At 44.3% G+C, this 144,179-nt stretch overlaps 1 protein-coding gene across 5 annotated transcripts; it reads right to left on the bottom strand.

Annotated features, from left to right (window-relative positions):
- Positions 1-62,328: 62,328 nt before the first annotated feature.
- On the bottom strand, positions 62,329-118,320 carry NGF (nerve growth factor). 5 transcript variants are annotated; one of them, XM_043878101.1, is made up of 3 exons: positions 118,036-118,320; positions 71,077-71,200; positions 62,329-63,222 (listed from the first exon to the last, which is right to left on the bottom strand). In XM_043878101.1, the coding sequence occupies exon 3, from the start codon at positions 63,208-63,210 to the stop codon at positions 62,485-62,487; it is 726 nt and encodes a 241-aa protein (XP_043734036.1). In that variant the 5' UTR covers positions 63,211-63,222; positions 71,077-71,200; positions 118,036-118,320; the 3' UTR covers positions 62,329-62,484. The 5 variants fall into 5 exon arrangements, with proteins under 5 accessions (XP_043734036.1, XP_043734035.1, XP_043734037.1 ...); XM_043878100.1 differs by lacking the exon at positions 118,036-118,320 and adding an exon at positions 117,883-117,966; XM_043878102.1 differs by lacking the exon at positions 118,036-118,320 and adding an exon at positions 117,721-117,792.
- Positions 118,321-144,179: the final 25,859 nt, after the last annotated feature.

Here is a 144,179-nt window from a genome sequence, read left to right as displayed (position 1 = left end):
GGGACATGCTCTGGGGTCAGGGATGGGAGTTAGTTAGTTTCAGTCAAATATATTTGGGAAATCCTGCAGATTATCCTCCCCTCTTGGAGATTTCAAAATGCACATGAGAGTACTAAAAGATCTAAGTAGTCCTGTTTACCTTTACCTAACCTAGGGTTTCCCAGTTTTATTTGACCACAGAGCTATTTGCAAAAGTATCACACATAAGCCTCCCTGGTGTGCCTGAAGATCTGGGAAGCACTGCTCAACTTCTGTTTTGATATCATTTTTTCCCTCTTCTTTCTCTTCCCCTCTTCTTCCTTTCACACCTACTTCTTTCTTCCTTCGTCTATCCTTCTATAATGCCACGTTAAGTGTGTGCGTGTGTGTGTGTGCACTCAGTGGTGTCCTACTCTTTGCGACCCCTTGGACTGTAGCCCTCCAGGCTCCTCTGTCCATGGTTTTCCAGGCAAGAATAGTGGAGTGGGTTGCCATATCTTCTCCGGGGACCTTCCCAACCCAGGGCAATACCCCACATCTCCTGCATTGGTAGGCAAATTCTTTACCACTAGTGCCACCTGGGAAGCCCTTTGAATATGATGATACAATTAATTGTAATTGTCCTCATTATATTATCCAGCCTATATCCTGGTGTCCAGGCTTTGTTTCTCTATTCTTGTTCATGAGGCTGTCTTGAAATGCTCATCAAATGCTTTGCTGCCATCATATTCATTACCAGGTCAGATTCCCTAATATGCCTGTGTAGAATAATCCTGTCCTAGAAGAAGATGAAATTGATATGACAGGACTTTGCATTTCAGAATCCCATGCAGAAGTTTAGATATAGAGGTGAACCTTGAAGGGCAGGTAGGATATAAATAAGCAGAGAGGATCGGAAAGAGTAGGGGTAAGTGTGAGTAATGTATTTTTCAGAGTTAACTGTTGTAAGGCTCTAGGCAGGGAGCTGCAAGGAAGGGGATTGTGTAAGCTGGATAAATAGCTAATAATTTAGCTTTATATTTACTACTTAAAGGATGAAATGTGATAAGCATTAAATAAAAGGAATGAACAAAGTACCATAGAACTTTTATTACCAGGAGAACTGGGGAAAGCTTCACAGAGGAAGTGGGCCCTGAGCTAGTCTCCAGCAGGTAGGGATGGAGGGCCTCAAATTCAACACTTTGGTGATGAAGCAGATCCCCCTGATCATTAATTCAGTGTAATTAAGGAGAGAAAAGACTTGGTAGGGATGGAGAGTCACGGACATGCATGGCAGCATGGCATGAGAGAAGACCCCATTCTGCAGACAGTGTAGGAGGGAAGACACGGGTGGCAGGAGGGTTGTAAGACAGATGCAGGGGGATGAAGGCCTGGGCTGGGGATGTAGCCACATAGATGAAAATCAACATAAAATCAACATAAACATTCTTCAAAGGAAAAAATAGTAGGATATGATGTTGTTGGGATCAGGAATAAAGAGTAAAAAATGCTTGTGAAGCTTTCCATCTATGAGGCCAGAATGGGGACCATGGGAGGGGATGTCACGAGAAGGGGAAAGAGGGTGACAAATTCAGTCACAAGGAGGGGGCTTCGGCTGGCAAATACCATTGCTACCCACAAGTGGGTGAAAAGCCTGGGATTAAACATTCTGAGTGATTAGAGCTGGTCCAGGGCCAACTCTGATTTTTATTTTGTTTCAAACATTTCTGGATGTGGTGAGGTTAACTCATGTCATTTATATGAGCCAGATTCACAGAACAAAACACATTTTTGTTGGACAGGGGGCGGTGCAGGAAGTAATTCTGGCGTATGTTGCCCTGGAGCCAAATGGCACAACAGGGTCTTTTCATTGGGGGTTTTCCACTGTGGGACTTTTCAAATGTTCAAACACTATGACCTCCTGTTCTGGGACTGCAGTGGGTCTAAGACCAACCCATATAGATCCCTGGAACCTCCACACTGGTTCTCTCTTGCTCTTCTCCTTTGCTGGTTGAAGCAAACCAGCTGGAATAATTTCAATTCATTGATTCGTTGATTGACTGCCTCTTTCATTTCAAAGATGCGTGTGTGTGTTAGTTGCTCAGTCGTGTCTGACTCTTTGCAACCCCACGAACTGTAGCCTTCGAGGCTTCTCTGTCCATGGAATTCTCCAGGCAAGAATACTGGAGTGGATTGCCATTCCCTCCTCCAAAGGATCTTCCACACCCAGGGATCGAACCCTGGTCTCCTGCATTGCAGGCAGATTCTTTACCGTTTAAGCTACAGGTTCTACTTTCCAATTTCTTGGTCCTTGTGGGAAAGAACAGCTCTTACTTCCTCCAGGTCAGTCCTTGCTCTCACCTTGCCCAGAGTCTCGCGTCATATTTTGTGTCTGCTTCCCCGTTTGTTTCCATTTTCTGCATGAGGGCTGTCTAAGCGGAAGCTACAGAGCGGTTATAGACCATCCCCTGTCACCTGTCTTTCCATCCTGTCACGTGCTTATCACCTCTCCACACCGAAGTATGCTTCAGGGTCTTTCAGGACCATCAGGGTGAGAGAGGGCAGTAAGGGAAAAAGAGGCATCTGTGTGGCTCCCTCTATTCCTCATGTCTCATGAGATGTGTCCACAGCAGCGCTTCACTCAGTAGCAGCACCAAGGGGCCAGGGAACCAAGGGACATTGCCCGAGGGCAGCAGACCCCTCAATCGTGGTCACAGTGATTGTTCTTTAGTAGAAAGACACCCTAGTTCAATGCTCTCTGTTCTGGGGCACTGGTCTTTGTATATCCAACCTGTCCCACTTTAGCCCTTCTCCCCTTGGGGTCCCTGCCCCTAGTCCTGCTCCTCGGACAAGGAAGTGCTGTTGAAGTCACTCTCTGAGGACTCAGAGGGATTCTGTGTCATCCATTACTTTTAAACAGTAACAGTGCTTCTCCCATATGCCTACTGCACCCATTTCAAAGAAAGCAAGTTTTCCTCTGGTGGGAAATTGTTTGGTCTCAAGATTTATTTAAGAAAACTTTACATAAACTAAGCTGAATTTATCAAACAAAAAAATATAGGCTTTGCAGCAGGACTCGTCACGTGTCCTCCAAACAATCATAGTTATAATCTAATAGTACTTACTACTTGAAAAGACCTTTGCACTATTTCATTTAATTCTTGCCATTAATTCTTAATTACAAGAATTATGTGACAAGTGATTAGCTCCATTTTACACATCAGAAAAGATCAAAGACACGGGAAGAGATCGAATAGCTTTCCAGTGGTGAATGAAGGAGCTGGTTAGTTAAGGAGCCCAGATGCAAATCACAAATAAGCCAATTCAAAACTGCGTTAGCCTCCACACTGGGAGAGCCCCTGGAAACCTAGAATGTTCATGTCTGTCTTCCCAGGAACCCATTCTTGAGGTGAATCCCTTACTTGGAGAGAACTCCTGTCTCCCCTTTCCCCTAGGGTTCCCTGTGGTGTTGGAGCAGTGAACACCTCCCAGCTCCATTTCCCACACCCAGGTCTGAGTCGCTGGTGGAGCCTTCCCAGGTGATTACTGGCAGCACTGAGCTGTCTGTCTCTCTCCCCAGACTCCTGACCGTTTGCTACTCCTGGGGGAAGGTTTTGAATTAGTTCAGAGCATCATGGAGAAAACTGGAAGCTACAGTACCTTCTCTGAGGTTCTCAAGGTGAGCGGGGTTCTGCAGGAACTGCTCTCCAGGGAGCCCTGGGCTCTATCTGTGGCCCCTGCTGACTCACTCTCCCAGGTGGGGTTGGAGTTGGAGAGGAGGTGAGCGAAAGGGCCACACGCAACTCTAGGCCGAACACCAGATGATGCCTTGCTCAGCCCCAGAACATTTAAGGATGTGAGGATTCCTCATGCCTTCAGGGCATGAATTGTTAATAATGGAATCTCAGAGGAAATAAATAGCAATTACTCTGATTTAATGTTACCCTGGGGACGTTATTAAATTCAGCACTGGCCACTTGATTGTTGTTGAATGTACCTCTTAGAGCAGAGGGAGTGGGCATTTCTCCCAGAGCGGATGGAACCTTGTGTGTAGGGTGGGAGAGGAAGGGCAAGCTGAAGAAACGCTCTTGGGAAAAAAGCTGTGCAGATTGATTTGGGAAGTGCTGATGTGGTGGGGAAGGGGTGCCTCATGGATCCAACCTCTGGGCAGCAGTTCTCTGCCTGTGTGCTAGGCCCTGGGCATACACCAGATCACACTCCTAGAATGCAGAGACAACTTGTAGGTGCAGCGAGGCCGGTGTCTCCTTTTATCCATGAGGAGTCTCTGGCCCCTGGAAGTCTTTCCCAAGGTCACCCAGCTAGTAAGCAGCAGAATGATAGCTAGAATCCAGCATTCCAGACTTCCAGATTCATGATCTCTTTCTTGGACCTGGGCCCTGTGGAACCTTAGACAGAAGTGGGTTTTACAGTCACACACACCTGTGGTGAATCAGTCACCAGCACTGTAACCTTGGTCTTTGCACCCCAGTCTTTTTATCTGTAAAATGAAGCTAGTAGTACTACAGTGTGGTGAGGATTGCATAAATATTGTAGGTAAATTTTCTACCTACTGGAGGTGCTTAATGAACCTTCCTCCTCCCCACACCGTTTGGCCTCATCATTGTGTGTGGGCTCTGTGGGAAAGAGCTGGGAGCTGCTAAAGGAAGATTTCCCCTCAGCACTGACCCAGAGCAGAAAGATCCAGGCTCAGAACTCCTTCTCCAGCTTCACCCTGATGAGGTTGCATTCCTGTGTCCGGGCAGGAGGGGCAGCCTCGGGGCCAAGCGCACTGGCACCTCTTCGCCATAGACCACAATATCAATGCCTGCCTTCTGCTCCTGCACCTTCCCCTGGGGGCTGGCCCTGGCTCCACCCCTGCCAAGTCCAGTGATCACTGGGTGCTGGAAGGGAGGCTTTTTCTCATTTTCCTTAAAAAACTGTATATATGTATATATAATATATACATATATGTACATTTGTAAATATAATACACACACGTACATATATAAATATAATACATACATATATGTATATATAAATATAATACGTAATATATATATGTGTGTGTTTGTGAAAGTGTTAGTTGCTCAGCTGTGTCCGACTCTTTGCAATCCCATGAAGTGTATTCTACCAGGCTCCTCTGTCCATGGGATTTCCCAGGCAAGAATACTGGAGTGGGTAGCCATTGCATTCTTTAGGGGATCTTCCCAACCCAGGGATCAAACCAGGGTCTCCTGCATTGTAGGTGGTTTCTTTACTGTCTGAGCTACCTTGGAAGCCCTTGTGTGTGTGAATATTTTTTTTAATGTAAATAAATATATAGCAGAAAAATGAATGCACTTTACTCACTCCCCTACAAAAATCTCTTCCAACCACTCCAATGAAGGAAGGACAGTCAAGGCTCTGATCTATTGACCCAAAGATCCTGGACCCAAACTTCCTTAGATCTTTCACTTCATTCATCTCTGACTGGTTTTTTGGCATATTAAGCCTGTAATAATAGTCGGTAATAGTTGTTACAGCAGTAATAGCAATGGCTAGCAATTTGTGTTTTGTGCAGGGCTCTGTGTTGGTGTGAGGTCGGGATTATTACTATCCTCCTGTTACAGAAGAGGAAACAGAGGCTTAAACAAGTTCAGTAATTTTTTCACAATTGCACAACCAGCGAGTGGCTGAGCTTGGATTTGAATTTAGACTTGACTGATTCTGGAGGGAGCCCCTTTTGGTCATGGTGGTTTATACAACACACAATATATAGGGGAAAGTCTACTGTGATCCTGCCACCTTAGATCAGGCCCATCCTTCCCTACCCCAAGCCACTGCCCCCTGCCCCTGCCCGCCCTCCCCACCACCCCCAACAACTAGCCTCTGGACTCAGATCTGAGGCAGTTGAGCAGGCCTGGCAGAGTCAGCTGCCAGGAAGGACTTGTCTTCATTACCTTCACAGAGACTGTGACAGAAGCAAATAAAACATGAAGAGAAAGCTTCCCCCAAGTGGTTCCTCCAACCACTTGCCCTCCCTGAGTGGTTAGGCTGGCTGTTTTAAATCCTTCGGTCACAGCATGCAGGTCATAAAATGGGAAGGCTGCAATTTCCTCCCTTCCACACCAGCTCTGGCAGCATAAGGAATTGATGGAGGATGGGGATGTTGTAGCAGGTCTTGACTCCTCACTCAGCAGGCCTGGCAGGCTTCATAGGCTGTGCTGTAGTTGGGACTGAAAGGGCATTTCCATCTCTGAGTTCAGAAAGTTGGGAAATGGTGCCTAAAAGAAAATCACCACCATCACTAGCATTTTGTAGAGTTTTGTCATTTCAGAGCATTTATGCTTTTTATCTTGTACCTCTGTCTCCTGTTTATTGTCCAAGTTTCCTGAACCACAGTTTGTGAGTCTGCCTGACCTTAAGTATTGAAGCTTCCAGTAAAGGTTAAAGAGTGTATCAAGAAAGTTGTTAAATTATTTTGACCCTTTTGCCCTTGAAGGAGCACTGGATTTGATTTTGAGCCTTAATTAGGAGTCAGAAGAATTAGACTTTGAGCCTTTATTTTTTTCATCTGTAAAAGGAAGATAACACTGACTTTGCCTGTTGTACATAGATAGTATGAGTATCAAATGAAATGCATGTAAATAGGTACTGGAAATTAGGTATTTCCAATACCAAAATCCAATTCCAAAAATAGGTATTGGTATCTGTAAAAGGGAGATAACACTGACTTTGCCTGTTGTACATGGATAGTGTGAGTATCAAATGAAATGCATGTAAATAGGTATTGGAAATTAGGTATTTCCAATACCAAAAATAGGTATTGGTATCCTAAAACTATATAAAATAAATGGAAGTTACCACTACTTATAATGCATGTGTTTAGCTTCATAGTCATGCAATATACATTTCTCACTGTCTGACCCTGAAATCCATCTCTCCTTATTTTTCAATGTATTCAATTAACTTTTATTCATTGTTTAGTACATAAGTCTTTCTTTAAAAACTTATGTATTTAGGGCAATTTTACATTTACAAAAAAATTGAGAGGAATGTCCATGTACTTTTCACCCTGACACATATATTGCTTCTCACATTATCATCACTCATCAGAATGGTATATATATATATATATATATATATATATATATATATAGTTGTGCCAAGGATTAACCTGTGTTGATACATCATAATAATTTAGAATCCATAGTTTACCTTAGAGTTCACTATTGGTTTTATACATTCAGTGGTTTTGGACAAATGTATGATGACATAAAGCCATCATTATTAATCAAACAGTGTTTTCACTGCCCTAAAAATCCTTTGCTCTGCCTTGCTATCTCTCCTTGCTCTCCTGAACCCCTGCCAACCAATGATATTTTTATTGTCTCCATAGTTTTGCCTTTTCCAGACTGTCATATAGTTAAAATCATACAGTGTGTAACTTTTTCAGGTTGGTTTCTTTCATTTAGCTATATGCATTTAAGCTTCCTCCATGTCTACTTATGGTTTGATAGTTTATATCTTTTTTGCACTGAATGATATTTCATTGACTGGATGTACCACAGTTTGTTTATCCATTCATCTACTGAAGGAATCTTGATTGTTTCCAGGCTTTGGCCATTATGAATTAAGCTGCTGTAAACATCCATGTGAAGCTTTGTTTTGTGTGTGTGTGTGAACATGAGTTTTTAACTCCTTTGTAAACACCAGGAAGTGTGGATTGCTAGATTGTATAGTAAGAGTATGTTTACTTTTGTAAGAAACTGTCCATCATTCTTATAAAGTAGCGGTACCATTTTGCATTCTCACCAGCGATTCCTATTACTCGATATCCTCACCAGCATTTGGTGTTGTCAGTTCTGGATTTTGGCATTCTCATAGGTGCATACTGGTATCTCCTTGTTGTTTTAACTTGCATTTCTTTGATGACGTGAATGTGGAGCATTTTTTCATATGCTCCTTTGCCATCTGTACATCTTCTTTGACAAGGTATCTGTTAAAGGTATTTTGCCCACTTTAAATCAAGTTGTTTTCTTATCATTGAATGATAAGAGTTTTTTGTATATTTTGGATAACAGTCCTTTATCATGTATGTCTTTGGGAAACATTTTCTCCCAGTGTGGGGCTTGTCTTATCATTCTGTTGATACTGTATTTTGCAAAGCGGAAGTTTTTAATTTTAATGAAGTCTAACTTATTGTTTCTTTCAAGGATTCTGTCTTTTGTGTTATATCTAAGTTGTCGACATATCCAAGGTTATTTAGGTTTTAGCCTATGTTATCTTATAGTAGTTTTAGAGTTTTGTGTTTTACATTAAGGTCTATGATCCATTTAAACTAATTAATTTTGCTGAAAGGTATAAGATCTGTGTCTATATTCAGTTTGTGCATGTGGATGTCCAGTTGTTCCAATATCAGTTGTTGAAGAGACTTATTTTCACTCCTATATTATCTTTGCTCCTTTGTCAAATATCAATTAACTATATTTATGTAGGACTATTTCAGGGCTCTCTATTCTATTTTATTGATCTATTTCTTTATCCTTTCACCACTAACATGCTGTCTTGTTTACTGCAGATTTACAGTAAATTCTGAGGTTGGGGTAGTTGTTGTTCTCAGTATTATATTGGCTAATCTGGGTCTTTTGTCTCTCCATATAAATTTGTTGGTATCCATAAAATAACTTGTTGGGATTATGATTGGGACTTCATTGAATCTATAGATCAACTAGGAATAACTAATATCTCAACTATGTTGTTTTTCTATCCATGAACATGGGATATCTCTCCATTTATTTAATTCTTTTCTTATTTCTTTATTCCATTTCTGATATCCTATAGCAATAATGTCCAGTTAGCAATAAATCATATATTGTTTCATGATATCTTAAATATTATTTTTAGCTCTTATTATTCATCATTTTATGTAACAATAATGTATCCTTTTCAAATTATATTATAAATGTCATCCGGGTAGAAAATTAAAAGGTTCAGTATTCTGTTTAGTGGCACATGTGGCTCACCCACGTAAGAATTATTTAAGAGTGGCAGTTTTGCTGAGCTTTCTTCTCTTGGCACTACTGTCTTCACTGCAAATGTCAGTGGGGTCAATTTCAGATATTTCTTTACTTCATTTTTTAAAAATTTATTTATTTTAATTGGAGGCCAATTACTTTACAATATTGTGGTGGTTTTTGCCATACATTGACATGAAGACAGCAAAAGAGACACAGATGTAGAGAACAGACTTTTGGACTCTGTGGGAGAAGGCAAGGGTGGGATGATTTGAGAGAATAGCATTGAAACATGTATATTACCATATGTGAAACAGATTGCCAGTCCACATTTGATGCATGAAACAGGGTACTCAAAGCTGGTGCACTGGGACAACCCAGAGGGATGGGATGGGGAGGAAGGTGAGAGGGGGATTTGGAACAGGGCCCCAGTGTTCATTGTAGCACTATTTACAATAGCTTGGACATGGAAGCAACCTAGATGTCCATTGGCAGATGAATGGATAAGGAAGTTGTGGTACATACATACAATGGAATATTACTTAGCTATAAAAAAAGAATGCATTTGAATCAATTTTAATGAGGTGGATGAAACTGGAGCCTATTATACAGAGTGAAGTAAGTCAGAAAGAAAAACACCAATACAGTATATTAACACGTATATGGAATTTATAAAGATGGTAACAATGACCTTGTATGCAAGACAGCAATTTCAGATATTCCTTAACATCATCTCTTCAAGCTCTTTTATACTGACTTCAAAGTTATAAGAAGATGAGTTGATAGGAGCTGAGCTTGCATTACAGAATGAACCATGTAGAATATATTAAGAAGTAAATTTAAGAACATGGTGAATGTACATGTTGTGTATCCCCAAACACACAATTATTAAATTAAAAAAAAAGAGTGGTATGTTTCTGGTTCTGATATTTACTACAATCCCCCACCCCACCCCCGTGCTCTGTAGAGTACTACTGAAATCCTGAGCCAGGAGTGATTAATAAGTAATTTTCCGGTGGATTCCAGTATGGGGCCTCTATCTCTGTTCTCTTTTGGGTGTCATATTGATCCATGTAACCATAATGGTGTGATCACTCACCTAGAGCCAGACATCTTGGAGTGCAAAGTCAAGTGGGCCTTAGGAAGCATCACTATGAACAAAGCTGGTGGAGGTGATGGAATTCCAGTTGAGCTATTTCAAATCTTAAAAGATGATGGTGTTAAAGTACTGCACTCAGTATGCCAGCAAATTTGGAAAAGTCAGCAGTGGCCACAGGACTGCAAAAGGTCAGTTTTCATTCCAATCCCAAAGAAAGGCAATGACAAAGAATGCTCAAACTACCGCACAATTGTACTCATCTCGCACACTAGCAAAGTACTTCTCAAAATTCTCCAAGCTAGGCTTCAACAGTTTGTGAACTAAGAATTTCCAGATGTGATACATATTCATATATCCACTCTTTTACATTCTCTTCCCGTATAGGTCATTATAGAGTACTGAAGTGTTCTCTGTGCTATACAGTGGGTTCTTCCTAGTTGTCTGCTTTATATATGTGTATATGTCAGTGTGTATATGTCAGTCCCAGTTTCTCAGTTTATTCCCCTCACCCCTTTTCCCCTTGGTAACTGTAAATTTGTTTTCTATGTCTGTGACTCTGTTTCTATATTGTAAATGTGTTTATTTGTAGGACTTTGCTTCTTAAGAAGAGAATGAATTCAGGAATGATGCTACCTTCATTTTCTCCCATTTCTTATGTTTTTTTTTTTCTCTGTGCCATCGTCTCTCCTCTTCACCCACTGAAGTTGGCTGAGTGTTTGTTGTTCAATGACCTCATTTTCACTGTACATTTTGCATATAAAACTTCCTTCATAAATGTTGTCAATGTGGTTCTTAGCTTAATGACTTCTATTTCATGGTGTGTCCGTACAGAACTGACACTGGGAAAACTATAAAGGCCATTACATTGGTCCTTGTGCCCTTCTACCTTCCCTTTCTCTGTCCTTTACCTTGGAAGGCGGGGGGGTGGGAGGCGGGACACACTTCCGGGTGTCCAGTGACCTCCTGCTGCCTTCCCAGGTAATAGTTCGGGATTTAGGACCATTTTCCTTGTAAGTCTGTTCTCAGCTAGCTGTCACAGAGGGGTCATCCTCACTAATGTGGGCTCTATGTAAAACCATGTGACTTGTAGGAGAAAAGGGCAAAGGACCAGAGTAATGCATCATTATGTCCCAACTTACTGAAAAGAAGAAATGACTTCTGTACTCTTACAAGAGATAGGATGGAAGGAACAAAGCAAGATCAAAGTCAGAAGGGAATATATTCTGAGAAGGAAGACAGGGATCAAAATGAGTGTTAAGGATCACACGAATGAGACAGAAGATCCTTCTATCTCCCTCCTCCCTCCCAACATGAGGAGAAGGAGGGAGATAGAAGCAGTTCTTTTGGAGCTATGTATACATGCAACTTTGGACTATATACCCCAAAAGGTGATGCTGAAATATCTGAAAAAGTAGAGACTGATCAATTCCAGTATTACTTTATGAGGTAAAATGAGGTAAAAGGTCATTTTGGACTTTATTTTTTTTTTTAATGTGTTGTTTTATTTTTAGAAAAAGTATGAGAAAACACCAAGAATCATCTAACAAAAATTCTGGCTAACCTCAGAATTAAGAAGTATTACTGTTTTGAGATATTTGCTCTAGACATTTATTGGAGAAGTAAACTTTCCTTAGATCAAGTAAAACTCCTTTTAAATCGCCCACCTCAGTTGTGTCCCCCGCTTTCTCCACAGAGACTACCATGGTTTTGAATTTGGGAGAGTTCTTCCAATCTCTAGACTCCAAGGTGATCAATAAAAAACAGCTGATCTTGAAGACAAGAAAATAACAGAAAACTCTGTGTGTGTTGGCGGGTATAGTCTTAGAAGTAGCCAAGGATGGGAATCCTGGTACCATCCCTAGATCTAGGGAAACAAAGGTCATAGAAAATCAGATGTAAATCCAGGGCTCTGAAGCACTGATTTAAAAAACTGGGAGAATCCAAAAACTATAATTGTGAAGATTCAACTACAAATGAACCCAGTAAGGAAGAAAATGGGAAACAAACTTTAGAAATAATGTGGTTGTCATAGTAGCTCTCTTTGTGTTCAGTTTTCCAAGGGCACATCAAGAGACGTGCAAGGATGTGATCTACCCAATGTTAGCAGACTTGTAACAAGAACGTCACAATTCCAAACTGCTGAAAGAAATGAAGTTTTCAGATAGTGCTGAGAACAAGAAGAAAAAAAAAAACAAACCTGCTTTTAAAACTATGATCAGAAGAAAAGGAAGATCAAATGAGCCACAGGCCCACTTCTTGGGACAGCTGGTGAAATGTTAATAAACTATAGAAGGAACCCAGATTACTCAGTTTCTATTTTTGTTCATTTTCTATGTTAAGGAGGGTTATCTTCTACATAGAAAACATGTAGATCAATCACAGTTACAGCAGAGTCTGAGGTTTATAGGCAGCATCTCCTAATGAATCCCATAGGCAGCTGAAACATGGCCTGGGGATGGATACGATTGCAGATGTAATTGTAGCTTCCTTAGTGCTTCACAACTTGAAATGGGCAGATGTCCTAAGTTTCAAAATGGTGGGAAAAGTATATTTAGGAGACCGGACAACTTGCTTTCTTTCTTAAACAAAGTATTGGTGTGTTGTGGAGAGAAGCCCGTTGGGGCAGAAATTTGCTCAGGTTTTCTCCACTTGAGGCCCATCAATTCCTCATGGCAAGGAAACTAGAACTATCATCCTGAGGGGACAGCCCTGCCTCCAGAGGGGAAAATTCAGGGTCTGGCTCCGGGAACACAGGGAGTTCACACAGACCTTGGCTGCCCATTCCTTAGGGATTTGTCACCTCTGCACCTCTTTCTGGAAGAGTTTCCAGAAATCTTTTGTCAGCCCCTGAATTTGGCAGACATGGAAGCTTGGATGCCTGGGTTGGTTGGTTTCCAAAAAGAGGAAGCAACCTGTTCAAATTGACACGACTATTAATGGCTGAGCTGGGATGAGAGCCAAGTGAGCTGATTCACCACCTGGGGTTCTGCCCCTTTATGCCACACTTACACTGCCTGGCATGCACTTTTCATTTATTCCTACGTATCTTCTATATTCCCAATAAGACTGCATTCATTTCACACTCATTGAGCATTTATTGCAAGGCAGGAATTATGCTAGCTGCTCTGTGGCTCTAAAGATGATTAAAATATGGTTCTTGGATTTTATGAACTTCTAGTGCAGTGAGGGACATTAGAAGAAATGCATTTTAGTGTGAGACTTGATGGGAAGAGGTCAAGTGCTATTGGTACGATGGTAGAAGGTAGAGAGGGAGGTGGGAGGGGGGATCAGGATGGGGAATACATGTAAATCCATGGCTGATTCATGTCAATGTATGACAAAAACCACTACAATACTGTAAGGTAATTAGCCTCCAACTAATAAAAATAAATGGAAAAAAAAAAAAGAAGGTGATACTGTGATCTGGAGAGTTCGAGAAGGCTCTGCCATGAGGCTCAAGCCTTATGGGCAGGACAACCGCCTTTTACAACTTTGTATTCTTTACAGAGAATGCAGTGTGGTAGGAGCTGGGAGAGCTGCACTGGTACCATCACTGGAGAACTTGCAGAGCTTCTTATTTTAGAATTTAGAGAACTATTGCCACCTGCTCTTGACCTCTACTTTGAAGGATTCTGGAGACCAAGACAGTTCTCTTTCTTCTTCCTCTCTTATTACTACTTTTTGTCTTTCTCATGCCGAAATGTCTTTCTCTGGGCTCTTCTTTAAAGATGTGATGAAGATTAAAAATGTATTTTTGCGCCAGGATGTGTCACTAACTAGGAAATGAGAGGCCAGTGAATCATAGCAAGAGGCCACACGAGTTTCTTGCTTGCCCTGGGTCCTTGGCTGGACTGCTCCCAGGACTGCCTGCAGGAACAAGAGGAAGTTATGGGGCAGGAAGCATTGCATCTTGGAGCCTTCTCTCTGAGGCAGATTGGAAGCATCTACAGCCCAGTCAGGAAGTTCAGAGAAAGGAATGGAATTGACGACATGGACATTAGGAATACATTCTTTCCCATTGAGCCCTGCTCCCTGGGGTGCAGGCCTGTGGAGTGGTTGGAACAGAGACAGCTCACTGGCTGCCTGAACTGGAAAGGACTAAAATTTAGCCTGGGGCTCCATCTGGTTTCAGAGGCCAGTGGTGAATAATACCAGGACACTAGGAGGGTAGTCTCTCAGGGTCTCTGCCCTCAAGGCCAGGCACCCACTAACCTGTACTGGGTGTCCACAGCAGGAACCTGATCTAAACTAGGTGGAAGGGGTTGAGGAGGGCAGAGTGTTAGAATCATTAGGTTTTAAAAGTCAACTCCATTCTTCTCTCAGTGGGTTGACCTTCAGACCAAATGCACGTACTTAATTCCTCAAGGCTAAGGACTTCATGCTGCTGCTGTGTGGTTGGAATCAAGAACCTCTAGAGTTCCTTCCAGCTCAGAAACTTTTTGATTCCATAAAAGGACTTTGAGAAAGCCAACGTATCCTCTTTTCTCTCTTTGTCACTATGTTGTAATCCTCACTTTGTTGTTGTTTAGTTGCTAAGTCATGTCCAAGTCTGTTGTGATCCATGGACTGTAGCCCGCCAGGCTCCTCTGTCCATCGGACTTCCCAGGCAAGAATGTTGGAGTGGGTTGCCATTTTCTTCTCCGGGATTGAATCCTCGTCTCCTGCATTGGCAGGCAGGTTCTTTACCACTGAGCCACCTGGGAAGCCTCACTTACTCGCTGAGTAACCTAGGGCTCTTACTTTATCTAAGTGTCAGTATCTTTATTTGTAAAATGGGTGTAATACTTTCTGTTGTCCTCGGTTGTCACAAGGACTAAACGAAAATAATATATGTGAAGGTGCACGATTACGCTTCATAGGATAAGATTTCCTCCCTTCCTTTGCTTCCTCTCTCCAATCTTACTAAGATACTGATGCACTCAAGCATGCAAACTGAAGCCAGTCTTATATAATGATGATATTGCCTAGGTAAAAAAGCACTAAGAATACCCTCCTTGCCCTACCCCAGACAAAAATTTTATCTCATTATACCCTGTGATAATGATGGTGATAATGCATGGTGTGGTGTCATTAGTCATTGTTTCTGTCATCTGGTATCATACTATATATATTAGTCATTAAAATCTTAATGGGAAATAATTTTAAAAACATAGCTTCTTAAGACTGGAGGTCATTTAATCCAATGATCACACCCCCCCAATTATTTCGTGGGGTCATCCAGACTCTTCTCAAATAATTCTAACAATAAAAAGCTCACAATTTTATCAAGGTAACCCATTCCATTGTGGTGCATCTGAAATTGATTTTACGTCCTTTTACAAGTTGAAGTAAGTCTAACTCCCCAAAACTTTGTTTCATCGGCCCAAGTTTTGTGAAATAGAACAGACGGAGGTAAATCTGCTCCTTCTTTCATTTGTCAGTACTTTAAATATTGAAAGAGAGAGATCTTCTCTTTTCCAACCATTCCTTTCTCCGGGGGATCTTCCTGACCCAGGGATCCAACCCGGGTCTTTGCGGATTGGATATCGGTGGATTCTTTACTGTCTGAGCCACCAGGGAAACCCTTTCAAACCTCTATGGTTCATCTGATTGTTTCTCCTGTAACAATTTCTTGATCATTCACAACCCAGGTGCTCTTCTCTGAGGATATTCACATTTTCCAGTGTTTTCCAAATGCATCATGTGGATGCTACCCCTGGAAGGTTCTAATAGTGTGGAGGTCAGTCAGAAGGTTAAAATCTCCCTTTGTCTGGATTTAGGCTGATAGCGTTATAGATTTTTTTTAAAAAAAAATCAGATTACATAAGTGATTAATATTTAGTTTCTGAGAAATTAAAACTTTAAGACATTTTCACAGAAACTGCTATCAATTAGGCCTTTCCTGGATTAACTATTATATCAAGCAATTAAATATTTTAGTCTAAATGCAAATCAATTTATTATTAGTTTAAAATCTCTCTCCTCCTTTTGTTTGTTTCGGCCATTGTTCTTGTTTCTTCACTGAGCCATAGTTTGTCAATCCACAAATAAGTGACTCTTTCTAGTTTTGAATCATCTGAAAGTTTGAATAAGCAGGTCCAATGACAGAACCCTTTAGCCCAACACTGAAGACTTTTCTAAAACTGGCATCTATACAGTCATCCCTAACTTAGTTTGCTAAACTAAAATTATTTAGTTTTGTCATTTAGCATACAATCTTGAGAGCGCCCATGCCTGGCTGCTTCCATAGTTATTTATTTAGTAAGGAAAAGTTCATTTGTTAATAATCTGAGTGGGGTACTTAAAATGCATGAGCTTGGCAGACAATCATTATGAGGATTCTGGATGCCTATAATGCTATCTATCTGGGTGGACTGATGCAGGAATCATTGCTCTGGCCTGGAGGCAATACACTCATTCACTGAGCAGTAGAAACATTGTGAGATGCACATGAGAAATCTTGACTTGCCTTGTTGTCTCAGAAAATTGAAGAAGAGCTGACTGGACTTAATTCTGACGGCAAAAGGAAATCTGACCCACCCAAAGGCTATGCTCAGTCTTCAAGGGCTTCTCTGTTTTTGCTCTGTCCCATAGTCCAGCAATTGTATGAGAGATTTCTGAAACTATGAAAAACTGGTAAGAAATTCAAGGACTTCGACAACAGGGGAAGGAGAAGGAATAGTCATTGGGAGGAAACCTAATACAAAGGGAGTTTTGAACACTGGGATCCATGTTGAGGGAAGTGGACCAGGGGTTGAGGGCAGAGGGAGAAGGGGGTTGTTCAGTCAGTTCAGTTCAGTTCAGTTGCTCAGTCGTGTCCAACTCTTTGCAACCCCTTGGACTGCAGCATGACAGGCCTCCTTGTCCATCACCAACTCCCGGAGTTTACTCAAACTCATGTCCACTGAGTCGGTGATGCCATCCAACCATCTCATCCTCTGTCATCCTCTTTTCCTCCTGCCTTTAATCTTTCCCAGCATCAGGGCCTTTTCAAATAGTCAGCTCTTTAGATCAGGTGGCCAAGGTATTGGAGTTTCAGCTTCAACATCAATCCTTCCAATGAACCTTCAAGACTGATTTCCTTTAGGATGGACTGGTTGGATCTCCTTGCTGTCCAAGGGACTCTCAAGAGTCTTCTCCAACACCACAGTTCAAAAGCATCAATTCTTCAGCGTTCAGCTGTCTTTATAGTCCAACTCTCACATCCATACATGACTACTGGAAAAACCATAGCCTTGACTAGACAGACCTTTGTTGACAAAGTAATGTCTCTGTTTTTCAATATGCTGTCTAGGTTGGTCATAACTTTTCTCCCAAAGAGTAAGAGTTTTTTAATTTCATGGCTGCAGTCACCATCTGCAGTGATTTTGGAGCCCCCAAAAATAAAGTCTGACACTGTTTCCACTGTTTCTCCTTCTATTTGCCATGAAGTGATGGGACCGGATGCCATGATCTTTGTTTTCTGAATGTTGAGCTTTAAGCCAACTTTTTCACTCTCCTCTTTCACTTTCATCAAGAGGCTCTTTAGTTCTTCTTCACTTTCTGCCATAAGGGTGGTGTCATCTGCATATCTGAATATTTTCTCAAGACCACAGACTTAGCTTGGACAGTTGAGCTGATTCCTTTCCCCTTCAACTGGTATGCATTATTGCAAGAGACCAGGGCAAAGCAGTTACCACTCTCAAATCTGACTCCAAATATTTGGACTCCTTCAGCGTACTAGGGAAGCCAGTTACAAGGGTCCTAACCTCCTTTGGAAATACTTGCCAACCTACTAGAAGTATGGAAGATGGGAACTTTGAGTGTAAGGATCATATTTTCAGCTAATTTGTAAAAGCCAAGGAAGGGCACTTCTTGTCGAAAATGTGTACATGTCCCAGTACAGCTTTTCAAGGTATGCCAATGACATAAATACCACTGGAACACCAGGAAAAGTACCCCAACTAAACTAAAACTAAAAATGATGGATAACCTGAACCGACTCTAAGAAGAATCCTTAAGTATCAGGGAAATGGAACAAAATTGGAGGAATGAATCCTGTGTAGTTTTCTTTTCACAGCATACAGGTTTCATTTAACTTCATGAAATAGAGCAGCACCTGCAGAAAAAGTCACATTGTAATCCCTTGATCAATCAGAGGCTGAGAGTTTTCATAAATCAGAAAATAGGAAAACATTCTTTTAGTAATATACTTTGAGATTTCCTAAGAAAACTTCTAAATTCAACCATCTTCCTCTATTCATAGAAAGGCAGATATAGTTTCATCAGTTATGAAAACGATATCTGTGAGTATATTGGGGAAAGCTACTAAACCCCTAAAAAAGTTATAATGACAAAAATGTACAAGAAAGGAGGATGAGAATAAAGGGGAGATTTGGGAAAATCGGTGGTAGAATATACATTTAAACAGGTGTTCTCATAAGTAAATTAGGTATACTCAGAAAGGAAAAAACATGTTGAAAACAGTACATGCCAGAAGAAAATGTTGAAAACAGTACATGCCAGAAAAACTATAGATTTTCTTGAACCATATTTGTTTAAAGTATTAGAGCCTTGGACAGTGATTATAGATGAAAATGCCACTGAAGCTGAACTAGATGAAAGTCTGTTAAAAATTGTAGCAACTTGAACTGTGATTATCAACCTCCTCTTCAGCTATAAAACTGATTAGAGGAGTCATCCGTTAGTCTGGGGGTCAGAGTATAGCCAGACAATTCATACAACCTGTTGTTTACAAAGTTTCAGAATATGTATCTCCTGCATTATATAAGAATGAGTGAAGGAGAAGTTGTCCAAGGAGATTTTCTAAAAAAAATACTAGAGAACAGAGAAAATTTAACACAACTGTGGAAATTCAAGATAGAGGACTTCTGTTTCCCATGACATGACAGAGATTGGAGATAATCTCCAAGTTTAGAATGCCTAAAGATGCTGAATAATTTATTTAAATGCTTTGCTGAGTTAGTAGGAAAGTAAAAGAAATAATAAAAACCTAGAAATGACAAGAAAGTTCTGGACAGCATTTTACACAGGCATATGTGTATCCCTAGTTGTCTAAGAGCTGAGACTTTCACTGAACAGAAGACTGAGCCCATTTAAGTTGGGAGGCAAGTCAGATCTGAAACTCCTGTACAAACCAAGCATTGCTGAAGAACAACATTCTGAGTGATAAATTAAGGGAAAAAAACCACCACAGGGGATCCTTTCATGTCTTGGCTTTGATTCTGAGTATATGGCATAAGTCTTCTGCAGGAATTCCTAACCCCAAGCTTACCTTCACATGTATCTGGGACCAAAATTAGCAACAACTGTAAGATGTGAAAACTAATTTCCAGGTTGAAAACCTGTTCTAAAGCTGTCTCAAGATTAGTTGTTCAATTAGGTCCCTGAAAGAATCAAATGAAAATCTTCTCTATGGGATTTTATTAAAAATTTCAGAACTCAAAAATTACTGTAGATAAATCCCAAGGAATATGAACTTTTAAACACTTACACACACGCACACAAAGAAACCAGCATGTGCTAGTATCAGAAGACACAAGAACCATAAAACAGAGGTTAAAGCTTGAGTATAATGGCATTGTCAAAAACAGAATGTAAACATTTTTTCAGTAATTGATAGTCAAGCCAACAAAAATTAAGTAAGAATATGAAATATTTGATTAACAATTAGCAGTACACTCTAGAACTACAGAGTGGTTATTTATTTTCAACTTTCGTGACACATTTGAAAGTTTGATGACATACAGCAAGACTCAAAAAGGATAAAAGGATCAACATCCTAGAGAACACAATCTAAGAACAAAATGATTTAGAAATCAATAACTAATATTGTTTATTTGGGGGAAAAGGACCCATGGACCAAAGATAAAGAGGACATTAAAAGTTACTTAGAACTGAATAATATTGAACTAACACACATTAAAATGTGTGGGTCGAGGGGATTTATGGGAATTAGTGGCTGTAGAGTTTTAGGATACTGAACACTCGCATAAAAGAGCAGAGAGAGAAACTGAAGAGTAAAACCAAAAGCCCAAGGATAATGTTTGTAACCAGGCTAAACGATATTTCCCCAAATCCTGAAGTACAATTACAAGTACCGCCACTCCAAACACAAGATGAGGATGGTATCTGTGGCTATCTAAAAAGAAGAAAAAAACTCACGAAGTTTTGCTAAGGTCTGAAAGAGACGGAGCAGAACTTTCAAAATAGACCTGGAAGAATTCCTTTTAAGGCAGGCCCCACGCTCAGGAGGAACTGCTAGGATTGCAATCAAAACTGAGCAGGATAAGGGCAATGGAGATGAAAGAAAGAGAAGGCTCAGACAAGAGCAGGGGAGACAAATGGATCCAGAAAATCTCTCAGAGCAAGTTACCATATTTTTAACCACAACATGAAAATAATAAAAGAGGAAGCTCTTTAAAATTAGAAAATCTGCCCTGAACCATTTCTTCTGAAAGTAAACAACAGAAATGCACTGAGGTTTAATTCCAGAATATAAAAATGAGCAACAGGAAAGTAATGAGCTCAAAATTCACAGAAAGTTATTATATGAAGATATAGAAAATAGAACAGAATAGCAAACCTACAGGCCCTGAATGCACACTAGAGTGATGTGCCCATGAATAAAACCAAAACTATAACCTACTATGAGCTAATGTACTATGAGCTAATGTATCAACTTTAATTTCCTGAGTTTGATGGTTATACTGTGGTTATGTTAAACAAAGTTCTTTTTAAAAGGAAGTAAAATTTAATGAATTAAGGCATGCTGAAGAATCAGGTTGGCAACTTATTACCAAATTGCTTTGGAGAAAAAAATCTTTGTACAGTACACACAACCATTTTGTAAGTTCAGAACTATCTAAAAAAAAGAAAGAAGAGGAAAAGAATTTTGTGACAAATATTGAAGCTGCACAAAGAAGATACAACATATTAATAATAGCAGTCCCTTAAGGAGAAACCCAAATCATGGATGCAAATAAATATTAAAAACTGTAAATCAAGGAAATTTTTCTGAAAAATAAATTGAAAATATATATGAGAAGAGTAAACCATGTTTTGAGAATATTAACCTAGAATAACCAATGCTGCTGCTGCTGCTGCTAAGTCACTTCAGTCGTGTCCGACTCTGTGCGACCCCATAGACGGCAGCCTGCCAGGCTCTCCCATCCCTGGGATTCTCCAGGCAAGAATACTGGAGCGGGTTGCCATTTCCTTCTCCAAAACCAATGCTGAGACATATACAAATACAATCATTGTACTTTAAAGAAAAATCTTTTAGGTATCCAGACAAAAACAGCCTATGATTTATAATGAAAATTAGAGTATCATCAGAATTTTTGACAGCAAATCTTAAGTTGAAAAAAGAATAACATTTAAGATACCATTTAGTTTTATAGGGAGGAAAATACGAAGGAAAGTCTTATATCCAGCAAAACTGACTTTCAAGTAAAAATATCAAAAAAGTGTTATAAACAGATAAGAATTCAGAGAATATTGTTCTTATGAGCTCTTCCTGAAGAGTCTTCTAGAGGAAAATCTAAATGATTAGAGAAACACTGATAGAAGTGCTGCCACATGGCCTCTATTACATGAAGGTCCTATCATCTTCATTGCCATCATCAAGCTCAGCTCCATAAGAACCTCTTTTACTATCAGTCCTGGCCTCAGAGAAGAGCCTCCAATGAACTTTGTGTCTATGCTGGTGCATTTTTCACAAGTGTATTCCCTATGGCCTTTGTCAAAAATATATAAATTATGTTTCAGTGGAACATAATCATCTAGCAGGCCTTCTAGTTGTTCAAAGTGTATCCATTCCAGCATGCCTGATTCCTTGAGACTTCTAATTTCTTTGTCTGCCATCTGTCATGAGATGTTTTGTCTGCATTTCAGCAGCTCAGCTGGTGAAGAATCCTGCAGGAGACCCTGGTTCAATTCCTGGGTTGGGAAGATCCGCTGGAGAAGGGATAGGCTACCCACTGGTATTCTTGGGCTTCCCTTGTGGCTCAGCTGGTAAAGAATCCGCCTGCAATGTGGGAGACCTGGGTTTGATCCTTGGGTTGGGAAGATCTCCTGGAGAATGGAAAGGCCACACCGGTATTCTGGCCTGGAGAATTCCATGGTCTATATAGCATAGTCCATAGGGTCACAAAGAGAAGGACATGACTGAGCAATTTTCACTTTCATGTGAACCACTGCTTTTTCAGTGCTTCTAGAAGCCCTTCTGGGTTTCCCTCGTGGCTTGGTGGTAAAGAATCCATCTACCAAAGCAGGAGACATGGGTTCAGTCTCTGGGTTAGGAAGAGCACTTGAAGAAGGAAATGGCTACCCACTCTAGTGTTCTTGCCTGGGAGATCCCATGGACAGAGAGGAACCTGGCTGACTACAGGCCATGGGGTTTCAAAAGAGTCAGACATGCCTTGGTGACTAAACAACAACAACAGAAGCCCTCTTAGTAAGGAGTGTGGAACACCTCCCGAGGTCCTTGCCAGTATATTTAAGTCCTGTGTCTCAGTAGAATGCTTCCGAATCATCGAATCATTCCTTATTCAATTTTATATTCTAGACTCCTGAAAATACTCTCAGAATCCAATCCCACGTAAGCTTCTTCTAGAATACTCTGGCTAGATCTTGAAGTTTCCCTTCTTCCCTTACCAGGCCTAGCACATCTAACCCCTCCTGGGTTTTGCTTGGTGGCTTAGGCAGTAAAGAATTCACCTGTAACGCAGGAGACCTGGGTTCAATTCCTGGGTTGGGAAGATCCCCTGGAGAAAGAAATGACAACCCACTCCATTGTTTCTTGCCTGGGAAATCCTATGGACAAAGGAGCCTGGCGGGCTACAGTCCATGGGATCTCAAAGAGTCGGACAATGACTGAGCAACTAACACTAACAGTCCTAGTTCTAGGCATAGTGAATGGCTAGCAGAGGAGACAGGGCAGCTACTGAGAGGCGTGTGTGTTGCTTCACAGATAAGGGCTTTTTACCCTCTTCCAGCAAGGGGGTGGGGAAGAAGCTAAGGGCACCATGCTGACTTTTAATATGAAGGAGTGGTCTATATTTGCAAGCTCAGAAACTTCAGAGGAGACTTGAGTCAAAATCTTTAGACCCACCCAGTAACTCAGATGTCCCTACCTCATGTTTCAAGCCCCAGATTTTCCTAAATATGGCCTTAATTTTGTCATAATAGATCTTCCTGGTTATGTATTTAACTATCTTTGAAATTCAGCATCTCTGACTGTTAAGTGATAAGAAGAGATGAGAACTTTGTAAGTGTCCAAAGAGGCCTTCTCACTTTTATGATTGATTTTCAAGTGTCTGTTATCCTCAGCTGTTCCTTATTGTCCATGGACCATTAATGCTGTAATCCAATCCTATAATGCTATCCAATCCTGTAATCTTATAGCTACTAATTTCTCCATAGATCTCAAACAACTGATACATTATTAGTCTAGTGCATTCTCTTTCCTCGGTGCATGCGTGTGTGCTAAGTTACTTTTCATGTCTGACTCTTTACAACTGTAAGGACTGTAGCCCGCCAGGCTCCTCTGTTCATGAGATTCTCCAGGCAAGAATCCTGGAGTGAGTTGCCATGCCCTCCTCTACGGATCTTTCCAACCTAGGGATCAAACCTGTGTCTCCTTACTGGCAGGTGGGTTCCTTAAGACTAGGGCACCTGGGAAGCCCCCATTTCCTCAGTACATTTTCCCAATTCATCACAATTGAAAATTCTTAACAAATGGATTATCACCTGTGTCAGGGGCTGTTGGTATAAAACCTACCATCAGTGATGGGATCTTCATTGCCAGATGAACAGTGAGTGATTCAACTTTAGAGTATCATTTTCTTGCATGCTTTTTCTGATCACTTCTAATACTAACTTTTGTAGGTTGGGTTCTTCAGAAGCATAAGCAGACACTGAGATAGAGACTGGGGTACTAAGTACTTGTTAGGGATCAACACCTGTGAAAGGAAGTGACAGAAAGCAGAATTGGGCATAGGAAAAAGTCTAAATATGCAAGCCCAGCAAAGTCTTGCTCAACTTGGCAGGAAATTCTGGTGGTAGGAAATTCTGGAGCTAGTCCTGACCATTACAGTGTCTGCCATTAGGTCAAAGAGGCCAGGGCTTTGTATCCAACCTCGTTTAATGCAGGTTGAGCCTGCATTTGTTTTTGTTGTTGTGTTGGCAGGCAGATTCTTTACCACTGAGCCACCAAGGAAGGCCCAAGCCTGCATTAGGAAGGACATAACTTCAGGAAAGCAGCTCTCTGCAGCTGAGGTAGATCCAGCTGTAGGCTGTCTACAATCGAGGTACCTGCAGCTGGGCAGCAAGTCCTTCCTTGAAGGGAATCTGAGTCATAGATCTCTGTGACTATACAACTATGTAATGACTATCAGTTCAGTTCAGTTCAGTCACTCAGTCGTGTCTGACTCTTTGCGACCCCATGAACCGCAGCACGCCGGGCTTCCCTGTCCATCACCAACTCCTGGGAGTCCACCCAAACCCATGTCCATCGAGTCGATGATGCCATCCAACCATCTCATCCTCTGTTGTCCCCTTCTCCTCCCGCCCTCAATCTCTCCCAGCATCAGGGTCTTTTCCAGTGAGTCAGCTCTTCACATCAGGTGGCCAAAGTATTGGAGTTTCAGCTTCAACATCAGTCTTTCCAATGAACACCCAGGACTGATCTCCTTCAGGATGGACTGGTTGGATCTCCTTGCAGTCCAAGGGACTCTCAAGAGTCTTCTTCAACACCACAGTTCAAAAGCATCAATTCTTCGGCACTCAGTTTTCTTTATAGTCCAACTCTCACATCCATACATGACCACTGGAAAAACCATAGCCTTGACTAGACAGACCTTTGTTGACAGAGTAATGTCTCTGCTTTTTAATATGCTATCTAGGTTGGTCATAATTTTCCTTCCAAGGAGTGTCTTTTAATTTCATTGCAGCAATCACCATCTGCAATGATTTTGGAGCCCAAAAAATAAAGTCAGCTACTGTTTCCACTGTTTCCCCATCTATCTGCCATGAAGTGATGGGACCAGATGCCATGATCTTAGTTTTCTGGATATTGAGCTTTAAGCCAACTTTTTCACTCTCCTCTTTCACTTTCATCAAGAGGCTTTTTAGTTCTTCTTCACTTTCTGCCATAAGGGTGGTGTCATCTGCATATCTGAGGTTATTGATATTTCTCCTGGCAATCTTGATTCCAGCTTGTGCTTCCTCCAGCCCAGAGTTTCTCATGATGTACTCTGCATGTAAGTTAAATAAGCAGGGTGACGATATACAGCCTTGATGTACTCCTTTTCCTATTTGGAACCAGTCCGTTGTTCCATGTCCAGTTCTAACTGTTACTTCCTGACCTATTACCTTTGACAATCGATATTTAGGATGACCACAACAATTGTGTTAGAATGATGATAGCATTGTTGTTGTTCAGTCACTCAGTTGTGTCCAACCCTTTGGGACCCCATGGACTTCCCTGTCCTTCACTATCTTCTGGAACTTGCTCAAACTCATGTCCATTGAGTTGGTGATGCCATCCAACCATTTCATCCTCTGCTGTCCCCTTCTCCTCCTGCCTTCAATCTTTCCCAGGATCAAGGTCTTTTCTAATGAGTCAGCTTTCCACATCATGTGGTCAAAGTATTGGAACTTCAGCTTCAGCATCAGTCCTTCCAATGAATATTCAGGGTCGATGATAGCATTTGAAAATATATTTTAAAATTATAATTGCTGGTGGTAGTAATATTTTTATTCTGAGGCAAGTATGTGTGAAATATGAGATAAATCAAATGAGCAGTAATGGGATGTTGTAATTATATTACTCTCTGTATCCTTTTCAAAAAAAAAGTTATTTATTTTAATTGGAGGCTAATTACTTTACAATATTGTAGTGATTTTTGCCATACATTGACATGAATCAGCCATGGGTGTACATGTGTTCCACATCCTGACCCTCCCTCCCACCTGCCTCCCCATCCCATCCCTCAGGGTCATCCCAGTGCATCAGCCCTAAGTGTCCTGTCTCATGCAACAAACCTGGACTGGTGATCTATTTCACATATGGTAATATACATGTTTCAATGCTGTTCTCTCAAATCATCCCACCCACCCCCCCGCCTTCTTCCACAGAGTCCAAAAGTCTGTTCTTTACATCTGTGTCTCTTTTGTTGTTTTGCATATAGGGTCATCGTTACCATCTTCCTAAATTCCATATATACGCATTAGTATACTGTATTGGTGTTTTTCTTTCTGACTTACTTCACTCTGTATAATAGACTCCAGTTTCATCCACCTCATGAGAACTGATTCAAATGCATTCTTTTTAATAGCTGAGTAATATTCCATTGTGTATATGTACCACAGCTTTCTTACACATTCATCTGCCGATGTACGTCTAGGTTGCTTCCATGTCCTGGCTATTGCAAACAGTGCTGTGATGAACACTGGGGTACACGTGTCTCTTTCAATTCTGGTTTCCTTGGTGTGTATGCCCAGCAGTGGGATTGCTGGGTCATATGGCAGTTCTATTTCCAGTTTTTTAAGGAACTTCCACACTGTTCTCCTTGGTGACTGTACTAGTTTGCATTCCCAGCAACAGTGTAAGAGGGTTCCCTTTTCTCCACACCCTCTCTAGCATTTATTGTTTGTAGACTTTTTGATAGCAGCCATTCTGACCAGTGTGAGATGGTACCTCATTGTGGTTTTGATTTGCATTTCTCTGATAATGAGTGATGTTGAGCATCTTTTCATGTGTTTGTTAGCCATCTGTATGTCTTTTTTGGAGAAATGTCTGTTTAGTTCTTTGGCCCATTTTTTGATTGGGTCATTTATTTTTCTGGAATTGAGCTATTACTCTCTGTATCCTTGAGGAGAAAAACAATTCATAATATATGTATATATTATGATGACTGGAACTGAAATTATTGCAATTAGAAATTAAGAGAGTAAATCAATAAAGCTTAAGCTTAGTCACTGTAAAGAATTATAATATTTAAAAATCTCTGACAAGACTGATCAAGAGAAAAGGAAAGATGATATATCTAAGTAATAACATAAAAAGTGAAAGTACAATGAAAAATGTTTCTAATAAAATCTGAAAACTTATGTGAGTGGGAGAAAGTTCTGGACTCAATGTGAAAACTTACCAAAACTGATCCAAGAAAAAAACAGAAAATATGAATGTTCCTATAACCGTTTAAGGAATTAAGGTTAGAGGGTTTTCCTAAAAACACCACATTCAGACTATTTTATAAGCAAGTCCTCTAAAGTTGCCTCTATCATCACTTCTTTTCAATATTTTGCCAATGCCTAGCCTGTAAATGGGCTTCCCAGGTGGCTCAGTGGTAAAGAATCTGCCTGCTAAGCAGGAGATGCAGGTTTGATCCCTGGGTTGGGAAGATCCCCTGGAGGAGGAAATGGCAACCTACTCCAGTATTCTTGGCCTGGGCAATCCCATGCACAGAGGAGTTTGGTGGGCTGCAGTCCATGGGGTTGTGAAGAGTTGGAGACAACTTAGCGACTGAACAGCAGCAGCAGCAGCCAGTAAATAAGACATTAATTATAAATGAAACTTACAAGGTTTAGAAAGGAGCATGTGAAACTACTTTCAGATGATAATATTATCAATATAGAAAACCAAAATATATAATCTACAGGAAAAATATTGAAATTAATAAAAATTTATGAAGTTTGCCTAATATGTAAATGTCTGTTGTGTGTCTATACAATGGCAATGCCATTGCAGGCAGATTCTTTACCAGCTGAGCTACCAGGGAAGCAATATCTAGTTAGGGAATGCATTGAAGTTTGAAGGGAGACCAATTCATTGCACCTTTCTTCCCAACCTAGTTCTGAACCAGGCAAAAAGAGTAGGCAGATAAATGCTGAAACACTATTGTTAAAAATGTTGATTGTGGAAAATATGGTTTATATCTGTGTATATGGAGAGATTCATAACCCTGAATTCCAGAATTAGACAGCCTTATCCAGTTAGTCACTAATAGCATAGCAACTCCAAAGGCCTCTTCTATATGAGAAGAGTTATTTCTGTTAAGCTTTATGCATGGCTTAAGGTAATCAAGACCACATGTTCTCATAGATAGAGCAGCTCCCAGGAGCAAGAGAAGGGACTGGGAAAAACAAGTTAAGTTTATCTTTCCAAATCATTAATCAGATTATGTTGCTTCTTCTCCCTCAGGGCCAGTATGAGTGAGGAGTGGAGACAGGCCAGGATTATTTCACAGGTGAAGTTCCCTTCTCATAGAAATTCTCAGAGCAAGAAAGGAGTTGCTCCTTCCTCCCCACAAAAATGATTTTATATTACCCTTCCTGCATACACCAAAAAAATTTCAGCCCCTAGGAGATTTAGTGAAAGATATGCAAAATCTTTATGCAGAGATATATAAAAATTTGCTGAAAGACATTGAGGAATACTTGAATAATTGTCCATATTTATTTGACATGAGACATATCATGGTCACAGACAAGAAGACTCAACATTATAAAGTTGCTAATTTCCTTAAAAATGAATCCACAGGTTCAATGTAGTTGTAATGAAACTATGAACAGGGGTTTGAGGAATTTGAAAAGATATTTCTAAAATTAATGTGGATAAACTAAAAGTCATAAATAGTGAATACACTTCTGAAAAAAAAAAAGAACTTGTTCTACCAGACCAAGTCTTATTTCAAACTATGAGACGAGCTCCTGAGACAGAATGGTTTGGATAAAGGGATGGGGAAATAGCCCAAATGGAACAGAAAAGAGACTCCAGGAAAGTAAAGTAAAGTAAAAGTCACTCAGTTGTGTCTGACTCTTCGCGACCCCATGGACTATACAGTCCATGGAATTCTCCAGGCCAGGATACTGGAGTGGGTAGACCTTCCCTTCTCCAGAGCATGTTCCCAACCCAGGGATCAAATGCAGGTCTCCTGCAATGCAGGTGGACTCTTTCCCAGTCGAGCTAGGAGGAAAGCCCAGACAAACGTTTACGTATCTGATTAAAAAAATAAACCATTATATGACAAGTCGGCATTGAAGGTCAACTGGGAAAAGATTAACCATTTAAGAGATATCACTGAGACAACTGTTATTTATGTGGAAAAACAACTGAAGCTTATCACATATACACAGATGCAAGACTACAAAGGAAAACTAAAATTGTTAGAGAAAAATATATAAAAATGTTTTTTGACTTTGGGAACAGCAAAGTATTTCTTAAAGGAGATTCAGAGAAGCAGACTTTATAAAAATTAGATTGATCAGTTGGACTGCATTATAACAAAAAACTTTTTCTTTCACAAGAAAGTTAAAAAGTTATAAATTGTTAGAAAATAGTTGCAACTTATCAACCAATAAAGAATTAGTATGTAGCTTATATCATAAACCAGAGAAGGGAATGGCAACCCACTCCAGTATTCTTGCCTGGAAAATTGCATGGATGGGGAAGCTTGGTGGGCTGCAGTCCATGGAATTGTGGAGAGTCTGACACGACTGAGTGACTAACACACACACTTATATAATAGTTCAGGTCAATCTCTCAGTTGTGTCCAACTCTTTGCGACCCCATGAATCACAAAACGCCAGGCCTCCCTTTCCATCACAAACTCCCAGAGTTTACTCAAACTCATGCCCATCGAGTCGGTGATGCCATCCAGCCATCTCATCCTCTGTCGTCCCCTTCTCCTCCTACCCCCAATCCCTCCCAGCATCAGGGTCTTTTCCAATGAGTCAACTCTTCGCATGAGATGGCCAAAGTATTGGAGTTTCAGCTTCAGCATCAGTCCTGTCAATGAACACCCAGGACTTATCTCCTTCAGGATGGACTGGTTGGATCTCGTTGCAGTCCGAGGGACTCTCAAGAATCTTCTCCAACACCACAGTTCAAAGGCATCAATTTTTCGGCGCTCAGCTTTCATCACAGTCCAACTCTCACATCCATACATGACCACTGGAAAAACCATAGCCTTGACCAGATGACCTTTGTTGGTAAAGTAATGTCTCTGCTTTTTAATATGCTATCTAGGTTGGTCATAACTTTCCTTCCAAGGAGTAAGCGTCTTTTAATTTCATGGCAGCAGTCACCATCTGCAGTGATTTTGGAGCCCCAAAAAATAAAGTCTGACACTGTTTCCACTGTCTCCCCATCTATTTCCCATGAGGTGATGGGACCAGATGCCATGATCTTAGTTTTCTGAATGTTGAGCTTTAAGCCAACTTTTTCACTCTCCTCTTTCACTTTCATCAACAGGCTTTTTAGTTCTTCTTCACTTTCTGCCATAAGAGTGGTATCATCTGCATATCTGAGGTCATTGATATTTCTCCCAGCAATCTTAATTCCAGCTTGTGCTTCTTCCAGCCCAGCATTTCTCATGATGTACTCTGCATGTAAGTTAAATAAGCAGGGTGACAATATACAGCCTTGATATACTCCTTTTCCTATTTGGATCCAGTCTGTTGTTCCATGTCCAGTTCTAACTGTTGCTTCCTGACCTGCATACAGGTTTCTCAAGAGGCAGGTCAGGTGGTCTGGTATTCCAATCTCCTCAGAATTTTCCACAGTTTATTGTGATCCACATAGTCGAAGGCTTTGGCATAGTCAATAAAGCAGAAATAGATGTTTTTCTGGAACTCTCTTGCTTTTTCGATGATCCAGCGGATATTGGCAATTTGATCTCTGGTTCCTCTGCCTTTTCTAAAACCAGCTTGACATCTGGAAGTTCATGGTTCACGTGTTGCTGAAGCCTGGCTTGGAGAATTTTGAGCATTACTTTCCTAGTGTGTGAGATGAGTGCAATTGTGCGGTAGTTTGAGCATTCTTTGGGATTGCCTTTCTTAGGGATTAGAATGAAAACTGACCTTTTCCAGTCCTGTGGCCACTGCTGAGTTTTCCAAATTTGCTGGCATATTGAGTGCAGCACTTTCACAGCATCATCTTTCAGGATTTGAAATAGCTCAACTGGAATTCCATCACATCCACTAGCTTTGTTCGTAGTGATGCTTTCTAAGTCCCACTTGACTTCACATTCCAGGATGTCTGGCTCTAGGTGAGTGATCACACCATTGTGATGATCTGGGTCATGAAGATCTTTTTTGTACAGTTCTTCTGTGTATTCTTGCCACCTCTTCTTAATATCTTCTGCTTCTGTTAGGTCCATACCATTTCTGTCCTTTATTGAGCCCATTTTTGCCTGAAATGTTCCCTTGGTATCTCTCATTTTCTTGAAGAGATCTCTAGTGTTTCCCATTCTGTTGTTTTCCTCTATTTCTTTGCATTGATTGCTGAGGAAGGCTTTCTTATCTCTTCTGGCTATTCTTTGGAACTCTGCATTCAAATGGGAATCTCTTTCCTTTTCTCCTTTGCTTTTAGCTTCTCTTCGTTTCACAGCTATTTGTAAGGCCTCTTCAGACAACCATTTTGCCTTTTTGCATTTCTTTTCCATGGGGATGGTCTTGATTCCTGTCTCCTGTACAATGTCATGAACCTCTGTCCATAGTTCATCAGGCTCTCTATCAGATCTAGTCCCTTAAATCTATTTCTCACTTCCACTGTATACTCATAAGGGATTTGATTTAGGTCTTACCTGAATGGTCTAGTGGTTATCCTTACTCTCTTCAGTTTAAGTCTGAATTTGGCAATAAGGAGTTCATGATCTGAGCCACAGTCAGCTCCTGGTCTTGTTTTTGCTGACTGTATAGAGCTTCTCCATCTTTGGCTGCAAAGAATATAATCAATCTGATTTTGGTGTTGACCATCTGGTGATGTCCATGTGTAGAGTCTTCTCTTGTGTTGTTGGAAGAGGGTGTTTGCTATGACCAGTGCATTCTCTTGGCAAAACTCTATTAGCCTTTGCCCTGCTTCATTCTGTACTCCAATGCCAAATTTGCCTGTTACTCCAGGTGTTTCTTTACTTCCTACTTTTGCATTCCAGTCCCTTATAATGAAAAAGACATCTTTTTTGGGTGTTAGTTCTAAAAGGTCTTGTAGGTCTTCATAGAACCATTCAGCTTCGGCTTCTTCAGCATTACTGGTTGGGGCATAGGCTTGGATTACCGTGATGCTGAATGGTTTGCGTTGGAAATGAACAGAGATCATTCTGTCGTTTTTGAGATTGCATCCAAGTACTGCATTTCGGACTCTCTTGTTGACTATGATGGCTACTCCTTTTCTTCTAAGGGATTCCTGCCCACAATAGTAGATATAATGGTCATCTGAGTTAAATTCACCCATTCCAGTCCATTTTAGTTCGCTGATTCCTAGAATGTCCACGTTCACTCTTGCCATCTCCTGTCTGACCACTTCCAATTTGCCTTGATTCATGGAACTAACATTCCAGGTTCCTATGCAATATTGCTCTTTACAGCATCAGACCTTGCTTCTCTCACCAGTCCCATCCACAACTGAGTATTGTTTTTGCTTTGGCTCCATCCCTTCATTCTTATTTCTCCACTGATCAGTTATTTCTCCACTGATCTCCAGTAGCATATTGGGTACCTACTGACCTGGGGAGTTTCTCTTTCAGTATCCTATCATTTTGCCTTCTCATACTGTTCATTGGGTTCTCAAGGCAAGAATATTGAAGTGGTTTGCCATTCCCTTCTCCAGTGGACCACATTCTGTCAGACCTCTCCACCGTGACCTGTCCATCTTGGGTGGCCCCACACGGCATGGCTTAGTTTCACTGAATTAGACAAGACTGTGGTCCTGTGATCAATTTGTCTCGTTTTCTGTGATTATGGTTTTAGTGTGTCTGCCCTCTGATGCCCTCTCGCAACACCTACCGTCTTACTTGGGTTTCTCATACCTTGGACTTGGGGTATCTCTTCACAGCTGCTCCAGCAAGGCGCAGCTGCTGCTCCTTACCTTGGACGAGGGGTATCTTCTCACCGCCGCCCCTCCTGACCTTGAAGGTGGAGTAGCTCCTCTAGGCCCTCCTGCGCCCACGCAGCAGCCGCTCCTTGGAGGTGGGGTAGCTCCTCTCTGGCGGGGCTCCTGACCTCCAGGGTGGGGTACTTCCTCTCAGCCGCTGCCCCTGACCTCGGGCTTGGGGAAGCTCCTCTTGGCCGCCGCTCCTGCGCTGTCGCAGCCTGGCGCTCTCGGTCGCTACCCCTGACCTTGGGCGAGGGGTAGCTCCTCACGGCTGCGCTTCTGCGCGGTCCGTCGCAGCCGGCGCGCTTCTAAACACCTGTGAATTAATAAAAAAGGTAAATATCACATTAGAAAAAATGCATGGAGGACATGAACAAGCATTTCATGTTACAGAAATAACACTAGTCAACTAGCTCAACTTCATAAGAAATGTCACAATTAGGAAGCACTATCACCCAGATTGATAAAATTAATAAATATTCCAGTACTAAGTACTATCAAGGATATGGAAGATTGGAAACATTCAGACACTGCTAGTTCTAGTATAAATTGATGCAACTTCCTTGGAAAACTCTTTGGCATTCCTTGGTATGACGACATGAATATGTTGTGATGTAAGAATTTCACATCAGTATATATTTCCTCTAGAACTTGCACAAGTGCACCAGAAACCATGAGAAAGATTATAGCCTTATTTGTAACAGTAAAGACCAGAAACAATGCAAAGTCCCTCAACACTAGAATGGATGAATAAATTGTTATACATTCGTGTACTGAAATACTATACCAAAGTAAAAATGAGTGAACCAAAACTATATGCACTACATAAATTTCATGTTGAGTTAAAATTAAAAGTCATCAGTTCAGTTCAGTTCAATCACTCAGTTGTGTCTGCCTCTTTGCGACCCCATGGCCTGCAGCACGCTAGGCTTCTCTGCCCATCACCAATGCCCTGAGCTTGCTCAAACTCATGTCCACTGAGTCAAGGATGCCATCCAACCATCTCATCCTCTGTCATCCTCTTTTCCTCCTGCCTTCAATCTTTCCCAGCATCAGGGTCTTTTCCAGTGAGTCAGTTCTTCGCATCAGGTGGCCAAAGTATTGGAGTTTCAGCTTCAGTGTCAGTCCTTCCAATGAATATATTCAGGACTGAAACCAGGATTGACTGGTTTGATCTCTTTGCAGTCCAAGGGACTCTGAAGAGTCATTTTCAACACCACAGTTCAAAAGTATCAATTCTTCAGCACTCACCTGTCTTTATATTCCAACTCTCATATCCATATATGACTACTGGAAAAGTCATAAAAGTCATGAAAGAGTACAAATACTTTGATTTAGTCTTCATAAAGATAAAAAGACCCAAGACTCTAGGTTGCCTTTAGTCCTGGTAAAAAAATTCCATGTACCAATTGGATAAGCTGGGGTTCCACATTGGGGTTTGAGGCCAAAGCTTCAGAGAAGAAATGCACATTCCTTCCTTCATTTATTACTGAGTTCCTACTCTGGGTCAGGCACTGGGGGGAAAAGTGACAAAGTAGATTAGATGTTTGTCCTATGGATCAATAGGAAAGACAAAATTAAATGATTATACAAACACATATATAACAACAAAATGTGCTTAGTGCTGTGAAAGGAAAGGAAAACAAACAATGGGAGTGTAATGAGAGCCCTTCATGGACGTTTCATATAAACTACTTCAGTTGAATGTTACTAACACAGTGCCTGCCACATGGAAAGCACCTAATGTAAGTTTTTCTACTACTTCTGCCTTCTCTGTTCATTCAACAATATGTATCAAGGATATTCTCTGTGCTAGGTATTATTACAGGTCCTAGAGACACAGCAGCATCTCCTTGTAGAGATATGGCCATAAAACAAAGCAAGTAAGTAACTTACATACTACATTGAAAGGCATTGAGATCTACTGAGAATGGTAATGCAGGAAAGGAGGAGTAGAGAGTATTGGGAGGTGTTGGAATTTAGAACAAGGGATTCAACAAAAGTTTTGTCTCCTTAAGAATGTGACATTTGAATGAGGTTCAAAGGTGGTATGAAAGTGAAAAGTGAAGTGAAAGTGCAAGTTGCCCAGTCGTATCTGACTCTTTGTGACCCCATGAACTATACAGTCCATGGAATTCTCTAGGCCAGAATACTGGAGTCAGTAACCTTTCCCTTCTTCGGGGGATCTTCCCAACCCAGGGATCAAACCCAGGTCTCCCACATTGCAGGCAGATTCTTTACAGCTGAGCCATGAGGGAAGCCCAAGAATACTGGAGGGGGTAACCTATCTCTTCTCCAGCAGATCTTCCTGACCCAGGAATTGAACCAGGGTCCCCTGCACTGAGGAGGATTCTTTACCAACTGAGCTATCAGGGAAGCTCAAAGGTGGTATAGGAGCCACAAAAAAAAAAAAAAAAATAAGATGTATCAGTCTACAAAGGAAAGTGCAGATACAGTTAAGGGGAAATTGAGCCCAATTTAGTTAAGAAGAAGTAGTTACTTTCAGTTCAAATTTCCAAGCCTAGAGAACATTCATCCTAGAATGTATATAGAATCACTCACACTGAAACAGAAACATATAAATATCTGTCTCTTAAAAAATAGGAAATAGATTCTGGCTTTGACCAACTGTTGAAATTTCTCTGTGTCCTTGGTGGAATTTTAGAATGCATAACAAACAGGTCAATGAGGTGGAAGTATATGTTTTTCTGGAATTCTGTTGCTTTTTCTATGATCCAACAGATATTAGCAATTTGATCTCTGGTTCCTCTGTCTTTTCTAAATCCAGTTTGAACATCTAGAAGTTCTCAGTTCACATACTTTTGAAACCTTGCTTGGAGAAGTTTCAGCATTACTTTGCTAGCGTGTAAGATGAGTGCAAGTGTGTGGTAGTTTGAACATTATTTGCATTAGGCAATTTCTTTGTGATTAGAATGAAAACTGACCTTTTCCAGTCCTGTGGCCACTGCTGAGTTTTCCAAATTTGCTGACATATTGAGTGCAGCACTTTAATAGCATCATCTTTTAGGATTTGAAATTGCTCAACTGGAATTCCATCACCTCCATGAGCTTTGTTCATAGTGATGCTTCCTAAGGCCCACTTGACTTCTCATTTCAGTATGTCTGGCTCCAGGTGAGTGATCACACCATCATGGTTATCTGGGTCATGAAGATCCTTTTTGTACAGTTCTTCTGTGTATTCTTGCCACCTCTTCTTAATATCATCTGCTTCAGGTAGGTCCATACAGTTTTTGTCCTTTATTGTGCCCATCTTTGCATGAAATGTTCCCTTGGTATCTCTCATTTTCTTGAAGAGATCTCTAATCTTTCCCATTCTATTGTTCTCCTCTATTTCTTTGCATTGATCACTTAGGAAAAGGTCAGTTTTCATTCCAATCCCAAAGAAAGTCAATGCCAAAGAAAGGTCAAACTACCACATAATTGCACTTATTTCACACCCTACCAAATTAATGCTCAAAATTCTCCAAGCCAGGCTTCAACATTACAAGAACTGAGAACTTCCAAATGTTCAAGCTTGATTTAGAAAAGGCAGAGGAACCAGAGATTAAACGACCAATATCCATTGGATCATAGAAAAAGTAACAGAATTGCAGAAAAACATCTACTTCTGCTTCATTGACTATGCTAAAGCCTTTGACTGTGTGGATCCCAAAAAACTGGAAAATTCTTAAAGAGATGGGAGTATCAGACCACCTTAACTGTCTCCTGAGAAATCTGTATGCAGGTCAAGAAGCAACAGTTAAAACCAGACATGGAACAATGAACTGGTTCAAAACTGGGGAAGGAGTTCATCAAGGCTGTATATTGTCACACTGCTTATTTAACTTATATGCAGAGTACATCATGTGAACTGCCAGGCTAGATGAAGCACAAGCTGGAATCCAGATAGATGGGAAGAATATCAATAATCTCAGATATGTTGATGATGCCATCCTTATGGCAGAAAGCGAAGAGGACCCAAAGAGCCTTTTGATGAAGTGGAAAGAGGAGAGTGAAAAAGCTGGCTTAAAGCTCAACATTTGAAAAATTAAAATCATCACCTCACACCAGTCAGAATGGCCATCATCAAAAACCCTACAAACTATAAATGCTGGAGAGGGTGTGGAGCAAAGGGAACCCTGTTGATGGGACTGTAAATTGATACAGTTACTGTGGAATACAGTATGGAGATTCCTTTAAAAACTAGCAATAAAATCACCATATGACCCAGCAATCCCACTCCTAGGCATATACCCTGAGGGAACAAAAACTGAAAAAACACACATGAACCCCAATGTTCATTGCAGTACTATTTACAATAGCTAGAACATGGAAGCAACCTAGATGACAGATGAATGGATAAAGAAGTTGCGGTGTATACACACAATGGAATATTACTCAGCCATGGAAAGGAATGCATCTGAGTCAGTTCTAATGAGGTGCATGAACCTAGAGCCATTATACAGAGTGAAGTAAGTCAGAAAGAGAAAGATAAATATCATATACTAATGGATATATATGGAATCTAGAAAGATGGTACTGAAGAATTTATTTGCAGGGCAGCAGTGAAGAAACCGACATAGAGAACAGACTCATGGACGTGGGGAGAGGGGAGGAGAGGGTGAGACGTATGGAGATAGTAACGTGGAAATTTACATTACCATATGTAAAATAGATAGCCAATGGGAATTTGCTATCTGCCTCAGGGAACTCAAACAGGGACTCTATATCAACCTAGAAGTGTGGGATGGGGAGGGTTATGGGAGGGAGGCTCAAGAGGGAGGGGACATAATGTATACCTATGGCTGATTCATGTTGAAGTTTGACAGAAAACAACAAAATTCTGTAATGCAATTATTCTTCAATTAAAAAAAAATAAATAAAAAGAAAATAAAGATCGTGGCATCTGCTCCCCTCACTTCATGTCAAATAGATGGGGAAACAATGGAAGCAGTGGAAACAGAGACAGACTTTATTTTCTTGGGCTCCAAAATCACTACATATGATGACTGCAGCCATGAAATGCCTGCTCCTTGGAAGAAAAGCTATGATAAATCTTGACAGAATATTAAAAAGCAGAGACATTACTATGCCAACAAAGGTCCATCTAGTCAAAGCTATGGTTTTTCCAGTAATCATGTGTGGATGTGAGAGTGGGACTATAAAGAAAGCTGAGCGCTGAAGAATTGATGCTTTTGAATTATGGTGTTGGAGAAGACTCCTGAGAGTCCATTGGACTGCAAGGAGACCAAACCAGTCAATCCTAAAGGAAATCAATCCTGAATATTCATTGGAAGAACTGATGCTGAAGCTGAAACTCCAATACTCTGGCCATCTGATGCAATGAGTCGAATCATTGGAAAAGACCCTGATGCTGGCCAAGATTGAAGACAAAAGAAGGGGGTGAGAGGATGAGTTGGTTGGATAGCACCACCGAATTGAGTGAGTGACTGCTCACTCAGTTGTGTCTGACTCTGTGTGAGCCCATGGACTGCAGTCCACCAGGTTCCTCTGTCTATGGGATTCTTCAGGCAAGCAAACTGGAGTGGGTTTCAATACCCTCCTCCAGGGGATCTTCCTGACCCAGGGATTGAACCTGCTACCTGTCCTCTGCCATTTGTTAATTGAGTGACCTTGGGCAAGTTGCTTAACCTCTCTATGCCTCAGTTTTCTCATCAATAAAGTGGGAATGCTAATCTTGCTTGTATATTAGATAGATGTGAAGCTTATATATATTAACTCATGGATAGTGTTTTGAACAGAGCCTGGCACATGCTAAACACTCAATAAACATTGTTAACTGTTGTATATTCTATCCTGGACTGTATGTATATATACATTTTAATCTGGGGCTCTGATTAATATGCAGAAGTCACTTTCCTCATAAAGCCTGGAGAAACAGATGATATGTTAAAGGACAAAGTCAAGATTCAAAAAGATTTCAATAGGTTAAATGAAGTCTTGAAACTGTGAAGATAAAAATTTCAGAGGTAAATGTCTAGATCAGGTCTATGCTTCAAAGAATCATTAAAGTCCAGGATGAGGTAAAGTGACTTAGAAGCCAATTAGTGTACACACACACACACACACACACACACACACAAAGATTATACCATAAAATTCTATGATTGTCCCATTTTTTAAGGAACAAAGGATACAAGAGGTAATGATTCCAGTGTCCTCTGTACTCCACAGATCACATCCAGAGGATTTTATTCCTATCTGAGAACTCCCTGCCTGCCTGCAAGACATCTTCAAGCAGAAGCATGTCCACTGGGGCTGCTTGAATGGGGAAGAGCTTCCCAATTCCACTGGGTATGGGCCAGGTTCAGGAAACTGGGACTGTTTAGCCCAAAGAAAGGCCTGACAACTGTCTGAACATATTTCATTGTCTGCCGTGGAAAAGAGAGATTTGGTTTATCCTTTAAGGCTTCACAGGTCTGATGGTTTGAGTTACAGGGAAGCAGTTTGGGGGTAGTATGTGAGAGAGAATTAATAAATAAGAGGTGGCAAGTGCCTGTCATTGAAAGACCCCCCCACCCCCCACCCCACCCTCCCACACGCACACATAGAGGAGAGAGAGTTCCTCCCCCCACCCCCACCCCCAACCTAGAGGGCCTGGTGATGGAGGAAATTCCTACACGAGGAGGAATATCTTGCTAGGTGGCCTCTAAGGTCCCTGCTGACTCTGAGATTTGCCATTCTGGAAATAGGGTCTGGTGGGTTTGGGAGAATTTTCTATGAAGAAAAACATCTTATAAGTTTCTGTCTGGAGGGAAAAGCATGGGGACATGGGAAAAGCTTGTCTGTTGGTTCCTGGAAAGATGGCCATAAAAGAGGCCACTGCCTGCCTTTACATCCCAGCCTGCTCACTGGGAGTCCATCTCTTTTCACATCGGGGGGAATGCCTTGGAGACAAAGCCATTTTTGGAAATAATAAAATAAAAAAGAAGTGAGGCTAGTGTGTGTGCTGTAGAAAGGGATCGCTTGTTGGAAAGTTTGTTTTATTCTTCTCCTGTGGTTGTTTTCTGAATAGCCTGCCAGCAGACCTACTGGAGACGGCTTCTATGCTCTCAATTGAAAGTTTCCTAGCGCTATAGGCACAGATGTTTTGGAAATCTAAACAGGCTGTCTGAAGCTGCTTTTTAAAGTGAAGAACTGTTTTTAAGTAATGTGGCAATCCATTTGAATGGAATATTTTAAAACAGTCCATGTTTGTATAAAGAACAGTTCTAGCTCTGTGGCCTGAACATGATGTCTTTGTGAAGATGATCAGAGCTTCTGCACCATTGAAATTTGGGGCCACAGAGAACTGATTTTACAACAAAGCAGGACTGGCTCACAGCAACCCTTTGTTTCCACTCTGGAGGATTTTTCTCCTGCCTTCTCTTGTTTCTGGGTGGATTTAATTAGGCGTCTACATTCCTGATCCTGAGTGATAATATAGTTAAACCAAAAAAAAAAAGGGGCCTAGGTCTTCACCAAGCTTAAAATTCAAATTGGGAAATAGTTTTAACCCACCTGAAGTGGCTTGAGAATAATTGTAAAGCAATTAACGGATGAGCAGGGACTTCCCTGGTGGTTCAGTGGTTAAGAATCTGCCTTGCAATGCAGGAGAAACTGGTTTGATCCCTGGTTGGGGAACTAAAATCCCACATGCCACGGGGCAACTAAGCCTGTGTGCAACAAATTAGTGCGGTATGGAAAGATCTGCATGATGCAGCTGAGACCTGAGGCAGTCAAATAAATAAATTTAAAAAAACCAAACAGATGAGCAGTTCTTACTATGGCCAGGATAGAGGCAAGCCATCTGCACACGCCAGTGCAATGCAATTTTTTTTTGGTAAGGCAACTAATATTATGGCAGCTTCTTAGGAAACACAGTTACAGAGAGGGGTGGTTCCAAAGTCTGTTACTTAAATCTCGAAATGCCATAGCTAACACAACTGCTCTACTTGGCCTCTGTCCTTCAAGAGGCAAATTAGAAGGGAATATCAAGGAGGAACTTGGTATGAACTTGCTGGCAGGAGATTGTGTGTATCTTCTACTTGGCTTTGAGCAGAGATGGAAAGTAAGAATAGTTCAGACAACTGCATTCAATAATCCTGGTTTATTCATGCTCTTCAGATGAGTTGATACACAGTCATTCAAGATTTAATTTTTTGAATCTCTATCATTTATAGACCTACCATCTGCTAAGTGTGTTCTACCTGATTGCAAAAGGGATCTTATTCCTGTGGAGGAGACAGATTTTTGAACCAAAATTCCAATATGCTAGATGTATGGAATTAACCAAGGCATCCTATTTTCCAAAGGACAAAAGGAATTCTCCAGGACTGCTTTGCTTGTCAGGTGTTCCAAATGGAATCTTAAAAATGCCTTTATTTTTTCTGGTACATGGTGATTTTTTTTTAAAGGACAAAAAGAGGGAAAAAATGATAGGAAGTGATGGACACTTTTTAGAAAGAAAATATCTCTTCTTTTTCCTGTAATAATTACCCATATGAAGGGACTATGTCATTATTTGCCCAATCGTTAGAAACCTTGCTACTGACAATGCTTTCAACACAGTGAAAATTATGTAATGGTGTGTGTATTGGGGGAAATTGGATATTAAGACTCACCCCCTTAACTCTATAAAGGCTTCCCTGCTGTGTCCACTGCTTAAAAGACAGGGTTTGCAGAAAGGAGGTTGGGTTTGCATGTGTAACCGTTTTATTTTGTTATTAAAGATCGCAACATTGTGCTGCTTGCTGCTATTGTTCCTTCTCTGTCAGGATTTTACCCCCATGACTTTCATTCTTCAGAAGGTGTTGGGACCATAGTCCCTGGTTTCAGGCTGGCCCCACATCCTTCTCTCAGAGCCTGCTGATTTCGAGGCGGCTGAGCTTGCATAATATCAACAACATTCAACATTTACAGATCTTTCATTCTCTGGGTTTGACTCTTGGCTGTGATGTTTACCAACTGGGTGATCTTGGAGAACATGCATAGTTTTTAACCCTCAGGTTTCTCGTCCAGTGTTGTAAGGAATACAGGCAATAACATGCCTGACTGATCCATTTTGTTGGTCTTCTGTAAATGTTGGATGTTGTTGTTATTATGCCAGCTCAGCCACCTCCTGAAATTCCTTCATTATAAACAGCTAATACAGGAAAGGAGCCAGTGGCTCCATCTGTGGCAGACAGGAGGACTGTGTCTGAGAAAGAAGGTGGACTACCCACTGGCGATGTCATGACATAACTGAGAAGAATCTGGTGGGCAATACCAGTTCATTCCTGCATTGGGTCCTATTGTGGCTGGTATGCCTGGGGAAGCACAAATATACTTCAGGGTATGGCCATTCTCTGAATCACCTGAGGATATCGGGCCACCTGTCTCCCTTTCTTCCCTTGCCACCTCCACCTACACTTACAGTGTATTTCCCACCTTTACATTTTGTCCTTCTGTTTCTGCTGTGAAACAGCAGATTCTGCCTGTATTACAGTATAACTTTTACTTTCTAAAATTTTGTTAGTTCCTAGAAGACAGGGAATGTTTAACTAGTATTTATGCCTCCTGCAATATTACAGGAGTAAGTGATCCAAAAGTCTGTCATATATACTTAAACTGAACATCAGTGAGTCCCCATTGATTGTCTTTTCAAATTTAATTCCAAACTCAGCTCATAGTCAAATCCTCCATGAAGATCATCTTTCACTATTCTCCAGGGCTGCTTTAGACAATTTTTCTTCCCTTCCCATTTTTCTTTGTTCTTCTCATCTCTTCTGAAGATGCTGTTTTCCTCTCTTTACTGCATACTTACTCACTTACTTCACTTTTAACGCTGTGTTCGTGTCCTACTTGTGACACCAAATCTTTTCTTATTATCCAACTCACTTAGATTTTTCATTCATTTGCTCATTAATAGGTCATTTAGCACTTTGCTCATTTAGTCTTTATTGTGATACATACTGTCTTATATTGTTGTCTGGTTGTTGCATGCATTTGTGACATGATGGACATCAGTCCTGCTCAGCAGTATTTCTGGTTCTCTTCCTCCTGGGCCCTACAGTAGGATTGCACTTCCCTACCTCTTGTTAGTCACACCATGTGACTTGCTTTAGCCAATCTGGTCAAGCAGAAATGGCGTGTGTCATGTACAGACAGAAGCTAAAGAGTCAGTGCATGACTCCCTCTCTTTCTCTTCCTGCTGTTGTAGTGACCCTGACACTCCACACAGTCGACCTTCTGTCAGCCTGGATCCCTGAGGAAGACATGGAGCAGAGTCCCACCTCCATGACTTATGAAAGACATGTACCATATAGGAGAAGGTAAGCATTGATCGCTTCAAGTTTCTGGAATTAGTGTAACTAGGTGATCCTAACTGACACCAGCGTCTTGTCTCCTGAGCGCAAGGCTAGGCACAAGGACTGGGTTTTCACTTGTTTCTATATGTCTCGTGAGACCTTAAAGAGCATGCCTACCAGCCTCTAAGTGTTAACAGTGAACATGTTTTAATCCCACCACAACACCTTTCACTGGAAAGGGATAATTAATGTCTTCTAATACATTCATTTGTTTGAATCTCTTCTATAACTTTTCTGCCTGGTGTTTAGTCTGTTTAAACAATTCCAGGGACAGTAGACTTACTCCATCCAAGGCCATTTAATTTTTTTGGAAAATTATGCCAGAAAGCTCAGCCTTATAATGATTCAAAATTGATCTCAGCGTAGCATCCTGACCTGGTCTGAACTACCTCTCAAGATGTAAGGAAAACATTGGCCTGAGTCCTGCTCCTTACTGTGTTGGTGCAGATCTTACCTGGGAGAATTCACAGCAGTGAATTCTGTTTCCCAGACTGAATTTTCCTCCCTATTCAAGAAAAGCCTCAAAAGCCCCCAGGTCACTTGCAGAACAGCTTTTAAACATATTCCATCATATGAAGGAAGATCTTTTCTTTGGCCACCCTCAAGTTGCACAACACGTTGGCGGGGGTTGGAGGAAAATTAGGAGCGCTCTGTGATCATGAATTGTGAGGACAAGTAGTCACTATGTGGGATTCCACTGATATTTCCCTCAGACATGATAAAGCAACCCCAACTGTTGACCACAAAACCATTCAGAGACGTTCATCTCACCGACCCTGACCTCAGCTGCGTTGTGTCTGGCCACAGACCCTATGCTTTCTTTCGGGAAAGTTCCATGATTAAAGAGTCATAGAAGGGTCCACTTGCAAGGATGCCACTGGAAGGATCTGAATATAAACCTGGGGGATAGTGGTTTATTTACCTGAGATGCACATCCAGGCTCTGCAGCCATTGGTGGGCTATGCAGAGGAGCGAGGGGTTACTGGTCCCCTCGGCCCCCAACAAGAGCACTCTCAGCCCTGGAGCTATTCCAGCCTCAGAGGGGTTTAGAAAGTTGAAAGCTCAGCAGAGGAAATAATATCACAAATGAAATAGTTTTGAACCATAACAAAATGAGTTTTCCTTGGAAACGGTTCTGTTTCTTTAAATAAAAAACAAAACCTCTCAGACTGCAGAAAAACATCACCCAGAGACTGAGGCAATTTGGAGAGCTTACGCACGCCTTCCCACCCGGCCCTGGGCTGTTCTCTCCGTGTGTGGACATTTGTGAGAAGCAACTTACTTGACAACCAGACCATTCCCAGAAGAGCCTGTGAATTTCTAAGGCCAAGAGATTGAGTTTTCTTCAAGAGGATAGAAAGAAAGGACTAGAAACATGTGATAAATGCATTCAGTTCCTCCCCCAAACAACTTTTCAGCCAGTCTGCTTTCCAGGCACTGGAGTTGTGAGGAGGAATAAAACTCAGTCCCTATCTTCCAGGTGGGGGAAATACCCATTCAATAAATAATTGTAAATTTTGAAATTGTATATTGCACTGCCCATTCAATAAATATAAAATGTGAGATTGCATATTACACACACATAAAAAATATAAACAACCTAATATGTATAAAACAGCTTTCTAAGGAATAATTAACATTTGTTGAGTGCTGCTGTATGGGAAGATTTCAGTATTTTTTCACTAAAATCCGATGGAGGTAGAGGTGCCATCACTGTTCTCTCTTTATAGATGGAGGAATTGAGGCATATAGTGTATAAGTAACACGTTCAAGGTCACACAACAAGTAAGAGGTGACACCATGGTCGGTACCAGATATGTTTCTATCACCTGTGGCTTTATCCTTAGAGTTATGTACACACGCTTTATGTCATTTACCCCTCTCTACAGACCTGGTAGGTATGAATAAACATCCTTGCTTTACTAAATGAAGACATGGAGACAGAGAGATTAAGTAATATCTTGCCTGTGGTTTCACCCTGTGTAATCACAGACATTCTTGTGAGTGGCACAGCCAGGGCTTGACCTTGGTTTCTTTCCAGCTGTGAGCTCCGGAGGACAGTCTTAGGGAGCTAGTTAAGACAGACCCAGAGCCAGTTGTAGAAAAGGCTTTCCATATCAACTAACACCCAGCATGGTGGATGGCACTTACTGTCTGTAGGGGTGTGTTGAATAAAATTTAACTTAAGCTCTACACCAACACTCTCATAAATGAAGAAACTGAGGCTCAGAGGGGTAAGTGATTTGGTTGAATTTGCATAGCTAGTAAATGCAATGAACAAACCTGGAATATAAGAAGGCTTTTCCAAGAAGACAAGAGCCTGGTTTTATAACTGAAGCATGGCAGTATATCGTATCTATCAAGACAGGCTAAGTTATATTGTGTGTGTGTTTCTATGTATCACCAAATCTCAGTGGCTGAAAGTTTTCATAAAACAAAGGTTTATTTCTTGTTTATCCTTCAACCCTGAAGGTTGATGGGGGACTCACTGAAGCAACTTAGCATGCATGCATGCAACTCTACCTGGCCACTCAGGATCTAGGCAGACAAGAGTTTTGTCCTCCTACGATTTCACCATCTCAACAGAAAGCTTTGAAGTTCACTGTTGCATGGGAGGAGAGCATGGATAACTGCACACTGGTGCTTAAATGTTTCCACCAGAACATGAGACCCATCACTTCCACTCACTCTGAAGCAAGTTAGGTGACCTCTCTTAACTTTAAAAGGGGTGAGCAGAGAATTGGGGGGAGCAAAGGACTGGGGATTTTTGTGAGTATTAATGATGTCTTCTTCAGTAGCAAATGGTTAGGTGCTTAGGCTCTGGAGTAGGACGGTTAGATCTTTGAACTCCATCTAAGACACTTACTGGCTATGTGATCTTGACTTAGCCTCCCTCGACTGCGGATATCTCTTCTGTTAAGTGGGAATGGTAATAGTAACGTGGTAAGCACCTAGCCTAGGGTCTGGCACCATGTAAGCCCTCAGTAAGTCTCAGCTACATCTCTGCGGTCACAACCACTTGGGACGTATTAGAGCAAAGTTTGTTTTAAATAGTACAGGCTGAACCTATTTGCAGGGCAGCAATGGAGACGCAGACATAGAGAACAGGCTTGTGGACACCGTCGGGAAAGGAGTTCAGTTCAGTTCAGTCAGGGTGGGGCAAATTGAGAGAGTAGCATTGGAACATGTACATTACCATATGTAAAACAGATAGCTGGTGGGATTTTGATATATGATGAGGGGAGCTCAACCTGGTACTCTGTGACAACCTAGAGGGGTGAGGTGGGGTGGGAGGGGGTTTCAAGAGGGCGGGGATATATGTATACCTATGGTTGATTCATGTTGATGTATGGCAGAGACCAATGCAATATGGAAAGCAATTATCCTCCAATTAAAAATAAATTTATTTAAAAAATTAAAAATGAATTCTACAAGAGAAAAATAGTATAGGCTGGGAGGGAGAGGAAAGCAGGTATGAGGGCCATGAGACTGGACACCGATACATGAGTGAGGAATTGACTGCAGTATTCCAGGCAGGAAATGATTATGGTCTACAACAGGGCTGTGGTTTCAGGGAGAAAGAGGACAGATCTGAGAAAACCAGGAGCTAAAACTGGCAGAATGAACAGTGACTCTGAGCTGTATCTTAAGGCTGCTTATATTCTTCCCATGGTCATGAGAAGGAGCAAGCATCATGGCCAAGGCCTAAATGGGGAGAGACTCATAGGAGATGAGCAGTGATGTGAGCCTGAGGCCACTCCCTGTGCATTCCCACCTTCACCTGGGATACGGGGGGAATGGGAGAAGGAGAAACCTGGAGAAGGTTGGGGGTGGAGATGGTGCCTCAGGAAGTGTCAGACTTCAGCTTAGGCCAGCAGGGCAGAGTACAAAGGAACGAGGTTTCTGAGGATGCAAAGGGATAAGAGAAAGGCACCGTGCTGGTAGGAACCCAGGATGAATAAGACAATGGCACTAATATTTGCCAGTGGATTGGCTTGGAGCCTGTGCCCTCTAGGAGAGGCTCTAGACTCCTCCTAGGAGAGCCAGAGCCTGCGGGCCTGAGGGCTGAGTGCTGGCAGTGCTGTGACCGCAGGATCTTACCTGATTTCTCCTAGTGCTCCCAGAATCTTACACACACACACACACAGAGTCCCTGGTTAGTGTTTGTTAAGTTGGAAGGGAGACCACCTTTACAGAAGAGAGAGGGCCTGAAGAGCCCTCTTCCCAGCCAGACCGGAGATTGTCCTGTCACTAATGTTAGACCAAGGAGTACTTGCAAGTCTATTCTTGTGAAATCCTCTTCAGACATTAAGTACCATTACTTCCGTCACTATCTTTGAGCAGGACAAGGAGTGTCCCTGAGCTGAGGATTCTTTGCACAGTCTCCCTGACACGGAACTGATAGAGTTTCTGTGGATAAAACCTTGCATGTGAGCATATGGAAGGCTCTGCCGTTCACTGGGCTCCAGGACACCTCTATTCAAACCCTGCCCACATGCATGGGTCAGGGGAGGAGAGAGACAGCAAAAATGAGTGTCAGTCAGCCTTGGAGGCAGTGCAAAGACAGCCCAGGCTTTCCACCCATTGGTGGCCCGATTCTGGTCCATTGGCTCTGCAGATCACGTGTGGCCAGTGGTTACCCATAGCCCTCTCTGAGTTCCGAGTACTGAGTACTGAGTGCTGAGTACACCTTGCAGCACTCCTTCTCTTGTGTTGAATGGATAAGGTAAACATAAGGTAAACCACAAAACCGTGCATCTCATAAGATGCTCTGAGCTACCCATCTCCGTGCATGGAGAAAGGCCTAGAGCTTTCTGTTTCATTCATTTCTTGATCCCAACTTTCTACACTGTCTCTGTATTTTCTTGGGACCTCATCTCTTCTTGGATCTTCTCTTCAGGCCTAGGCTTGATGTCAAACTCAGATTCTTTATCTTGATACTCAAGCGTTCTTCTGTGGTCATTGTTTCATACTCATATCCTAGATCTCTGCTCATTTTTGACTCTGGCCATGCCTTTTTATGATTTAGGCTGGCTCCTTGAACCTCCTCCTTATCTTGATCAGCCTGGCTGGTACCACTTACCTCACCTGACTCCTTTTCCAGGGGAAAGTTACATAGCATCACAGTCCAGTTCTTGAATTACAAATTAATTTCTCCCTGCTGCCTGGCTGAAACTGCATTCATCCTCCTACTAGCAGCTGAGTGCTCAGAGAGTACCACTGTCAGCCCATTTTAGCACAAGTCCAAAGGAAACATCACAAAAAGAGAAGCAAGTGATTATGTCTGTGTCTGTACCTACCTGTTATTTATTTTCTTTGATGTTTCTTGAAGAAACGCAGAAGCACTTTCTTTGCTTTATCTCATTTGGGTTACCTATAAGGTAACTCTACTCCCTACGAGTAGTATCCTAAATATAATTGGCAGATATTTCCCCCTCTACTTAACACCTACTAACACCCCATTGGACTAGTGTTCTATAGAAAACATTTTGGGAGAAACAGCTCACTCCAGCTGTCTTTCCAGAGATCTTGTGATTGTCAGTAAGGTTTAGATTTTTCTGCCAAAGAAATCAAGATAACATCATCTGTAAATCACCAAATGTATATGGACCAACTAGTCATTGATGTCAGATATGTTAAAATTTTCTTGGACTCTTCATGATTCCAAATTATCCTTCATGTGACTGTCCCACTGATCTTTCTGAAAGTGAAAATTGGAGCTTTACAGGCTTACCATTGCCTGTGCAACAATATCTAAATTCTGGAGAACAACGTTCAAAGCTCATCATGAATGACTCCTACCTGCTTTTCCAGTCTTCTCTCTCTCCTGACTCCTATGGACATCATGGACTCTGTCCAAACCACTTTCTTATGGTTACACACTATTCCATTCTTTCCTTTACCACTGTGCCTTTGCAAATGCTGTTTTTCTCTGCTTGGAATTTCCATTTGTCCTTGAATGGTTCTCCAAGCCTCAGCTCAATGCTCCTCCTGCAAAAGTGCCGCCCACCCTGCCTGCAACTTGCCTCTGTAGGCAGAGCTAAGAGCTTTGTCTCACCTCACATTATCATTTATCATATTCATATCTATTCCATTACTTATTCAATAATTGGATCATGCCTGGTTTTTCCACTTGACTGTGAGCAAATACTCTTGTCTTATTCATATTTTTTTGTCTTCAGTGTCTAGCACATAGTAAAAAGTTAGTATGTGTCTATTGAAAGAATGATGATTAGATGAAAGAACAATAAAAGTAAAGGATGTTACCACTTGGTTACAGATTTGTAGCCAGTGTTAAATAGTACTGGAATGAAAGGGAAATGGGCTTAAAATTGCATGGTCACCAGTTGATTTCTTACCAGTAAGGAAAAACATTGAACAAATGAAAAGCATTGCTGAATGATGTGATCCTTAGGGAATGGTGAAACTCATGTAGAGAAAGATGTCAGGGAGGTACCTAGTGTTTTCTCACAAAGGACTTTTGTTTTTCATCCACATTGAATCTTCTCTAGCACCCACAGTTTCTTCTTCTTGCTTCCTTATGCTTTTCAGTAGATTCAAAACCTCCATGTTAAACAAGAAAATCAAACAAAAACCATCTATTAGGCTTGAAGTTCTATCTCGAAGATCCATGATAGACCCAATCAGAGTCATTGCACATGATGCATTTTGATTTCCTCAAGACATTGACAGTGTACCTCATGAAAGCCTTGCAGGCAGGATGGGGAGAGGTGGATTAAGAGTTATCTGACAAGCAAGTTTAAAGAAAACTGGCTGTAGACTGGACTTAATCTGGAGGCAGGTCTTGGTGAGAGGCCAAGAGACTCTATCCCATTACCTCACCTTCCTCCCAGCTCCCTCTCCTGGGTTCTATTCTAGCCACACTGGCCTCTTGTCAACTACCAGGACCTTCTGGGCTCTCCTCCACCAGACCTTTCTCATAAGGCCATTGTCTCTGCCTGGAAGTTTCCTCACTTTTACCCTCACCTGGTTGATCCCACTCATCCCTCACCTCACAGGTGACTTTCTTCTCCCCAGCTAGATCAAATCCCTCTGTGGGGGTGCTCATGGTCCCACAAACTTCTATTTGTAACTGTCATCATGAATGCAGTTTCATTTATATGTGGGCTATCTTGCTTCTTCACTAGACCATAATGTAGTTTTTCTTTTTCCATATCTGATGTTTTTCCCCACTGTATTCACAGCTTCTATGCAGCTGTTGGCTTAGGTGAACAACTTTATGAATAACAAAGTTAAGGTCCAAGTTAAGCAAATGCAGGTATTTGCATTTGCTTAACTTGCAAGTCTGTGGAAGTCTGCCTGGGGTCCAAAGCTAACAGGAGCCAGCAAATAAACCAGGTGAGGGAATCAGTGCTCAGACCAAGAGAGTTTGCAATTACTTCTTTGGACTAAGGTCTCATTTGTTGGTGTTTCTTTAAAAGTTCCAGATTGGCCTTATCCTTCCTCATAGATAAGAGGATCAGTATGTTGCATTATGAAATTAAGATTCATAAAGAACACAAATGATCAGTGATCAGCCAAGTTATTGAGCGTCTCTTATTAGTCTTATGCTCTAACCTCTAGGGGGAGCTCAAGGCTTCCCCCTCCTCTCACAAAATGGAAGGGGTGGGGCCCTTAGTGAGAGGAATAATGCAATTATAAGTGGAACTAGACTGAGCAATTGCTGTTTTATTCACCCCTTTCCAGTTTGCGCTCATGTTCTTTTCTTTTTTGTCCCTGCTCTGCTTGTCATCATATGTGCTTGTTTCAATGAGTTCATAAAAGTTCTACAAAGATCAGAGGTGCTCCTATTCAGGTTGCTGGAGTGGGAGACATTATACGGATTTGGGAGCCAATGTATAACTAGAAGTAGAGATCAAGCTTATGCCTGGTGCATTCTTGGTGCCTTTATTCCTTGGGCTGTCATCATAGTGGGAAGCAGCTGGCAGAAGGTATAGCTAACACATCACTGAGCCAGGCACTGTGATAGGCTCTGAAATTCCATCATGAGTTAGACACAGCTCCTGCCCACAAAGACTTTAAGTCTCACCATTCAGTAAACCACATGTCTGTGTTTAAGCTAAATAATCACTGGCAAAAATGGGAGATGGAGAAGTCCTGGTTTAATAATAGTAAGAAAACAACAAAACAAAACAAAAAAAACCCCAAGCAGTTGTAATTTACCATAAACTCAAAAGGAAAATTTAGAGTGATGTGGCAACTGAAAAAGGTTATGTAATTTTAGACGCCATTAATAGACATATGCCATGTGGATCAAAGGAGTTAATAGTCCCATTGTAATTAGTGCTGGTCAGTCCACATCTGGAGTATTGTGTTTCCTTCTGGACACCACATTTGAAGAGGAACATGGATAAATTAGAGTGTGTCCAGAGAGGGCTGGCCAGGATGGTAAAGGGGCTGAAAACCCTTTCATACAGAGTTGATTGAAGGACCTGGGAATGTTTAGCCTGGGAAATAAAAGACTTAGGTGGGGGGACATAATAGCTATTTTCAAAGATTTGTCATATGGAAAAGAGCATGTGCCAATTCTATGTGTTGTTCCAGAGAACACTTCCTAGGGACAATACTTGGGTGAATGGGTATAAATGTTGGGGAAATATTTTTAGTTCAATATGAGGAGAAACTTTCTAACATCTAGGCTGTCCAACAGTGGAATGAGAATCCTCTTTTCTTAGCACTTGACTTTCTTGACTCCTTTTCTGCCTCTCCTTCTCAAGGTCAGAACTGGTTTACAGGTTCCTGTTTCTTCTCTAAGAGTCTCAAATCTCTGATCCTTTTTGGTCACTCTAATGGAATGAAGTCCCAGAATTCGCTTCTATGTGAGTGAAACTAGCTCTTGACAACTGACAGTATGCTAAGCACTCTACAGAGGTGATAATGCTTACTGAAAAGGCACGAGGTAGATAAAATTATCAATTATATATAATTGTCTATTTTAAAAGCAGAGAAATAGCTTAAACGGATGAATGGTGTGCCCACAGGGCTACCCTGGGGGTTCAGTCAGTAAAGAATCTGCCTGCAATGCAGGAAGCCTGGGTTTAATCCCTGGGTTGGGAAGATCCCCTGGAGAAGAAAATGGCAACCCACTCCAGTATTCTTGCCTGGGGAATCCCGTGGACAGAAAAGCCTGGTGGGCTACAGTCCATGGGGTCAAAAGAGTAGGACATGACTTAGCAACCAAACCACTGCCAACAACAATCAAAATTTAGATGTTCAAGCCCTAACCCACAATGTGACTGTATTCAGAAATGGGGTCTTCAAGGAAGCAATTAAAATTAAATGAGGTCATAAGGGTGGGGCCCTTACCCAACAGGATTAGTGTCCTTATGAGAGCTCTTCCTCACTGTCTTTCTGTTTCCCACCATGTGAGGACACAGTGAGAAGGCAGTCATATATAAGCCAGTAAGAGAGCCTTTGGCTGGAACTTTGATCTTGGACTTCCTGGCCTACAGAACTGTGAGAAAATACCTTTCTGTTGTTAAAGCCAATCTATGGTTATTTTGTTTAGCAGTCTGAATTGGCTAATACAGCCAGTCAGTGGGAAAGTCAGTATTTGAGCCCAGTAATTCTACTTCCATAGCCTACTCTAACTACCCTGCTATGCCTGCCTCTTCCCTACCAAAAAATAAATTCTTAAAAAATATAAATAAAAGAATTTTGGTGGATTAGGAGTTTAGACCAATGTGGACTATTGGAGCAAGGTTGTTGTTTTTGTGTGGTTTTTTATGGTGGATAAGGGGCAAAGATAAGCATGTAACTTGAATGGTTGCGACAAGAGCAGAGATGTTCAGTGTGTTCCCCTGGACTTATCATTATTTGCTGCTTGAGCTATGCACAGTGTCTTTGTTAAAAGGAAGTAGTACTTAGATCCACTCCATCGCCCAGATGGTCTGCACATGTCACCAGGCTGAGAGCCCTCTTCATTCAGTGGCACAGTCAGGATTCTGATTTAAACATTGCTGTTCTTTTTTTGACACTCTCCCCTCATTCCACTGAGATCTGGGTATTCCATTTTCATTGCATATTTATTGCTTCACATAAGACAAAGCCTTTTGTAATGAATAAGAAAATTGAAATGCCTTTTTTCCTCCTAAAAGCCTCTATGACTCACCCAATACACACAAACCACAACCCAATAAAGCCATGATTAAAGTCTGTGTAGAATAAATCTCTGAATGAGTAGAGTTTCGAGTTGTTACCACAAGTCATCCAAACCCTTTGATGTATGTTGGGCCCTCTTGCTCATAGACCTCTGTCCCTATCATCACTTTCCCCAGCCATGAATCTTAAGCCCGTGTGATTTCTCAGTGGATAAGAGTCTTGTTTAACAGGAGGCACATAGGGAGGGCTTCCTGGAACACATGGAGAAAAGTCAGGAAAATGCCCCAAGTGAAAGGTAAATCCAGAAGAAAAGAATCAGCAGCAAACAGATAGCTTTCCCAGCTGTAATCCTTGCCTGTACTGAATCCAGAGGCTGCCAGAATAAGTGAGCAAGACTGATTTAGAGAAAATATTGCCCACATTTTCATCTTCTGGCTCTTGTTCTGTGTAGAAAATTTTTGTTTAAAAAAAACACAACAACACAGCTCAAACAATCTCCGAAACAAAATATTTTCCAGATTAATTTATATTTATCACCTAGAGCTACAAATCTCTGGCACTGAATGATGCCAACCAAAGAACTTCCTTGAGTTATATAAATATATGATTTCTGATATATGAACACAACATTCATTTGGTTTTATTGCTTCCATCAAATATTAATTCAGAGACAACTAGGTGGCCATCTGTTCTGATAAACTTTAAGTAGTTTAAATTCTTCACAATTGCTTCCAGCAAAGAATCTCTTAGGGCAACTGAAAGCCACACTCTTTTGTGTGTGTCCATGATATTTTGCTCAAAATAGCGATATTTTTACTTAATGGATAAAAGAGAGATTATAATGGCAGCAGCAACTGTTGTAGATATAGAAGGGAGCTGACTAAATAGAGAAGAAATTGAACTGGTTGTTATTTTTAAATGACATTCTTCAAATATAATAAACCGTAAATAAACTATATATCACCCTTTAAGGATGAGAGCCAGACGTGGAAACCCTACATATGGCCACCAAGGGATCTAGTTTGAAATTTTCAAGTGCTTCAGTGACTCCTGATGTGGTTTGGCTATGCAATTCATCTACTTGAAGCTGATGGGTGACAAACTCTGAGATGGAAAAGGGCTACTTGTTTTACACATTTAATTATGACATTTTTCATTTTTACAGCCATTGCCAATAGTTATATCAAGTGTTATGTAAACTGTCCTGGGTGCAGTAAGAAACAACCCCTCTGGGAAGTTTTAGGACAGTTCAGTGTCTAAGGCTGATGAAAATGATTTTTCATCCCTCTGTTATCAAGACAAGGAAACTACAGGTCAGAGAGGAAAGGGAGCTATGGTGTTTGCTTCTCACTAACTTTTTTACAACTAGGATGAGCCTGGTGTTGTGTGACTGGTGCCTTTCTTTCTTTCTGTCTCAACAGCAAATATACCTTCGAGGCCTGACACTTGCAACCCTGCCTCTGCCCCGGGTTTCTCTTTGCACTAAGTTTCTGCCTCCTCGAGACTTGGTTGTAGCTCCCATTGCATTCTTCCCAGCATGATGTAAATTGGGTCTGCCCTTTCTGACTTCTCCCTTCTCAAGGGAGGATAGCAGCACTGATCTTGTGGGACAGCAACTCAGGAGCGTAAGACAGAGGTTGAATTCCCAGTGACTGGAGCAGGATCAGCACTGTTGTACCCAAAGCCAATTTGGACTCTGAGAACTAGAGATGAGTCTGATTAGAGTTCCCAAGGGAGAACTGAGGTCTAGACCAAGGGGAGGCCATGTGTAGTCTATGACCTTGCTACTCAAGTGTGTGGTCCCCAGAGTAGCCTCATGGACAACATCTAGGCACTTGTTAGAAATTCAGGATCTCAGCCTCCTACCCACTACATGTTGAATCAGATCCCCAGGTGACTCAGGTGAACATTGAAGTTTGAGAAACACTTCCCTGAAAAACTCAGGTCAGGATCAGGGTCAAGGGCACGAGGTCAAGGGTTTAGAACTCAGTGAGGATGAGATAGGAGTGAGAGGAAGTCAGGAACAAGCAAGTGGAGGCCAAGGTGAGGGGGAGGGGTGATTGCTGCCAATACCAGGGGGTATTTGATGTGCTATGGGTGTGTGGCTGTAGATATGTTTGGACTAAAAGTTGAAAGAAAGATCAAACTTCTGTGTCTAGCCTCCAATTCAGACATAGAGTCCTGGAGGACAGGGAACCCCACTTATCCTCTGTCGGCTTAGGGCCCAGCATGGCTCCTCATGTCCTTGTGCAGTTGGTCTCTGCTCATCCGATTAAGTCCCCTCAGCCTCTCCTGGCAGTTTTACAGCTTGGGTGATTAAATGGAGAGTTGCCACAGGGGTTGGAGATACAGAGATTCTGTATCTGGCAGGAGTTTTCTGATAAGATTAAGACATTTTGGTATATTTTGTAGCAAAAATCACCCTGATAAATCAGAAAGGAAGCAGCATCATATCCCTTGAGAATCCAGGCAGTGCCCCCAGAAGACCCAGGCTCCCACTGGGGTGTTGGCCCATCAATGTGCCATTTCTGCAAAGAGGAGAATGGGGCTGCCGGTTCTTGCTATTACTGTTGAAAAGTTCCTGCCTAGATGCCAAATCTGGAGCCTCGTTGCATACCTGGGAATTGTTATTGCCAGCCTCTGCAGAGCCTTTGGAATGAGCTCGGCTTGCAGCAGCCTTCTCCTGGCAAGAGTTAACGCTAAGGTGCAGCTGAAGGAATGTGAAGGCTGGAAAGCCAGCTTGGGGGATTGCTATTGCAATCAGAAGACGGCCCAAGTCCGAGTTCCAAAGTCCTTTGAAGGGATGCCAGCTCGGACACATGTTTCCAATTATCATATGCAATCTCGAGACAGTGTGCAAGTTGCACTTTCATTATGTCAAAGTGAAAGGAATGGTGAGGGTGAGATAAAGGGGGAGAGGCCGCCAGGCTGGAGACTGCACTTAGCCCTGGCACCGAGTGTCAGCCAGGGCGTCGAAGCTGGCCTCCCACCCAAGTCCACCCCTGGAGCCAGGGGACCACGGTGCCCACTCTGAGGGCCGCTCTTCTTCCTATTTACTTTGAGCATCAAGGAAACCAGCTGATAAGGCTGGAGGAAGTCCCATATTCAGAAGCTATTTGACTAGACCTTCGGCATTTGATTGACTACAAAGACTGGGTGGACCGCATACAGGGACCTTGGTTCACCAGTAGGATTTCACACTCTTATTATCTGAGTTTGCTCATGGTCTGTGTTTACAGGTGAAGCTGGTTCCTTTACCAGTTTGTACTGGGTTGGCCAATAAGTTCGAGTTTTTCCATAAGATGAGATGGAAAACCCAAACGAATTTATTGGCTGATCCAATCATTCAGACCGAGGTGAGAGAACAGGGGCAGCTGTTCTCTCTGTCATCTAGAGCTGGGCAACTTCGTATTTGGGTTTTACCTTGTTTCTGAATCTGGAAGAAGTCCCAGCACAGGCGATAATTTTACTCAACTTTTTCTAAACACAGTTCATAAACTGTTTCCTTCAGGAAGTCTTCCTGGGTTTACTATTTCCATCTGATTGCTTCTTATCACTGTGGCCATCATTCAGAATCACTGTGGCATCATTGCAGTGATTTGTCTGTTGTTCTGTGATTTTAAGTCAGTGTGTGGGTGCGTATAAGCGTCAATGTACACTTCCTGGCTGCTTCATAGCTCGCAGAGACTCTCTCTGTGAGTGTATCTGTGTGTGCTCCTTCACGTCTGATGCTTTGCAGCCTCATGGACTGTAGCCCACCAGGTTCCTCTGTCCATGGAATTTTCCAGGCAAGAATATTGGAGCAGGTTGCCATTTCCTACTCTTGGGGATCTTCCCAACCCCAGGATCAAACCTTGGACTCTTACATCTCCTGCACTGGCAGGTGGATTCTTTACCACTAGCGCCATCCGGGATGCCCCCAGTGTATCTGTATATTGTGTCTTTAAATGGGCATCTAGGAATATATAGATGTGTGTGTCTTTACATATGGTTTATACATAATAATTTACTATGTGCCAAGCACTGGACTAAGTGCCTTTCAACTCAACAAAGTAGGTGCTATTGTCATCATCCATATTTTCCATATAAGAAAACTGATGTGCAGAGAATAAAGGTAACTTGTCTGATATCACTCGGCCCAGCTAGTGGTGAGGCCAGGGTTTAACAGTGGTGGTCTGATCGTGCTCTTCATTAGATACCAACCTCGGAAAGCTGCTTGGATGATTCCCAGGCAGTGGCTTCTGGAATGACCTTCAGTGCAGACCATTAACCCATTTCCTGCTGATACGGTGCAGACACAGAGGGGGTGGAGATGGTGGTGGTGGTGATGGTGTTGGAGAAAAAGATGGGCATTAACGTCTGTCTTAATTACCTTAAGACACTGGTGGAGTGCCTGCCACATGCGAGGTTGGGCCAGGTGCTGAGAGGACACAGATGGAGCACTTCCTTCATTTTAAGAAACAGCCCTGGGTTGGAGGGATTCTCCTCAGGCAGCTGCTGCAGGAGGACCTTCCCAACTTCATCTTGGACCCAAGGCCCCTGAATCATTTCCACAAACCCAGGTGAACTTTGAGAAGGTCAGAGCTTTCCAGTTGCAGACCCAAGTGAATTGGAACAAAACAGAGCCCACGTGCTTGACACGTGGAAACTCTCAAAGCCAGTGGTTTATAAACTTGCCAAGGGATGGGGAAGTAAACACATCCCAGATAGCCAAGGAGCAGTTCTCTGGCAGGAATGCATAAAACAGAAAGCACAGCCTTCTGGTGTTCTCCTTAAGGTGGTCTTGGTTTTACAGCCCATAGACTTGCTCGGAGCTGACTGGAATGAACTACTAAATGCTGTGCGCATGTAGAACGAGCTCTTAGTAAATGCTGATGGTCACTATCAGCATTGCTTGTCACAAAAGGGACCTGTGATACATCCTGCAGAGCTGTCTGTTCATGAACCTCCTTTGCCTTCTTGAAAGCGGTCCACTCCATTCTGACAAACTTTTAGAGTTTCTCTACCAATTCTACTTTTCAACACTAAAATTTATTATACACTTCTTAGGCACACACACACACACACACACACATACACACACATGCTCAGTTGTGTCCAATTCTTTGCAACCATATGGACAGTAGCCCGACAGGCTCCTCTGTCCATGGGATTTTTCCGGCAAGAATACTGGAGTGGTTTGCCATTTCCTCCTCCATGGGATCTTCCCGACCCAGGGATCTAGTCCATGTGTCCTGCATTGCAGGTAGATTCTTTACCGCTGAGCCACCAGAGAAGTATTGTTATCCCCATTTCACAGATGAAAAGTTGAAACTCAGAGAAGTGAAACAACCTGCCTAGGGTCACATAGCCTATGCAAAAGTAACTTGCTTGTCTGATTCCAAAGCCCATGCTCTTAACTGTGACACTAGAATCTCCAGAATCTAGGTGGCCTCTCTGAGCCCAGATTCAAGAAGAATCTGAGCTGAAGAACTGCTGTTTTTGCTCTTACCCTTTGGAGCCTGGCTGTGCCGCACCTGTATTCCACGATGTCCACTAGCCAGATTCCCTTCACCCGATCTATGTATCTGACAACAAACAGATATCTACTGAGTGCCAGCGTTATTGTCACTCTCCTACAATTAACACAGAAGTTATTACGTTCAGAACAAATTACTTTGCCTTGCACTTGTATAGAACATGACTGTTTACTTTCAAATACTTGGTTTGGCTTCATGCTCACAACTCTGGGATATAGGAATGATTATTTTCATTTCACAGCTGCAGGAACTGAGGTCAAAAAGGAGCTTGCCAAAGTTGCACAGATAGGAATGGGGGAGCTGGGCCTAGAAGCTAGCTCTGCCGACACCAAGCCCAGTGTTATGACCGTCACACTGGCTGCTTCCTCAGCACCAGGGCACCGGGGCGCCCACAGCTCCAGTCAGGCCTGTGAAAGAAAGACCGAGCTTACCACTGAGGGGGACCCTGTGGTCTCGATCGCCCACACTTCTACTCAGGTCTGCTGAACATCTGTGTCCCTGTTGTAGGTTTTCTGTTAGGAGGGAATGCAGATCCAGGGGAGGCTGGTGCTGTGCTTGAGGGAGGGGGAAGTCACGGGGACAGACTTGAAATATAAAGTAGAATCGGGTACCACGTGGCTGTTGTCTCCCAGAACTGGGAATTTTGCCTCAAGCTGAGGAGAGCACGAGCCTCACCAGCAGGGCTGGGCCGTGTCAGCCTGTGGGCAAGCCAGGCTCTGCACTCATTTTGGGGGCAGGTGTGCTGGAGGGGAGAGGGATCTGGGCTTTTGTGGACCCCACTTAAGAAAACCTCAGTGAGGCAAATGAAGGGGAAGTTTGCAGGATTTGCAGATGCTGCGCTTGGGCAGAATGTAATGGAAAGCTTTGAGCTGTTTTTTCAACATATTCAAGTGTCTGGGGCTCTGGTGACCCAGCAAGCCCCTGGGGGTCAGCCTGGGTGGGTCTGGAAGCCAGAGCTCCCCGCTGTGTAGTTGTTGAGGGTGGGGGGCGGGTACAAACTATAGAAGCCACCAGGCTCTGGGTTGTTTTTGGACCTTTCTGAGTCTTTTCAGCCAAACTCATATCCCCTCTTATTGTGTGAAAACTTTGGCTCCCACGCTGGGACTCCAGAACTCAGCCTAGAGCAAATGTTGCCTTTGGGGGAGGCCGTAGTGTTAGTGGAGAGGGGGCACCTTCTCTTACCTGGCTGTCAGCCTCCGTCTTTCCTCAGGGTTAGAGGCTGCCTTCCTTCCAGGCAGGCAGTGGGGTCCCAGTCACCCCCAGGGTCCTGCAGGGCTGGTGGTGGCTCTCCAGACTTTCCACAGGGTGCGGCTGCTCACAAACATAGCCTTGCTTCCCTGTGGAAGCTTCCTGAATGCCTCCCTCTCTCCCCACATTCAGGACCCAGGAGGCCTGTCTGGCCCTCAGAGGAAGGGTGCCCCCCCCCCCCCCCCGAACTGTTTGTAGGAGGGGCCAGGAAGGCCAAGGCCACTGGCTTTGGAGCCCAGGAAAAAGCCACAGTCATAGGTCAGCGGGAGGGCTGCCTCCCTGCAGCCTTTATCTGAGCAAGTATCTCAGCACAGAATGTTCTGGTTGGTGTTTCTTGTACATAAATCTTTATTCCAATTGCAGTAGCTTTGATAGGAAAAATAGGGCCCATTTCATTATGCTTTCACCCTAATCAAATGTCTCTCATGCCAAAGCTCCCTATGTTTCTAATTTGCCCTGTTTGGATTGGGTTGAGGATGGTGGGCGGGCAGGGAACAGGGAGAGTTACAGATAAATGGATACCACCATTTACTTTCTTTTTTTTTTTCAATCAGAGGGGCAGTTTGGGCCTGTTACAAAAACTAGATCGGCATTTTACCCTGGGGGAAAGGGGAAGGGTAGAAAAGCAAAATTTTCAACCCTATGTAAGTGTCTAAGCCAAAAAATTTTGTGCCTTTGGGGAAAAAACAAAACACATAACAGACAAAAATGTTGCAGGGGAAAGTGGCACCTTGAGGATGGACAGAGCCCTGCTGTAGACTATACCTGGAGTCCCTGTCATCTCCAACTATCTCTAAGACTCTCCTGATACAGCCAGTGTGTATGAGCACACCCCCAGCTTAAACACACACACACACACACATACACAAAACCAAAACAACCCAGGAAACTACCCAGGATGTTGGATTTCTTAGAGGCCCAGGGGTCCTGATGCTGGTAAAGGTGACACACCTTCCTCCTTTGCTTGTGCTTCCCATCATCAGACCCCTTGATCCCCTGTCTTTCTCTTGTCTAGTGTCCTCTGTCAGGGAGGAGCAGAGTCCTTGCTCCTTCTGGCTTGGCCCACCCCTCCTCTGCCCCTTACCCCGTGGTTTGTATTGGTTTTCACTCATCTTTGTCATCTTCTATGTAGGTCCCATGACCTCATCCACCTTTGGTCACTTGTGGAAGTCACCCAGGTAGGAATTAAAAAGTTCTTTTTGGTCTGGTCTCTGGCTCCTGTGATTCTGGACTGATGCTGGGGCCACTGGAACTTGCTGTGGGGCCGTGAATGGGTGGCAGGAGTGTTAGAGGTTATCATATTTTCTGGGGGAATGGAGTCTTTCTGCAGGAAGCCACCGGGGGATAAATTGAGGGCCAGCCATTAGAACTAAAGCAATCTTAACATGTAATCAGATCTACCATGACAGGCCTCCTGAGATTATTTTGTTACAACTCTTCGAGAGAGTTTTTCAGCAAAAAAAAAAAAGATCTTCCTCTCAAAAAAAGGAGCCTGCCTCATTAGTCTTTGGTGCAAATCTCCTCCTATCAATCTAGTGAGTCCTTCCAGGACCCAGCCTGGGCCCCTCTGAGGTGGGAGGTAGCTCTGTGCCCGGCAGAGATCTGCCTTCTGATGAGGCTCCATGAATTTCCCCAAATGAAGCAATCAAGGCTCAAGAATCTGGGCTGTGGGGCAGGTAATCCAAGGATTAGGTATCTCTGGCTCTGGAATGCAGAACAAAGTTGCAATCCAACAGACGTCCCTTCCTAATCATGCTCGGCTTAGGCTAATATCTGAACCCAGTTAGCTTTCACTGAAGTGGCATGGCTGGCTGGGAGTGACGGGTGGGTGAGGGTTACAGATGTGTCTGAGAGAAAGAGGATGGTGTCCCAGGTGGCGCAGTGGTAAAGATCTGCCTGCGATGGAGGCAATACAGGAGACGGGGTTTCAATTCCTGGGTGGGGAAGATCCCCTCGAGGAGGGCATAGCCACTCACTCCAGTATTCCTGCCTGGGAAATCCCATGGACAGAGGATCCTGGTGGGCTACAGTCCATGGGGTCACAAAGAGTCAGACACGACTGAGCACACACACTGAGAGAAAGCCAGGGGGTACTGCGGACCCTCTTTCCTGCAGCCTCTGAACCACGACTTGTGGGTGATCACCCTGGGCAGAATGACTGGAGGGCCAGCACACAAGCTGCTTCCAAAAATTTAATAAATAATGATTTTTTAAAACTGTATAAACTATAAATTACCATGCAGTCCTTATAATTTAAAATAATTTACAGGTTGAGGTAGGGCGGGGCGCAGGAGAGTGTAGAGGGGAGCAGGGAGGGGTTGGGGGCTGCTGCAGATCAGGCTCTCCGCCCAGTCTTCCTGCTGAGCACGCACACGCAGGCCGTGTCGATCCGGATGAACCGCCAGGCGGCCTGCTTGTCGTCCATGGTCAGCGCCTTGACGAAGGTGTGGGTCGTGGTACAGTATGAGTTCCAGTGCTTCGCGTCGATGCCTCGGCACCCGCCGTCCACGGGGTTGGGGTCCCGGCACTTGGTCTCAAAAAAGTACTGTTTGAACACACTGTTGTTGATGTTCACCTCTCCCAGCACCATCACCTCCTTGCCCTTGATGTCCGTGGCGGTTGTCTTGTCCCCCACCCACACGCTGACGCTGTCGCACACCGAGAACTCCCCCCGGTGAAAGACGGGGTGGGATGACGACCGCTTGCTCCTGTGAGTCCTGTTGAAGGAGGCGGCCCCGCCCGCTTCCAAGTCCAGATCCTGAGTGTCTGCGGCCACAGGTGGGGGGTGCGCGCTGAACAGTACGCGAGGTGAACGCAGTCGCCGCTTCTTAAAAAGCTTGGGGTCCACAGTGATGTTGTGGGTCTGCCCTGCCACCCTGGCGGCTATCGGCCCAGCCGGGGCGCTGTGGGCTCTGCGGAGGACTGTGTCAAGGGAATGCTGAAGTTTAATCCAGTGGGCTTGAGGGATGGCGTGTCCAGCTGGGACATTGCTCTCCGTGTGCGGTGCTGCCTGTATGCCGATCAAAAGAGCTGTGATCAGAGTGTAGAACAACATGGACATTACGCTATGCACCTGGAATGAAACAGAAATGAGGATTATTCCATGGGGTGCTGAGTGTTGGATGAGGGTGGTTTCTGGGTCCTTCAGGGTTGACCTCCCAAGAGGATGACAAGGAGGCTTCCCCTGGTAGCAAAGCGCAAGGTGACCCTGGCATTTCAAACTGGGACCCTTCTGAGAGTGAAAGGTGATGCTATAACTAGGATCCTGTTCCACTATGATGACAGGCTTAAACAGGGCTGGCTCAGACAACCTGGGTTTCTGGGTACCTCATGTAAAAGGGGTGGGCTTTTCCAGGAAGGGATGGACAGAGTCCCAGAAATTCTGCCTAGTGGTGTGGTATGAACTTGGTAGCGCTGCTTAAAGAATCGTTTGAGTTCTCCATCTGCCAGTGAGGCAGTCACCATGGGCAGGTGGTGTGTGTGCAGCAGAATGGCTTGGGGAGGGTGAGTCTGACACCTCTCCCAGCGCTGTGCCCTGCCCAATGGTTTGAATCCCCTGGGAAGGCAGTGGGAAGGGCTGCTGGGGATTTGTTTTGAAGCCTCAGCCTTGAACCCACCCTCTGCAGGCAGGAGCACCAGGTCAGCTCTGAGATTTGATGATTGAAAATCCACAAACATGCCAATCCATGTCTGGCAAAAAAAAAAAAAAAGTATACAGCTCTGGGATGTCTGAGCCAGTCTGGTTATTCAGCCAGCGGTGCATGCCTGTAGACATGATATTGATAATGTTTTCTCTTTTCGTGAGTGATGTTTTTCAGCTTTTCAAATGCATTCACTTCACGTTTCTTGTTAGCTTGTGACTTATGTTAGGATTTATCATCTCCCTTTCATATGCAAGGAAAGTGATCCACAGACATGAACTAACAGGCTGACAGTTACAAAAACTGGACCAGAAATAGAATCCAAACCTGACCTCTTACTAAGCCAGTCTACCGTTCCATCCTTCCTTCCTCCTCTACTTTCTCTTTCATTCTTAAGTGTGTCTTTTCAAAAATTATTTAATTAAGTGAGAATAGACCAAATAGTGTAAATCATCTGTCCCCACTAGCGGTACAGGCCCCTCTTGAGCTCATGCCAGATGGGACCCTGCACTTAACTGTACAGACTTGCCTACCACTAACCACCCTCAGGGCAACCTGCTGTGAAACTAGCTCCGTTCTTGAGCTCACATTTGATGAGCTCCTACACACACTTGCAGATGTGTATCAGATGTCACCTCCTCTGGGAAGCTTCCCCAGATCTTCCTGGTAGGGTTAGAGGCACCCCCTAGACAGGGTATTAAACTTCCAATGCAGTCCCTCCCCCATCTCTCTCCCCCAGGTCATTCTGCTCTCTGCCCACTCTTCTAGCCTGGTATGAATACCATCTCTTCCTTGAGACCTTCTCAGATCACCCAACCAATAGCCATCTCTCCCCATTCTCAACTTCAGAAGTGTGTGTCTTCTTTTCTACTAAATCAGTGTAATGAAAAGAACTCTGCACTGGATCTAGGGTTAGGAAAACTCATTTGGATTCCTAGTCCTGCTACTTGTTAGCAGAAGAAAGCCACTTAATCTTTTCTGAGCTCTGATTTCCTCAGTGATAAAAAGCAGGCAATAAACACTATTTCAGGGCTTTTCTAGTGGCTCAGCAGTAAAGAATCCACCCGCAGTGCAGGAAACATGGGTCCACGGGTTTGATATCTGGGTCAAGAAGATCCCCAGGAGGAGGAAATGGCAACCCACTCCAGTATTCTTGCCTGGAAAAATTCCACGGACAGAGGAGCCTGACGGGCTTACAGTCCATGGGGTCGCAAAGAGTTGGACACGATTTACCAACTAAACCACTACAAACACTATTTCACAGGGCTGTTGTTAGGATTAAATAGGTGCTCATAAACCTATTTAATTCTGAGTCATTCCAATGTTCTGTGATCAAGACTTTGTTTTCCTCAATTATATTGCTGCTAATTCATTCTTGGAGCACACTTCATCCACATCTTTTCATAGCACATAGTCTTACTTCTGTCAGGCTTCTTTTCAAGCCTAATGATTTGAGACTATCTCCCCATTAGCTGTGTGCAAGGTCCTGGAGGGCAGAGCCTGTCTCATCCACCTGCATGGCTAGTGGATGAGATTTAATAGATATACTTTTTTGATGTCATGAGAGGCACTGAAAATGAGAAAAATACAATCACAGGGTGTTCTTGCTGGGGGGCTCCTCATCTGTTCTCTGTAATTGATTATTGTTAAACTAATTTTCAACTGTGTAAGTCTTAGAAAAATGATATAAATGTATGTGATTGTCTGGGGTGGGGGTGGGGGCGGTTATTGTCTGTTCATGATCGTCTCTGGCTGCTGACCAATTTTGTAGCATTTCAGCAAATTCATTTCAATGTTCTTAAGTGTTTACATTTACATGTCTGTTCTTTGAATTCTCCTTGGAATTGGTCATAACATCTTACTGGTTCTCTCACCAGTTAATTTAATTGAATAAAAGTTGATACTTGTTCATGAAAAAATAAACAAAAATGTTTTTTCTACCCCTTTTTGCTCTAGTGGTTTATGCTTAACCCTATTACCTCTCCTTGTGTTGTGAATCATGGTTTACTTGTCTGTTTCCCTCAGAGCACTTTGGAAGTGGTGCCATCTGAGTTTACTGGGGCCATGCGCAGTGCCTGGCATGTAGAAGGTCCTCAAACTCTACAAGGAGAGTGGGTGAGAGAGTGAATGGGGATGTCCGCAGCAGCTCACCATCTGCCTTCTTTCCACCATGACGCCTGTTTTCTTTTGGATGCTGTGCATATGACCACATGTTGCATTCCTAATCTGTTTTAAAGCAATGCATTCTTCTTCTCGGTAATGTGCTTCTCTTCAGCTGCTAGACAGCTCTTTGGTGAGATACCAAGAATAAAACCACCAAATTCTTTTCTCTTTGGTTACTTCAAAAAATGTTTGTGTTTTCTCCAGTTCTCCAGCCAGCCATGCAGAGGAGGTAGTGACACATCTGGCTTTTTGACCGTCACTGGTTCTGCAGGCTAATGGTCCTACAGACAAATATCCAGCTGATTAGTCAGTTAGCTGCTAATTCAAGGCTTTGGCTTTTGCTCCCTTTCTTGTTTCATTTCTTTCTGCTTCTCAGAAACATTATCTCTCATCAAGCAGATGAAGGGAGAAGAAATGAAATGGAAATTTATCCCTTTATATCCATATTAGTAACACTTAAGAGATAGGGAAATGAAAAGACTACAATATAGTCATCAAATGTATTTGATGTAATAAGGGACATACCGCTCCCTATTTCCCATTACCAGAGGCTCCCACCTCATTCTACAGTCTCCCCTTTGCTGAGCTCATCCTCTTCTACAGTCAACTGAGATATCTGTGCAGTTGATGCCCATGCCAGGATCTCTGGTCTAATTCCTCCCTTGAAAGCCAGTTCTGAACTTCCAGTTTCATGATAGGCAACTCCCCACAGGTGTCAACATTTTAAAAAACCAAGCTGTCCAAAACAAGAACCTTCATTCTCATAGTCCCCACTAGGACCACCATCCTCTCCTTTCTCCTCTTTATTCAGAAGCAGCTGGCCCATTTTGGGCCACTTGATGATTTATGAAAGTAGTTTCACAGCTACTATCTCTTGTGAGCCTCTCTTCCCGTCCTCCTAAACACGTTTCTCTGCATCTCTATTTTCTATTCCTGGAACCACCATTTGCTTTGTTTGCCAGCTCCAAGCCTCAGCTCCTCACTGGACTCTGCTTTTTCCTCTCTGCCTTTCATCCAGCCCTTTTTGTCTGTTTTAGCGTCACCTTTTGAAACTGTGCTTTTTGTCCTCACCTCTATGTTTCTGGTTCAGGTCATGCAACAGTCTCCCAACTTATGTCCTGGTTGCCTACCATCCCTGGTTGCTCCATTTAACTTCCTAAAGCACTACTCTGATCACATCACCATGCTCAGAAGATCCAGAGGTGAGCAGTTGTCTAGGGAGCCACTAGGACTGCTCAGCCTGGCAGATAGACCCTGCCTTCCATCTACTCCCTCCACATAGTTAGCATTCCTGGCAAACAGATCTCCTCACAGGATGTGCTGGCTCGGTGCTTCCCCACCGCTGCCCTCAGTTCAGACTCTTCTGTGCCAGGCATGCTCCCCTTTACCCCTCCCCCCCACCAACCAGTGCCTTTTCTGCTCCCCACCTCTGCTGGTCAGAGTCCTTCCTGCTGGCTATAACAGTCAACTTAAATGCCACGTCCATTGAGGAGATTTTCCTGTTTTCAGAGGGATCAACTTTCTTCCTTCTCCATAAAGGAGAAGCCTTTCCTTAAAATTCTCTTACAGCATTGTATTCTACTCTTATCCTCCCTCCCAAAGGGCAAAATCCCTGGAGGCAGAAATGCGTCCTGTTCGTGTTTTCCTGTGCAGGTGACCTAACCCTCACAAGGAGCTCCACCTCTTAAGAGTCTGAGTGTGAACAAGTCTCTTCCTTCTGTGTCCCTTAATTTCTCCATCTGTTTATGGTATCTTTCAACTCTGACCCTCTGAGTGTAAGCAATTATAAAGTTTTCTGCTCTGCCTAGAACGCTGCTGGTTCTACTCAACTGACTACACAGTTCTTAAAGTCTAACGCTGCTCCTCAATACACTGTCAAGGTAACCCATGGCTGTGGTGGTTTGTATCTGGTAAGTCATGTCCGACTCTTCTGCGACCCCATGGACTGTATCCTGCCGGGCTCCTGTGTCCATAAGATTTCCCAGGCAAGAATACTGGAGTGGGCTGGCCATTTCCTTCTATAGGGGATCTTCCCCACCCAGGGATCGAACTGCACCTTCTGCATTGGAAGGCAGATTCTTGACCATTCGGCCACCTGGGAAGCCCCTAACCTGTCTTCACTGAGGGTATTTGAACACAATGAAGATTTGCATCTTGAAGAGACTGCGTCATTGTTTCATTAAGATTTTAAAATGTCGCAAATATATCTCTCATTTGGGCCTTAGAGCAAAAGGATTTTTTTTTCCAAATTGACTTACTCCTAATAGTATGCCCCAATAATCTTCTTTAAAAAAATGTTTTGTTTAAAAAATAATGAGTAGATAAGAAAGAAAAGAAAAAATCAGTACGTATTTTGTTCTAGTGATTTGAAGTACAAGGCGCAGTTCACAAAAGAATATTCTCTCCTTGGTTGATGTGAACCAGGGAGGAGTTTTATTTATTTACTTTTAAAAACAACCTTTGAAGCCTTACTTCTGAAGCAGTGACAGTCCTCACTGGGGTTTCACTAAGCAGAGACCTGTGAGTAGAATGATTACCTGGGGAAGATGCAATTAGGGGCTTGCAGGATGGAACATGTTCTGTTTAATGTGTGAATTTCTGTGTTTGTCCTGCTCCCATGAGAATGGAAGATAAATGACTAAGAGTGCGGGGACCCGCCGGGGGCCTTCTTCCATCTATTCAAGGGCCACCCAGCTTCCTTGCCCTCTCCTGGACTGGAGGTACATTCTGTGGTTTTCCAGTCATTCACATACTCCAGTAATAAGAGAAATTTCCTGCACCAGGTGAATGATTTCACATAGGTGTTCTCACCTGAGTAGTTGGTGAAGCGGCTGGGCAGAGCTAAGTAACTGGTCCATCTCTGTGGCCGGGACGACCAATGGCACTGGAAAGCCTGGTGAGCGTGCCTTTGGACATGCCTTGTAAGGGAGTGAGGGAATCCCTGTCTTGGCTGGAGGAGTGCTGAGAGGGAGCTGTTAGTGATTCTCAGACTAGCGATTATATTGGTGAACCAGGGTCACGGAATGCTAGCTGGAGAGGAAATCCCTGTGGCTGAGAAAATCGAGCCTCCTTCTCCATCTCATTCGCCACATTAGAGTGTGGGTCAGGAGTCATTTTGTGTTTTACACTTGGCCTCCACTCCAAATGTAAACTGACTGCTGTCTTCAGCTCTAAAGACTGGGACACAGTCGGTTGTTGGGGCCTGCGTGGAGTGAGAGAGGAATTCTAGGGCCCCTCAGCTTCCCAGGGAGAAATCCCTGAGGCTGCCGCAGTGAAAGGCACTGACAGTATAAAATCCAGCTCCTCTGCTAGCGTCTCCCAGGCTGAATTTATTATGGGGAAGCATGAACTGGAAGGCACGTCAGAGCTGATCAAGTCCAGAGGTTCAGTGCATTAGAATCTGCGTTGATTTTAGCCCCTGGAAGGCTTATTAAACTACAGACTGGAGGGCCCATCCCCAGAGTCTCTGATTCAGTAGGTTTGGTGTGGGGCCCCAAAACTTGCATTTCCCACAGTTTTTCTTGGAAGAAAATCTATGACAAACCTAAACAGAATATTAAAAAGCAGAGGTATCACTTTGCTGACAGAGGTCCATATAGTCAAAGCTATGGTTTTTCCAGTATTCATGCATGGAGGTGAGAACTGGACCATAAAGAAGGCTGAGTACTGAATAATTGATGCTTATGAATTGTGGTGCTGGAGAAGAATCTTGAGAGTCCCTTGGACACAAAGAGATCAAACCAGTCAATTCTAAAGGAAATCGACCCTGAATATTTATTGGAAGGACTGTTGCTAAAGCTAAAACTCCAATACTTTGGCCACCTGATGCAAAGAGCTGACTCATTGGAAAAGACTCTGATGCTGGGGAAGATTGAGGGGAAGAGGAGAAGGGATGGCAGAGGATGAGATGGTTAAATGGTATCAATGATTCAACGGACATGAGTTTGAGCAAACTCCTGGAGATAGTGAAGGACAAGGAAGCCTGGCATGCTACAGTTCATGGGGTTGCAAAGAGTTGGACACGACTTAGTGACTTAACAACAACATCCTGTCCAATCCTTGAATCTTAGGGAGGAGAGAAATGGACCTCGGAGAGGCACGGTGACCTGGGGTTATGCAGCTAGTGAGTGGCAGGCTCTGCATGTGGGCACTTGGCACTGCTCTGCCTCAGCTGTTCTGGAGGTGAGAGGGCTGAGGCTGCACACACACTAACTGATGGGTCCTGGGCTGCATTTATTCAGCCTCCAAAATCAAAATGAAAATTCCGTTCAGCAGGTTGTAAGTTTTACCTTCCTGAAGCCATAAATCCAGATACCAGGGAGGAATTAGATGCTTAGTTATTTTATCTGGTTTATCAGGTTTTCTCAACATCATGCAGGCTTCATCCAAAAGCACTTAAAATGCCCATAACAGAAGTTTGCAGTCAGAAGCCACTAGCAGGTACGGGCACCTGTGGATTTGTCGTCTACTTCAGGGCAGAATGGAAACAGAATCTACTTGTCTGAATGCTTAAAGACATCTTAAAATGAATGAGAACAGATCATAATTACATCTTATCAGGTTATTGGGCATAATTGTCTCATTACCCAGCACGACAAATCTGGCAAGTGGGTCTTATTCTTCCCATTTTATAGAGAAGGAAGCTGAGACACAGTAAGAGTAAATAACTTGACCACAGGCAGAAGCCTGGTGGAAGTGGACCTTACCCTTGTTTCCAGACTTGGAGCTCTCCCTACCCTCCACTCCACAGGCAAGGGCATGAAGAGTGATCAGGGACCTTCAGTCTCTTAAGATCACTTGTTCAGACAGATCAAGAGCTGTGTGGAGGGTCTGACTGGTGCTGTCTGTCTACTGGAGGTCCTCTGTTCTGATTCTGTAGACAAGGGTGGCTCACTCTCTAATCATATCCCTGAAAACTGTGGGACCAGCCTGAAAGCAAGAGTGACATCCTCTCCAGACAAGCTAGGAGGGCCACATGTGGGGCGTCACTAGGAGCCACCCGGGCTCCTTCTGATTGACAGCTGGCACCAAAGTCCCATCCTCAGCCACAGGCCTTTTTCCAGCTAGCCCGGCATTTCTAGAACTAGCAACCTTGGTGAGGCAGATGCCCTGCGGGTACTTACCTTAGTGTGGCCAGGACAGAAAGCTGCTCCCTTGGAAAAGCCGTTATTGGGCCCAGACGCTGAGCTGAGCTTGGGTCCAGCATGCCATCCAGCCCCTTGGACTGCACGACCCCGGGCCAGGACTCTGTGGGAGGAGAGAGCTGGCATTAGATGGGTGCTTCAGTGCATTGTCTAGCAGATGGGTAGCTGTGCCTCAAGCAAGAGGAGAAACCTCATTTTCCTGAGTGCTGGGACTCTGCCAGCATCAGAGCCAAAGAAGCCAGAGCTCAGCTACTGAAATTACCAGGGGCCTGACCTTGCCCAGACTTGGGGCAGCACCCACGTCTCAGTCTGGTGCCAGAGCTCTTGGTATCTCCCTGGACACAGTCTATGGTTGATCTTATGCCCCATGTAGGTGCTTCTAGTCCACATCAGAGTCCGGCTCTACCAGGTCCCTAACCCAGCATCAAAATGGAATCCTTCTGTACATTATACACACAGATATAGCATACCCAACTCTGGACCAGTATACCTAAGGTAAATTATTCAGAAGATAAAGGCCTGACAATGAAGAACAAACTGGTGCCTTGATGAAACTCCAGACCAAGTCATGGTGGAAAGCAAGACAACCTGACCACTTGACAGATAACAGAGAGCTCTTACAGAACAAGGAGGACAATCTCAGAGATCAAACTTTAGCAAAGACACATTTTAGGAATCAGGAGCTAGGGAGTTGCTACAATGAGAGAAAAAGTTCTACTCAGTTTTAGGTTGTAGTTCGTAGAAGCAATGGTAGGTTTCTATTCCCCCTTTACCTTTATAAACCTTGTATAAGTAGGCACTGCATTCATTCATTCAACACTATTTCCTGAGCACATACTTCTGCTATGTACCAAATACTGTCCTAGGTGCTAGGGACCCAGCAGTGAATAAGATCAACAAGGTCTATACTCCATGGAGTTTACAGTCTTATATAAATAAACATAACATCTTATATTCTCTACATGCCCTGCAGGTAAGCAGGATATGATGATAGAGGGTGATGGCAGGGTGTAGTGAGGGGCCACTGAAGACACGATGCTCAGTGGAAGTGGTCTCCCATCTCTGAAGAAATGATCTTCAAGTTGAGATCTGAAAGATGAGAAGGAATGGGGGAGACAGCATTTCAGGCAGAATGAATAGTAAGTGCAAAGGTCCTGGGGGGTAGAAACAAGTCAAAGATGCTAAGCATGTAGAAAGAGACCTAAGAAATGAATGGAGAGAGAGAAGAATGTAGTGAGCAACTGTGTGTGCAGGCGTGTAGTGAACAACTACAGTTTCACCCTATAGGCAATGGGAAGGGAGCAGAAGGCTTTGAGCTGGAGGGTGACATGAGAGTTTTTACAAATGAGTGAGTCAACTGTTAATGTCTACTGTAGAATTTTATTGTAGGTGGGGATACCTCCCCCCCAAAGAAGGTCCGAAATGACACCTATATCTTTCCTATCTAGATTATCTTTTCAAGTCCTCAACCCCTCTTTCCCAGCATGCCTTTTCCCAGTGTGGATCCCCTCCTCAGTCTTCCTGCAACACCCACTCTCAGCTTGTACTACCGAAGCAAAGGTCAGTGAAACCACCATGGCCCCCAAATCCCTGATCATGCAGAGGAGCTGGATGACAAGGTGGTAGAAAGGGCCTGGAGTGATTTTCCTGCTGCTGGAAATTGTGAAATTAAGGACTGGGATATTATCTTTTCTCTTTCTTACCCACTCTACTTAAAATATCCTTTTTCTTCAGAAGTACCAGAAATAGCTTCCAAACCTCAGTTGGGGTTCAGGCCTAGAGATAAGCACTTACTCAAACACTAAAAAAAAGTTAGATTTTGTAGTAAAGACCTTGTTTACCCTGAATCAGGGTTGAACTGAGCACAGGACGGGGAGGACAGCAGGTCCTCCAGGAAGGAGGTGCGCATTCCGGGATCTGGTTCCATCGCTCATGGGAACAGGATCTGATGGATCAGGTCCACAAACCCTTCAACTGGGTGTTTGGCCAAATCTCACTCATCGCCAGATTGGAAACTGCAGAACTTTGTCCTGGCCCAAGTCGCCAAGTATCTTTAGGCATCTCTGATCTTTCTCCACAGATGAGGAACCAATAGGGATGCTAGCTAAGGTCCCTTCCAGCTCTGATCACCCATGATTCTATGGGCACTAATATTTCCAGCCTGCATCCATACTGAGCATCTAAGGAATGCTTTCCTTCCTGTCCATACACTGGGACTCATTTATTTCATTGATTAGACACTAAACTTGCAGGCACGGCACCAGCCACTGTGCTAGGTACTAGGGACACAAAGAAGAATGAGACATAAGCACAACGTCCAAGAGCAAAGAAGCTAGAGGTGAGGAAAGCAAATACCTGAACAGCATTTAAACACAATGTGCTAAGTATGATAGATAATTCTGACATGATGTGGGAAACATAGCAGAAGGAAGAATTAGTTTTATCTGGCCAGGTCATAGGGGAAGTAACATCTGAGCAGGGTTCTTAAGGATAAATAGGGGTGCAAAGGGAAGAAAGGAAGGAAAGCTATCGCAGAGCCCCAGAAGTTCCACATGGCTTAGGCGGGGGTGTTGGGGAGGGTGAGAAGAGTATGTGGTGCTCTTATGCAGCAATAGCAGGAACTTATGAGCTTGCAGAACTCACTGCTGTGGCCTATCTGCTGACTGTACCTTCCAATGTGACACAGCCCCTACTTTAATCTAGGGAACCATCCGGGAAGTAACAGTGACTCTCTCTGAAAACATTCTATGTATTCCACTATATGCCAGGGTGGCCTCCAATCAGGCTGATTTGAAGGGGAGGGATGGTCGATCTAAATCAAACATTCCACAGCTCCTAGGCAGAACCACCTTCTTGGGGCATGGGCTGTAGATCAACCACAATAGCCCCCTTTGCATGCCAGGGTTCCCTGCCAACCACATCTAGATGTCTGATTGCTATATTTGAGACCCTGTCTTGTATCTCCTTTGGTCTTGTCTTGTTCAGTGTAGGTACAGGTAGCTTGCTACTGGAGACAACAATTTCCTGCCCAGAATACTGAAATACTAAGTGATTGTCATAGATATTATTGTCATTGTTCTTAGTCTCATGCTAGTGAAGGTTGGGGCTCTAAAATTAAATCTGATTTAAATATTACCAATTTCTAATGCAATGATATTAGGAACAAATAGCCCCAAATGCGTATCTATTTTTAAAACCTTGTCTTTTCTCCTGCAGTAATCACTTAATCAGAGAGATTTTTCACTTTTATAAATGCATGGAAATAAATCCCAGCTCATCTCAGGACCAAGTTCTATTCCTTCTTCAGGGCATGAAGGAATACTACTGTAATCTGGTATTCCTTCTAGACCAGGACAATGCTGGGTCTCAGATATTTCTTCTAGACCAGGATAAGGCTGGGTCTCAGGCTTTAAAGCAGTGTTTCTCAAAGTGAGGTCTACCATAATACTAGCAATATCTCAGAATTTCTTAGAAATGTATATGCTTAGGCTCTACTATAGGCCTAGCCATGCTTAGTGAAACCCAGCAAATCTGAATTTTAACCCCTACTGCTGATACTGATGCATACCTAAGTTTGAGAAGCACTGTTTTGGAGGGTTCCACTCTGGACCCCCTCCAACTGCAACCTCCCCCTGGGGTGAGAGAGCCAGGGCTGAGAGTGACAACTCAGAATCAGAGTACTTCTGCAGGCTGCCTGCTTGACCATAACTTTCCACATCACAGTTCACATTATGTCTAGATCATGCCTCAGAACCCAAGATCAACCAGCCTTGAGTCAGCTGGAGCTAAGGGTTCTTCTGAAGACCCCCTGAAGTTGAGCATGTTTGTATGGCCCTCTCTGTTTACACTTGTCTCAGCCTCCCTTTCACTCTCATTAGGTCTCAATGACATTTTGGTCAGTTTTGAAATACAAGCTATATTTTGTAAAGCTTCCGTGGTGACCCCAAGGAAAAGTCAGGGCTGAGAATCATGGCTGCACAGGATGAATGGGAAACTTGACACTGGCTTTGATGAGCTAGCAATGAAGGAAAATGATCAAGAAATGAATATGTCTCAGAAAATATGAAGTGCAGGTATGGTCACACCATTGGCAACAAGAATGTGTGAGCATATAGCTCGCAGACTCTTGAGGGGATGTTGTCCCTGTCTCCCCTTCCCACACTCCATCCCCAGAATTATCTAGGTATAATTGACATTTGTGAATTTTGAAAGTTTTTTTTTTTTTAACTCCTTGCACACCACTTAAAATGTTCTTTGGTTTTGGAGCTATGATTAGCTTATTATCAAGTCCAAGGACTATTTGCTGACATTTTTAATTCCAAGCACTGGGGGATGCTTGACCGAAAAAACTTCTTAGACCATTCATCCCTCACAGGTGCTGGGACCCAATGGCTAGTCCTAAAACCAGCTTATATCACATCAAAATGCTAGAGTAGCTGGCGCGAGCTGCAGTCCCCCTCCCTCCTGGATTCCACCTGCTGGAGTTCTGTGAGCTGGGAAAACTCACCAGGGAGGCTGAGCAGCAAGAACATGTTGCTGAGGGCATAATAATAACTGTTGGTGCTCCTGCTGTGGTTTTCATTGCTGTAACTGTTCCCCCTAATGCTTCCCTCTCTCTATTAGTTCTCACTCTGAGTCTACACACAAAGAAAATCTGAAATCTTTTACATTGAAAGTCTCTTTTCCTAATTTTTAGCCTAATCAGACATTTTTTAGTATGGAATATGACTGTGAGGTTTGCTGACTGGGAGCTCTTTCTTTGGGGAAAAAAATTCAGTTTTGGCCGTTTTGAAATGATTTGACGTGTTTTAACTATTTAGTGGTTTTGGCACAACCAATAGGAAAATAGTGCATCTGGCAACAGGACTTAGGAAGATATTCAGGTTCAGCAAAACCGCTATTCTTTTTTTTGACTGAAAGTTTCAGTGCTGACAATTCTGAAGCGTCTTGCCACATTTCTCCAAAAGAGAAATAGTCCTATGGCTCTTTTGGAGATTCTCAGATAAATTATGAACTCTTCCTAGCAATTCCCCAGAGAGGCAGCTCAAGGAAGAAATCATCATGGTGCTGACCTTGGCGTTCAGAATCAATTAGCATTTGCTACAAATGTGTGTGGCCTTCTGGGGTGAGTGGTGGGACACAGTCATTGTATTTGGCCAACTGGATCTGTGAGCTGTGGATTCACAAACTATGCAATGTCAGTGCCATAGAGAGGTTTTCATAACCTGGGTAATCACAATGACACAAATGTGGTAGAAGGTAAGACATCTAAACACACAGCAGCCTTCCATAACAGGGCTGAAGCCAATACATTTTTGCAAGAATGTGCTACTAAATAACAGTCCTTGTAGTGGAGCCCATCAGCTTAGTAATACTAATGATATATCTATGATCTACATTTGAGTGCCAAAAACAATCCAATAGTTTTTCAGACTTTTCTGCAACCCTAAGAAAATATCTCCTCAATCCCAACTGGCTGATTCTTAAACCACACGAAAAAGATCCATTTCAGTTCTGTGCTGGGCTTTTCCTGGCTATTGTTTGCATACTTGGGACTAAGAGCAGACAGAAGTATTGGGGAAAAGGGGGAGCTCTAGGGTTGGTTGGAAACAAGGTTTACATCCAATAATATCAGTGCCTACCAAGGCCTCCAGCCTACTGTAGATCGAGATGACCTTCTGGGATGGAATACATGAATGAAAACAAAATGCTGCCAATGAGAGCTAACTGGGATCCAAGCGCTTTATTCCATTTGCTTTATCAGATTAAATATCCTCAGCTCTTCTTGAGCTGGCCTTTTCCTCTCAGTGTGTGGTACGTTTTCCAAGCAACAGGTCAAGCAATGGTACAATACGTAAGTGTATAATGCAGTTCAGATGTAACTTCAGAAATTAAGACCAGCTAAGCATCCACAGCCCTGAAAAAGACCTGGGAAAAATCTTGACTAAACAGACACACAGTGTTCCAGGGCTTTAAAAAAGGCAGACAATTCATCCTTCCCTGAACGAGGGATAAGGGACAAGCTGTGGGACTTGAATGTAAAAATCCCTGTAGAAGGCCACCCTTACTCATTAGAGTCAATGAGATGTTGCTGTTGTTTAGTCGCTAAGTCATGTCTGACTCTTTTGTGACTCTATGGACTGTAGGCTGCCAGGCTCCTCTGTTCATGGGATTTCCCAGGCAAGAATACTTGAGTGGGTTTCCATTTCTTTATCCAGGGGATCTTTCCGACCCAGAAATTGAACCTGCATCTCCTGCGTTGGCAGAAGGGTTCTTTGCCATTGAGCCATCTGGCTATTTCTATTTGAGCAGCTGGACTTCAATTTCACTGCAAAAACTGTTGTGCCCCAAACACCCTGCTTCCAGGAAAACATGGATCACAGGCAGCCAGCACATTCTGGGGATACCGAGTCCCAGGGGCACATCAGATGCCATCCCACCCCATGCCCCCTCAAGGGAGTGAGTGACAGCTCCCTCGCTCTTCTGTGCTGACATTTCCTGGCTTGTCTGCTGACTTCACACTCAGAAAATCTGACTCAAGGCATGAAAGAGATAACGCAGCCCAGCTTTGCCCAGGCATGCAGCACATGCAAATCCTAGGTAACCCAAGGCTAAGATAAGAGCTGGAAATGAAAAATTTATTTCCATGTATGTGTTTGCCAGGAGGCTCTGGGCTGTTTTAGCTACTTCCTGTGTATGTCTTTAACAATCCCAGCCCCAACTGGGCACTTATTATACAGATCATATATGCTTGATGGGGACTGTCGGAATGTCAATGGGCTGGTTAACTATTGCTTGGTGGCTCAGCAGTGTTCAACTCTTTGCAACCCCGTGGGCTGTAGCCTGTGAGGCTCCTCTGTCCTTGAAATTTTCCAGGCAAGAATACTGGAGTGGGTTGCCATTTCTTTCTCCGAGGGATTTTCCCAACCCATGGATCAAACCCGTGTCTCCTGCACTGGCAAGATTCTTTACCATTAAGCCACCAGCGAATTCCTGGCTAACTGTAATAAGGGGCTGACAGGTATTAAAGCTCTCTTTAAGGAGTTTCATCTAGCTCCTTCATTTCCTCAGGAGGAAAGATCAGGGGAGATGAAAACTGCTGTCCCCCTAAAGTCACTTGATTCTCATACAATTATATTTCACAACACTCAGTCTTCTAGTGTTTTTTCTTTTAGGCCTTATTTGACCATGACATCATGAACAAAAGCAAAACCCTGCACTGAGGAAATTTACTCCAGAGCTAACAAGGGACCCACAGAGCGCGTCGTCTCCAGGGCCCGGGGCACTGTGGGTAATTAGGAATTCCAAAGATGAAGGCAGACGGTTTTCCCTGTTCTATCACTGCGCACACACACACACACACACACACACACACACACACACACACACAGACCAGGCACTCAGTCACTCAAGAGACAAGTTTAGATGTTTAAGGTTCAGAGAAATAGAAACTATTTACTTTAGAATCTCAATTGTTATTTTACAGAATTATAAGCTGTTAGAGCTATAAAGGGGCTTCCCTGGTGGCTCAGAGGGTAAAGTGGCTGCCTGCAATGCGGGAGACCTGGGTTCAATCCCCGGGTCAGGAAGATCCTCTGGAGAAGGACATGGCAACCCACTCCGGTACTCTTGCGTGGAAAATCCCATGGATGGAGAAACCTGGTACATTCCACGGGGTCACAAAGAGTCGGACACGATTGAGCGACTTCACTTCAGAGCTGTAAAGAGAGTGACTCTGCACGCCCCTTGATGGCCGAATTAACCAAAGCCCTGAGTCCTCATCGCTTATCAGCTGTATGACCTTTAGCAAGTGACTTAACCTCTCTTTGCCTCAGTGTCTCCTCTCAAAGGTCAGAATTGAGTTATTGAGAGGCTTAAAAGAAATGAGCACTTAGCCCAGGACCTGGCACCTAGCTGGTGCTGCATAAATGCTAGCTCTTCTTATTAATACCATTAAAGACTTTCAGCTGTAATCTGGCAGGCTGGGTGCAGAATAGAAAGTGATGCCCCTCGTCCATCCCATGCCCTTGTCTGGCTGTCTCCAGCAGGAAGAAACCCTGTTTATGTTACAGTCGTTGTTTACATCCCAATCTTTTTGGAATGGCTGGCCAGGCACATGCTCAGTGGCCCCGTCTGAGCAAGTGCGGGAACAACTGTCTGCAGCTGCAGGATGATTATCTGCAATCATTTGCTGACAAAGATGCTGAGTAACGAACTAAGACATTTGTTTTTGAAATGATCCATCTTCTTCAGCCTTGTCAAGTCAGAGGAAGGAAGCTACTCCAGCTATGACTAAAACTTGCCAGGCCCTGTAGAGTTCAGAGCGTCTTTGCCTATGGTGATTGCTGCCTTACAGGAAAAGTAGATCATAAGAAGAATATCAACGCAAAGGTATCTTCACGGTCAAATTTATGTTCACTTATCTAGGGACTGGGGATAGATTTTGGCATCGGCTGGATCATTAACTTCTTGAGGTCTTAGGTGTTTTTCTCTCCATGGGGCTGTCTCAGAGTAGGCCCTTGTATGTGTGTTAGTTGCTTAGTCGTGTCTGACTCTCTCTGACCCCATGGACTGTAGCCTGCCAGGCTCCTCTGTCCATGCGATTTTCCAGGCAAGAATAGTAGGGTGAGTAGCCATTCCCTTCTCCAGGGGATCTTCCCGATCCAGGGATCGAACCCAATGTCTCCTTCATTGCAGGCAAATTCTTTACCATCTGAGCCACCAGGGAAGCCCCAGGCCCTGAAAGAATGTTTATGGAACAGAATTGAAAATTCTTCCCACAGCTGCACCAGACTATTCAAAGTAAATCTTTTTAAAAATATTATATTGATTAATAACAAGAGGCCCCAATTTATATTCCTGGATTACTGGGTGAGCCCCCCGTCATGTTGACAATGTGATGTTTTATTTAGGAAGGAGAATGCCCCATGGCTGGGCTGACAGGTGCACTGCTAAGGAACCAACTGTCTTAGCTCTGAGCAAAGCCTCATTCCACCTTCATTACCAGCACTAAAAAGCACACAGGTGTCGGGCAAAACAAACTCATTTCCGGCTTGCTTATTTTTCTTGTCCAGAATTTCTTTGGAGAAAGCTATGCTCCAGTCCAGCCATTGGTCCTCTTGTGCAATCCACTGGGATAGCAATCACCTCATTGTTTAGTTACAACCCTTGAAAAGATGAAAAAAAGAAGAAAGAAAAAAGCAGAGCACCCACATACAGAATGAGGGTGGAGACCGCATGATGATAATGAAAACCATTTGTTAGCATTTCACTCCTTTCTTTGTGAATCAGCTGAGTTCCTGGCACCATGCCTCTGTCTGTGAAAGGCAGCTGCACCTCCAAGGCCTTCCAGGGACTCCTGCCACCACGTCTGGCCTAGAGTGTCACCCTTTGTCCCCAACAGGTGCTTGACTGGTGGCCCCAGCTCCCTCTGGACCACAGCCATCAAGCCTGGCGCTGGTCCTCACCTTCTATCCTGGGGCACCTCCCCATCCAGTGTGACTGTGCACGGCCTTGGTGACCTCTAAGCTCTGCCTGAACCAGATGTGGTCCACTTTGAGTACGAAGGGCTCTCCTCTTTACCTGCAGTATCCACCCATCTGTGTCCAGGATTGCAGCCTCTACTTTCTAATTATTTCTACTTTTCTTTCTCTCCACAGACCTGATTTCCCTATTCCTAAAATAAAGATTAAAACATTTTTAAGGATAAAAACCAAAAATAAATAAAAATGAAAAAAAAAAAATAAAACAAACAGAAAGCTTTCAATAAGCAAAACTTCCCAAAATTTACAGCCAGTAGAACAGAATATGTGCTTCCCTGGTGGCTCAGTGGTAAAGAATCCACCTGCCAATGCAGGAGACAGGAGTTCCATCCCTGGGCCAGGAAGAGCCCCTGAAGAAGGAAACTGCAAGCCACTCCAGTACTCTTGCCTGGGAAATCCTGTGGACAGAGGAGACTGGCGGGCTACAGTCCGTGGGGTACAAAGAGTCAGACATGACTTATTGACTAAACAACAACAACAGAACAGTGGTCTGCTTAAACATCTTTGTTTTCCTTGCATTGTCCCCAAGAAAGGAAGCATCTTGAACTACATACCTTGTAGTTACAGGCAGAACCCAGTACCAAATTCTCTGTGCATTTGTGCTCATGAAGGCCTAGTACCTAAGTGTCCCATGGCTCTCTGCCCACCTTTCAAATAGATCACAGCATTCATACAAGTCAGGTCTCTTATTCAGATCCACAGAGCACAGCAGCATCATTTCCAACCATTACCGCCACCTCCACCGCCATGACTGTCACTTCCACCACCATCGCCACCTGCATCACCATCACCACCAGGATCTTCTTCATCTCCATGACCACCACCATCCAGCCATCACTACCATCATTCCCTTAATGCTTCCTCACCACCACCAGCCTATCATTCACCCATCACCACCACCAGCACCACCACTGCCATTGTTTTACCATCACCATTATCACCCCCACGATCAATACCACCGTCACCATTACCACCACCATCACTAAAGGATTAAATAACTTTCTGGAGTCAGGCAGGGAAGTCTGACCAATGTTTCTCAAGGCTTCCTCTTGCTGAGCCAGAAGAGGGCCAAGCTGGGGGTCATTTAGTCCCTTGCAAGCAGTTAAGTGAGCTATTTATGTTCCATATAACTCCCAACTAAGTGAGCAGAGCTGGGTCTAGAAATCAGTATTCCTGCTTTCCATCTATGTATTCCATCAGACTATTTCCCAGCACCCATTCTGGAAGTTGTTTTTTTTCTCTCCTGAGTTTTGTTATTGTTGTTAACTTTGTATTTCTAATAATGTTGATGACATTAGTTTAGACCTTGATAAAATTCTCTCAAAATAGGAGTATCTACAACTATCAAGGACGTTGTAAATAAACACATGTACACTTCCAAAGGTAAAGAAGGAATTATGTGCCTTGTCTTCCAGAATGAGGCCGGTTCTTCCATTTGCCTGTGCAGTGTTTGAGGATCAGTGCACTACTGTTAGGAGAAGGAAATGGTAACCCACTCCAGGGTTCTTGCTTGGAGAATCCCAGGGATGGAGGAGCCTGGTGGACTGCCGTCTATGGGGTCGCACAGAGTTGGACACGACCCAAGTGACTTAGCAGCAGCAGCAGCAACAGTCTGAAGGCGAGTGGGCTTTGTGGTTAGGTCCCTGCAGGAGGGAGAGCTCTCCCTGACCCCTCCCCTCAGCCTCCAGGAGGTACTCCTCAGGCTAGTGTGACTCTATGCAGTGACTGGCTCCCACTTAAAAGATGGGGGCAGTTCCCTAGGGGTTAAAGGCCGGCCTGAGGTGGCTCTCTCGTGGCCCCTCTGCACCAGCCGGAGAAGGGCCACCAGTGTTCCAGAAGAGGACGGCTCCCTGGCACTCTTTTCCCTCCAGACATTTGTTTAGACTCCAGAAGTTTGAGTTTAGGCTTATGGGGAAAAGGGTGTCTGGTAGGATAGAACCCCTACCCCCCGCCAAAATCCCTAGGCATCTCCCTTAGGCTGCCTGAGAGGCACCGAAAAGGATGGAATTACCAATATTTTAGGTGCAAGATTAAATGTAATGTAATATGATGCATTAAAATATAAGTCCTTCAGACTTCCCTGATGATCCAGTGGCTAAGACTCTACACTCCCAATGCAGGAGGCCTGGGTTCGATCCCTATTCAGGGAACTAGATCCTCCATGCCACAACTAAGAGTTTTCATGCTGCAACTGAAGATGCTGCAGGCCACAGCTAAACCCAGCAAAACCATAGATATATGTACGTTCCCAGCATAAACCTTGGGCTAAAAGTGAATACAACTACTACCACTAATAATAAGTAACATTTATTGTGCGTTATGTGCCAGACATTCTACTAACGGCTTTCTAGAGATTACCTTTTAAAGTACTTATTAACAATCTTCTGAGATCAATATTATCCCCGGTTTACAGATAACGAAACTTCCACTTGAAGTGGGGAAGTGCAGGTGCTTAGTGGGCGGCAGGAAGGATGAGAGCACAGGGCTCCCACTCTGTGGTCACCGCTCATCACCCTTCTCCAGATGCTCACAAACCGGATGGTTCAGAGGAGCAACAGCTTCGCCCTCTGGGCTTTGTACTGAGAGCTGGTTTCTGTTTCTGTGATATGGATAATGTATAGGCGGGATCCTGCATATTCTCTGTTCTTGAATTTACCTAATCACTTTTAAAAATCGAATGGGGTGCACGTGTCTCTTTCAGATCTGGTTTCCCCAGTGTGTATGCCCAGACAAGTGGTATTGCTGGGTCATATGGCAGTTCTGACACGTGCACCCCAATGTTCATCGCAGCACTGTTTATAATAGCCAGGACATGGAAGCAACCTAGATGCCCATCAGCAGACGAATGGATAAGGAAGCTGTGGTACATATACACCATGGAATATTACTCAGCCATTAAAAAGAATTCATTTGAATCAGTTCTAATGAGATGGATGAAACTGGAGCCCATTATACAGAGTGAAGTAAGCCAGAAAGATAAAGAACATTACAGCATACTAACACATATATATGGAATTTAAAAAGATGGTAATGATAACCCTATATGCAAAACAGAAAAAGAGACACAGAAGTACAGAACAGACTTTTGGACTCTGTGGGAGAAGGTGAGGGTGGGATGTTTTGAAAGAACAGCATGTATATTATCTATAGTGAAACAGATCACCAGCCCAGGAGGGATGCATGAGACAAGTGCTCGGGCCTGGTGCACTGGGAAGACCCAGAGGAATCGGGTGGAGAGGGAGATGGGAGGGGGGATCGGGAGGGGGAATACATGTAACTCCATGGCTGATTCATATCAATGTATGACAAAACCCACTGAAATGTTGTGAAGTAATTAGCCTCCAACTAATAAAAAAAAAAATTAAAAAAAAATAAATAAAAATAAATAAATAAATAAAAATCGAATGGGGACCTCCTGATTTATGGAGTGCCTTGACTTTGCCACTTCTCTGTCATGAGACTCTCCTTGTTTACTACCTTGAGGGAGACCAGAGACACTGAAATACCCTCCTCACTTAAATACTACCACCAAGAAATAGAGTCTGGATGGACCCGTTATTCTGACAGGAATGTAGGCATAGAAGACAGATGCTTAGTATGCTCAGGTGTTACTTACTGAGCAATTTATAGACAAGGGAATGTGTCTATTCCATGTACTCTCATATTTTGTGAATAAGAATTACTCTTAATTGTGAAACTGTGAAAAAAGCTGAAAAACCACAGCAAGACAGAAACTACTCACTCTGGGCTGGGATGTGATTCTCTGTTGGTTGGCTTTTTGGGTGTGAAGACCAAGCCAGAGCCTGATGGAGCCAAGTGGAGTCTGTTAATATTTCCATTCATGGACATGCAATAGAAAACCATCTCATACATTTACAGGAAAACATCACATATAATATCTTTGTTGTGCTTAATCAGAACCAGAGTAAAATTCCAGTCACCAAGAATAGAAACTTACACTAATGATTTCATTTTTACTCCAAGATATACAGTGTTTTCTCTGCCTGTTCTCTTTGTCACTTTCTAAAACAAGAAATTACCAAGCTATGACTTTGGTTTGAGGGATGGGTGAAAGCGGTTAACACTGAACAGAAAGTCAGAGAGATCGAATGTCAACGGTCCTTGGTGAATGAGCATCCAGAAGTGGATTCAGTTTGTGTATTGTTGACTTTATTTCCCAGAACCGTGTAAATTACTCAATCAGGGTTCAATTGTCCAGGATTCATGCTCTCAGCAGGGAGTACTTCATGTATATAATAGGAGGGAAGCAAAGGCAAAGAAGAGGGTGAGTCACCATCAGTGATTTTTTTTTTTTTAAAGAAGACTTGGTTGTTTTCATTATTAGCAAATTAAATGGTCTTTTCCAAGAAGAATGAGCATCTCATGCTATGAAAAACAGACAGGACACCTAGACAGAAGAGAAGCATTTCCTTCTGATTTGCCACATTGAATTATACTGAGTTGAGTAAATGGCTTGCCATTAGGGGTCAGGCTGCTATGTTGCAGCAGATTAATGGTTTTAATTTTAAGTTCTGGAGTGAAAATCTGGCAATTTCTTTGGCCCACCAGTCTACAGCCTTCAGAAACTCCCATTGAAGGAGACGGGCTTGCTGTCTTCTAACTTCTCAAGAATAGTGTGAGCAGGAAGAGTGCAAATCACAAGAAGGCTTTTCACCGGTGAGCAATAGCTGTCACCTACAGGCTGACAGTGACATTTTGGCAGACACAGCAGAAGCACACACACTGGCCATGAATTATGTGGCTTGGCCCCATCCCCACTGGGCACCATGGGGCATCTGAGTAATGCTGGCACTGACGATGGCTCTGGTGCTCAATCTGCTGCTTCCAATTAGGGGCCAGCCTGGGGCCGGGGCCAGGTCAGGGACAGAGGGAGAAACGCCTCTCTCATTTCCCATCAGCTTGGAGCTAGAAGAGTGTTTGTGGCATGAATGAATGAGTTCTGAACAGATGGAATCAGACCAGCCTAACACCTGCAGGCACTGGGACAAACTCAGTGAGCTGGGGTTCGCCCTGCCCTTAGGAAATCTGATGTCATCATAGAGGGAAACTGAAGACACGGAATGAGAACGACGGGACTATTATAAGAAGCACTTGAGAGAGGAGGAGAGTGGGAGGAAGTGCAAGAGCAAAAAAAGAGAGCAGAGAGAGAGAGGGCAGGAGAATGACCCGGGTGGGGGTTGGGGGGCAGTGGCCAAAGTGGAAAGAGGTGAAGGGGGACCCAGAGGGCAAAGAAGCAGTAGCAAGCAGAGGGGAACCAGAGGGAGAAAGAAATGAGAGAAAGACACACAGACTGAGAGGACTTTGAAGATGGCCTTGGCCGCAGCGCCAGTGAGGCGAAAGAAGCACTTGCACAAATCATAAACAGACATGCTCTTCATCCTGTGCTGACGAGATGTGATTCCTGGATTTCCCTGGAGAAACAGTCCAAGCAAAGGTAATCAGAGCCACTTATAATTAGCAGCTCCTTCCATCAAGAACCCAGATTTCACTGAATTGGCTTCTGGTGACCGTACAAAATAATCCTGATGATGTTTCAATTAACAGTCTATGAGAATACAATTTCTGCTGGAAAAATTCCAAATCTGAGCCCAAACCCAATGATAGCATTGCCTTGGCAGCCTGACAGAATGATTTCATTTCACAGGTTAGGGTAAGGCCATATCCCAGGGTACACCATGCCTTGAACACAAAAGTTCCTCATCACAGAGCCACCGTGCTGGGTGTGCCAGACTGACCCCTTAAAATAAATATGATCATGACCTCACCATTATCAGATGCAGAGAAAATGCCTTGGAAGAGAAATTGTGAGTAGAAAGGACAAGAGGACAACAGCAGGGGATTTGGGGCTTCCCCTTGATGGGTAGATCCAGCTGGAGTCAGTTAGAGTATAAACTTTGTTTAATCAAATCCTCATTAATCAACCCCCTAACCAAATCCAAACACAGATAAATGATGATGCACTTGGAATTCACATTGAGCTTGCATCACTGCTTCACCAGGTGCCATGCATAAATCTGGGGTGCAGGCTTCTGGGGCTGGAACTGCAGAGAGGTGGTCTTGGGGGTGCGCTCCCACTAGACTTGTGCCACTGCCATTTTCCGGTTACTGCGGCCCAGCCAGCCAGTGAAGGGGCTGAGGGCAACCACAGGCTCTGTGCAAGACCCACCATGCTTCTGTTCCCAGGGAGGCAAATGATAAAGGCAAACCAGGAAGGCGGGGCATCTGGAAACCATCCCATAATAAAAATGACTGGATGAATTAGAGGTGTCACAAATTTAGGAACACTTTAACAGGGAGGGGAGAAGAGCTGCTCTCCATTGTTCCAGGAGACACAACTAGGGGAAAAGCACAGAACTGGAAGAGAAGTGGGCTCTACCTCGACACGAGGTTGCCAATGATACCAAGCAAAGGGGAACTACTACCTGCTGCGGTAGAATTCCCTGTCATGAGTCATATTCAATTCAGGCTGAATAAAGATAACGGCCTCTCAGTACTTTCCTGGTGGTCCATGGCTGGGAGTCCGCCTTCCAATATAGGGGACACAGGTTTGATCCCTGGTCTGGGAACGAAGATCCCATATGTCTCAGAGCAACTTTGGAGCCCAAGTACCACAACGAGAGAAGCCTGCACCCCGAAGCAAAGAGCCCACATCCTGCAACTAAGACCTGATGCAGCCAAAGAGAAAATAAAATTAAAAATATTTAAAATATAATAGTCTCTCATTCTGGGGCTTCCTTGGTAGCTCAGACAGTAAAGAATCTATCTGCAATTCAATAGACCTAGGTTCAGTCCCTGGGCCAGAAGATCCCCTGGAGAAGTTTCTCATTCTAAGAGTATTAATCTTGTGTAAATTATCAACAATTAGAACAAATAAAAGGAGGGAGAGAGAGAGAAAAGGAAGGAGAGTAGGAAGGACGGCATGATAGAAGGAAAGGGGAGTAACGATGTAAATAGTGTGGGTGATTCTTCTTGTAGTCCTACCAAGCTAGCACAGGAGGTGGAGATACAATTCTTCCATCAGTGTCCCTTTCCATCGACCTCTCCTTCTGTGAGCCGGTGTGGATTTAGTATGTTTTAAACAATATGGCCCCTTTGAAGCCAACAACACCCAGTGCTCCACCCAAGAAAGAGCAATCTGTTCCCACACTGAAGGAAAATCCAGCTGGTTAAACTTATTGGGAGGCATTGTTATTCTTCAGCATGGGGCCTTCCTAAGGGGCTTTTGAAGGTAAAGTTGGCTTCACTTCACTGCTGTCTTGTACACTGACTTTAGAACACAGACCTGCTGAAGGGCAGATAGATGGTCTTAAACAGAAGGTGGATGATGTGGAGGTAGCTGCAGGTGTCCTATTGAGCTCATGGTAGCCGCTTCTTTGCACGTTCACAAGACCCCTTGCTATGCCGACTAGAATTACTCATCTGTCTTAGTTGAGGCTAACAAAGCATGGCCTAGGGACTGAATTTGAATTTCCTGCATTGGCAGGCAGATTCTTTACCAATGAGCCATCAGGGAAGCCCTTTATTCTTTACACTTTTTGGGTGGGTTTCCCTGGTGGCTCAGTTGTAAAGAATCCACTTGCAATGCAGGAGATGCAGTTTGGTTCCTGAGTCAGAAAGATCCCTCAAGTAGGAAATGGCAACCCGATCCAGTATTCTTGCTTGGGAAATCCCATGGACAGAGGAGCTACAGCCCATGGGGTTGCAAGAGTCAGACATGACTTAGCGACTAAATCACCACCATTTTCTAAACAGTTTTCAGTGAGACATGAAGAATTTCTTATAATCAGAATAATGTATTTTAAAACAATTTGACAGCTGTATACTTAAAACTGTGGAAATGTGCATAGGGTTCACCCACTAATCCCACTTTTGAGACTTTATCCCACAAAAATAATTCTGAGGAAAAATCTATACTTACGACTTTTTCCCCTAAATTATTTATAATTGTACAATCAAAAGCCAAGTGTCCTCAATAATGGGATAGGTCATATCTCATATCTCATATCATCATCCCATATCTCAATAATGGGATAGGTCATTAGTTACTTGGTGGAAATCTTTTTCTAGAACTTCTGTGAGTCATTAAATATGAAAATGGTAGAGACAGTAAGAACCTGGAGGAATGCCTATACTGTAGTGTGGGATGAGGGGTGGGGTGAGGTGGTGGCAGAAACAAATTAGGAAGGCTATGTATGACCTCTTTGCAGCCAAGGGAACTCACATGTGCACGGGGGCCAGGCCAGGAAGTAAATATCTAAAATAAAAACAGTTGTATTCAGTGTTAGAACTTAGGGTGATCTCTTTCCCTTCTCGCCCATTTTCCAAATGAATCATCATGTCACTGTAATTCCTTTATAATAAAAATAAGGTCCATAAACCTTCCCATGTGTTCTTTCTGGGATCTTGTCAGGTTTCAGGTGATACCAGTTTTGTTCCAGGTTTCATGCGATGCTAGTTTTTGTCTCTTTTAGTGTTCCCGTCAAGGAGCCTGGCCTGGGCTTCTGCACTCTGCAATGGAGCAGCTGATGTTACCAAGCCACCAGGTTTACCCTATGGCTTTGGGTGGCTGCAGATAGGGGACATGCTTAGTCTGTGAGCAGCCTCGCTGTTTGCTCAAGTTACAGTTTTATTGCTTTGAACAGAGAATGAGAAACTGATGAATGGTTCCAGGGCCTATGGACACACTTTCCATACTTGGAAGTTCTTGGGCATGTAATGAGACTTGGATTCTCCTTCATCTATTGTTGACTTAGGCGATTCTGTTCCCCCAAAGCTCACATAAGGTTTGGATATAATGGCAGCTCCTGATTATCTGTCCTATGGAAGGAAAATATTGGAAACAAACCACCAAGCTATTTGTAGCACATATCTTTTGTTTGTGTTCACCCCAGGCTTTGGGGAAGGGTGTGGAGAGAAAGAGGGATAGGAGGAGTGGGAGGAGGAGAAGGAGGGCGGAACCACTGACATTTGAAACATGCCTGACCCTCTCCAGGAATAATTCTAGGGGCTTGCTAGTGTGTGGTTCACTTACACGTCCCAGACAGACAAGGGAATGGAGACTCAGAAGTTAGGTAACTTGTCCCAGACCACACAGGCTAGAAAAAAGGAATTATTTAGTTCCGAAGCACAGTAGGCCTTGATTTCTATGCTCTGTGCACACACAGATAATCCACAAAATGAAAAAAAAAAAAAAAGGCTAGAACTGACTTTAATCACCATGGGTTCTATTATAGTAAATGGCTCTCAAGCAAGGGTGATTTTGACCCCCAGCCCCACCCCAGGGGATATTAGGCAACATCTGGAGACATTTTTGGTGTCATAATGGGGTGGGGAGTGGCTACTTGCATCTCAAAGGTAAAGGCCATGAATGCTGCTAAATATCCTATGGTGTGTAGGTCCACCTACCACAATTAAGAATCATCTGGGCCAAAATATTAATAGTGTTGAGGCTGAGAAAACTTGCCATATCATAATAGAACCCAAAGTAACTTAACCCCCCTACATTCACTTCCTTGTTCACTTTTGAAATGAAGTTTCTCTGCTTCTGAACACTTCTCAAATATATAAAGCATCTTGAGATGCTGTCTGCTTACTGATCATATGATTAGGAACCACTCAGCAAACATAAATCAAATAAACGTGCATAAAGTCTAGATGACAATGCCAAGTTCAAACCTGAAATTTATTAAGGGAGTTTACAGTGAAATTGCTAGCAAGAAATTAACAGCTCCCCAAGTGTTACCAATTGTGGCTAACCTAATCTGTATTAAATTCTATAATGAACAGCTAAACGTTCTCTTGGGTCTCAGGATTCCCATAAGGAAAATCAAAGATTTGGCTGTTCTCTGACAGCAAGGTCAAATCACTAAGTTTTAACACTTAAGCTGTATCTATAAGCAGAGAAAATTACTTTGGTTTGCTATGGCTTGCCCATTTGGAGGGGCAGCATACATTAATTTTGTTACTTCAATAGCATTAATATAGCCCCTGGGTAACTAGAGCTAATGAATTATTTAATGCTTTTGTGGTTCACCATAATTTTGCAGGTATTTGAGAAAAACTCTTAGAAACTCTGCAAAACTAAAAAGGACTCAGAGATCATCTAGCTTAGTCTTGAACTGATCAACTAGTTTTCTCTGGATGACCTACTATTTGTCCAATTCCATGCTCAGTATCAGAGAGAATTACTAGACAAGCATAAAGCACAAGCTTAGCACCAAGTAATAAACAGTATCGGGGAGGAGATGAGACCAGTTTGCAGGAAATATTTAGTGAATAACAGGTTCTAAATTGTGTCATGCAGACTGTTAGCAATGAACAGGGTTCACATGAAATTGTTGATATTTGTCCACATGTTTACCTCTCCTGTTACACTGACAGTTACTTAGAGTACAGGGACCTTGACACTTTCTTTTTGAGTTTATCTTGATGTCTAGACAGAGCCTGGTCTACAGAAGCCAACAAATTAATGTCGATTTAATAAATGAATGAATGATCTCAATAGGAAGTGGGCCTTGAAATCAGAGAAATGTCTAAATCAGTGTTTCCTACCCCTTGGGGTGTCAAAAGAGATATGGTAAAACAAGGGTTCCATGGTAAGATACATTTGGGAATTGTTGGCTTAAGAACAGTTTTCTTTAATCAGAGCTTTCTATATGCCTGTATGCATTGGGAATCTCTAGAAGGACTCACTTTTTCGAGGTCAAAGTTATTTGACCATGGAAACATTTTTTTTACTGAAGATTTGGTAACATAAATTTGAATCAATACACTTAGAAATTTGAGAATAAATTATCCAAAGAAAATGGTTTCTTGAATTGATCAATGCTTCAAAAACTATATAATGGAGCCATAAAATTATGATTTGGGGAATCTTGAGAGAGAGGAGAAAAGAAGTCCTGTCCTTCTAAACCATGCTGTGTGAAGGGAAGACCAGAATAATTTTTATGCTGCCCTTGAGGAACTCTCATAAGTGGCCTCTCTGCATCTCTGGTTTACAGAGTTCAGTTTTGGCCTACTATGATGGCTTAAGCCTTGGATGGACATTCTTTAAAAATTTGGATGAGTCTTTTCTTAATATTCCCAGTGGGCTTGTACTTTTATTTTTTTTAATGTCTTTTGCCCTGAACTGCTCAACTGGGCTTGATAAATTCTCAGCAGACTGCTGGCCCCAGAGCCCTAGAAGATCTGGGACAGCTGCTGTTTGTTTTCCTGTAAATCTGTACTTGCTTTGATTTTGGTGGGTTTCCTTACATAGTTTCCAATTATAAGGATCACTTATGGGCACCAGTCCACAAAAAGGTAAAAGCAAAAATACCTATTAAATTTATTTACCTTATTAAAAGCTTCTTTTATCTAACTTTAATATAGCTTTCAAATGTAGAATTGTTTTCCCTTTTCTAATTAACTTTTGAAACAAGTCTTCCAGATCCCAAAGGGTTTTTTATTAAAAGACAGAGCAGTTTCAAAATAATTGATGGTGAACTGGGGAGTTGAGTAACATTCTATTGCCATTGGGAGAAAACACAAGCAGACAAGTGACACATTCTGTGAATTATTTCTATTTAAACATTTGAGCCTGAGGATACAGTTGAAGGCAGTGCTAAATCCATTTCTGCAAGTAGCTTTGCATTTAAGACAAATTTGTAAAATGATTCTTAGTGCATTGTGTCATGTGCTAGCCCAACATATAGCCCGGAATTTTGTACTTGGACTTTGTAAAGGAGTGAGTTATTGGGAATGGGCCTTGTTATAGCTCATCCTCATCTATACCAGGGCCTGGGGGCACAGGTCCTGCGGATGACACCGCAGAAAGACCCCCAAGCCACGTGTGGTTTCCAGGTGGCACAGTGGTAAAGAATCTGCCTGCCAGTGCAGGAGGTGCAGGAGACTCGGGTTCAATCTCTGGGCTGGGAAGATCCCCTGGTGGAGGAAATGGCAGCCCACTCCAGTATTTTTGCTTGGTGAATCCCACGGACAGAGGAGCCTGGCAGTCTACAGTCCTTGGGGCTGCAGAATTGGACATGACTTAGTGACTGAGCATACTGCAAACAAATGGATGCAGCGCCTAAGTTGAGGGACAAAGTTGTCAGGTCCTATAGCAGTGTAGCAGAATGGGACAGGAGCAAAAATCCTGGCATGTCCAACTCACCAAGGTTTGACTGCATGGTGCTGTGGAGGACTTATGGTACACCCTTCCCCCCAAGACAAACCCTTGACCCTGGTGGCCCACAGCCAGTCAGCCCTCTGGTCACACTTGCTTCTGCTGCTTCCCTCAGAGCTTGGCTCGGGATGCTGGCTCTGCTGTGACTGCACCTCTGTTTTCTCCAGCACACAAAGCTCCGTTTGTGCTACTCCTTCTCCCCAGAGTGGCTGCCTAAGTTCTAATAAAATACTGGGACCGTCTCTCAGAAACATGAACAAACCGTCTGGGCACAGTGCCCCTTATAGATGATATGAACTGAATTTGAGTCACACAATTTGTGGCTAGCACTGAGCAACTGTTCAATTTAATTCAACACCCATGTGATGAGCACCTGTTCCGTGCAGGTGCACCATGCTAGGAATTGTAGGAATTACAAAGAGGAACAGGACTGGTCTAGTTGGGGTAATAAGTACACAAACAGCTAATCTGAAACGCAGAATGAAAGCATATTGTTAATTCAGTCATTTAGCAAATATACGTTGAGTACCTACTACCTGCCAAGGCATGATTCACGATATAGGGAATCAGTAGTGGACAGGGTGCAAAAGTTCCCTGCATTAAAGGATCTTAAATTGAAGGGATATGGACAGAAAATAAAGGACAAATAGGGACTTCCCTGGTGGTCCAGTGTTTATAAGAATCCACCTTCCAATGCAGGGGACATGGTTTAGATCCCTGGTTGGTAACTAAGATCCCGCGTGTTGTGGGGCAACTAAGCCTGCAAACCCCAACTACAGAAGCCCATGCACTGCGGCAAAGAGCCCCTGTGCCACAGTGAGACCCAGGGCAGCCAAATTAAAAAATTTTAATAAAAAAATAAAAAGTTAGAAGTTTAAAGAAAGAAAAAGAAAGGACAAATAACCAACAAAATGTCAATTGATGATGACTGCTGGATAAAACAAAGATGGGAAGGATTTGGGAATCACAAATTGGGGAAGTGCTACTTTGTAACAGGAAAGTCCCATGAGGTGATGTTTACAGAGATCTGATGAAGTGTGGCAGAGAGTTATGCAGAAATGTGGGAGAAACATTCTAGGCAGAGAGGATGGCCAGTGTGAAGGTCCTGAGGCAGGAATGTGTTTGGCTGAAAAGAGTAAACATTCCCCTGCAGCTGGGGCAGACAGATCCCTGCGGAGGGCAGCAGAAGAGGAGATGTCAGAGGCAATGGAGACAGTCCTTGCAGGACATTCTGAACCATAGTGAGGGCTTCGGACTTTATTTTTAAGGACAGGGGGAGCCATGACAAAGCTTTGAACAGGAAAGTGATCTGATGTGATATATTCTGAAAGGAGCACTCTGACTGAACCTGCACAAGGCGGACCAAGAATAGAAGCAGGAAGATCGGTGAGGCAGCTCCTGTGATGACCTGGCAAGGGGCAGTGATGATCAAGACTAGCATGGCAGTGGGAGGACACTGTAAGAGGGAGGTGCTGAAAGAACAGGGTGAACAGGATTCTCTCATGGACTCTGATGTGGGAAAAGTGAGGAAGAGGAGAATCAAGAATGATTCCGAGGTCTTAGCATCCAGCAGGTGCTGCTGCTAAGTCATGTCAGTTGTGTCCAACTCTGTGCAACCCCATAGACAGCAGCCCACCAGGCTCCTCTGTCCCTAGGATTCTCCAGGCAAGAACACTGGAGTGGGTTGCCATTTCCTTCTCCAATGCATGAAAGTGAAAAGTGAAAGTGAAGTCGCTCAGTCATGTCCGACTCTTAGCGACCCCATGGACTATAGCCTACTAGGCTCCTCTGTCCATGGGATTCTCCAGGCCAGAGTACTGGAGTGGGGTGCCATTGCCTTCTCCAGCATCCAGCACGAGGGAGCTATAACTCACTGAGGTGGGAGAACACCAGGGAAGGAGCAGGTTTCAAGGGCAGAATCAAGAGTTTAGGTATGGACATGGTAAATTGTGATCCCTATTGGATGAGAGTTGGAGTAGGCAGTTGATTCCAAAATTTGGAGTTAAGGGGCGAGGTCAAGAACTGTAAGTATGAATTTTGGAAATATTGGGATTTGAAAATGTCTAAGATAAGGAGTCTGGTGAGCTAACTCACTGAGGTTTATTATGTGATTCAATTTCTGACCTTCATTCTTCTGTAGATGAAATTAAGTCTTCCTGCTCTGAGACTCCTTTGTCCCCTTTCTGTGCCTTCCCTGGTCAATCTCTGGAAGCTTCTTGAAATCAGAGACTGCCTTATTTAGCTTCCTATTCCGTATACTGCCCAGCATGCGCCTGGCATGTCAGAGGCTGCAAACCCTTGTTGAGTTGGGCTGAGCAAACCATTTATCAAATACCTGCATACACCCAGGGCTGTGCTGTGTGATATTGTGAGTAGTATAGGACACCAGTTGGGAGTCAGTATCATTATATATCAACCGGGAAAGAAACCAAGAGGCCATCTGTAAGACTGAAAGGAGATGCACAAATAGTCGGAAAGTGGTCAGGAACCTAAAGTCTGGTTTGGTCTTTGTTACTCTCCGACATTGGCTAAGTCATCACACACCAAATATTGCATTTATAAAATGATCTGGACCGATTACCTCTAAGAGTCCTTCTAGTCCTAAATTTCTGCCTCACCAAATTATGCACTATTTATAGGAGTAACTAGGAAGAGATCTAAGACCTGATGGTTGTTGCTTAGTTGCTAAGTTATGTCCGACTCTTTGGACAGTAGCCTGCCAGGTTCCTCTGTCCATGGGATTTCCCAGGCAAGAATATTGAAGTGGGTTATCATTTCCTTCTCCAGAGGATCTTCCTGACCCAGGGATCTCCTTCATTGGCAGATCAGTCTTTACCACTCAGCCACCAGGGGAGCCCTCCAAGACATGAAGAAGGTTAGAAAATTCAAGTTGGGCTCTAGATGTTTTTTCACACTCATGTATCTCAGGTAAGTTCAAAAAAGAAGACACTTGATATATTCTCATTGCCTACATATTGTTTTTGCAGAGCTTGGGTGTCATCTTAAAAGAAAATTAAATATATGTATATAATGATAGCTGTGTTTTATCAAATATCTCATATGTGCCAGGTATTATTGAAAATATTTTATTTATTTATTTGGCTGCACCAGGTCTTAATTGCAGCACATGAGTCTTTAGTTGTGGCGTGTGGGATCTAGTTCCCCTACATTGGGAGAATAGAGTGTTAGCCAGTGGATCACCAGGGAAGACCTTGCTGGAAATACTCTACATGGATTATCTCACTTAATGCTCAGAATAGGTCTATGAGTAGAGTTGTTTTGTACAGAGGAGGAAACCAGAGCCACATACACACACACACACAGATAAATCTCAAAAACCAATCAACCAACTCACTCTAACCATGTTTTACTCAGATTATAGAATTTTAACCTAAAAACCTCAAAGAGAGTCAATATAAGTTTGATTTAACTTGTAAATCTTAGAGCAATTGAAAGAGTTTATTAACTAACTAGCCTTTTAAGACATATTTTCCCCAAATGATACTGCATATTAAAAACAAAGATTTCCCCATAACCTCAAGAATTGTTTACAAGTGGAATATTATGTGTAGATTGAGTCTAATTTTCTTGAACAGGCATACACAATTCCAGATAGGCCTCCGTGCTTTCTATTGCAATCCCACTACTCAGAGATAACTAATGTCAACATTGTGCGTACACCATGTTGACATCATGTGGACAAGGAATTGTCTTTGGTATTCAAATTTTCATACCAATTTCATTTCTAGAAGTACTGAATTGTGACACAGGCCTGGCCCCTTGGAGTGTGTGGAGAAAGGAGGGGTTTCGTCTTGCCCGGTTGGTAAAAATGGAGCCTTGCACAGGGGTGAGGCAAAGGAGTCATGGGTTCTGTAATTTTCCAACGTGATGGCACTTGCATGGAGCCACCATCTGTTAGCAGGGCAGCTCTGATGACTGGGCATCTGATTTCAATAAGCCCAGAGAGTGGCTCCATCCCACAGCGCATTAGCAGGCACATCTGCTCTGTCTCCACACTCCACAAGCCAGTGGAAAGTTGGTCTTGTGGAGCCTGTGGTCCTGCTTGACAACAGAAGACAGTAGTTGCTGTTGGAGCCTGTCCAATCGTTATGGAGGTCAAGTTTTGACCCAGAGCCTTTCAGGGCTTAGAAGCCCGGCTGGTATTGTTCCTTATCATTAGTTGTGTTGTCTCAATTAGAAAAAAAAAAATCTATGAAGTCTGGATGCAGAAATCTCAAGTCTGGAATTCCTCCCACATATGGAAAGTAAGACTCACTCAAGGAAACAATGCCACTGTGTTTGTCACCCACATACTTTGGGATCTGACCACAGAGAATAATTTGCACTTTATCCAAGCTCTCTTCACCTGGGGCTGATAAAGAGCTTCCACCAAGCAGAGCCACAGTCTGGGGACTGCAGTCAGGGGACCCCCGTCAAGTGACTCATGTGGCAGCAAAGTAAGTACTGGGTGCTCGCTCTTACTGGTAAGCCACCCCTGCACGGGCAAGAGTCCTGTGTCACTGAAATGTTTGGGTCATTATTGGCATTAAGCCATTTTATTTAACAATATTTAGACAATGCACGTAATAACATAAACTAGTTAATTGTTTCGATGTTAATAAGGAAAACACCCCTTGATCTTCAGATCATGTGGGTTTCAGTAGAGCAGATAGTCTGTGCTTCTCCAGGAGATGCTAAGTGGACAACATGAGTCTTCACCCTCTCAAAGGCTGCCTCTCCCCTGGCCCCTGTACACAACTTTCCCCTTCTCTGGGTTTCCCATCCTCTCTCTGGCCTCTCTTCTAGGACCCAAGGGGGCTTCCCAGGAGCAGGTTGCACCCTGTTCATGTGGAGCCTTTGTGTGAATTAGTGACTACAAGGAGATCCAACCAGTCCACCCTAAAGGAGATCAGCCCTGGGTGTTCATTGGAAGGACTGATGTGGAAGCTGAGACTCTAATACTTTGGCCACCTGATGGGAAGAGCTGACTCATTTGAAAAGACCCTGATGCTGGGAAAGATTGAGGGCAGGAGGAGAAGGGGACGACAGAGGATGAGATGGCTGGGTGGCATCACCGACTCAGTGGACGTGGGTTTGGGTAAACTCCGGGAGTTGGTGATGGACAGGGAGGCCTGGCATGCTGCGGTTCATGAGGTCGCAAAGAGTCAGACACGACTGAGTGACTGAACTGAACTGAACTAAACTGAGTCCCCACTCATCACCTCAGCTGGATGCCCGATACAGCAGGGGTCCCCAACCTCCAGGATCTAATGCCTGATGATCTGAGGTGGAGCTGATGTAATAATAATAGAAATACAGTACACAATAAATTCAATGCACTTGAATCATCCCAAAACCATCCACTCTCACTAAGTCCATGGGAAAACTGTCTTCCACGAAACCACTTCCTGGTGCCCCAAGGGTTGGGGACCGCTGTGATATAGGACGCAACCTGCATGCCTGCAGCCCCTCTACTGATGGGTGGACAGGACTTCCCTCTGGACCTCCTCACTGACTCACAAGATCTGGGCCAGGACCCTGGAATTACTGCACATTGCCAGAAGGGTCAGTAGGCACCCTTGGCCTCCAGGGCAGTGGCAGGAGAGGGACGGGGAGGGGATGTAGCTCCTCTGCATGGCAGCCAAGAGCTGTCTTCACATCCACCTGCCTCTTGTCTGCATCACTGTGGGCAGCTCACCCTGTGCCAACCTCCTTTGGCACATCTTCTTTGACCTCTAGCCACCCTCTCTCCTTCATCCTCTCCTCCCTGCTCTAAATACAGAGCACCTACAGACAGGCACCGCTCCAGCATCACCATGTCTCTGCCACCCTGGTGGTTCACCTGCTGGTCTGCCAGCCTCATCCCGTTTGGGGAGCCTCCATCCCTCAGCACAGCCCCTGCCATCCTGTGTGTACAGTTTGCTAATCAGATAATCAAATTCAACACTGGGTGTCAGTAATGCTGCCCTGATCACTTTGGGTTTTGCTTTTAAGGGAAGCCTGCTGGAGACTCACAGTCCACTAAGTGCTGAAACCCACAATGGGCTATGGGAAGTTAATGTTGAATGGCTTCACAGGACCCCATAAGTTGGTCCTTGCACATTCATGCCTGGCTCTGGGTAGAATCCTGGCCAGACTCGCTGGTTGGTGTCACCCAGCTTTTACATCTGACTAGAGATTAAGCTAGTACAATGTTTGAGTTTCCACAACACAGAGGGTGCCTTCTCCAGCATAAGCCAAGTGTGATCATCACGGGCTCCCATCCAGGAGCTGGGAGATGATCAGAGGGACTCAAGTAGAGTGTCCAGCTTCTTTTCCCAACCAGACCCTATGGCCAGTATTTTCCTTCAAGATTCTCCATCTCACAGCCCTGCTCAACCTCCTCCTTTGCACCTGCACCACCATCCACAGCCACTGTTTGTTCCCCTGTATTCTGTATGCACAGCAGACACCACACACACACACACACACACACACACACACACACACAGGTGCACACATGCCTTGGGAACAAAGGTACTTCCACTGCAAAACATCCCCTCTGTGATGTCCCACCTGCCTTGCTTCCTGCCAGTCTTTGTTAAGAACTCAAAGCTCACTTTTTCTTTTGGCAAATCCCTTTAGAAAACTGGGAGGACATTGGAGGGTACAAGGATGGGAGAATAGATTGACTCTTTAAAACTTCACCAAATCATATATACTGCGAACTCTGACCTGCACTCACTTGGTGTTTCCTGCACCTACAAGCAGACTGGGGAAAACAGTAGTGGTGCCATCTCGTAACCTTGTGCCCTCAGCTGGGCTTTCAGCCCCGGGTTCTTGTGCCCCCAGCAGCCCAAGTTATATTAAGGAAGAACAATGTCAGCCTAGCAGCCTTAGCCAGGCTCCGAATTCCTGAGGGGTCACAGCCTGATAGAGATCTGCCTGCCAAGTGTCTCACACAGCACTAGGCAGGCGTGGGTGGTTGATAAATATCATTAGATGGCAAGGGGGTGACGAAGACCACAAGAACGGGCTCTTTCTTGGAAGCCAGATGGCCCAGGGTCTGATATAAACAGCCCCAAGGCCTAAGTCACTTGTTGACAGTGCCTTTCTGGGAACAGGCTCTTGGTAGAGACTCTGCAGGCAGGGGACAGGCATTTGGCTTAAAGGGCAGGGTTTGTGCTGCCCACAGCAGGAGGCAGGTGGAACGTAGAACCATCTTGGTAAAGACGGTTCTCCAAAGGAAAGGGACCTTGATTTGTAGCATCTCCTGCTTTCTGGGATGTAAATCCTCCCACCACAGCCAATAGCAAGATACTAGCGTGACTTCACTGAGCATGAGGTCGGGAAGAGAAGTTTGCGGTGGAGCAGGTACGAGCCTGCTTGAGCCCAACTCCAGCATACCACTTTCAAAAATATGCTTCCCGGATGAGGTAGGAAGACTTCCCTTCATCTTGGGAACATCTCTCCTTCTCTTTCTCCTGCCTGCCTTTCAGATCTCAAATGAATCATGTCTTTCTCCAGGAACCTCCCCTGCCTTCCTAGGACCCCCCTCTATGATGGCACATGGATCTTTCACATAAGAACTCAGAGTGGACACTGCTCATTCCTTTCTGCTTCTTGCCGCTGTCTTCCTGTCTGGTCTGTAGCCCTAGGAGGGAGGAACTTCGTACAGTTTTCGTCCACTTTGTATCACAGGTGCCTCGCACAAAGTTGGTGCTTATGAAATAGCTGATGAAAGAGTGAGAAAAAGAAATGCGCTAAGACCTGAGCTGGACTTGCCTACTAACCTTGATTTTGGACAAGGCAATTCACCTGCTAGCTTTCTGGCTTTTTTTCCCCCTCCTTAAGAAAATTTGTATCTATATATAAAGACTGCATGATTTTGCATGATTCTTCAATGCTAGGAGTTTATGGATATTTGAGTCAGAAACAGTGCAGTTTTTGAATGTTTGTGGCTGCTTCAGCAATGTCTCCACTTTTGTGTGTGTGTGTGTGTGTGTGGCGGGGAGTGGTTACAAGTGCCTGTGTATGTGTGTCTATGTGTGTGTATGTGTGGTGTGGAGGGTAGACAGGGGCAGACAATGGAAGCCTGAGAAAAGGGAGAAGAAAATCTCATAATAAAATGTTTCCATTTCCTTTTCATGTCCAAGGCCACTGGGTCATAGAAGAATCCATATGATAGCCAGCCCTGTGGTATTAGACTTATCCCAGTGATTCTTTCTCCCAAAGGCTGAAGGCTTCCTTGGAATTAAAATGAAGTAAGAACTTCCAATCAGTTCCTAAGTCCTTTGTAGGCAGGTCCAAGTCTTAAACATGCTTATATCCCGCTAAAGCCCTGAACAGTGCAGAGAGAACCCAGTGACACCTGCTGAATAGTTAGCTTTAAGCAGACCTCACCTTGGCAGTTAAGAGTTAGTCCTAATCACCAAGTTTGTTGGGACCAAAATGTTCCTCCATTTTTATAGGTTTGCTCAGGAACACACGGGCAGAAACATCCTCAGGACATTTTATAAATTTTGGTAGCTTTGATCATGAATAGAGGCAGCTTAAAATTTACTTCCCCTCGAGTCCAAGAAAGCTAAAGGACCCTCGTCTCTGGGATTTCTTTTCTGTCCCAGTCTAGCACTTTCTGGCAAGAAGAAAGACAAAAGCTAAATTCTGGGCCCTGGGCTTCCCTGGTGGTTCAGCAATAAAGAATCCTCCTGCCAACGCAGGAGACACGGATTCGATCCCTCATCCGGGAAGATCCCACATGCTGTGGAGCAGCTAAGCTCGTGTGCCACAACTACCGAGTCTGTGCCCTAGAGCCTGGGAGCTGCAACTCCTGAGCCCACATGCCACAACGACTGCAGCCCCCACACCTAACGCCCGTGCTCCACAACGAGAGAAGCCACCTCAATGAGAACCCTGCATGCCACAACTAGAGAGGCGCCCCCACTTGCCCAAAGTAGAGAAAAGCCTGTGCAGCAGCAAAGACCCAGCACGGTCATAAATAAATAAATAGATAAATAAATTAAAATTATTTAAAAAAAAACTCTGGGCCCTTTTCCTGATTGTTGCAGAAATTCATTTCAAGGGCCACAGGCCCCTCGCTTTTGTGACCATCCCAGAGATGAACGGTGAGAGCCAGGTGGCACCACCTCCAAAGTCCTGTAAGAAGGGAAAGGAGCTGCCCCCTGTCTATGCAGAGCATGGCATCACCTTTCCTAATGATGAAGCCAGATGGTGGCAGGGAGGAGAAGATCCCAGAAATCTGTGGAAGTGACTTTCAGCTGGCTGTAAATGCCCTGTGACAGGGACAGATCCTTGCACATGGGGGAAACCTGCTCCAGCCTAAATCCTGGGATAGTGCTTTGGTTGCACGTGTCTATATATAAGCTTGACCTGAGTAAAGAGTTGAGAGAGGACCTGGCATGTAAAAGACAGGCTGTGATAACAAAAACCATGACAACAAGAAGGGTAAACCTTTTGAGCCTCAAGTGCATGGTGCTATGTTAACCATCTATAAGCATTATTGCATTTAATCATCACCACAACTTTATTACTCCCATTTGACAGATGGCTTAACTGAGGCTTACCTCCACAACTGAACAGTAGCCACAGTGACACCACGATGTTGAACTTCTGCCTTATTTTCTCCCAGTGTTTTAAACTCCATTCCTTCTCCCCTCACTTCACAAAGACCTTAAGCTTCAAAATATTTCCATGAGTCATTGACTGAAGTCTGAAATTTTACTTTCCAAGATTTTAATAACATAATGTGAGTAGTTGCCATTTGTTGAACAGCTTTTAGGTGCCAAGTACTGTGCTAACTGTTACCTATAACGCTCTCATTTAGCTACTGCTTTATAAAGGAGATATTGTTATTATTCCAATTTTACAGTTCTGCCAGGCTCCTCTGTCCATGGAATTCTCCAGGCAAGAATACTGGAGTGGGTTGCCATTCCCTTCTCCAGGGGATCTTCCTGACCCAGATATTGAAGCCGGGGCTCCAGATTCCCTACCGCGTGAACCACCAGGGAAGACCTTACAAAGGAAGTATTGTCATTATTCCAATTTTACAGTTCAGGAAGCCGAGAATCAAAGAGTTTCTGTAATGTATGTGAAGTCACACAATCAGCAGGAAAGAAGGGCCAGGGCTCTCCTTTTGCTTGCTCTGCTGTCTGTGAGTGGTTCACTGCCTTCTGACCAAGGGAATCTGATGGCCGCTGAGAGCATCTGCCCCTGGGATAAGCATCCGTCTGAGTCTTTGTCAGCTCTGTATCTCTAGTGTGAGTGAAGGGTCAGAGACCACCTTTTGATGGAGTAGAAGTTTGAGAGCATCAAACTTCTGTATACCAAGGAGACCTAATGATGGAAGGGAGCTCCAGTGACAAGCTGACAGAAAGATTGTGTGACCAAAAAGTCAAAGTTGAGTGTCAGCGGCTCTCTGAAGAAGCAGGGGAGAGACGGTCAGCTCAGGGGTATTTTATGACTTCTGAGGCTGTGTGACAGACAAGCTCATCACCTTAGCTCCACGAGGCACATGGGACCCAGGAGGCTATGAGACTACGTCTGCGGGAAATCCGTATTTCTATGGACTGAGTCAGGGCTAAATTCGTTAGGGCAATGCAACACATCTGAATTTCATCACCATTAAATCACTCTTTAGACCTTGTAAATGTTCCTAATGATATTTTTGGTAGGTTGGAGTAAGCTGTCTACATCTGAGGTGTGTTACTTTAAACCTACATTAACAGACTCATAAAATAAGGTGTTGGCTGGCTAATCCCCTGTAGTCATACCCTCAGAAGTATCCAGGAAGCAGAATGAACCAGAGTTATGAGTAAGTGTCCTGAGGTAGCCCCGAGGGCACAGACCCTGACCATACAGGTCACTTGGATTCCCCTCCTCAAAGGCTCTATAATCTACAAACCCTGGAATCCTGAGACCCTGGAAAACCAATCCACGATCTGAACCCACCCCTCTCAAGAACTGGACATGAACATCCTTATTGTGAGGCATCATGGGGAGGCCAACCTGGGGCAAGGGGCACCCACTCATCACCTGAATGTGCTGCACACAGATTGTACATCATCTCGTGTGGCCTTGTGGGATTTGCTGTTTTTAACTGAAGCACAAGAACAATGTTTGGCAATGGGTCAGAATGTTGGAAACTAAGACTGTCCTGGAGCCACGATTTTCATAATTATCTCATGTCGTATCAGCTGGATACTACATTGGGCAGTACAATGTTTATTCAGGGCACAGTCTCTGCCTGCGAAATCTGATTCTACCCTTTACTGGCCTTTCTAGCTTCTCAGGCCCAACTCAACAGTTGCCTCACTTGGCTCCTGGAAAACTGATAGCAGAAGAACTTCCAGTTTCTTCTCCAGAAACTATTAATACAATCAGCCCTTCGGGATGAGTTACTTAGAGACTTTCCCCTGAAGATGACCTTTCTTCCCCTTTCCCCCACCCCCACCCCCTCCCTCCCTCTATACTGACCTCTGTTCCTGATCTGAACCAACTTGAGCCCAGATTTCTCCTCCCTGCTCCTGCCTTCCTCCCATTTGCCTCTCTTTTCTAGTTCCTCTCTTCAATCGTTCATCTAAGACCCCTGAGCTCTCCAACTTTGCTCTCTATCCTATTGAATATTAAAGTCCATAGCTGGCTCTAATCTATAAGAGGTGCTCCCAGGTATATTCATGCTTCAGAGGAGGCCAAGCTTCCAATGCCCTGCTCCATTTTGGGCCAGCTTAGCTGAACAGGACTCCACAAACTTGCAAAACAGCCCTTCAGGAAGCCATCCCCCACAAGCCGATTCCCACTGATGGTCTCCTTTCCTAACCTTCTGCAGTAATCGCTGTCTGTGACATACGCATCAACCATTCATTCATTCATTCAATGAATACTTCTTGAGCTTCTATATGTGATGAAGCCCTTGATGAACACAACAAAGTCCCTGTCCCCATTCTTACATTCCTGTGGAGGAGTCAAATAATAAACAAACAAACAAAAAACAAATAATAAAACTAAGTAGTATGACACAAATAGGGCGGGGCAAGGGGGGAGAGTCTAACATGGCAGGGTTTGGTTGAGTGGGGATAGATGTATTAAGTTATAGTGCTCAAGAGGTGTAACACCCAAGCAGACCTAAATGATGATCAAAAGCTAACTATGTGAAGAAGATCTGGGCTAAGAATCACTGAAATAAGGCCATGGCAAGAGTATGGATTTTATTCTATGTGTAATTGGAGGGTTAAGAGCTAGGACATAATGTGACATGATTTACATCTTTCAAAGGGCTCTCTGCTGTTAGGTTAAAAGGTTGTAGGGGAACACGCGTGGAGGCAGGGCATCCGGGAGGAAGTCTCTGCAGTAATCTGGCTAAGAGATGGTAATTTGGACTGAGAGGCAGTAGTGGGATGCGAGAAGTGCCCAGGTTGGGTATTTAGTTGGGAAACCAAGAAGACTTGCTGGTGGATTGAATAGAAAAGGTGATGAGCTACTACGTGTAAAATAGATAATTAAGGAGAACCTACTATGCGGCACAGGGAACTCTACTTGGTGCTCTGTGGTGATCTAAATGGGAAGGAAATCCAAAAAAGAGGGATAAATGTGTCCGTGTGGATGATTCACTTTGCTGTGCAGAGGAAACTGACACGGCAGTGTAAAGCAACTAAACTCCAGTTTAAAAAAGCACTAGGTTGTTTGGATGGGCTTCCCTGGTGGCTCAGGCAGTAAAGAATCTGCCTGCAACGTGGGAGACCTGAGTTTGATCCCTGGATTGGGAAGATCCCCTGGAGAAGGGAACAGCTACCCACTATAGTATCCCGGCCTGGAGAATTTCACGGACAGAAGAACTTGGCAGGCTACAGTCCATAGGGTTGCGAAGAGTCAGACAAAACTGAGACTTTCACTTTCAGGTTGTTTGGCTAAATAGGCCAAGAACTATAGAGAATATAATATTAGTAGGCTTAAGAGTAAGCTTATCCAAGGGAGAAACCATACACTGTTTCTAGTTGTGTCCCTACAAACTAGCAGAAAGAACATTGGAGAATGTTTGTTGAATTAATAAACATGAATAAGAGAGTGAGAAAAATTAAAGGTGATGAGGAAGGTCTAATCAAGGATAATTTCCTGATTTGGGGTCTGAGCAACTGGGAATAATGACATCATTGTCTAAAATAGGGAAGACTAAAATTAGACTTGGAGAAGAGTAGTTCAGGGGTCAACAACTCTAAATCTGAGATGTCCATTAGATGTCCAAGTAGACATGACAGTAGAACCTGAGAGCCTGGAGCCCGGGGGAGAGGACCAGCTTGGAAATAGACATCCAGAAGTTGTAGAACCTATTTAATGCCTGGAGAGGCTGAGATAGACCATCTAGGAAGAGAGGAATACAAAGAAGAAAGGACCCTGGGCTGAGCTCCAGGCACTCCTATATTTAGAGGTCAGGAGAAGGAAAAGCTGGCAGAGGAGACAGAGGGGACATTAGGAGGGCTTCACGTCTTGGAAGCATCCTGTAACCACATCTGCCTTGGACTGTCCTCAGCCAGGTCACCAGCTAAGCAGAGAGCCCCTCAAGTACTCATCCATGATTAGTGCCAAGGACCACTACAAAGCCAAATTTTGGACAAGCCAAGGACTTGGCAGGAGTCATGTTGTCTAATCTTTACACTAAGAAGTAAGTGCTACTAGCCCCATTTCACAGCTGAGGAAACCAGAAATTGGAAAGCTGCTGGAACTTGCCCTGGTCACATGTGTTTTCAGCCCCACTCCTAGGCCTGCAGCTTTGGAGAGTCTGATTCTACATTCACGCTTTTTCCACGGTGCCCTTGGCCTCCGCCTCGCAGGGGCCCGCTCAGTGCCTGGCACAGGCCTCTGTTCCCACCACGGCAGGAGCAGCTCGTTTCTTCCCAGGATCATGTGAAGTGCTTTCACATCTGCTCCTGCGTTTGAGACGGGCAGGCGGGAACTGGGATGGCATACACCGAGCAAGTGATGGTCAAAGTCCCTCACCTAACTCAGGGCAGAGACAACACTGGTGCCTGGAGTCTCCAAGTTCTTTTCCAGGGTTCTCACATCTCACCTCTTATACCTACAGTCAAGGTGTCTCCCCAGCTGGCAACCGTATTCAAGGCAGAAGGTCGTTCCAGTATCCAGGGGCAAACTTATTATTCTCATTTTACAGATTAAGAAGCAGAGGCTCAGAGAGGCTCTGTGATTTGTCCAAGTCACACAGCTAAGAAGAAGCTGACCCAGAAATAAATCCCCATTCTCCTAGCTCTCAGTATGACAGAGCTGAAATAAATTATCTATATCTGATAACCATTTTTCTTTCTTACATAATAACTTTCCCAATCCATAAAAGAAATAAGCTTCAGACAGGTTTCTGGAATTTTCACGAGTATGAGTGTTGCCAGTCATAATTCTGGTTCATAATCATTAAAGAAGTGAAAATGAGTAGAATGTGGATATTCTGTGTACTGTGCCAACTTAAAGTTACTTTTGTTATGCTTAATCATAAAGGTGATTTAAAAATAGCCTACAACAAATAATATTTGTTGCTTTATTAAGCCCTCTAGTTTTTGACACATCCCACTCTTTTTTAAGAAAAATTCAAAACAATACTTAAAAGTTCCACTCCCAGAATATTTTCTTTCATTTCCAAGATACAGAGGTGCTGACACATGGGTGTGAAATCTGGAGTCAGGTTTTGGTGTCTGATCTCCTCGAAAAAGAAAATGAAAACATTTCTAAATGTTCACACTTTCCCCGCAAAAGGACAGATGCAATACCCTTGAACCCAGATGAAAAGAAAGGTAATTCATTTCATGCATAGAAACATTCTTGGTGGTGTGTCATGTTCTGGGACAATTGATTCCATTTGTCATTGCAAGTTTCAGAAAGGGTGGAAATATGCTTTTTTTCCTCCCCTTTTGGGCACAGAAAATGTAAGTCAGCATCTGCTTTTTCCTAAAACAACAACAAAAAAAACAAAAACAAAAAAAACAAAACAACAACTCAGGTGCAACAGTGATGGATTTAAACAGCCTCTTAGCTGCTTTGTTTATGATCCAGTCAAGATCCCGATGCTTCGGTCAATATAACCCACCTGCTTAAGGAGGAAGGGGCTGTATATGATGTGACAAATGTCTCTCTTCTGCTATAAATGTTATTATTTTTTTAAAGATTTTTTGATGTGGACCATTTTTAAAGTCTTTATTGAATTTGCTACCATATTGTTTCTGTTTTCTCTTTTGGTTCTTTGGCCACGAGGCATGTGGGATCTCAGCTTCCCAACCATTTTCCCATGGAAAATGCAGCCCCTGCATTAGAAGGCGAAGTCTTAACCACTGGACCGCCAGGGAAATCCCTATAAATGTTCTTTAACATGTGCAACTGGCTTGATGGCATGAATTTTACAGGGAATGGTGGGATGAGTTGTGGTAAAGAAGACTCTTACAGAGATGAAAATTATAACATGCCCACTTTCTCCCCATAAGCCCCCCTGCCCTGCAACCTCAAATAGAGATGTCTTAACTGCCTAGAAACAACTGCCTTGGAAGGAGCATTAAATCTTTGGTCTGGACAGGAATTCAGCATTTGGGATGTCACTAATAATCCTCTTTGAATCTGAGTGGTGAAAATGGGGCCCTGGTGGGGGTGGGGAGTTGCATTTTACAGAGAGAGCACTGGAATGAGCCCCAGGGGAGCACTGGGAACACAAGAGGGAGAAGGTGAAGCTTCCGCCTGAACAAAGAGGCAGCAGTTTGTCATCGCTGATCTGTCCTCAGGGGACTGCATTAGCCAGGCTCTCAAGAAAACTGGGACATGTCACCTTTGTGGCCCCTGGTATGGGTCATTCTTCCATGTACCCTCAGCTGGAGAGGGGAGGTCTAGGGTCAGTGACAGACAGTGGGCCAGGCTGAGGGCTGCAGTCAGGATTAGGGTTTGGCTTACCTGAAGCCGTCAGCTCCAAGGCCAACACTAGGAGCCTGTAAGCTGTTTATAGCAGGAGAGAAATTGAAATCCTCCGCACTGGGGCAGCCTGGAGCCTCACTCACAAGAAAATGTTAGGCTCCCTGCTCTGGGCAGGGACTTCTTAAGAATTTGACAATGTCAACATTTTAATAGTATCTTAGCCCTGTTGTCCTTATAAAAATATACTGAGAAGGAAAGGATGTGATTTGTGGGAACAGAAGCTCCTTCCAGAGTCACTGTACCACCACATTAAGACCAAAGAATTTGTCCCGGTCACAAGGCTGGGGAAGGCTGTGATGCTGTGATACCCCGCTGATGCTTCTCAGTGACAGGGAGGGGGATGTCTTGGGCCCTTGGGACAATTACTGTCATGATGATGTCCAGGGAACAATATCACAGAAAGATGCCTCTGCCAACATGAAATAGAAGAAAGAGGGTAGAAAGGTAGGGATACAGACAACATACCATGCTATTGTTTCTTTGCTAGGCTGGCCAGAGATCTCAGGGACAAAAACATTTAGGGAGGTCGTCATTCTAACGAGGTTGAGTAGTCTCAACGAAGAAGATAAAGAAGGAGTAGGCAGAAGAGGAAAGGAGAAGACCACTGATGACAGTGGCTCTTGCTTACTGAGATCTCCTTAACGGCAGACCCAGTACCAAGCACTTCATACATCTTTGTCATTTAATCTACACAATAGCCTTAAGAGGAGGCAATTAGCCTGACCTTGCAAATGAGGAAACCGATGCTTAGAGAACTTAAATCCCCTAAGATCACACAGCTAGGAATCACAGAACTGGGACTTAACCCCAAGCTTGTCTGGCTTCAGAGCAATGCCCTTTTCTAAACCATGCTGTTGTCTGTGCCAAGAGCTTTTCAACTTTTTTAACCATGACTCATAGTGAAAAAATACATTTTCCTTCATGATCCAGTTTGCACACATATTGTGTAAACTTATATACAATTAAAACAAAGTTTTCACACATATTTCCCCTTGTTCCATGCAACACATGTTGATTTTTTAAAAATTTACTCTACTTCTTTCTTTAAAAAAAAAAGTTGTACTACTTAATTGATTTCTCATCTCTCTAATAGGTCCCAACCTGTAGTTAAAAAACCATTTTCCCTTACTTTATTCTATGACAGTGGGTTTGAAATTTTTTCAACTTCTTGCTTGATCCCTTTGGATGCTAGGCTGTATCTCTGCTTCTGAAGCAAGCTGCTAATCATGTACCCTGGACCATCCCTCTGGTGAGGGGACATCATTAATCAAATATTTCAGAAATTACAAATATCCGACAAAGCCGTTTGCTTGGAAAAGAGTCAGTCCAGGAAACCATCCAGAAAACATAATCGCTGATCTCAGGCACCAACTAGTAATATTTTAAGCAATTGATGCATGCTTTTGCAAAAGAAACTATTTTCTCTGCTTTCAGAACTTACAAGACACATTTGCTCTGACGGGGCCATGCACAGTCACCATCTAACAATAAGTGCCCAAGGAAAAGAACAATGCAAGGGTCTGTGAAGACTGTCAGTCCATCATCAAGAGTAGTGTTGTCTTTCTCAGTTTTGGGTGAGTACACCCAGGATCTGAAATTTGATTGCTTTGCAGTGGAGTGCATATGTCTCCACCCTGGTTTAGAATTTAGGGTGATTTTATTTCAGCAGCTAGGGGCAGGGACAGGGTTGATCAAATCAGATTTCGATCATGGAAAGTAAGGTCCTGATCAGGTGGCTTCAGCACAAGTCAGCCCTGAGGAGCCACAGACTCAGTGACTTCACTCCAAACAATGTGCATGCTAATTGAGAAAACATGTTCCTGTGATGGCCTCGTGCAAAAATCCAGATTTACAATTTTTTTTTTTTAATTCCTAAGAATTCCTTGAATATTTGCCATGCGTGTCTATACAGCCTCCAGGAGTACTTTTCCTTCTTATGGAGTAGAGTTCTGTTTTTCTGCTGTTGGCCCAGGTCAGGTTTTCAAAGTGTGGGATTCTGATAGACCAAGTGGGAACGCAGTCTCAGGCCTTGGGGAGAAGCAGGAAGAGGGCAGGAGGGGAGAAAAACAGCCTACAAACGCTGTTCTTTTCTGGGGACAGGAAAAGCAATTGAATCTCAATCCTCGGAAAGCCACTGTTCACAAAGCTCAGTGAACGGCCCTTCTTGGTGTTTCTGGTCCTTCGTGCCCTCTGGACTGGCTAAACCCCACCTGCCCAGCATTAGGACAGAACTCAGGCTCACTGGGCACTGACAATGCTCCAGGCTCTGGGCTAAGTAAGGGCTCTCCAGCCCTCCTTTCTTTCACCCTCACAACTGTCCCCGGAGATGCGCATTATAAGTCCTTTTTACAGATGAGGAAACTGAGGCTTCGAGTCATTATGTGGTTATAGAGCCAATAAGAGACAGAGACTGGGTCTGAAGCTGGTTCTGTTTTATGCCAGGGCTGTTTTTATACAATCCTACCTGCCTGCAAGGCATTCCCTTCCTCTAGGAATCCTTCCTAGAGGACACTGGTCATCCAGGCCTCTCTGAGAGTTGATGGGAACTTCTTCAATTAGTTTCCATTTCGATACTGCTCTCAATTTCTCCAAGTGTGTCCATCTGGATAATAAGATGAAACTGCAGGCAGGTTTTGTTGATCTGCATGGATGTTTTGAAGAGTGAAGGATCTGTACACTCAAGCACAAAGTTTGGATTCTTGGAAAAGTTGGAAGATCTGGCCACATTGGGTCTACAAACCTGCAAAGCAACATGATTGCCTGTCTTCTTCCAATGGGGCATACCCTCTCTAGTTCTCTGCAGCCCCCACCAGCCTAAGTCTTACCTCATTTACATTATCTGATGAACCTCTGAAGCCATTTAAATTTTGACTTGAGAGCAAGCTCCTTGGGCAGGATTTATATTTATTATGACTCTCCACAGGGCCCAGGCCCCTGGTTAGCATATTAATCAAGATGCTCACTGGGAGAAGGCAGATCCATCCATGGCCTGATGTTGCCTTCCCAGGGTGGGGACTGTTCCCTCTTTAACCACAGATTATGTGCTATTTAGCAACAGCTGCCTAGCCACTGACCCTTGGGGTGGGAGAGCAGGAATGCCCGGCTGACATAAAAAATTTCACTTCCTCTTCTTCCTTCTCTTGTGAACTTGATAAGACACATAAAATCCTAAGGAAACCAGTTGTTGGAGGGAGGAGAAGTTGTTACGTGGGGTAAGGAACTGAAACATTCTTAAAGCTGCCAGTACAAATGGCCATTCTCAAGAAATGCCTTATTTAGAGAGCATTACATAACATCTCTGAGATACAAGTCTGAGAAGTTTGCCTCTGAAAGAAAATCACAGAAGAATATCTCTGAGTTTCCTTTCCCTCTGATATTATGAGGCCAAGGTAGTTCAGAAGATGAAATGTTTGGTTACAATTCTATCCCAATGAGAATGTTAATTACAGAAAGTCAAAATGAAGGTGGGTAAATTCCTAGGGAAGATTCGATGCTTCCAGAAAGATTTCTTCTCCCAGGGCAGCAAAGCTTTACACATACAGAGGCATAAGAAAATGCAAAGATGATGTTGCTCAATCTGAAGCGAAAAGCGTACCCCAGATCAGTACCACGGAAAGAGAGGATGGCAGAAAAGAACTCGTGTCTGTTGAGTGCCTGCTCAGCTGTGTGCCAGGCCTGTGCTGGTGGCCCACCAATATCACCCTGCTTGAGGTGCCCGGCCCAGCAGAGCAGGTCCTACTGTTACCTCTGTTTCACAGAAGAGGAGCACCAGGTACAAGAGACGCCCTCTTGCATTTCTGCTTTCCTGGTGCTCATCTCCCTCCTCCCTGCTTACTTAGTCCAGCAGCCTTCAGGAGCATGACTGCTCTTCCCTTTGAAATCACAGTCCAAAGGGAGTCTGCCTCTCTGAGCATCTCCCACTCAGCACGGGCGCTCAGAACCTGGTTGTTGACAAGGATGAGACGGCACCTCCAAGCCAAGCCTGTGCTGTGCTTAGTCGCTCAGTCATGTCTGACTCTTTGAGACCCCGAGGACTGTAGCCTGCCAGGCTCCTCTGCCCATGGGGATTCTCCAGGCACGAATACTAGAATGGGTTGCCCTGCGCTTCTCCAGGGGATCTTCCCAAGTCAGGTCTGCTCGGGTCCAAACACGGGATGGCGTTTGGACAAGTGAGAAATGCAAGTCACTTTAACCCCGCCTCAGATCCACAGTGACTAGGGGCTTGGACAGTACCTCCTTCTCTGGACCCGGGCTGAGCCCTCATGGTTTCCAGCAGGCAGCCCTCCCTGGGCTCACTTGGGAATGTGTGTGGTGTTCAGACAGATGATATATTCCACCAACCTGGCTACTGAGCGGACAGCCAAAGGAAATGGGAAAATCAGCCCATCTGTGTACCAAGTAGCACATACTTTGTGGTTACTGGGAGCCTGTTCTGCGGCAGTGGATTTAAACTGCCCTGAGTGTGGGACAGCTTCTGGGGGAAGCGTGGGCCGCTCATCCTCACCGACTTCAGAGCCAGATCATTCCACTTGCAGAGCTCTCCACCTGCAGAGGCCACCGCAGGCAGTGCCAAAACCTCTCCATCTGCTTACCCCAGTGGGGAATTTTCAGGGAAACCCTGACTGTCTGACTGACTAATACTACTACTAATAAAAAGATTTTCCGCATGTGAAAGAGGTTGGCCAAACTTGGGCAATTCAAAAAGCATTGTTGCTAGTCCTACTTGACAGATTGCATCACCAGACCCATCTCAGTCTCATCTGGGAATCTCCTTCCATCTCTGATGTCCATTTTTTTTTTTTTTTTTTTGGCCTCATTAGGAATCAACTACAAACCCTGCCAGTCCTACTCCTTTGATAGTTTTCTCTCTTCTGCAACTTGGGGGTGTTGTTGTTCTTTACTCACAAAGTTGTGTCCAATTCTTTTGCAACCCTATGGACCGTAGCCTACCAGGTTCCTCTGTCCATGGGATTTCCCAGGACAAGAATACTGGAATGGGTTGCCATTCCCTACTCCAGGGGTTTGGGAGTGGGTAGCAAGCAATAAACTCCTCCAAAGAAATTATTCATTTTAGCCCTTTACACTATGAATAACCCAAATGGCTCTATTTCTGGTCATCCAGTGAGACCTTGTGGCAGAGGTAAGGATAAGTGAGAATAAACCCAGTGCTATATGCACCATCCCTCCAGTGTACATTGCTAGCCTATTTTTTCAATTAAATGTCACATTATTGATTCCCATTTACTCTCACAGCTTGGGCACGGCTGTATTAATTCGATGTCAACATGTGCCCATGTTGTATTAAGTGTTGTCAGTGCTGGGGAGGGCTCTGCTTCCTCGTTCGCTCATTCAGAGAAGGGGCCTCCTGGTGCTACAGTGTGATCCATTTAGTAAAGGAGAGCAGGATTTCCTCCCAGTGCTGTGGACACCCGGGGCAGGCAGTCTGCCGGTATTTTTAATAGCATATGGCAGAGAAGGAAGCCGCCATGCTCTGATACCTCTGGTCCCTTCCCCCCAACTCTTTCTGGTTTTCTTTTCATGTGGGCTATTTGTAGTCACACTCCACTGACAAAAGCAAAGGATGATGCCCGGCAGGACCACAGCACTGAGTTTCCTGAAGCCTGATACACTGGCTTTTGGAGGATGAAGCCCAGGGCTGGATCTCTGAAGCCCCAATTCAGTGATTAAGTAGAAGATGGCCCGACCATAAGGCCTGAAAGAAAGGTCCTTATTGGAAATTGCCAAGGGAATTCTCAACTGGGAGCCGTATTACCCTTTAAATAAGCATTTGGCCTTCCATGGGGGGGAGGGGATTTTGGGTTGTCACCATTTCTGTCATTTTGGTAGATAAGGCAAGAATACTCAACTTCCAGCATTACAGAAATAAGGCACCCTTAACCAAGAATCTTCCACAAATGCCAAGAGCCCCATTGAGAAACACTATTAATACACTACCGTTCTCCCATAGATTGGGAAAGTGAAGGCTGCGAAGTTTAGTGCCTCGCTCAAGATCACAAAGCTATTTTACCTTCTGTCTTACAACTCATAAACTACCACAAGAAGTTTACTCAAAATACAGGAGAGAAATATTAAGAGATCATTTCAGTGTAATTCCTCTTGAGGCAAACAACCTCTAGGAATTCCTGCAAAACATGTAAGACATTAACCCATAGAAGAGTAATAAAAAAAATCATGAAGCATAAGATCTTTTTTTATTATGTGATTTCACTGTTCTGGTCTTGGTTAAATTTCGTGGCTCAAGGTCTATCATCTCTGCTTAAATAGGACAATTCCATCCCTATGCATAACCAGCCTAAAGGTCAATGACCACAAAGCCTCAGCTTCTCCAGCTGTGTTTCTGCCTCAGGGCCATCTCGATTTTGCTACTATTTGGAGACTGGATGTTAACCGTCTCCCCACTATCAGAAAGCAAGGTCCCTGGCAATGGGTTGGGCAAGGGTCTTTTCCTCTTCCTTTATTTGCTAGAGGCCACCGAATGCTGTTCTGTGAAACTGGCCCATCACAGAGTTGATTTCTCAGGACTGGCTGAGCCTAGGAGCTGACAGTTTAGTTGATGGTTTGCAAGTTCAGAGGTGCCAGTCAAAGAAAGAAACCCTCTGGGAACATGGGTTGTTTGCTCAGAGATATCCAGACTTTATATGAGTCCTCAGCAAGCCTTCCACCGCCTGTTGAGGGCAGAGTGTCATTTTTCTGTGGCTCCAGTGCAACTGCCACTGAAATAAGGCACTCCATGAATGTGCAGCCGAAGTGCTCAGCACTCATTTAAAAGGAAAGTTGTGTGATTTTCTCATCAGTTTAATCTCAGCAATGATGAGAAACTTCCCTCGGGCTCCAGCCCTGCCCTGCCATGCCCTACCCTCCCTGCTGATGTCGGCAGCTGGGGCCCCCTTCCTGGCCACTGCACAGATTTTTCTCTGGAAGAGGAGAGTGTGAAGCCTCATTCTCTGCGCCTTCTGCCCCTCCAGGTTGAGGAGATCTGCGGTGGGAGGTAGGAGAAGGTGAGAACCCCACCCGTGGACAAAGGTTAAGGATATGGAAAGTCCCTAGTACTAGGATGGCTGCCCCAAGTGGAGACATTTTTCCAATTCTCTAGTGGGCCTGGGGAGCTTGAGGGTGAGATGGCTGTCCAGGGATGGCGTGGCACCAGCGGCTGCCAGAAAATCCTCTGAGATACTCCTACAGTCCTATCAATACATGTGTCCCCAGTCCCCAAGACCTTGGTCCCCCATTTCCCTTGGTACCTCCTAACATTTTTCCCTTCAAAGTTGCCCTTTTCCCCACTGCACAAAAACGTTGGCAAAAGCCTGGGGGAGGATTTTGGTGGCATGTGATGTTAATCCCAACCCCCTTCAAGGACCAGAGTCTGAGGAACATTCATTTCCTCTCTGAGTCAACACCAGCAGGGCCAGCCTGAGACCCCAGACCACTGTCACTCACCCCCCAACCCCAGTCCTCTATTACCTCAAGGTCCGGGAACACTGACCATGGTGGATTGACAGTCGGGTTGCCCAGGCTGACCTATGACTTCTCCACAAAAGAGACCCTTCCAGATCTAATGGAGTCTTTCTTCAGTGGGTCTTCAGAAGGGGAAAGTTTCAGACATTGGATAGGAAATTGTAAACACCACGCAAGAAGAGCTGGCAGGGCCCAACGGCTGTTGTCCTTCTGCATCACGTTGAGAAGGAGAGACAGTCCCCTTCAGAAGACTTAAGTGACAGCTTCAAAAGTCTGAAGACCCTGGAGAGAAGATGCTGGTGGGCCTGCCACTGCCCTTTCTGAATTTAAGAATGCAGCTGGCCATGCATGTGTGGGGAAGGAGGGGGTTGGCACTGCAGTGGGTGTACCCAGAGGATGGAGCCAGGACAATTAATCAAGTGCCTTTTCTCCAGGATTTTCATTGGCCTCAGATGACAGAGGGGGCAGAGATACCCAGGAGAGTCCTATTTTGGTTTCCAGCTGGGAACGTGCACTAAGTTTTCCTTAATACCCATAGCACCCAAAGGCTTTGCAGTAATACACTTTAATGCATGAAACACCCATAAATTATCCGACAAACTGTTACAACTTCCAACCTGGAACAACTTGGAAAAACCAGCCTAGCAAGCACGCTCTTTTTTAATCTCTCAAGTCACTAGAGAAGAGAAAGTTCAAGCAGAAAACACCTTCCATGAGAATCTCTGATTTTTTTTTTTTTTTTTTCGGTAAAGCAAAAGGAGAGTTGTGATCAGAGTGAAGCCGCTTGTTTATGACTGCTCAAAGATGCCGCTCCTTGACCCCAAGTCCTGTCTCTCCCTCCTCTGGGTCTCTGCCGCCCGGACCTAAGGCGCTGCCCGCCCCACCCCTTCATGCCAGCTTCTCCTACACCTGGAAGCAGACAGCTGGAGGTGAGGCGTGTGACCCATGTAGCAGGACCTTCTATGGAGTCCCTTGACCAGCAGGCTTCCTCTATCAACCCCTGGGGCCATTACTCTGGACTCCCAGCCCTCCAGCGACCCGCAGAGGAGCCCAGAGACCCTGGCTCCACTCGCTGCACCAGGTCCAGACCCCCCTGCCCGGCTCGTCCCCAAACCTGGGAGCAGCGTGCCGGGGGCAGCGTAGCACGCGCGAGACTGGGCGCACACCGCGCACTCGCCCTCCGCGGTGCAGACCACCACTCTTGCTGCCCCGCGCGCTCACAGCCCGCGCATCCCTCTCGCCCGGCTCCTGTACTCTCCCTCACTTGCGCGCTGTCCCCCTTCTAACCCTCGAGCTAGTCTTTGGCACCGCGGTGCCGCGACTGCAGGCGCCAGGGTTGCCTCCCGGACTTCCGACCATCCATCGGGAGATCGGGAACTCCACGGCCTGATAGAGCGCTGCTCCCCACGACTCGCCCGCCAGCAGAGGCTCCCGCGCTCCCGCATCCACTCGGGACGCTCCTCTCACCGCCGCACTTCAGCCCGCGGGACCTCGGGGACCGTGGTGCTCGGAGATCTCTCCAGACCGCGATCCCTGCATACTCTCCCCCCGGGAGCCTTAGCCACGCCGGCCCGCGCCCGTGTCCGCGCTGCACCCCTCTCGGGCTGAGCTCGGGGCAGCCTGACTCACCGCTGCGCTCCCCTCCGGCTCCCAGCGCTCTCTGCTGTGCCCGAGCGCCGAGCTGCTCAACACAGGCTTCTTGAATTCTTAGCCCCTCCTCCCTGAGTCACCCACTCCAAATCCTTTCCCCCACTCCAACCCTCCCCGGCCCCAGCCCCGCACCTGCTCTGGCCAGGCGGAGGTGCCCGCCAGCGGGGGCTCCTGGGGACGAGAGAGGTTGGTCGATCTTGCCCCGGGAAGGCTGACTGGACCCGGCCTGGGAGGGGTTCAACCCTCCAGAGGTCAAAAGGAAGCGCACGCGGTTGGAGGGGCCGCGCGCAGAACCCGGTTGGCTCGGGATTTTCTGAGACACCAGGCCGGGATACTGGTTGCCGACGCCCACGGGCCGACAGGCTCGGGGTGGGCGGATTTGCTCGGCTGACCACGCACCCCCCACCTCCCCCACGCTTTCCTCCAGCATTGCCTGCAGCCAGCGCCTGGAGCCCGGCGGGAGTGTCCGCCGGACGTCACCTTCCCTGCCCTAGACTTCTGCTCCTCCTGCTTCTGGCAGCCAAAAGACACAAGTCCAGAGACCCCTTTCTCCTGGGACGCCTCCTGTCACCCTGGGAGAAAAAGAGCAGCCAGGGGAGCTCTGCAAGATGAAGGGGCAGAGGCTTCTCTGACACAAGGCCCTGAGAACCGTGGTCCTGAGAACCGTATATCCCCCTAGAAAACCCTAGGGGCAAGGGCAAGTCCTCTGTAGAGAAAAGGCGCAGAGCACTTCGGCATGAGGACCTAGAATCAGAGCCTTCACTTAAGGCCCTGACTCAGGAAGCTTCCTTCCTGGAGTCCCTGATCCTTCTGGAGTTGTAGGCATGTTTGTCTGTGTGTGATGCCTGCGTTTTTCTGGATAGAGGGTGTGCAGCTTTCATCAATGTTGCAAGAGTTCTGTGACTCTAAACAGACCTAGGAAGACCGCCTTCCACCCCAGCCCAAGCCTTACCCAAATTCTTCTTTTCCTCCACCATCTGTGCTTTCTGTTGGATGGGATCTCCTGGATTACCCTCCAAGATTTCTTGGGTTCTGTGGAGTCAGAGCTTGACGGGGGAAGCGTGTCTGACCCATGGCCCATACTAGCAAGGCAGAAATACCCCCAAAGTCAGATTTCCACTAAATGTGCATCATTAATTGTAATAGTGTTCTGGGGGACTCATATGTCTTTGGAAATTCATTCCACCAACCCCTCTGGTGTTGAGCTTATAGACGTGTTTCTTCAGTTCTTGCTTGAGCAAATTGAATGCTGAATCCCTACTCTGTGCCTGATACCACAAGGGAGGAAGGCATGTGAGGAGAGAGACAGAGAGAGGGAGAGACAGAGTCTCCCTTTATGGCTGAAGCCATGCCACCCCAATCAATGTGAAGGTCACCCACAGGTGCCAGACTTAGTGAGGCATGGGGATTCCTGCTCTCAGACCAGAGGTGGCCCTTGTTCCCCAGTGGAGGGCACTTGAACAAGGTGAGGCTCTGCTTTGGCCCTTGACATAGACTGATGCTGAGGTTACCACGTCTCTCTGTTTTTGTCTTTGCCAAATACCTAGGTTTACCCGTTTACCTGAGAAGCATGATGTAGGAAGAAAGCCTCAGGCTTGGAAGGGAGCTTCAGCTTTGATATGACCTCGTTATTTCCCAGCAAAGGCTTATCTGCTTGAGTTGTTCAGATACAAACTGCTGGAGGAACACACCTAGGAGGTGAGTGTAAATGACCAGAGCCACCGTGAATGGCCCTTTATATAGACGTGGCATTGGAGTAGGGCGATCCATTAGGTAATGTATCAGTCAGTCACACAAAGGAATTTCCAGACAATAGGACAAATTCATTCATCAATCATGTCAGGTATAAACTTGTTTGAAAGCGCCAGCCCTAAGCCTTACATAATCGCTGCCCAAGAATTCAGGGATGAAGTTGAAATTTTTAGAATAACAGAGTATTTGGTTGTTGAATGCAGACCTTTTGTATGTGTCCTTGTGTTATCACCCAGAAGGATAAAAGGTTTGGGGGCACTTGTGGTTCTTTTTTATGTAGAATGTAAGAGGGAGATTTAAAAGTGGTGTAAACAGGATACAAGCCTGGATACCCCATTCCCCAAATTGTTGATCTTATTCTGATGGCACATGTTGGTTTAATAAGCACTCCTTTCCATTCCTGAATGTCCATGAGTTTTAAGGGTCTTGAGTAAATTATAACATGTAAATAACAAACACACATTCCAGAGATTGATTATTGAGCACCTACCATGTGCCAGGGGCTTCCCAGGTAGCTCAGTAGTAAAAAATTTGCCTGCCAAGTAGGAGATTCAGGTTCGATCCCTGAGTCAGGAAGATCCCCTGGAGGAGGAAATGGCAACCCACTCTGGTATTCTTGCCTGGGAAGTCCCATGGACAGAGGAGACTGGCAGACTACAGGCCATGGGGGTCACAAAAGAGTCAGACACAATTTAGCGGCTGAACAACAACTGTGTGTGAGTCTGTGAGATGACCATGGTACCTGATCAAAGAGCTCGTGTGTCGGGAGCCTCCAGGACGTGCCTGGGCCGTGACAAGGTCACAGGACGAGAAAGGAACCTGCAAGGCAGCTCTCCCCCTCGAGGTTGTCTCAGGGGCCCAGTATGTCCCTCTCCTCCTTTTGTCTTACTCTTGTTGGGCTTTCTATTACTTTTTGGAAATATAATATATAGTAATAAGGCCTCCCTGGAAAAGTCTAAGCCTTTTTGGAGATGCTCATGATTGCTCTGGCTCAGGACATGACCATAAACATCAAGTCAAAAAAGAAAAGGCCACAGGTATAGTTTGGCTGCTTGCTTAAAAGATTATAATGTTCTAGAAAAGAGTAGAGGCATTTAGATTTAGAAGTAGATGTACTGCTTCAGATTACTTACTCCTTGGTTGCGAGGATTTTCATTATTGCTATTTCCTTGCTGCTATTTGTTCATTGTTTTTCTTTAAACAACAGGAGATTATGGGTATTTTTGTAGAGTTAGGAAATGGGGTACATAGGATTTCATTAGAAGATTTCTATTAACCAGCTTCACTGCCAATACCTCACTATTAATAGAGGTGTTTTGCTGCTTTAGAGGTGTTTTTGCTGTTTAATAGTTAATCATTGTAAATTGAGATTTTGTGGTTTCAGGTAAAGAAAAATATCAGGGTTTTCTCATGGTACTATTCTCAGAAATGTCAAACATGTTACTGTGACCCTTCCCATGTATTGTTTTATTACCCAAAGAATTTATACTATATCTGGAATCTATGGAACATTGTTTTTGTTCGAGTGAAAATGTTAGGCCATTGAGGCAAGAAGACTATGTACATTTAAGAAAAAACTCTGTTATCGGGAACGTTCTAGATGAATGCATAGGGGAAAAACATGGGGAAAAAAGTATTGACGGAAGCACAAACCAATATCTGATGTAATATGTGGTGACTTAAGTGGGGGGGGGCGGGTAACGTTCATTCTATAAAATCTGAGCTATCCTTAAAAAAAAAAAAAAGCTACCTCTTCTACACAACCTTCTGTGTGTGTGTGTGTCTGTCTGTCTTCTTCCTCGCCGACGCCACTCATCTCTTGGGTATTCCTGGTCTCGCCGGGGCTGGACCGCGACACTCGTGTTCTTGTGGGGGCTGGTTATTAGATCCTGGCTGTGTTCATCACCATCTCTCCTGGTCCTGGCACCAGGCCTGGCACACAGTAGGTGTTCAGTGAATGCTTTTTGAAGCCTGCAATGCTCATAGCCATTTGCGGCTGTCAGTGCATCCATACTGCATTGGTTCCCAGCAGATTCCAGGTCAGACTGGCCTTGGCACCCAGACACATAACCAGATGTCTCTTCTCTTGCTTCTTCCACTTTCATGAGGATCCAAACAGAAACAACTTCCTCCTGGCCACTGAGACGAGGACCTTGAAGCCTGGACCAGCTACATTTATAGGAATGCAAACAGCTGAGAGGGCAGCAGGCAGAAGGAATGGTGCAGACAAGCAGAGGATAAGAATGTTTTCTGTACTAGATTTTCTCGAAAGCTTTTTATCCAGGGTATCAAAATAACCAGCAGCTGATGCATTTGCTGCCTCGGAGGACAGATTGTGGCGTGCGCAGTAATTGTTGTTATTTCTGAGGATGCAGAAGCCTGCAGCCATTGAGTGCCTTGTCAACAGCAACACTCAGCCTAGCACAAAGCTCCTGTCTCTCCCTTGCTTCATTCCAGAAGGCCAGGACCAAGTGCCTATGCTATTTAAAACACCAGGAGGCTCAGAAGTGATCTACAGCACTGATGGAATCACTGGATCTGCTCACAATACGTGTGAAACAGAAATATTATCCCAACTGCTGGAGGAAGTGATAGCTTCAGTTCAAAGATTTTTTTTCTCCCCCTTCCTGCTGATCAGAGTGGAGAAACACTTCAGAAGAGGAAACATCTTATAATGCTGAGTGAGATGACACAGTTACAGAATCACGGAGATGATCGCTCCAGCCACCTCGTTTATGCAGGAGGAGGACACGTTTCAGAAGAACAAGGGTGTAGACCAAGTACAGACAACCAGGGGCAGGATCAGAACTCAGGTCTTTTGACTTCTAGGCAAGTCTTCTTGATTTCACACTTTCTGGCTGAGGAAAAGACCTCCCGACCCTGCGTGGAGTGGGGAGGCTGATAAAGGAGCAGAGAACACTGCAGCTGCGGGCGGGGGGGGGGGGGCTCCCTTATCTCCTCTGGAGGACTATGTCTACCTCTTCTTTGATATCTCCTTTCTTCCTCTCTGATCTCTTCACTTTCTCCATCTCCAAGGTCTCTTCACTTTTGCTTGTGAGCACTCACTTGCCTTTTCTCTTTTAAAGAAACAACTGGCCCTTCTGCAGCAGAATCACTGGATTTCTCAACTTTCTTTTACTACCAAATTCCTCAGTGACGTCATCGACACTCACCATTTCCTTGGCTCCCCTTAACTGCCTGCAGTCTGGTTCCCGTCTTCTTCCCTTTCCCTTCCTGATATTGTCTTCTTCAAGGTCACAGTTGCAATAACCACCCCACCACCAATATCATGATGGCAGCATTGATTGAGCGCATCTGTGTTTCAGGCCTGAACCCAGGCGGGATCAGTAACCATCTTCCATTTGTAGATAAGGAAGCTGAAGACCTAGGAGGTACTTCTTTTGCTCGGCCTAAGTCAATAGCTGAGCAGAGATGTGACCCAAGCCTGTGGTGCTCTTGCTGGTAAACACCATGCCTCTTCCACCTTTTGGCCAGGTTCAGCAGACTATGCCAGTCCTTAGCTTCTTCTCCAATGACCTCCGGCATCTAACATTTTCTTTTCCAGGCTCTTGTGACTACATCCTGGCTTGCCATCTAGCTCTCTGATTTCTCTGTCTGCCGGCAAAATGCAACTTGCCTCCCAAGGCTTAGTCCATGACTTTACTTTCTTTCCCACACTCATTCTTGCAGGTGTCCCCTCCTTGTTTAATGATTCCACCCCCTTCTTCAACTCTGACCTCTCACGCACGCCCTTCAGTCACTGACATTGAGTGTCCCTATGTGCCAGGTGCTCCCCGGGTTCTTGTTTTAGACCATATATACTGACACTGGCAAGGGCTCTGCTGCCATCCCACCGTCCCCCTCAGCACGTCCATCCAAAGTCTTTGTTCTTAACTCAAGCTGCAGCAACCCCATGGATCTCATCCTTGGAACCAGTCAGAGAGCCTAGCTGGGCTCAGAGCAGTTCAGCTCTTCTCCATTGGGGGCACCGCAGCCCAGGAAAGCCACCAGCTTGCAACTAGGAAGGTTTCATTTCTCTAAGGTGGCGTGACCTTGGGAGAAAGATCTATCCTCTTTGAGCCATAAGTATAATAACTTGTAGTTATAGAGTTAAACATATTAAATAAGTAATTTCTGAACACCTACAATGGGCCAGTCTTGTTTTAGGGGCCAGAGATTAAACAAGTAAACAAAATAGCCTCTAATTGTGTGGAACTTAAATGCTAATAAGTTGCTTCACCCACTTTTGTTGTTGTTGTTTAGTCATGTCTAAGTCCTGTCTGACTCTTTGAGACACCACGGACTGCAGCCCCGCCCCCAGGCTCCTCTGTCCATGAAATTTCCCAGGCAAGAATGCTTGAGTGGGTTGCCATTTCCTTCTCTAGGGGATCTTCTCAATCCAGGGATCAAACCCACATCTCCTACATTGGCAGGCGGATTCTTTACCCCTGAGCCACTAGGGAAGCCCTTATTAAATAGTTATTTAATATATATTATATTCCAGGCTCATAAAAATAAAATTGTGACTTGGTTGAGCCTGATTTGGAAAGGAGCGTGAGACAGACACAGAAATCAGCCACGATGAAACAGGCAGTGACCTCTTTAGGTGCAGGTCGAGTGAGTCTCCTAGGGAACTGGAGTCTCCCTTCTGCTCTTCTGATGCAAACAGCTGTGAGACTCCAACTTCCCAGAATGGTCCAGCTCTGTCCCCAGAAGGGCTTTCAATGACCTGATGGCCGCCACGCAGACCACCCAGATCTCATCCTCGTGGGTGTTGTGTTCAGAGCCCTCTGAGGCTCTCCTGCTCCCCACCCACCGGGGTGAGTCCTCAGTGCCCCTCAGGAGCCCCCACACGTCTACTGCTACGCCAGAGCCTACACCCGGGTCTTCACTCTTCAGCCCCCACCAGCCTGGGTGTCAGGCATTTCTGTTGGGGTCACTGCAGAGATACTCTGGGGTGGCGCCCTCCAAAGTCTGTCTGTAGAGCATCCCGGCTGCTCTTTCCTGCCATGTGGTGCCATGTTGACAGTTAGGATCCATGATGCTAAGGCACAGGCCGGGGCCTCACGCCTTCTTTGTGATGCTCCCATGGAGGAGTCTGGGCTGGGTGGTTCTCTGTCACCTCAGTGGCCCAACTCAGTGAGCTTATTACAGTCCTGTTCTGGGGCAGGATCTGTGTGAGGGACAAGAAAACAGGTCATGGAGAAGTGTTTGCTGCCGCATAGGAACTTGCTATCCTGTGGGAAAGCAGATGTGTCAATTGATAAGATACAGCCCAGAGAAGATATGGAAGCTCTGGGAATGAAGCATTTGACCAGCTAGGAGCTTCAGAGTCTCTTCATTATTATCCATTGCAGTAACATAAATTCTCTGTTCCTTAAAGTCCTGTGTCATCCGGCCTCTCATGCCTCTTCATCTCCCCCCTCCTGCAGCTTCCTTTTCTTTCCTACAGCTCCAGCCTTGGTTAACTTTTTTTCAGTTCATTTAACAAGCTGTGCTGGCATCTCTGGGCCCCATATTCCTTTTTCAGTGCTTCAAAAACCTATCACTCCCCCAGTTCCATCTTGCCCCTTTCTATTCCTTTGAGACTGACCTCTTGGAATCTTAGATGATACTTCTAATGGGGTGCTTTCCTTGACCCCCTAAGCAAAGACTGAGTGCCCTTCCTAGGTACTTCTGAGGCACTCTGTATTGCACATGACAGATGCTTAAATATATGTAAATGAGCTTAGCTGAGGTATGAGTAAGAGCTAGGGAAGAAGATTGGGAAACACCCCATGGCAGACAGAGGGAAAACTTGAACTAAGGTGTGCAGGAACAGTGTGGTACGTTCAGGACGCTGCAGCCAGTTCAGAATTAATGGGGCACAAAGTGGCAGGAGATGAAGCCAGAGGAGTCACAGGTGAGGTCAAGGAGGGTATGGATCACCTGGGGGGCACAGTCACTCTCAAGCAACATGGTCATCCCTCAATGTCATCTCTCACGAGGAGGGAAGGAGCTAGGGTATTTATCCTCCAACCCCCATTCGAAGTTGTTTGAAGGCTATTTGGGGAGAGGGGAGAACAGTCCCCCACCACTAGTAGTCTGCCTCTTGTTCTCATCTGATCATGCTTCTGCGGCCAGAGAAAGCCCCCAGGTGCTTGTAGAAGAAAGGCCATCAGCATGCACCTGGATAGTGAGATCTGAGACACTGGGGGTACCTTGGGGGGTACCCAATGTGTATGCAGCACCAGTACCTTGTGCTGCATACACAGTGTTAACCTGATGCTCCAGTGTCTTCCACCCTTTCCTCCCAGTTTGCTCTACTTGGAGTGAAACTAAAGTTCCCATGCAAGTGAACAGTGACAATGATGGCCTAGGCTGTTACTAGGAGCTAAGTGCAGAGAGGAGACACGTTCAAAATAAATGCAAAAATAAGGTTGCCAGAATGTGGGAGTGGTTGGATGAGGGGAAAAGGGAGAGAAAGGGGTCTCCTGGATGTCCCCTGGCTTCCCGATTTGCCTGACCAAATAAATGTTTGTGCCAACTATAGAGATGGTGTTAATTTTGGAGCCTGTGGGTAGGCTAGGAAGCTGAGATCTTCAGTTTAGGATTTTGGCCGGGGGGAGGGGGGGGACCTGTGGAACATTTAGGGGCATATGTACAGCACAGAAGTCTGGAGGTCAGGAAAGATGTCAGGAAAGTGGCCATCTCTGCACACTGGACGCAGGCTGAAGGGAGCCAGAGGCATTATCTCAAAGCCTCTACTGAGGACTCCCCACCCCCAATACCATACTCTCATTTCTCTGCTGTTTTGGCGCCAAAACAAACCTGGGGCATCTCCCAGAGGCCTGAACCCAGGGAAGTAGGCCACGTGCTCCAGTATTCTCTGGTTCTCTCCTACCCCTTTCTGTAATGCTCATCCTACCCTTTGGGGTAGGCCCAAGAAGAAGGGAAAATGAGGACCCTGGCCAGTGGTCACCTGCCTGGCTTGTCTTTCCCCTGCCCACTCTCCTCTGCGGGGCTGAAGGCAAAAGCTGTGTCCTCCTCCTTCCCTCAGCCAGTCTCCTCTCAGGTCACACCCTGGTCTCTCCCCACCATAGGCCTACAGTGAAACGCTAGGATCAAGAGCTCCAAGTCTGGCTTTTGATATTTTAATGGAGCTTAAGGAATTCAGAAAGCTTCCTCACCCTTCCTTTTTGATTCTGAGAATGCTTGGCTTTCAAAACCATTGTTTTGCTGTGGACTCAAACATCCTATTCTGGTTGGAAAGCTGAATATTGGCTTTTCTTTCTCTTTGCATCCTGTCTGCAACAATCCCAAAAGTCTCCTATGAAAACCACATGCCTCTGGAAGAACAGGGGGAAGTCGAATACTGGGAGTGGAGAAGAAAGTATATGTGCCCATCTTTGTTACATTCACATAATAGGCAGTAGTCTACCATCCCCACTAAACTATAAAATCTTAGGAACTGTCAGAGCCTAGTACTCCTCATAACACCTAGAATATAGTAGATCCTCAACAAATGCATATTGTTGAATGAATCAGTTGAAATTCAGAGAGTTTAAATAACCAGATTGAGGTCACACACCTAGTTTGTGGGTTCCAAAATCCATGCCCTCATCCTTGCACCTTTTTGTTGTTCAGTCACTAAGTCATGTCTGACTCTGTGACCCCATGGACTACTGCACACCAGGCCTCCCTGTCCCTCACCATCTCCTGGAGTTTGCCCAAGTTCATGTCCATTGAATCAGTAATGCTATCCAACCATCTCATCCTCGGCCACCCTCTTCTCCTTTTGCTTTCAGTTTCTCCCTGCATCAGGGTCTTTTCCAATGAGTCAGCTGTTGGCTTCAGGTGGCCCAAGTATTGGAGTAATCCATTGCACCTTACTGACTAGTATTTTGGAAAATCCTTAAAGAAAACAAAACTTAAGTATTTAAAGTCATTTTTGTCGGTCTGGTAGAAGCTAAGAAAACTGTAGACCACTCAGGTGTGCTGGCCCATTTAACAGTTTAATTTCACCATAACCCTGGTCTCGCTCCCTTAGACCACTCAGTCCTGGGCTATATTCCTGAGTGGCAGTGTGGGAATGACAGGGAGTTCCTGTTGTGATGCTGAGATGCAGCAGGTGGGGACGCACATCACCCTTGCTGGTAGCACCTTTATGACAAGAGTTTTGGCGGCAGCAGGACTTCATGTTTGCCAGACTGTGAGCCTGGCAAAACCTGCCTCCCTTTGGGGGACCAGCAGTCATAGTTAGGTGTCCATTTCTACTCTCAGGAAATGGCCTGGGACAGTCACCAGCCCTGAGCTGAAATGGACTAAAATCCATTGGTTCTCTCAGGGGTATCTGCATTCTAGTGGGCAACAGAGCTGGCTCAGAACATGGCAGAGCTAACTTGTAAATTTGGTGAAGGGGATACTTGAGGGGACCCAGGATCTGGGGTGGGGGGAGCCGAAATAATTTCATATTTGTTCATGGAGATATTGTATAGGCATCCATGGATCATGCTTCTCTGGGCCTTTGCACATGCTCTTTCCTCTTCCTGGGACATTTTCCTGCTCTGTGTCACTTTCACTAAGCTGACCCTGCCTTGTCTCTGAGGCCTCAGCGCAGACGTGACTTGGAGACAGCCTGACTCCCCAAGTCTTGCGTAGGTTCCTTCTCTGTGGCCCCCTCATCCCCTGACTGGGGCTCTGCAGCATCTGCACTGGATTATAAAGGCCTGTCTGCCTGTCAGTCTCCCTTCTTTTTCTCCCGGCAAGCTTCTCTCAAGAGTAGCAAGGGCCATGCCATCCTCAGCACCTAACACTCTGCCTGCACACAGTAGGCACTCCAGTTTTCATTGTTGTTTAACTGCTTGCTTACTGCATGCTCCTCAGTTCTTCATTTGCCATTCCATGGATGTAAGTGGAACATGCATCATCACAGTTTCTTTATTAGCTTATACTTTTCCCAAAGAGAAGCATACACACAAAAAATCTCCCGGGCTTCAGAACCCGAAGAATCTGGGTTCACAATTCCGGTTCCTTAACTTGTACCTTAAGACTCACGTGTATGCTAAGCCATTTCACTGGTGTCAGACTCTTTGCGACCCTGTGGACCGTAGCCCTCTGGGCTTCTCTGTCCATGGGATTCTCTAGGCAAGGATGCTGGAGTGGGTTGCCATGCCTTCCTCCAGGGGTTCTTCTCGATCCAGGGATCACCCCATGTCTCTTAGGTCTCCAGCATTGGCAGGCGTGTTCTTTACCACTAACGCCACCTGGGAGGCCCTGTAGGACCTATGCTAAGGCACAGGAGGAGCTCTGTTAGGTGGGTGCTCAACGCAGACTTGGATGCATCCCCCCTTCTCCACACCTGCGTGCACACACACTCCATGCAGACATGCCCCACGCTCCTCCTACATGCCCTGGCTGAGCTGGATGGATTGTAACAGTACATGGGAGGCCTGGGGGAGGTTTGAGTGACCATCACAAAGTTAGAGAAAGAGGGGCTACCAGATGCTAGAGGACAAGAGGCCGGGCTGCAGACCGGAACTTTTCTTCTCCAGGGTTCCTGCTTCTCCGGGCAGTCTTTCCTCCCTCATTCTGCCAGCCTGCAGAGCTCTTGTTCTCATTTATTGGCATTCTAATTTTAAAAGTTCTCCATGTGCAGAGCTGACTTTGATCTTCAGCAGGAGTTTATTTCTTCCTATTAGCATCACATTATACCATCTCTGACAGATTAATCACAGCTATTGTTGTACTGTTTATGCTACACACTGGTTAATTTTACTTTCAAAATGTTGCTTTAAATAAGAAGGAAGTGCAGGAGGGGAAGGCGTTTTCCTGACAGACAGGCTTCTGCAGCCCCACTGAGCAGGTACACATCCTGCTGCCAGCCAGGCCGTGTTTCGAGGATTTCAAGTCCCAGCCCGCGGGAGAAAGTCAGTCCTGGGCTTACAGGATGTCATGGGAGGGCTGGGAAGACCTTAGCTGAAGCTGAGTTAGATAGTTCTCTAAGAAATTTTCTTCTTTGTCTTTTTGGGAAAGTAGCTTGTGTTTGTGTTATATAGCATAAAGCATGTGATAGATGTTTGATAGAAGACTGTATTGGCATGAGAGTTGGGCCTGTGACCTTCAAAATTCCTTTATCTTGGGATGAGGTCCAGAGCTACCTCAATCACTTACTACCGTTGTGACTTTGGGCAGGTTACTTAACCTCTCTGAGCATCAGACTTCTCAGAGGAGGGAGATGCCCTCTGGGGGAGGAAGATCTGGTGGGCGCAGGGGAACACTGGGAGGTTTAAACAAGACAATGGAGGGAAAGCACTTGGGGGTGTTCGTTGGCACAGGATGAGTGCTCAGTGAAGGGAATCATTGCTTCTGCAGACACATTTCCTTCTACCCAGATGAGGCTGGGGTGACAAAGCAGGGAGACGCGGAGTGCGCCAGCTTGACCGTTGTTCAGAGAGCCCACCCTGGTTTGGAAAGAGTAACTCTGAAACCACAGAATCCAGAAACACACTGCAACCTCACCATTTAGCCTCAAGTTCTGGACCCAGAGCCAGATACCAAGCCAGTTTGGAGCAGCAAGTTCACTTTTTTTTTTTTTAAAAAAAAAAGAAAAGAAAAGCATTTTGTGGTGAGGGGAAAAATGCTTGCCCAAGAGGCCTGGGAAGAAAAGATCTTATGTGTGATGTCGTCCCTCTGGATTGAGATGAAATAAGGAGCTACTTTGCTACCAAGTTCTTAGGATGAGCAAAGAGCTGGTTTAAACTCTGCCTCTGATGTGTACTTTGGTCCAGGTAAATCTTCCTTAAGCCACCTAGTGTCAATACCAGTATCACACTGTCAGGCCTGATTGTGCGGTAAGGTGATTGTGTGGGTAAGGTGACTGTGTGGTTGAGAAGTCCTCCTGAACCCCCTTGGAAAAGACTGTTGTCACAGGAATGGCAGTTGCTGAAGTTCTCTTATCCTTGTGATGGAACCTAGGATCCACCAAGGCCTGGAGCAAAAAGTGGCAGGAGTGGAAACAAAAACAACCCATTAAAATCTCTATAGGACCAAGCCATCATTCCCATTTGGAATTCTATATGCGGTCCCATCAGAATTGAGTTCAAGAGGTTATGTTGGAATCTTGTCACTTCAAACAGCAAGCCTTCTGAGATCAGATATTCAGCTTTTTTTTTTTTTTTTCCTGCATCACTGGCAGATCTGAGTATACACTGTGCCAAATTGAATTTGGTAAAATTATTCCAAGAAACGGGCCACTGTTTGGGATCATTTCTTATTGAGAAATCTTTATTGTGATGGGACTTAAATACTGTTCTTTAATAACAGCTGGGGTCTGCTGAGGGGGAATAAAGGTATAAATGGGCGTAAAAACTGAAGACCGCACATATGGCATTGTCATTAGTGGAGTTTAGAAAGCAGTTAATGTATGAAACAGGCCCTGTGTCCAGGAGCAGCACACAATGTCACATTGTTCCAAGTGTGGCTTTAGTGATCTTTCCAAACTTCTTACATGTGTGCAGGGAAAGACAAAATTGGTTTGCTTGGAAGAAAGGGAAGTTTATCCAGGATGTCAAGTGCAGAGTTTGTAGATCGCTCAACAGGAGAATGAGGCACAAGTTATGCCTTTTTATGGGGACATTTCTTTTCCAATGAAAGCAAAATCATTGGAAACACTGTCTTAGTTAGCCTTATTTTTATAGGCTTTGATATACTTTTCGGCACTTTTGTATAACACAGATATTCATTTAAACTTCAGAAGGAAAAGTTAACATGATTTCAGTTTATTCTACACATTTTTTCAATACTGGGACCTGATAAACATTACAAGCTGTCCCTTGACTGCCAGTGGCTCTGAGAGTTGCTGTTTGGCCTCTAAAGCTGTGAATCTCTTTTGCCATGTTTTTCTTTTTGGGTTATTCTTTTTGTGTGTGTGTTATTCTTTACTTTCTTCTTAGAAGCAGAGATTCTGGTCCAATCCTGCCTGTTGACTCTCACCACTCTGCCACACGTGGGAAATGGCTGATTTCACTAACTACCTAAAAAGGTGGTTTGGCTTCCTTAGACCCTGGACTGGGTCTAAGACAGAAGTCACCAAAAATGGCCATGGTCCAAGATTTGCCAAAGTCAGAGAAGAGTTTCGGTGGTAACAGTTTCAAATAGCTGTCTTAAAAGGTACAACTAATAATAAAAATCTAATAAAAATTATAGTCAGGCACTTTGCAGATTTAAAGCCTGACATAAAAATGCAGCATCAAATGATTCTAGTTAGCATGCCAGGATGCAGTGTGCCAGGATACCAAGAGGAGTGTTGGCGCTGTCTGTTTTTAGCTGTGCCCGACCCAGGGGGAGCCACGCAAAGAATGCTTTGTAAGAAGAGTGGCACAAAGCTGGCAGGGCAGGAAAACACCAAACAAGACAGAAGGAAGAAGGGACTTGAACGTGCTCCATGCTTGCTAATTGTCAGACACACTCACAGGCAGAGTTGAACAGGATGTATTCTTTTCAGTTCCTTTTAATACTTTTTCTTCTCAGGTATGGGCTTTGCCTCAGGACCAGTAAAGTCAAGGTTAATGTGACGGAAAGATTCTCAACCTTGAAGGAGGATGCTCTTGAGTCCTGCTCAGGACTGGTCCACACAGAATAGTGAAGGAGTCACTGGCTCTCCTCCCTGCATCCCTCCAAAGTGCATACATAGCCAGAAGCCCCATACGCAGCCTGGACAAGTAGCAGAGGAGAAAGCAATGAACTATGAATCAGGAGTCCTTCTCTTCAGGTCTCGGCTGGATTCTAATTTTCTACATGACCTTGGGCAAGATCATTTACTTCTTTGGACCTCTGTTTTTTTCAAATGAAATAAGAGGCTTGGACTAGATGATTTCAAGGGTGTCTCTGAGTTGCTAAAATAAACCCATCTACATTAAAGAACCTCTCTAGTGGATATTTTCATTTTGAAATAAACTGCCTGGAAAGGGAAAAGCTTATCCAAGAAGAATGACTCTTTAATAGTGAAATTTCAGGCATCTGCCTGCTGAAAGAAAAATAGAGTTCTTTTTTGAAACGTGTGTGTGTGTTGCACAAAGGGGTTGGTTTGGAGGATTGAGGGGTTTTTTTTTGTCCTTCTAGTTGACCATACCATAAACCCTGGGGTCATCTTCAACTTTCTTTCTCTCCACTAGTATCGAATTCATTAGCAAATTCTGATGGTTCAATTGCATGTATCTGGAATCTGATCACTTTTCATTATTTCCAATATTACTGATGATTGATTGACCATCATCTGCATCTCTCATCTGGTGATACAATGCTCCCTTAACTGCTTTCTCTGCTTCCAACCTGTCTCTGAATATCAGCTGCAGCCAGACTGATCCTGCCAGAATAGGTCTTCCCTCTTGGAATCTGTGCTCATCAGTTTGGGCTAGATTATGCTGAGGTAACACCACCAAAATCTGACTGGGTTAACCCAAGAAAGCTTACTTCTTATTCAAAGTTTCTATCTGAAAGTGACCACGTCACTTCTGCTCCCATTCTGTTGACTGAGAAAGGCACATGGCCACACACAGCTTCAGAGGGACAAGGAAGAGTAATCCTGAGGCCAGAGGGGACAGACGGGAAATATATGTCAGAAAGCAGTCTGGCTCCCTGCCTTCCCAGGTGGCACTAGTGGTAAAGAATCCACCTGCCAATACAGGGGATGCAAGAGACACAGATTTGATGCCTGGGTTGGGAAAATCCCCTGGCAACCCAGTCCAGTATTCTTGCCTGGAAAATTCCATGGACAGGAGCCTGGCGGGCTACAGTCCATGGGATCTCAGAGTTGGACATGACTGACTGACTGGCTGACTGATAATGGCTTCCACAACTCCCACCACTCAGAAAGTATCCCAGGTCCCTGTCATGCCTTCATCAGCCCTGTGTGGTATGACTTCCCAACCCCTTACCTCTGTCTCAACTCCCTCAGTTTCCTTCTCCCTCCGCTGCAGCTGCTGCACACTCCAGGCAGGCTCCCTGTGACGTCATGACTTATAATAGGAAACATATATTTGGTCCTTGACCCATTTCTGGCACAGAATCCCTAAAACTCTTGGAATTGCCTGTGATGGGAGCCATAAAGATGTCTCTTGTTTTGTTAATGAGATGACTTTTGTATCCCACCTAAGGATGGAAGCTGGTTACCAGGAGAGTCAACCTCATGATTGGAGGGTTGGGACCTGCAATCCCACCCCTGACTTCTGCAGAGGGGAGAGAAGCTGGCGGTTGAATCAATTGCCAATGGCCAGGGATTTAATCAGTCATGTCTGTACAATGAAGCCTCCATGAAAACCCACAAGGATGGGCTCAGAGAGCTTCTGGTTGTGAATACATGGAGTTCAGGGGAATGGTACCCTAGGAGAAGGCATGGAAGCTTGGCAACCTTTCTTTACACCTTGCTGTGTGCATCTCTTCCAACTGTCTGTTTCTGAGTTACAGGCTTTTATAATAAACCAATAATCCAGGAACTAAAAATGTTTCTCAGAGTTTTGTGAGTTGCTTTAGCAAATTAATCAAACCCAGTGAAGGAGTCGTTGGAATCTCCTGTCTATAGGTCAGAAGAAGCATAGGAGACAAGCTGGTTTTATGAATGGGGTCTGAGGTTGTGGGGGGAGAGGAGTCTTGTAGAACTGAACCTTTAGCCTATGGATTCTGTGGCTCTCTCTGCAGAGATAGTGTCAGGTTTGAGTTGAATTTTACGAGACTGAGCTGGTGTCAGGGAATTGCTGGGTGGTGTGGAAAGCCCTCACTCTCCCATGCTGAAATGGGGTGCAGAATCTTTACTCCCTGTCATGGCCTTTGCACTCGCTATCTGCTCCTCAGAATGTTCTCCCCACCACCAGATGTCTGTATAACTCACTTCCTCACTTCCTTCAAGTCTTTGCTAGTGTCCCCTTCATGATGAGGATGTTCCTGACCCCTATCATTAAAACCACAAACCACTCTCTCCCACACATACCCCCTAGCACTTCCTATTCTGCTTCCTTGTATTTTCTTTCCTACTGAACTTATCACCTCCTACGGTGACGTATAACTGACATTTATTTTGTGGAGTGTGATCACCAAAAGCCTGGGCTCTGTTCAAATCCAGGACTCCTCCACTTCCTGGCTGCTGATCTTGGGGAGGTGACGTGACCTGTCTGTGCCTCACTTTTCTTGTGTGTAAATTGTACTTAACAATACTGCCTACTTCATAGGTGGGCAGGCTGCCCTGTTGGTTGTTTACCTGATGAAGGAGATGTGCGTTCAATTCCTGGGTTGGGAAGATCCCCTGGAGAAGGAAATGGCAATCCACTCCATTTTTCTTGCCTGGGAAATTCCATGGAGAGAGGAGACTGGTGGGCTACAGTCCATGGGGTTGCAAAGAGCCGGACACGACTTGGTGACTAAAACAGCAAACAACACAGGGTGGTGAAAATGAAATATGAAAGCACTGAGATCAGTGACTGGCACACAGCAAGAGGGTTTGTTATTCTTACTTCTTGTCTCACTTGCTGCCTTAGGCTGTTGGCTCAATTGGGCAGTGATTTTTGTCCTTTTTCAGCCCTGGCCCCAGAGCAGCATTGGGTAACAAGAGGCACAGCACAAATACTGGTTGCATGAGTGAGTGAGTGACTAGTCAAACAAGTGGTGCATTGGGCAGGCTGGCCAGCATTCTGGCCCCTAAGTCCCCTGGCCTTGGCATGAGGAGGTCTGCAGAGGGTCCAGCACCCCTCACCAGGCCAGACTGCACAGGCTCGGGGTCCTTGAAACACTTGCCTCCACCCCTGCTCAGGACTTCTCTGAATGTAACAGTGTGTGATGGATGGCTGCGTTCATTTTATTGGAATTATCGTGATGCTCTATGGTGGGGTTAATGGCGACCTCCTCCAAGAGGGCTTATGCCATACCCAAGTCTGCTGCACCCAGAGCCCCTGCCCCTGCGGCAGTCCACTACTGACCCGTACCTCCTCAGGAGACACCCAAACACAGTTCTGTCTCAGTCTCTGTGGGGTCTCTGGGTCCTGGTGCGCACAAGGTTTGTTTGAGCCCCCTGAGCGTCTCTGGCGGGAATGGGGTTTGATTTTAAACTCAAATTTGCCCCTTCTACCATCTTGCTGGGGCATCTCTTTTGCCTTTGGATGTGGTGTATCTCCTCAAAGTCGCTCCAGCACTGCTCAGCTGCTGCTCCAGGGCCTACCGTCTTGCCAGGGCTTCTCCTTTGAATGTGGGGTATCTCCTCACAGCTACTTCAGTGCCACGTAGCCAGAGCCAGACATCCTGGAATGTGAAGTCAAGTGGGCCTTAGGAAGCGTCAGTATGAACAAAGCTAGTGGAGGTGATGGAATTCCAGTTGAGCTATTTCAAATCCTAAAAGATGCTGCTGCTAAAATGCTGCACTCAATATGCCAGCAAATTTGGAAAACTCAGCAGTGGCCACAGGACTGGAAAAGGTCAGTTCATTCCAATCCCAAAGAAAGGCAATGCCAAAGAATGCTCAAACTACTGCACAAATGCATTCATCTCACACGCTAGGAAAGTAATGCTCAAAATTCTCCAAGCCAGGCTTCAACAGTACATGAACCATGAACTTCCAGATGTTCAAGCTGGATTTAGAAAAGGCAGAGGAACCAAAGATCAATTGCCAACATCCGTTGGATCATCAAAAAAGCAAGAGAGTTCCAGAAAAACATCTATTTCTGCTTTATTGACTATGCCAAAGCCTTCGATTGTGTGGATCACAATAAACTGTGGAAAATTCTGAAAGAGATGGGAATACCAGACCACCTGACCTGCCTCTTGAGAAATCTGTATGCAGGTCAGGAAGCAACAGTTAGAACTGGACATGGAAAAACAGAATGGTTCCAAATCTGGAAGGGAGTACATTAAGGCTGTATATTGTCACCCTGCTTATTTAACTTATATGCAGAGTACATCATGAGAAATGCTGGGCTGGATGAAGCATAAGCTGGAATCAAGTTTGCTGGGAGAAATATCAATAACCTCAGATATGCAGATGACACCACCCTTATGGCAGAAAATGAAGAACTAAAAAGCCTGTTGATGAAAGGGAAAGAGGAGAGTGAAAAAGTTGGCTTAAAGCTCAACATTCAGAAAACTAAGATCATGGCATCCAGTCCCATCACTTCATGGCAAATAGATGGGGAAACAGTGGAAACAGTGACAGACTTTGCTTTTTGGGGCTCCAAAATCACTGCAGATGGTGACTGCAGCCACGAAATTAAAAGATGCTTACTTCTTGGAAGAAGTTATGACCAACCTAGGTAGCATATTAAAAAGCAGAGACATTACTTTGCCAACAGAAGTCCATCTAGTCAAAGCTATGGTTTTTCCAGTAGTCATGTATGGATGTAAGAGTTGGGCTATAAAGAAAGCAGAGCACCAAAGAATTGATGCTTTTGAACGGTGGTGTTGGAGAAGACTCTTGAGAGTCCCTTGGACTGCAAGAAGATCCAACCAGTTCATCCTAAAGGAAATCAGTCCTGAATATTCATTGGAAGGACTGATGCTAAAGCTGAAACTCCAATACTTTGGCCACCTGATGCGAAGAGCTGACTCATTGGAAAAGACCCTGATACTGGGAAAGATTGAAGGCAGGAGGAGAAGGGGATGACAGAGGATGAGATGGTTGGATGGCATCACCGACTCAATGGACGTGAGTTTGGGTAAACTGTGGGAGTTGGTGATGGACAGGGAGGCCTGGCGTTCTGTAGTCCATGGGGTCGCAAAGTGTTGGATGTGACTGAACAACTGAGCTGAACTGAACCTGATGCTCTTTGAATCTGAGTCTAAAAATGGACCCCAGAGTGCAGAAGACCAAGCTGCCCTATAAAGGCAAACACTTCTCTGGCCATCAGCCGCAACTGTGGCCTTGAACCCTGCATTCTGCTCCCATGGTGTGGGTCATGCCTGCCCCTCGGCATACTGGCCACTTGCCATCATGTTGGTTTGTCTCTGGTGTGTTGCTATGGGAACCTCTGAAGAAAGCCCAGCAGTCATCACTAGTCCAGAAACACAAGTAGAAGTTTAATATAAGGTTGTTCAATGAATGACCCACCAGATTCGGAAATGCATTGAGTAGAAGTCAAACTTTTCAGCTCCTCTCCAGTATGTGGCAAGGAATTTTGATCCCCCAAAGGGTGGGAAATTAAAGAGAGAGCTATCAGAACCTCCTTCTTCCCTTATAATTGGACAAATTAACTTAACAACACAAACGGAAAATAGCTTAATAAGGAGCATCTGGATTCCTGGGACGTGGTAATGCTTTGCAGTCCAGCATATCAGACCTTCCCAGGTGGATCAGCTGCCTTCGGGGTACTCAGGGCGCAGTCAGCAATTTCCTGATCTGTCCCATCTTGGATGCACCGGAGCTTACTGTGGAGGGACTGGCTTAGAATTACAAAGCAAAGTGTAGATACTGAGGGAAAATTCTTGGCTGTGAGGCTATGTGAGGGTGGTTTATGTTCTTAAATATGTTACATATGGCAGTCTTTGAGGAGTATAGTGGTGCGGGGAGGCCCAGGGGGAGTGTCAGGTACCACCATCATTCTTCATGCTGGGCTCCATTCTGTTTGCCAGTATCTGATTCTGAGTGAGGTCGATGAGGGGGTGGTGGTGGGGGGAGGGGAATCTCCTTCCTGTTTGCTGCTACGACTACTCACTACTTGCAACCTCCAGGCCCCGAGGGCAAAGTCAGTGGGGTGGAGTGTGTCCATGGTTGATGGAAGCTAAGAAGGGAGACTCACACAGTGCCTTCCTTTTTCACCTTGGAATCTACCACGGGGAAATGATGGTGAATGTGTTTGCTCAGATGGGTACATGTGCTGAGGTCCAGCCCCGGCAGGACCAGGAACACCCAAGGGATGAGTGGTGTCGGCGAGGAAGAAGACAGACAGACACACACACACAGAAGGTTGCGTAGAAGAGGTAGCCTTTTTTTTTTTTTTTTTAAGGATAGCTCAGTTTTTATAGAATGAACATTACCCCCCCCCCCCTTAAGTCACCACATATTACATCAGATATTGGTTTGTGCTTCCGTCAGTATTTTTTTCCTCATGTTTTTCCCCTATGCATTCATCTAGAACGTTCCCGATAACAGTTTTTTCTTAAATGTCCCGTACATAGTCTTCTTGCCTCAATGGCCTAACATTTTCACTCGAACAAAAACAATGTTCCATAGATTCCAGATACAGTATGAATTCTTTGGGTAGTAAAACAATACATGGGAAGGGTCACAGTAACATGTTTGACATTTCTGAGAATAGTACCATGAGAAAACCCTGATATTTTTCTTTACCTGAAACCACAAAATCTCAATTTACAATGATTAACTATTAAACAGCAAAAACACCTCTAAAGCAGCAAAACACCTCTATTAATAGTGAGATATTGGCAGTGAAGCTGGTTAATAGAAATCTTCTAATGAAGTCCTATGTACCCCATTTCCTAACTCTACAAAAATACCCATAATCTCCTGTTGTTTAAAGAAAGAGAAACAATGAACAAATAGCATCAAGGAAATAGCAATAGTGAAAACCCTCTCAACCAAGGAGCTAGTAATTTGAAGCAGTACATCTACTTCTAAATCTAAATGCCTCTACTCTTTTCTGTTCTAGAACATTATAATCTTTTAAGCAAGCAGCCAAACTATACCTGTGGCCTTTTCTTTTTTGACTTGATGTTTATGGTCGTGTCCTGAGCCAGAGCAATCATGAGCATCTCCAAAAAGGCTTAGACTTTTCCAGGGAGGCCTTATTACTATATATTATATTTCCAAAAATTAATAGAAAGCCCAACAAGAGTAAGATAGAAGGAGGAGAGGGACATACTGGGCCCCCGGGACAACCTCGAGGGGAAGAGCTGCCTTGCAGGTTTCTTTCTCGTCCCGTGACCTTGTCACGGCCCAGGAACATCCTGGCGGCTCCCAACATCTCCCCCTTTTTTATTTTTTAGAAGGGCAGAATGGTGTTCCAGAGAGACCTCTTTGATGCTCTTGGTCAGGATCCTGACACGAAAGTAGAGCCAAGACGGAAAGAAAGTGGTTTTCAGCAGTAACTGGAATCTTTCAAGATTTTACCATGTCTGTGGCGAGATGACAGAGACACTTGACTTGGCTCCACGTTGGTCTATTGGCACATTGTGTGGCTTGAGAAGGTCGTTGATGTAGCTGTGGTCTTTTATGATGATGCTGAGATGACATTCCCACGAGTGATAGGCGGGCCAACTGATCAATGGGAGGATCTTCAGGAGGTGGTGTAGATGTTGAGTTGGATGGAGGGCATGTCTCCTCAAGGGGATTCCTTGGTGGCGGTTGAGGGCATGGTGGGGGTGGCAATTTCTTTTTGTTCATCCGAGGCGTCGGGGGCCGGTAATTTTTTAATGGGTTGTTGGACATGATGAATTAATCTATCTGGAATCCGTAAGGGAGAATTTGCATTATGTGGGAAAACACAAGTATAGCCTCGGCCGCTGGTTAATAATACATCAGGTCCCTTCCATTGTCCGGAAAGAAGGTCCTTCCAGCGAACCAGAGGTTTTGGGTTATTGTGTTCCGGATTCCAATGAGGTAACATGGCGGTATTACCTTGTAGATCAGTATTGAGATTATTGAGTACGAACAGAGCATGCTGTAAAACATGATGAGGGGAGCTGTATTTAAATTCTCCCTCTTGTAATTTAGTAATTTGAGTTTTTAAGGTTTGGTGAGCTCTTTCTACTATAGCTTGTCCTTGAGGGTTATAGGGAATTCCTATATGTTAAATCTGGCACAGAAATCTTTAAATGGTTTGGAAGTATAAACAAGAGCATTATTGGTTTTTAAAGCTTTAGGAATCCCTAAGTAAGAGAAGCAGGTAAACAAATGCTGTACCACATCTTTGAAGGCCTCCCCCGTCTGGGCAGTAGCCACTATGGCATGAGAACATGTGTCTACAGTGACATATACAAAGGACAATTTACCAAAAGACTGAATGTGAGTAACATCTATCTGCCACAATACATTAGGGAGTAGGCCTCTCGGGTTAACTCCAAAGGTCAGAGAAGGCAAGGCTGTAGGGCAATGGGCACAGGCCCGCACGATTTCTCCTGCAGCCTCTCTAGGAATTTGGAATTGGCATCTTAACGCTGAGGCATTCTGATGATGCAATGCATGAGAATCTTTAGCTTTTTCTAAAACTGTAGCAATGTGAGGTTTGGTAAGAGCATCAACAAGTTCATTATATGCATGTAAGGGACCAGGTAATTTAGAGTGCGCTCAAATATGTCCTACAAAAAATGACTTACTTCGGCTCCAAATCTGCTGCTGCAGTTCAGAGAGCAGCTGAAAAGTAGTGGTTTTGTTTTCTGGCAGTACTGCAGTCTCGATATGGGGAAATAGTCTTACCATATATTGTGAATCAGAAAAGAGGTTAAACTCATGATCTGCAAACATTGCAAAGGCAGCAATAATGGCCCTTAACTCTGCCTTTTGAGCAGAAGTTTCTCCTGTTAATATAACCTTATTAATATTTTTAGTAAGAATAGCTGCTTTTCCATTAGATGACCCATCTGTGAATATATTACAAGTTGCTTGCAAAGGTTTATTTATACAAAGTACTGGAAAGATAACTGGGTGCTTGGACATGATTTGTAATATGGGACTGAAAGGCATATGGTGCAATACCTGACCTGAATAGCTGCCTAAAGCTATCTGCCAATCTGTATTGAGGCCTATCAAAGAATCCAATTTCTCTTTTGAATATGGTACAATAATCTCTTGTGGCTCCTGACCAAACAGTTCTATGCTTCGTTTGTGTCCCTTGACAATCAAACTAGCCACAAGCCCAGGATATGGGGCCACGACTTTCTTAGCAGTTGCAGGCAAATGAATCCCCTCTAGGGGTCCGTTTTGCCAAAGCACTCCTGTGGGAGCCACTGCTGTGGGAAGCAATATCAACTGCCAACCTTTTCCATAATCTAATCTGATAACCTGAGACTGTCGCAAAGCCTGTTCGACCTGGGCCAAGGCTCCTTTTGCCTCAGGAGTTAGAGCTCTAGGTGAAGAAGGATCAGCATCTCCTTGCAATATATTGAACAGAGGCTTCAATTCTGCAGTAGTTAATCTTAAAAAAGGCCTGATCCAATTAATATCTCCCAATAATTTTTGGAAATCATTTAAAGTATTCAAGTGGTCAGTCCTCAGCTGTAAAGGCTGATGAGTGACTGTTTCTGAGTTTAAGAGTCTGCCTAAATAGGTTATTGGAGGATTAACTTGGATCTTTTCTGGAGCAATTTTAAGTCCCTCACTTTGTAAAGCTTCCTCTAGTTTTTGCAGAGCTTCTTGCAAAATGACTCTATCTGCATATGCCAAAAGTATGTCATCCATATAATGTATCAAATAAACTCCAGGATATTGGCTTCTAACACTTTGAAGTGCTTTATCCACAAACTTTTGACAAAGTGAGGGACTATTTTTCATTCCCTGAGGAAGTACTTTCCATTGATATCTCTGATAAGGCTGTTTAAAATTAGTTGAAGGTAGGTTAAATGCAAACCTCTTCCTATCCTGTACAGTCAAAGGGATGGTGAAAACAATCCTGCAAATCTATAACTATCACATTGTACCCTTTTGGGACAGCAACTGGGGAAGGCATTCCCAGTTGCAGAGCCCCCATATCTTCCATGGTAGTGTTTATTGCTCTAAGGTCCTGTAACAATCTCCATTTCCCAGATTTCTTTTTTATGGGGTATTCCAAGGGCTATTAGAGGGTTCTATATGTCCTGCTTCAAGTTGTTCTTGTACTAAGGCTGTGACTGCTGACAGTTTTTCTGATGTTAATGGCCATTGTTCAACCCATACTGGGGTTTCTGATTTCCAGGTAATGGGGTCAGCAGTACGAACAATGGCCTCCATTATAAATTTGGATACCCTAAGCCCAATTGTTGATTATTAATTTGTAGTTCTACAGGGTATAACCTTCCCTGCTGGTTTTTTCCTAACCCTTTCTGAGGATCATATTTCATTTGCAGCATTTGAGCTGATACTTTTTCATCTGGGCTATACAACAAAATTCCCATTTGGGCTAAAATGTCTCGTCCCCATAATGTGAAGGGGAGAGAAGATATTACATAAGGCTGGAAGGTGCCCTATGTCCCTGTTCGGGCGCCACCTGCCGAGGTCCAGCCCTGGCAGGACCAGGAATACCCAAGGGATGAGTGGCATTGGCGAGGAAGAAGACAGACACACACACACAGAAGGTTGTGTAGAAGAGGTAGCTTTTTTTTTTTTTTTAGGATAGCTCAGTTTTTATAGAATGAACGTTACCTCCCCCTTAAGTCACCACATATTACATCAGATATTGGTTTGTGCTTCCGTCAATATTTTTTTCCCCATGTTTTTCCCCTATGCATTCATCTAGAACGTTCCCAATAACAGAGTTTTTTCTTAAATGTCCCGTACATAGTCTTCTTGCCTCAATGGCCTAACATTTTCACTCGAACAAAAACAATGTTCCATAGATTCCAGATACAGTATGAATTCTTTGGGTAGTAAAACAATACATGGGAAGGGTCACAGTAACATGTTTGACATTTCTGAGAATAGTACCATGAGAAAACCCTGATATTTTTCTTTACCTGAAACCACAAAATCTCAATTTACAATGATTAACTATTAAACAGCAAAAACACCTCTAAAGCAGCAAAACACCTCTATTAATAGTGAGATATTGGCAGTGAAGCTGGTTAATAGAAATCTTCTAATGAAGTCCTATGTACCCCATTTCCTAACTCTACAAAAATACCCATAATCTCCTGTTGTTTAAAGAAAGAGAAACAATGAACAAATAGCATCAAGGAAATAGCAATAGTGAAAACCCTCTCAACCAAGGAGCTAGTAATTTGAAGCAGTACATCTACTTCTAAATCTAAATGCCTCTACTCTTTTCTGTTCTAGAACATTGTAATCTTTTAAGCAAGCAGCCAAACTCTATACCTGTGGCCTTTTCTTCTTCTTTTTTTTTTTTAAATATATTTATTTATTTTTGGCTTCAACAGGTCTTAGCTGTAGCTTGGCATTGGGGCTCTAGTTGCAGCTCATAGGCTCAGATGCCCCGAAGCATGTGCGATCTTAGTTCCCTGGCGAGGGATTGAACCCGAGTCCCCTACACTAAAGGGCAGATTCTCAACCACTGGCCCACCGGGGAAGTCCCCCTTTTCTTTTTTGACTTGATGTTTATGGTCATGTCCTGAGCCAGAGCAATCATGAGCATCTCCAAAAAGGCTTAAACTTTTCCAAGGAGGCCTTATTACTATATATTATATTTCCAAAAATTAATTGAAAGCCCAATAAGAGTAAGACAGAAGGAGGAGAGGGACATACTGGGCCCCCGGGACAACCTCGAGGGGAAGAGCTGCCTTGCAGTCTCCTTTCTTGTCTCGTGACCTTGTCACAGCCCGGGCACATCCTGGCGGCTCCCAACATACATGATTGTGTTTTACTTGCTGGGTACCCCCTTTACCCTACACCGTGCTTGTTTTGA

This window comes from Cervus elaphus, chromosome 20, assembly GCF_910594005.1.
Source record: "Cervus elaphus chromosome 20, mCerEla1.1, whole genome shotgun sequence".
Classification (NCBI taxonomy): domain Eukaryota; kingdom Metazoa; phylum Chordata; class Mammalia; order Artiodactyla; family Cervidae; genus Cervus; species Cervus elaphus.
This window is presented reverse-complemented; position numbering and strand designations above follow the sequence as displayed.

Coding starts and splice junctions, on each gene's coding strand:
- NGF (XM_043878098.1), bottom strand. CDS start 117,698: ATGCGGGAGCGCGGGAGCCTCTGCTGGCGGGCGAGTCGTGGGGAGCAG. Junction 71,201..117,639: donor GGGGAGCAGCGCTCTATCAG/GCCGTGGAGTTC, acceptor CTCCTCCCACAG/AGTCCTGGCCCGGGGTCGTG. Junction 63,223..71,076: donor TCTGTCCTGGCCACACTAAG/GTAAGTACCCGC, acceptor GTTTCATTCCAG/GTGCATAGCGTAATGTCCAT.